The sequence below is a fragment of the Ammospiza nelsoni genome, chromosome 20, assembly GCF_027579445.1.
Source record: "Ammospiza nelsoni isolate bAmmNel1 chromosome 20, bAmmNel1.pri, whole genome shotgun sequence".
Lineage (NCBI taxonomy): Eukaryota > Metazoa > Chordata > Aves > Passeriformes > Passerellidae > Ammospiza > Ammospiza nelsoni.
This window is the reverse complement of record NC_080652.1, coordinates 10,007,077-10,144,114: the sequence shown is the minus strand read 5'-3', so window position 1 is coordinate 10,144,114 and position 137,038 is coordinate 10,007,077. Positions and strand designations below refer to the sequence as shown.

At 47.4% G+C, this 137,038-nt stretch overlaps 9 protein-coding genes across 12 annotated transcripts in view; 5 read left to right on the top strand and 4 right to left on the bottom strand.

Annotated features, from left to right (window-relative positions):
- The window catches only part of GSN (gelsolin), a 20,154-nt gene extending 8,641 nt beyond the window's left edge, over nt 1-11,513 (bottom strand). Inside the window, exon 1 of one of the 2 annotated variants that reach the window (XM_059486202.1) lies at nt 11,474-11,513. In XM_059486202.1, the coding sequence (XP_059342185.1) occupies nt 11,474-11,506 (33 nt within the window). In that variant the 5' untranslated portion in view covers nt 11,507-11,513. Of the gene's footprint in view, nt 1-956; nt 1,200-11,473 lie in introns of those variants that run through there. The other variant, XM_059486201.1, reaches the window with a different exon arrangement.
- A 6,251-nt stretch (nt 11,514-17,764) lies between these two features.
- RAB14 (RAB14, member RAS oncogene family) lies at nt 17,765-32,083 on the top strand. Its single transcript, XM_059486176.1, has 8 exons — nt 17,765-17,957; nt 24,702-24,760; nt 25,620-25,673; nt 27,096-27,273; nt 28,308-28,374; nt 29,132-29,219; nt 29,523-29,553; nt 30,140-32,083. Exons 2-8 carry the CDS (start codon nt 24,709-24,711, stop codon nt 30,315-30,317), a joined length of 648 nt encoding a protein of 215 aa, XP_059342159.1. The 5' UTR covers nt 17,765-17,957; nt 24,702-24,708; the 3' UTR covers nt 30,318-32,083.
- Nucleotides 32,084-32,719: 636 nt separating this feature from the next.
- Nucleotides 32,720-57,950, bottom strand: CNTRL (centriolin). Of its 3 annotated transcripts, XM_059486594.1 has the most exons (42): nt 57,729-57,950; nt 57,300-57,433; nt 56,890-57,020; nt 55,440-55,581; nt 54,748-54,934; nt 54,458-54,651; nt 53,642-53,698; nt 52,716-52,835; nt 51,977-52,202; nt 51,427-51,536; nt 50,749-50,943; nt 48,372-48,525; nt 47,737-47,957; nt 46,950-47,126; nt 46,542-46,676; nt 46,290-46,435; nt 45,707-45,887; nt 45,060-45,239; nt 44,647-44,826; nt 44,041-44,157; nt 43,606-43,750; nt 43,004-43,143; nt 42,333-42,516; nt 41,796-42,094; nt 41,403-41,611; nt 41,049-41,241; nt 40,593-40,723; nt 40,330-40,470; nt 40,088-40,214; nt 39,757-39,921; nt 38,888-39,047; nt 38,674-38,789; nt 37,984-38,201; nt 37,452-37,609; nt 37,117-37,190; nt 36,564-36,752; nt 35,989-36,214; nt 35,608-35,813; nt 34,566-34,835; nt 34,428-34,490; nt 33,752-33,946; nt 32,720-33,565 (listed from the first exon to the last, which is right to left on the bottom strand). In XM_059486594.1, the coding sequence occupies exons 1-42, from the start codon at nt 57,940-57,942 to the stop codon at nt 33,494-33,496; spliced, it is 6,882 nt and encodes a 2,293-aa protein (XP_059342577.1). In that variant the 5' UTR covers nt 57,943-57,950; the 3' UTR covers nt 32,720-33,493. The 3 variants fall into 3 exon arrangements, with proteins under 3 accessions (XP_059342577.1, XP_059342578.1, XP_059342579.1); XM_059486595.1 differs by lacking the exon at nt 53,642-53,698; XM_059486596.1 differs by lacking the exons at nt 50,749-50,943; nt 51,427-51,536; nt 51,977-52,202; ... (6 more) ...; nt 57,300-57,433; nt 57,729-57,950 and adding an exon at nt 49,592-49,742.
- A 2,693-nt stretch (nt 57,951-60,643) lies between these two features.
- C5 (complement C5) lies at nt 60,644-80,006 on the top strand. The gene is made up of 41 exons (XM_059486605.1): nt 60,644-60,758; nt 61,012-61,204; nt 61,798-61,960; nt 62,275-62,345; nt 62,935-63,026; nt 63,646-63,728; nt 63,877-63,967; nt 64,284-64,389; nt 65,021-65,147; nt 65,370-65,485; nt 65,696-65,896; nt 66,091-66,294; nt 66,719-66,928; nt 67,109-67,258; nt 67,651-67,780; nt 68,073-68,138; nt 68,242-68,442; nt 68,955-69,045; nt 69,414-69,490; nt 70,068-70,207; nt 70,427-70,648; nt 71,151-71,211; nt 71,758-71,847; nt 72,068-72,280; nt 72,409-72,484; nt 72,889-73,048; nt 73,493-73,588; nt 73,872-74,043; nt 74,626-74,831; nt 75,204-75,356; nt 75,576-75,638; nt 75,885-75,966; nt 76,573-76,624; nt 77,002-77,104; nt 77,195-77,269; nt 77,366-77,471; nt 77,673-77,759; nt 78,113-78,202; nt 78,534-78,617; nt 79,017-79,155; nt 79,409-80,006. The coding sequence occupies exons 1-41, from the start codon at nt 60,694-60,696 to the stop codon at nt 79,536-79,538; spliced, it is 5,037 nt and encodes a 1,678-aa protein (XP_059342588.1). The 5' UTR covers nt 60,644-60,693; the 3' UTR covers nt 79,539-80,006.
- Nucleotides 80,007-88,756: 8,750 nt separating this feature from the next.
- TRAF1 (TNF receptor associated factor 1) lies at nt 88,757-99,992 on the top strand. Its single transcript, XM_059486538.1, has 11 exons — nt 88,757-88,887; nt 90,205-90,424; nt 91,044-91,128; nt 92,507-92,605; nt 93,503-93,664; nt 95,858-95,929; nt 96,510-96,575; nt 96,776-97,180; nt 97,646-97,823; nt 98,372-98,520; nt 99,572-99,992. Exons 2-11 carry the CDS (start codon nt 90,216-90,218, stop codon nt 99,785-99,787), a joined length of 1,641 nt encoding a protein of 546 aa, XP_059342521.1. The 5' UTR covers nt 88,757-88,887; nt 90,205-90,215; the 3' UTR covers nt 99,788-99,992.
- A 4,456-nt stretch (nt 99,993-104,448) lies between these two features.
- PHF19 (PHD finger protein 19) lies at nt 104,449-111,487 on the top strand. The gene is made up of 15 exons (XM_059486620.1): nt 104,449-104,548; nt 105,140-105,325; nt 105,568-105,649; nt 105,744-105,839; nt 105,912-106,012; nt 106,114-106,262; nt 106,715-106,810; nt 107,032-107,100; nt 107,427-107,547; nt 107,936-108,003; nt 108,415-108,585; nt 108,736-108,817; nt 108,950-109,035; nt 109,137-109,232; nt 109,526-111,487. Exons 2-15 carry the CDS (start codon nt 105,149-105,151, stop codon nt 109,863-109,865), a joined length of 1,734 nt encoding a protein of 577 aa, XP_059342603.1. The 5' UTR covers nt 104,449-104,548; nt 105,140-105,148; the 3' UTR covers nt 109,866-111,487.
- A 1,132-nt stretch (nt 111,488-112,619) lies between these two features.
- On the bottom strand, nt 112,620-120,021 carry CUTA (cutA divalent cation tolerance homolog). The gene is made up of 6 exons (XM_059486646.1): nt 119,941-120,021; nt 117,565-117,713; nt 114,917-114,976; nt 113,471-113,516; nt 113,189-113,238; nt 112,620-112,750 (listed from the first exon to the last, which is right to left on the bottom strand). Exons 1-6 carry the CDS (start codon nt 120,019-120,021, stop codon nt 112,648-112,650), a joined length of 489 nt encoding a protein of 162 aa, XP_059342629.1. The 3' UTR covers nt 112,620-112,647.
- Nucleotides 120,022-121,731: 1,710 nt separating this feature from the next.
- On the top strand, nt 121,732-129,233 carry PSMD5 (proteasome 26S subunit, non-ATPase 5). The gene is made up of 10 exons (XM_059486165.1): nt 121,732-121,923; nt 122,081-122,225; nt 122,762-122,875; nt 123,673-123,801; nt 124,460-124,569; nt 124,917-125,059; nt 125,500-125,691; nt 125,879-125,988; nt 126,435-126,575; nt 127,033-129,233. Exons 1-10 carry the CDS (start codon nt 121,751-121,753, stop codon nt 127,288-127,290), a joined length of 1,515 nt encoding a protein of 504 aa, XP_059342148.1. The 5' UTR covers nt 121,732-121,750; the 3' UTR covers nt 127,291-129,233.
- A 582-nt stretch (nt 129,234-129,815) lies between these two features.
- Nucleotides 129,816-131,164, bottom strand: B3GALT9 (beta-1,3-galactosyltransferase 9). The gene has a single exon (XM_059486166.1). The coding sequence runs from the start codon at nt 130,974-130,976 to the stop codon at nt 129,816-129,818; it is 1,161 nt and encodes a 386-aa protein (XP_059342149.1). The 5' UTR covers nt 130,977-131,164.
- Between the last annotated feature and the right edge of the window lie 5,874 nt (nt 131,165-137,038).

The following is a 137,038-nucleotide window of genomic DNA, read 5'->3' as shown; positions in this document are numbered from 1 at the left end:
TGTGTGGAAAGAATCCCTCTCCATTGATCACTGTTAATTTTCACTTCCAATCACCTCCACTTCCTGGCTTATTACTGGCTGATCCTCTTCTAGACTCTATTGTCTCTCTCTGGATTTTAATCTCTGTATTTTTCTTACTAATTTATAACTTTTAGTATGGCACATAAGTGAAGCTTGTCATTCTAGGCTGTGGGAAAGAAACTCCTTTTAACTCCACTTGTTGTACATCCTGCACAAACATGATTTAGAGGTTTTCTAAAACCAAATGGAAAATGCTGTGAATATCATTGAATATTTAGGTAATTAACAGGCTTCTTAAGGCTCTTCTGTTCTGACCTGTTACTAAACTGCTCCCTTGTAGGAATTACATTAATTTACACAACATCCTGTCCTAAAGACACTGCAATTTTGGTTTAATATGTTTACTGCCATCCTTATGCAATATATCAACACAGTGCAATATCCTTTTTTTTTTTTTTTAATAAACATAATGAACACTTTCTTATAAAAGAATTCACTTTGGTAATTCTGAAAGGAAATAAAACATTTCTGGTGTATTGCAATGAAGTCTGTCCATCGATCACATCACACCTTTGAGAGCTATCAGGTAACAGGGAAGAAAACATTACAATATCACAGTAGAAGCATTCAGTACTTTGACAAAGAAGATGGTTCACAGCAGCTGATGGACAACAGTAAAATATGCTCAGTTTTCAAGGCAGAAATAAGGGATGTTACAAGCTAGAAAGCAAAATAGTAAGTAAGGTATCAAAGTGATTCCTAAGCTGAAATCAGATATGGAAGAGGGAAAAGAATGAACTTTATCATCATGATTCCAGTCTGTCTGAATCCTACCAAATTCCCACTAAAAACTGACAGAGTTAAAGGAGAGCGACTCCTGGAAGTAGCTGGAACCAGAAGTTTTCCAGTGTTTAACTGTGATGTTCCTCACTTACCACAGCTGAAAGCACAAGAGCTGCTGTAACAACATATCCCAGCCCTGCCACAGACACGGAGCTGACACAGCTCAGCTTCAGAGCCATTGTGCAGCAAATGGTGAGGAAAAGATAATTGAAGTCCTTCCTGCCCATTTCTAGGAGCAAAGAGGCTTCTCCCTTCTCCTGCAGAGCTGCGGGCGGTCCCAGCTCCTCCGGCTGCTGGGGCAGATGAGGGGCAGAAGCCAATCTTTTATCGGGGACAAACACACCCACCCCCTCGGCAGCGCAGGGGCGTAACGCGTTTGTGCAAACAGCGCTGCTGGAATCCCAGAGCCTCCCGCAGCCAGAGCCCAGCGCAATGTGCGATCCATTCCCCACAGCACCCGGGGGCACACGGGCCAAAGTCACAGCGAAACTCGGAGACAGCAGCTACACAGACAGCGTTTGTCAGCTGGGAGCTGCGAATTGATGGGACACAGAGAACAGCACGGCGGCTCCGCTGCAGGGGGGCAGGGAGAGATCTGGGGAGAGGAGGATTCACGGGAGCAGCCTGAGGATGGGGAAGGCGCCCTCAGCTCCCCGGAGCTGCCAGAGCAGCGGAGCTCAGCCCGTGCTGGGCACCTGCGGGAGCCTCACACACAGCACTGGCACTGACAGCTCGGGAGGGCTGGGGATGCACTGAGGGAGCTCCCAGAGCACAACACAGCATTCACAGTCTGTAGGTGACAGAACAAAAGCTCATTCAGCAATTCAGTAATTTCACAACCAAGTATTTCTGAGGGTGTAGCAACAGCCTGTGACAGGAACACAGGAGCCGTCAAACCTACTCAGGCCAAAGGAATTACAACAGGGCTGGTTGTTGCACCCCAACAATCTGTCACCAATAAAGAGATTATTCTTCCAACTGTCTCACACTGCAGCAAGTTCATCTATCACATTTGCAAGTGTTTGCAGTGAGTGACCTGAGCAGGAACCTTTCCCTGAGCCCCTCAGGACGGAGCAGCCACACAATGTGGAGTTGTGCTGCTGGGCACTTCACTCTCAACACAGCCAGGGGACAATTCCTGACAGGCTGAGCTTGCCACGGTCAGAATCTCTCAAAAGATTCTTAAACAAGGGGCCAAACCCTCCACCCATAAAACTCCACAACAAAATTCCACAAAGGAAAGAGCAGACCCTGCTTTGTGCTTTCTCCACTCTCCATGAGGATATTTGCTTTCCCTCTCTCCTGAGAACACTCTGCTGCTCTCTTGTCCAAGCTGATGCATTTTAATTTGAAATGTCACCTTGGCAATGTACCTTTGAAAATTTCACTGGAAAGTCTCAAAGTGAAACAGACAATAAAAACAATGTGCTAGTCCTGCTGGTATTTCTGATCTCTGTGAAGGAAGTTCAGAGTGTCAGAGGTCTAAGTCTCAGTGAAAAACATGTTGGAACCCTGACTCTAAGAAAGGCAGCTGTGAAAGGCTTTGGCAGCTGCAGCAAACCCCAAACTAAATGACTGGGTTGCATAACATTATAAAGAGATGGGTCCTTTCCAAATGGAAAAATACTCTGGACTTTTTATTACTAAATTAAATACCTGTATCGTCCCACACCTGGGCAAACCACACAGACTGAAGGCACAAAGATCCAGGATAATCTTCTTTGTTAACATCCCACTGTAGAATACTGTAATCCGCAGATATATGTAGATATAATATTTTTGAAAAGCATTTATTTAGCCTTCTAATTAATTTGGCATTTTGTAAGTCCAAGCTTGCATTGCCAATGAGCTGCAATATATAAATACAGGCAAAAAACTGAGGGAGGGCTACAGTGCATAAATTGTATATTTTAGTGCTCTTTCATAAAATTAATTAATCTGAGCCATTCCTGGAGGGAATAGGTATAAATCTACCCCAACAGCTGCTTTGGGTTATCACTGGTGGCAGCAAGTGTTGCATTGTTAAATGTTTGCTCTGGACATTGTTCTGAGGGCACTTGCCAGCTGAGATCACCAGGGCCCTGCTGGAAAGGGTGTCCTGATGGAGACATGGAAAACAGGCACTGTTCAAGCTGCTCTAATAAAAGTGTCCAGCTTGGTCCCAGAAAGGGTGCTGCGCACAGCCAATGTCTTATGCAAAGGAAAGTTGTTTAGGAAAACATGGAAAGGGCTTGGAATACAGGATTTCAGTGCAGATGGATCAGCTAAATGACACTTGGCTGCACAGTGATGAAAACAAGAACTTGGGAAAATGAGTCCAATGATTTGAGCAACCACTGGAAGACAACAAGTTCATGATGGTCTCCAGATGTGCAGCCACAGCAGCAGGACAGGCCAGGCCAGGAATGCCCTGGGATGGAGTCTGGCCTGCAGGAACAATCCCAGGGCACCCAACAGGAAAGGTGACCACTGATCAGAGTCTGTGTCTGGCCACAGCCCTGTGGCAGCCTGGAGCTGCTGCTGCAGGGAGGTGTGGAATGAATGAGCTCCCCAGGGCTGGGAGCTGTTTGCTTCAGGACAGGCAGAGAGGCCCCAGTGCCTGAGCTCAGCAATGCCAGCCCTGCTGCGCATCCTCCTGGTGCCATGCTGGGAGCCCTGACTGCTGCTGCAGCTCCATCCCCTCTGATCCAGCTCAGCTCCTGCCCCTCCTGGTGTCCAACCCACACCACCTCTCCTGTTTCCACCCTGCAGCTTGTAACAAACAGCTCTCTGGGCCTCTCTCCCTACATTCCTCATTTCTGCCCTGCTCACCCATCCCCGTGGCTGTGCCTCCCTCCCATCTGTCGCAGCCACCTCTGCCCTCCCAGACTGACACCAGCAGCCCTTTGGTTGTTTGTCTTCACTCTGAATTTCTGCCAAGGAGCTGCCCAGCTCTGCACTGCCCAGCACAGCCACACTGACAGGAATGTCCTGTTCCCTTCAGGAAAAACCTGTGGACACTGAGCCTGGAATCTCTTACTCTGCCTCATCACACTGCAAAATCCATTACAGGGAATAATTAGTGTGTGGTTCCTCCACATCAGATACACTCTCACATCGTCACACCTACCACCATCTAAAGCTTAATGATGTCACTACAGTGACTTTCTACAAGATAATATCATCCAATACTCACAGCAGGGAAAGAAAGAAAGAAAAAAATCTTGATTTCATTCAGTAACTGGCCACTAAAAAGAGAAAAATGAGCACAATTTTTGTGAGGCCTGGTTAATTCGTAATAATCTGCGGTAATTCACACCTGAATATACCCACAAATACAGACAGGACTTACCTGCACAGGGCTGCTCAGGAAAGCCTGGCTGAACTAAATGTGACAGACACAGGGTATCCCACATCCCCATGGCTTGTGCTCATTTGCAGCTCTGGCTCAGCTCGTGATGGGTTCAGATAATTTGTGTAAATCTGCTGCATAAACAAAACCCACACAGGAAGGGCTGCAGCCAACACAACACTTCCCCACAGAGCATCCAAACCACCTGCTGCTCACTGCTGGATCAATTCCTGCCTCTCTAGATGGCAAAGGCTGGATTTCTGATCTCAATGGATGCCACTTGCAGAACATCAAAATAAGTTGCAAATACTGACTGAATTTCTTAAATATGAGGAGAACAGTAAATCTGAGCAGAGTCTGTATCCACACTACAGTCATGCTGCAAAAATGCCCTCATGCACCAATCCCTTTTGTACCTTGGGGGCACACATTTGCATTTCCACACAACTAACTCTCTCTTTTCTTTTATTTATTTGTCAAACATTGCCTGGAGAATATGAACTGCTCCAAACAAACAGCAATATATGTCCTCAAAAAAGAAAGCCTCCCTTATGTCACAGCATTCCAGACTGCCCACACCAAGTAAAGAGGTAAATTACTGCTGTATTTCTGCTGCAACAACAGGAAAATCCTAAATCCTTGTTTTGCAAGAGGCAAAGGGGTAAAATCCTCCTTGCATGATCAGTTTGAGGAAATCTACAGGTTGTGCTTGCCACAGTAACAGCCCAGAGCAAGGGCTGCACTCCCCAGGTCTGTAATAGCGACACAGAAGAGACCACACAAACAAAACCCCAATAAAGTTATTTGCTTGCTTCAGGCTCAGCCCTTTGTGCACTTTGAACACCATCTACACCGTCTGACTACCCATGTAGCCATTTCTTTATTCTCTGATCTGCTGCTGCCCATAAAAACTCTGATGAATTTACAAAGCTTGTGAGAGTGAACAGCACAGGACTTGAGTTCTAACAATCCAAAACTCAGGCCATGATGCTGCTGAACACACAGAAAGCTCAGCACAGGATCCACAGCGATGACAGCACACCCTGAAAATGGAAATATTTGTTCATTCATTCAACTTCCCTGCCAAACCAGTATAGAATATCAATAATTCTTCAGTAAACCATTGAAAATAACTCTGGCAGGACTTTAGCTTTGTTACCAAGGGGACAGGCATTGAAAAATATCTAAAGTGATGGATTAGCTCAGTTTTCAGTCTCCAGACAGCCCTAAACTCATATATATACAAATGTAAACCAAACTCCTTTCCATCCCTTGAAGAAGCCAGTAAGCAAAGGTTATTTGGGATAAGAAGGAACTGGCGTGGGAGAGCCTCCTCCTCCCCAGCCATGGTGACTCCATAAAGTATTTCAGCTCCCTGGATGAGGAGCAGCACAGTTAATGGCATTCCCCGCAGCTACATCTTAATAGAAAAGCCACAAACCCAAAAAAATTCCAGCTGAGCTGCCTAAGTCAGATCAAGAGTCCAGGACATGAAGTCCAGCATTAGCTGTGCAACTGGCAAATAAGTTTTTTGCATTTGTTAAATTAAGATTCCTACAAAACCACTTGAGCCAGTTAGAAGGCCCGGAAGATTTGAGTATTGTTCACTTTTTCCAGCTGTTTGTTTGCACTGTGAGTCACATCAGCTCTATTCTGGGCTCTGTACCTTGTGAATACAACCCCCTTAGTAAACACAGAGCTTCCAGTCCGATGCACCCAGGCAGAAAACTTCAACCAAAACCTGAGTTTCCCCTCAGCTGCAGTGATGTAAATTGGGAAGAATATTACTTGCACAGGAGAAAGCTTTGGAGTTTAGACAGGTCTGCCATCTGAAACACACCCAGGGAAATTTGCTGATACAATCAGCTGGTTCAGAGCCCTGCCTTGAGCATAAGTGAGAGCTGAATCATGCACTTAAACATACACAGCACAGGGAAGGCTGCATGAGTGGAAACCACCAACCACTTTCATTCACTGGGGAGCAAAAACAAATCCTGAATTATGCTCCAACACAAATCATTGTTCAGTGCTGAAAAAATATTTAAGGAGTGTTTATGTAACACATAAGACATAAACCAGCACATTAAAATCTGACTACCTCCCCAAGTTATGTCCCAGAGAGAGAGCTGCTGGTGACAGCCAGAACACATTGAGGAAGGCAGTGAAGACATGCCTGTGGTCAGCTGCAGGGAAATGACACAGATGTTCTTCCTCCAGTCTCCAGGTTCAGGGGAAATCATCTGCAACTTTATGCAAACTCTTCTTCCCCAGAGAACGAGCTGGTACATTCCTCTGCGGCACAGAAGTTGTTCAATCTGTGATCCATAACCCAAAAGCAACACGTTATTGCCAGAGGAAGGCTGGAAAGCAGGAGCGACCTCCAACAATCCAGAAGGGAAGCACAGAGCGTGGCCTTGCACTCCTTGAGCAGCATCAGGCCCAGGCAAGGGGGTGAAAGCACTTAGGAGTCATTGCCACACGTGGGACAAGGGCAGGAGAGCTGCAGGCAGGTGTCAGGGTTGAGTACAAGTGAGTAAAAAGCACATAAATGAATTTTGCTGAGGCCACAGTGACAGGGCACAGCTGGTCTGGTGTCACCATGGAGCCAGTGGGAGTCCATCAGTTCCTGCCTTCCACATCAGCTCCACACAGAATTCAACTTTCCACATCAAAAGCCTCCACAAGACATGAAGCAACTCAGGATTAACAAGAAAAAGCTGACTTAGTACACAATAAAAATCAAGGTGCTCCCTCTAGATCAGCCAAGGAGCAGAATGTGAGGCTGAGGGTTCCAGGCTCCTGCGCTCACTGCTGGCAGGGAACAGTCACAGACCTGTCACTGAAAGCTTCCTCCAGTCCTGCCCAGCACACACACATCTCCACCAGCCTCCTCCTCAGGGAGAGACAGGGCTCCCCCATTCCCCACTCCCCATGCAGCGGCTTCCTTCACAAACACCAACTTCCAAGTAATCCCTGTGGGAAGGGAATTATCAGAGCTCTCCTCTCCATTTTGTCCCAGCTCTCCTGACACAGCCAGGTGTGGCCCGGGCGTTAATGACTGCGGTGAACATTCCGAGCCTCTCACGCAGGAGTTCCCAGCTCCAGAGCACCCAAGGGCAGGGACGGGAGCAGCACAGGCAGGAATGCCCGGAGCTCCCGGCCCGCGGGCACAGCCACCAGAGGGCAATGCTGGAAAGGCATCCCAAAACCAGCCCTTCCTCCTGGCAGCCGCGCGATTAACAGGAGCGGGTCCCAATTTATCTCATTTCAAACATGACTCGGGCTCTGGTGTGGAGAAGCCACAAGGAATGAATGTGACCTGTCAGAGCAGACAGCCCAAAAGAAAGGAAAGTCCTCACAGTGTCAGTGCTCACTACAGCAGCCTCCATCCATCTTGAGATCCCGGGATGATTCATTTCCTCCAGTGTTTTAAAGATGCTGTTTTGAATTGTAGCTGTACTTTTACTGCATGTGGAAACGCTGAGTAAATAACATATGTCTAAACTTTGGGTTTGGACAGTGTCCCACTGCCTGACTGCCCTGATGCAGACAAACTGTTGTTTCTCCCACTCCAGTTGTGCTGGGACCTCAGCTCAGATCGGTTCCAGCTCTCCAGGTTCTCAGTGGGAGGTGAATGAGGAACAAAAAAAGAGAAAAGGAAAGACCAAAACCACAGTCTATAGTCAGAAAAGAACATTTTGAAACAGACAAAAGGAAAAAATATATAAATCTTCAGAGTCCATACCATCCAGACACCATCACATCCCAAATATTGATCACAAAAACCTGGAATATCCTGGCTGAGAACGGAGCTGCTCACAGAGTCCCAAGGCTGGGGAAACTGAAGGAAGTAAAACAAAGGCTGTTCTGCAGAGGGCAGTGTGAGATGCCCAGAACCCAACCAGCCACTCCCATGGCAGCAGCAGCACCAGGCTCCCTGAGGGCCCGGCCATTCCGAGCTGGCATTTCCAGCCAGCCCAGCACTGCAAAGCACCCGGAGCTCTGCTTAACTCCGCTCCTGTGAGAGCTCTATTTAACCTTGCAAATGCATCATCAGTGGATAAGCAGAGATAAATACCCGGGCGTCCTGCTGAGACAGGCTGCTACTGCCTTCCCTGACTTCTCTGAGCACCCTTTCCTTCCCTGAGCAGGTGCGAAGCTCTGGGCTGACATTTCATGGGCACTGCCCTCCCCGATTTCATCTCTGCTGGGATTTCTCAGTGCCACAGTAACAGAGCCCTGGCACGGCCCTGGAGCAGCAGGGGCACACAGCGATGGGCACAGCCTGCCTGTAAATTTAGTGCAATACCACACCTGCCCTGCTGTGCAGGGAAGCATTCCTGCATTTCCGTGATGCCAACCAGGGCAGGAACACCCTGCTGCAGGGCAAACAGGCACCCAGCAGCGTCTGACAGCTGATAAGGGGCCCGATGAATCTGGCCATTGGTGCTATCAGGGTGTAGGACACAGTGTAAATATTGAAAATCTGCCAACGCCTGTGCCTTGCAGGAAAGCAGAGGCAGAGGCAAACCCCCTGAAATGCAGGCCTGGCGCACACTCGGTGCCTGGACACTCCCACCACCGGGCATTTACCTTCCTCCTCCTCACTGAAACACCTGAACGAAGTCAGAATCCCTGAGCCAGACACTTCCCCATGCCAAGTCACAAGGACAGACCCGAGGGAGGGTGCCTGAGCACTTTTCCATCCTCATCTCTGTGCAAACATCGGCTGTGAGGCAGTGCTGAGGCAGCTCGGCCGTGCCCCGGGGCTGTCTGGCTGCATTCCCTTCTCCCGCTGCTCTGTGCAGCCTCCTGCAGGAAAACACTTCCCCAGCTGCCCGAGCCCAGCTCTCAGCTCAAGAGCTGTGCACGATCCCCACCTAGGGAGCTTGTGCCTGACACAGGGAAAATAGTTCCAGCATGGCTCAGAGCTCCAGCAAGTTTAGTGCTTTTATGGGAAAAGAATTAATCATCCAGAGCGTTTCTTTCTGATTCCCTCAGGCTTCTTAGTGCCTGAAGTGATTAATTAATGATTAAGGGACTGAATAGACACACACTTGAACTAATGCTGTGAGCAGCAGAACAAAGGAAGTGACAGAGGTGCACAAAGAGCTGCACAAAAGCTTCACAAAAAAATAACTTGAGGTTTTCTTCCTAATGCAAAACCTGAGCGACCTCTGAAAGCCACTGCATAAAACATCCTTTGAGTCTTGAGTTTAAAATGATCCAAAAGAGATTAGAAGCAAACATATGAAATATCAATACATACAATTTTCTTTTCAGCTGAAATTGCTAGAAGGGATATCAAATACCTGGTCCAGAGAACCAGACAATCACTAACCAACAGAAATAATACACAGCTTGTTACAGGCAAATTGTCCATGTCAGAATCTTCTGCCTTTTCAGGAAAAACATTTGATAATAATCAAGCAGAGGCAGAGACACGCTCAGAACTCGATTATTCACATGATAATTCCCGAGTGCTGTGGAATGGAACAGAAAACAAGAGCAGCTGCTTCTCTCTAGTCAGGAGTTATTGTACCCAAGCCACTCCATATCTGTGTTTAACCATGTTCTGCTTTACTGCAACCAAGCTGCAAAACTTGATCACCTCAGCTTAAAGAACAACAACAAAAAACTTTCTTTAGGTCTCCAGATTCCAAAGTAAATCAGGGAAATAGTTGTTTTGTGAAGCTGCATACTTCTGTCCAAAATCCTCTTTCCCATGCACGCCACTCAGCAGCAACACTTATGTCTGGGGCTGGATTAAAATGGAAAGCTTGTATTTGTAAGTGAGCTGAAAGCAGATACAAATCCTGAGCACTAAATACGTCACAGGGCTATTTTAGAAATGGTTTGGTTCCCACCGGAATTCTGTAAAACACCCAAGTACAACAAAAAGTTATTTTATCTGAATATGGGATGGGGGACAGCAGCTGAACCTGAGGAAGGTCCCAACCCTTCCCTGGCACAGAGGCTCAGTGGCACTGCTGCCCACACCTCCAGTGCTGCATGTGGCCGCAGCACCTCCAGAATTACAGAAATCATTACAGAGCCAGCCCTGCACTGGAACACATCAGGCAGCCTTTCAGCCAGAGCTGGCAGCAATCCCCCCTGGTGACATTATCAGAGCCATGAACCTGGATTGCAGAGTGCTCCCATGCCTGCTCTGCTGATGAAAGGAACAAATTCACAACGGGCTGGATTTGTGCCTGTAAAATCCAAGTTAAACCAGCAGCAGCAGTAGCATTTCTGCCTTGTCACCCTTTCGACATTCAGAAGCAGCCAGAGATTGATGGCTGGTCCCATTTCCCCACTGTTTTCCCCACAGCACTGGAATTCCACCAGCCAGAGAAAGCCTCTGCCCTGCCAAGAGCCAGAGTCATTCCTCTGGGGACACTGCAGGTACTCAGCTCTCACTGGAACTCAGCTGAACTCTCAGACAACCCCTGGGAAATCTCTCCCTGTCTTTAAACACGGAACATTTCAGGCGCTCACCACCCACCCATGCCACTAACAAGGTGTAACTAAAATTTCCACCCTGTCTTCATGCTGAATTCAGTGAAATCCAGGAGTTGGGCTCCCCAGCACTCAGCAAGCTGGTGATGGCACAGATGGGCACTGGCAGCCCGGGCTGGTGCCAGGCCAGCACTCCCATTATCCACTCTGGAGATGGACGGAGCTCAAGCAGAGCCTGGAACCACGGCCAGCCTGGCACTGGGCTGGGCAGGGAGGCAGCGATGCCAGCAGCGCCCATCCCACAGAGCAGATGTCAAACGGGGCTGACTTCTGCTTCTCTCTGCTCCTGCACAACTGAGCTCCCATCTCCCATCTCTCCGTGGTAGGAACTATGGAATAAACTGCCCCGTGGCCAAGAGAAAGCAGCTGCAATAACCTGTGAGAGACCCATTCCTCAGTACTCAGGTTTCACTTCATTTTTCCAGACGGATGTTATAAGGTTCTCTGTAAAACAGTTTGAGAGCCCCAAAGGAGGAGAGGCATTTAAGGAACCCCCACCCCCTCTGACTCCAGAGCAGGACACCCTGAGCTGAGCCATGCTCTACTCCCACAAAGGAAATAAAGGAATTTCTTTTTTGCCGATAAACTTGCATCATGCAGAGTTGGTAGTGGAAAATGGAAATTGTAATGATCAGTAAGAAAAATAAGAGACTCAAGGGGAAACAATGCTAGTATCATCCTTGTTAGCAAAGTCGGATTTTTTACATCCAAGAGCAAATAACATTCAAAGCAGTTTTATTCCAAGAGGGATCTACTTACTAATGAGGCCTCCTTGAAACAAGTCATCCCCATAACTTTTTTTTTTTAACACTCTTCCTAGGAAACATTTTAAATATGTTTTCAGTGCCTACATTTTTTGAATTTCTATTCAAACAGAGCTTTCAAACATTCTTCCCCCAGGCAAGGAACAAAACAAACAAGCCCCCGCCGTTCCCATCACCGCTCGCACCGCTTCCACCGGCGTTCACGGGCGCACCGGGCTTGCTCCTCCGGCCCCCGGCCCGGCGGGACGGGAACTGCTCCGGGGGGCAGGAGCCCGGCACAGCCCGGCACAGCCCCGCAGATGCCGCGGGAACCGCCCCGGGCAGGAGCGGGGCCAGGAGCCGGCCCCGCGCTCCCCTCCCTCCGTCCCTGCGAGCCCCCGTCCCTCCGCCCGGGGAAGCGGGGGCAGCCCCGGCACCGCTGCCGGCCCTACCTGGCGCTGGCACTCGCGGGCAGAGGCAGCTGCGGGGCCGGGCAGGGCAGGGCAGGGCCGGGCAGAGCCGGGCAGCCCCAGGGGCGGGACCCGGAGCTCCCCCGCCTCCGCCCGCCGCCCGCCTCCCTGGGCGCGGCCGCGGGACCGCGGGGACACGGGGACAGGAACGCCGGGACACGGGCACCGGGACACGGGCACCGGGACATGGGCACGGCTCAGCTGGGCACGGCTACCCCGGCACGGTTACCCGCGCAGTTTGCCTGGCACAGTCATCCCGCAGCGGTGAGCCCGGACACGGCGCTGGTACCGCCCGTGCCCCTCGGCCCCCGCGCGTTCCTGGAGTCCCTGCACGGGATCCCGGCCTCTCCTGCCCTTCGGCTGCCACACCTTCCCACCTCTTCAATTCCAGATCATGTTTGAACGCCTTGTTACATGAATTCCGTTGCTTGTTTTGTAGTTTTCATGCAGTTACTGGTATGTCCACAGCAAGCACAGGTACAGGGGATCTGTAGTACAGTCCCCTATGGATGACAGTCACTAATCAAACATCACTCTAGGATACAGTGGGAGATGTCCCAATACCCACCCCCGAGGGCTGGGAGCTGTCAGTGTCCGTGCCCTGTGCGCTGCTGTGCCCTGGAGGCCAGGGACCTCTTCCTTCCTGTGCCCTATTTAAAGTGACCCTGTCCTGCAGCCATGCTCCAGGCCCTGTGTGTGGATGCACAGATCAGCGTGTCCAGATGTCACAGACCAGTGTGTCCAGATGTCCTCTTGGCCCTGAGCCACGCCAAGTCCAATTCTGATGCTCACCAGCTACAGTGTCCCTCAGACCATCTCCCTTGCCACCCCTGGGCATTGTATGAGCAGAGATCTGGGGAACAAACTGGGATGACACAGGTGACAAGTTGTAATTGTTGGTTAGATAAGCCCTTTAAGCTCCTAAGATGTTTGGTGTAACAATAAATTACTTGAACACTGTTAAGAGCACACATGAAGGCATGGACCTCATGGCTCATGTGCTTGGGAATGTCACACAGAGCTCACTCATCCCTCCTGTGGTGGTTGTGTTTGAAGTTGGAGAAAGAACACGATCCTTCAGAGCAATTTACCAGGGAGCATTTTCCATCTTCTGTGAAACATTGTATGTAATAACACATCTGAGAGCCAGTCAGGCATCTCCAAGGGCACTCACATACAACAGAAATTTCTAACTTCTTGCATTTCTTATGGAGTTTTCCTCGGCACTACCAGTGAGTTGTGGTAAATCTAAGGCAGGCAGGCAGGCCACAGACAGCTGTTGTTTTCCTTTGCTCTCTCCATCATGTAATCAGAGAACTGCCTTGTGCTCTTGAGAGGAGCACTGTACCGAGACAGTGCCACCCTGCAGTGGGTCTCACAAAAAAGGTTTCTATGCCACCAACAATGCCTCCCCTTGCTGCTGGAATTGTGTGGAACAAAGACATGGTTATTGATAAAGCCAGTGGTGGGTAATTCTCCTCTGTCATGGCTGTAACTGAAGAAGTTTTTTGTTATGCTTTTGTGTATGAGAACATTATTAACCAGGATATTTTAGGTGGGCTAAGAACCATCTGCCATTTTGATTCTGAAGTCTGGGAGAACTGTGGATAACCAACGCAGGAGCAAACCTGAACATCCTTCACAAAGAGGCACTGACACTGCACAATCACACACATTCTGCTCCCATAACTCATCTACCTGATGTTCTGCATCATGTTCATATCTTATCATGCATTTGTAACATCATTACACAGCTAAACCAAAAATTCTTCACCTGTCCATCAAATACAATTAATGCAAAATGACTTAGCCTTTTAGAAACACTGTGTTCAATTAGTTTAATTACTGTTAAATTGTAAATTGTTTCCATGGAAATTTTAGGTTCCCTTTTCCACTATTCAGTTGGAAATGCAGCTATGCTTGTGCTGTTGAGGGGCCTTGGCATGCTGAACCATTTGAGGGAGCTTCTTTCCAAGAAGCAACCTCTCAGTGCAGAGAGTGAGATGTGGAACCAGAGGCTCAGAGCAGAACCAAGAGAGTCTCCTGATGTCAGAAACTGCTCTGAGTGATGAGGAGGGCAGAAATGTTTCCAGGGAGCCTTGAGCTGTGGCACTGCAGAGTCCTTCAGCAAGGAAATCCTTGAGGAGGGGCACAAACCCCTGGAGATTGGTGCTGTCAGCTCCAGAGGTTGCTTTCTACCCAGAATCAGCTCTGTGTGGATCAGTCCTGCCTTGTGCAAGATGATTGACTCACAGCCTTCCAGCACTGTCAGGATCTGCTCTCTGGGCATGTTGTCATGTCAGCCAGGAAACCACAGCACTTGCATGCCTCTGAAAAGCAGATGCTGATATTTTGCAGGCATTTCTACAGTTTGGTTTTGTGCTAAAATATAAGCTATTGCTAAGGGCACAATGAAGTATGAATGCTTGGGGATTATGCTCAAGGCATCAGAGTTGAAAGGTGAACTCCAAAATAAGTCAAATGAAGTCAGCAAAGCTCAGATTTATCTTCAGTCAAGACAAAAGGAGTCATGGTGAGCACTGACCCATCGGGTGGGCTCACTGCTGTGTGTATTTGGAAATATTCCTCAATATTAATGTTGAAGTTCCTGTGGAAAGGGGAACACTTCCATTCCATAATTCCCACAAAACAGACAGAGAGAATCCAGCTGAGCTGCATTTACTGACACCAGAACCACCATGGGCCCAAATGTTCTTCTATCATTAATCAGTTTAATTTGAAGCTTTGAGGTTTGTAGAAGTGCCAGTGGGCTTGGGCTGCCTATTTTACATGAGATGAAGGAACTAGAAAAGATAAAGAAGGAACTAAAAAAAACCCTTGACCACAGGAACATTTCTACAGACACCACAAAACTGAAATGGTAAGAGATGAAAGGAGAACTGGGCAACTCAAAAATAAAATACAAGTAAAGACCAGTTAGTCATCTGTGACCAATCCAGAGTTACGTGATCAACTCCCACAGAAGTGTATTTCAAAGTGGTTCTTGAAAAATCCCTGTTCTCCCTTCTGTCTCTGTCTAGAGAAACTTGAGCAAACCCAGGAGATGAAGTTGGGGTTCAGGGGGAAAGGACAGACAGACAAACCTGACTTTAGCTGCTTTTTATTGTCTGTTTGTGGCCTGACAGTTTAAATTCTGACAGTCTGTCCTGCTTGCTGCTGTCCTCAGAGAAAACAGAGTGTTGCAGATAAAAAGTTCCATTCAATCCATGCTCTTCATGAATGCTGATGTGTAATTTAATCATATTTAGGTTTATTTTCTTACAAGGATGCATTCTAAAGAAGGAAGCAGATCCTACAGATCACTCTGTGTAATTTATTTTCAAAGAAGAAAATCCTCAAACCTTCTATCAACTGCATTAACTCAGCCTTTACTTTTCCTGGGGTTTTTTGGTACAGAAATAAACCCAAGAGCAAGGCTCACGTGAGCAGAACATTTGGATGCTGCTCCCTCTTGACAGAGGCCTCAGAAAGAGACACGTGGAAAAGGCTCTTCAAGAGGGGACTGACCCAGCAGAAATCCACAGGGAAGGGTGGGGCCACAGAGGAGGATCCCATCCCTGGCAATTTGGGATTGTTACCAATTTAGTGGGTTTTAATTACTGTTGTTAGGTTCTGTCCAGATGTTCACAATGAATGGGCTGAAGTCAGCCTTTTCTCAATAACTGTTGTTGGAAAACTGCTGCAGGCTTTCAAGCACTCACAAGAATAAAGAACCAAAGAAATGCAGACGCTGTTGCTCCATCCTTCTCGCTCATGGCTTCTGTTAACTTTAAACCTTGTAGGAATATTTGAGCAGAGCATATAAAATTATTCAAAAGCAGGAGCTTTGAAGCAAATCTGTATTGCCTTTTACATCACCTCAGAAAGGGAGGCAGTTTTACATTAAATATATTTGGGAATTTCAGTTAAAAAGCTGAATCTTACTCGCCATTTGGGTAATGGCTTTTAATTTTGCTGCAGGTAAGAAACATTTTATCCCAAAACTGCTTCTCATTTCTGTTCACAATTAAAATTCCCCACGAGCCAGACTCCAGACTGAAGTGAGCTGAGCCACCACAGTGATTTTTCCGAGTTGTTGAGCAATCCTGAGGTGTCTCCGTGGGCACTGCAGGGGAAGTGGCAGCCTGTGAGCGTGACTGGAGAGCTGCAGGGGGTGAGCAAAGCCTCGGGGAGCCTGTGCCTGCCTGGGGGACAGGGCTGCCTGCAATCCCCCTGGAAAAGGAGCTGCAGCTCCAATCAGCCACTGCCATGGATGACAGCGATAATTCCCTGTCACCAGTTCCATCTTGTGGAACGGGGCACCTCACCCTGCCTGACTCTGCCAACACTGAACCACACATAGAGAAATCCTCAATGTATTTTCGTGTGTGATATTTGAGCAATTCTGAATTTTAAAACCTCTCATTACAGCGTCTGTGTTAATAGAATAATATTTGGGGCAGTAGCAGGGAAGTGTATTTTTTTCAAGTCAGTAAACCAGACTGCAACTGTGTCACAACAGTCAGGTCATTTTCCGTTTAAAGACTCCGTCTCGTGGAAATCATTCTCACTGGCTTGTTTTGACCTATTTTCCTAGTAAAAGTCACTCCATATAAGGTTTTGCAAAACTTGAAAAGGATTCTGTTGTAGTGTTGTCTGTTTTAAAGTTAGAACCCTGACAGTAACTGACGGGAGTCCTACATCTGTACTACATTGCCAGCAGACTTTTTATTTTTCTATTGAAAAATAGAAATTTCTATTGAATTGAATTTTTGAATCTTTGCTTTTTGTCACTCAGAGATTTATTTACTTAGTGTGTAGATAAAGGGGAAAATAATTCTAATTGTTTTTCACCAGTGCTTTTCACTCTCTGAGGTTTCTGCCCAGGTAACAGGGAGTGTTATCTGCTTCCCCCTGGTAGAGGTTGAGTAATAATTAGGGGGTGGCTGATTCATGGAAAGCAGAGGATTCCCTGGGTGTTGCTCAACTAAGGGAATGGAATTAGTAACGTCACAGTAATGGAGATGGAAAATGCCCATTCTGGAAAATACTTCCACAGAAATGTTATGGCAGTGGCGAAGCTGCAGTTTGAATCTTGGACACTGACACACAGCAGACTCTGATGTTTTCCATAATGTGTGGGACTGAAATAAAATCCTTATTGGGGGAATTTGCTGACACACTTTTACATCTCCTGAACCACCGATTTATTTTTTGAATCCCGTGAGCTCTGAGATTTGGGCAGTACGTTGTGGGGGTAGGTCTTTAGGATCGCATGCCACAAGTGTTTAAAAAGCCGATATAAAATATTCAAAGCCCAAATGAACACCTTCGAGCATTTCACGGGACACACGGGATGATGTTACTGGGGACACACGGGGGGCTCTGGAGCCCCTCAGAGGTGCCGGACGCCGCTACAGCCCCGTACCTGCGCCGTGCCGGGCTGCTCCGGTTCGCACCATGTCCCGGCGAGACGGGGCTTCCGGGCGGGTCACTGTTGGCTTCCGTGCCATTTTCCGGTAGAACAGAGCGGAAATCCGGGATTTTCCGGGAGAACAGCGCAGAAATCCGGGACTTTCCGCGGCGCCCGAGCCCCGCTCCGCCCTGAGGCGCCGCCGCGGCTCCTCCGCCTGAGGGCGCGCGCGCTCCCGCCCGGCCCCGCCCCGGCCCCGCCCCGGCCCCGCCCCGGCCCCACTGCGCGCGCGCGCTCCCGCCCCGCCCGGCCCCGCCCTGCCCCGCCCCTCGCGCCGGCGGGGTGGGCGGGGCCTCGCCGGGCAGCGCCCGCCGTGATTGGCCGCGCCGCGGCGCCCTCGCGCCCACTCTTTGTGCGGCCCCGACGCCCGTCGAGAGTGGGAGGGGAAACCCCGTGCGAGGGGCGCCGCCATCTTGGCTGCGGGGGTGATGGGGGCGCAGCGGAGCCGCGTCTGAGGCAGCGGAGCGAGCCCGGACCGAGCCGAGCCACACAGCCCGCGGGGCACCGGGCACCGCCCGCACAGCCGCGCTGCACAGCTCCCTGAGCCCCGAGCACAGGTACGGCGGGCCGCCGGCGCCGCCCGCCCGGCCCGGCCCGGCCCGGCCCGGCCTGCAGCGCCAGGCCCCGCGCCGGGGCTCCGCCGGGCCGGGCGGAGCGGGGCGGGTCCCGGGCGGCCGCGCTCCGGCCCGGTGCCGCCCCGAGCCGCGGGCCCGCAGGGCGCCGTGCGGCCCCCAGGGCGCTGCGGGCGGGCCCCGGGGCCGGCGGGGAGGGGAAGGGGCGGCCGGGCCGGCGGGGGGAGGCTGCGGGCAGGCCTAGGCCGCTCTCGGTGTCACCGCCGCCTCCCTCTGCTCCTCGGCACTGCACGGGCGGCAGCGCCAGCAGCCGGCCCAGGCGATATTTCTGTGTGTGTGTTTCTGTATCTCCCCCTTACGAGCTGTTGCAGTTTCACGTAGGGTGTGTATGTGTATATTGTACCGTATATGTGGCTGATGTGCAGTTATCTATACTTTTGTTATATAGACCTGTGCCGTCATGAACTTTGACAGAAAAATAACTTTGAGGGTTGAGGGAAAAGCCACTTCCTATTTGAGAAAGCAGCGAAAGTATTCTAGACTGGGTTTTTTGTCAAAGCTTATTTAGGCTAAACAGAGTGAAATTATTATATTTCTCCTAATTGTTTATTGCCTGTTTGCAGCACACGAAGTATCTACAACATCTCTTGGTAGCTTTGTGTTGAATTGGAGCTGTGCTGAATTATCCTTGCACGAAAGCCAGGCAGAGGGGGGTGTCTGCACTGGAGTGGCCCTGCCAGTGCTTCTGGAGGTTACTCACTGTGGTTTCTGCTTTGAGATGGGGTAGATCTGTGTTGGGAGGTTTTTCAGAGCCCCTTAGTGAACAGTATTCACTCAGGCTGGCTGTATCCTAAACCATATCAAACCCCAAGTCACCACATCTTTTACAGATGTTATTCTGTGGAATGGATTGCCTGGATTGGTTGCTGTCATGGTTTGGACTGAGGGGCCCTTGTGCTTGGGCAGTACTTGCTAATGGGAAGAAAAAACCTTGGGGAATTTAATTACTAAATGTCACAATTTAATCTGGTTTATAAAAAGGAATTTGCTAGCTTCCTGTAGGGATTGGAAAATGTCATAAGTCTGAGCGGAAGGAAGAAGTTCCTCTTTTCCATTTTGTGAGTAACAAAAAAAAAAAAAAAAGAGGAGTTCTTATGAAGGACAGCAGTTTGGAAACAAACCTGTTCTACTGGAGGCTCTGGGATGTAAAATGTAAATAATACTTGAAAATTACCTGCTCACTCCTGGGTATCTAATGGAACCTGGTTAGATTGATTCTCATTTTGCTGAATCTTCCTGAAACAGGAGGCAGGTCTTGGTTAATGTTTACCTAAAACGTCTGTGACTTGTGTTTCCCTAGGTGGGGACTCCAGAGTTCTGATTTGTTGGAATGACAGAAAACTCTTCTGGTTTTGGATATTCTGTCCCACACTTGGCTGGTATCTCTGGACCTTGGCTCTCCTGCTGTGAGCAGACACACAGCAGGTTGGAGTGTTGTGTGGGAAGAGGAGAGCAGGAGAAGAGAGGAGATACAAGTGGATCCAGGGTGGCTGAGGGCAGGGGCATGGCAGGAGGTGCTGCAGCTGGTGAGGACAGGCAGGCAGTGATTAGTTCAGCTCTGCTGCTGGGGCGTGGCTGGGGGCAATTGAGGTGTGCACAAATAAATGCAGGAAGTTTAGGAAGCAACATGGAGTAACTTTAATGAGGCAGGATGTGAAACCAGTAGAAGGACAGCCAGGACAAGGTGGTTGTGACTGGAGAGCTGGTGAGGAAAGTCAGAAAGTGAAGGTAGTTTGTTATGGAGCTTTGATTTAAAAAGAAAAATGAAGTTCTCCTGGAGGAAGGAGAAGTGAAGGCCTTTAGAAGAACCTGCTAGGCCTCAGGCTGGGTTAGGGTGTTTGACATGATTAGGGAACAGACCAAATGCATTTCTTCAGGAACAGCCTGGAAAGGGCTCTGCTGGGCTGCACTCTGAGCCCCAGAGCCTGCAGGCCCCCTGTGCTGCCAGGGAAGGAGCAACCAGAGGTGGGAACAGTGAGGAAATGCAAAGTGATCCTGGGCAGCAGCTCCCAGAGGCTGCTGCTGAGCAGAGATCACCTCAGCCAGATTTCCTGCCTTGTGCTCATTGAATGCTTTGGTGAAATCCAAAGGGGGAAGCAGGGGAGGGTGACTCTGGAGGAGCTGAGGATGAGTAAGGAGCTGGCCAGCAACAAGGGATGGTGTCACACAGGTGTGAAGGCTGCAGCAGGCTCAGACTCCTCAGGGACCAGGCTCAGCAGGGCTTTGTGAAGCCAAGCCTGCAGAAATGAACAAATATGCAGAGCAGGGTGGCTGCAGAGCATCATCCTAAAGAGGGCTGAGATGTTGATGTGGCTCAGGAAGACCTGAATGTCCTTGGTGTGTGAAAGCCAGAGAACCACAGTGGAATTTAATTGTAGCAGACCTCACAGCTTGCTGTGGCCAGCAGACCTGTGGGAGTTCAGTGCTTGATAACATTTTTAATTGATAACAGAACTGTTGTTACCTTCAGGGTGCTGTGGTCTGACAGGTGACCATCACTGAAGCACTCAGACTGTTTCTGAGGTACCAGTTGAACCACATTGTTCTGTGCTTGACAAAAGTCCTTATCAGGGGAAAAGTGCAATTAGGAAATGAAACAATGCCACCCCTCTGCAGCTCCTCCCCCTTCCTTATCAGTCTCACTGTTGTCTGTTAATTAACATCCAAGTAATCTGCAGCTTCAACTGTGAGAGCTTTTCCTGCTGCACATCCCTGAAGAATAATGCACAGCACACCTGGCTGCCCAGATGGACCACAGAATACCTTTTGCTTCAGAGTAACTGCCCAGTGCTTCCCTGGCTGCAGAGCTGTGCTTTGCAGGGAACCAGTTACAAAGCTGGGCACTGCTGAGTTTGAAGGTGATGTTTTTTTCCCCCAGCTCTCATCCCTGCACATGGACCATCCATCAGCTGATGCTGGGAACCACAGCAATGTCTAATAAACCTCTGCATGCAGGTTCTGGGCTCCTTTCATAACACACCTCCTCTTGTTGAGCATAAAGATATTAAATTTCTCCATGCAAATGATGCCCAGTGAAGAGTTAAAGCTGTGTCCTTGAGCTGGAAGGAACTGCACAGATCTCACAAAGGCTGCTATGAATCTGGTATTTACACTTATGTTACTGTGATAAAGAATGTTACTGCAGTGTGCCCAGAACAATCTTATCTCAGGAAGTACAGATGTAGCTGATACTTGAAATAAGGCTTTGGTGAGATTTCTAAATACCTGTGTGCTGCTTGTTGATTAGAGGAGGAGATGTAGATGTACTGGTGTCTCATTAAGGTCATCTTTAATGTTATTTTTAAAAAGCCTGTAAGAAGAAGTTTGATATATGGGAAATGGATTTGGTGACACTGCTCACTGCAAAATTTAATGTAAAACAGAGATGAATTGTATAGGCTTTGAAATGAGCATAAATCTGTGCTTGGTGAGATCCTCTGGCCCGTGGCCATCCTGCACTGAAGCTCTGGGCTCCAGGGCAGCCTTACCTGGAGAGGGGAGCCAACACTGAGCTGGCAGCCTGGCCTGGGAGCTCCCAGACTGAACTTCTGCTTTCTGTTAACTGTAAACTCATGGCTGGTTAGCTTTGATGTCACAGTGCCAGCATGGCTGAGGCTGAGCTCTGGATGTTTATGTGCAGCTTTCTCAGCCCTGCAGTTCCTGCTCTCCCAGGAGGAAAGCAAGATTCACGTGTCTGGAGCGGAGAGGGTGGAGGCACAACTCCAGTTCCTGCAGATGGGCGATTCCTCTCAAGGCACCAGCCCCTTGCATTGACCTGCAGCTGATAGTTCAGAATTCTCTGACCCCTCCTGTGCCCTGCTCTTGTCTGGACTTCCTCCTTTTGCCTGCAGTAAATGCTGAGGTGGTCACTTTTCCAAGGCTGAATTCTCAGCAGGGTTTCTGTGTTCAGTTGGTTGCAGTTTTTGTTTTCTCCTTCAGCACAGAGTCCTTGTGGAATATCACTTCTATTCCAAGATCTGAGTACAGTTTGAATTCCTGCTAATCCTTATTGGAATTTGAGTGTTTAAAAGTTTGTTATTTGGTTGTTTTAGTATTGCTTGGGTTTTTTACTTTAATTTTTATTTAAAGGAATCATCTGTTCTCCAGAAAATATTCCTGACCTTTACTAATGGTTTGGAGTATTTCAGAATCTTTTCTGTAATGTGACCCTTGGAATAAATGTAATACCAGTAGTTTTTTTTTATATTGAAATAGCATAGTAAAGACTTTATTCCTTAGAGGGCATACTGAAAATGATCATATCTCAGCAAGCAGAAGCAGCCTGACAAACAGAGCTGTACATTTAGCAATGCAGATCTAGGTGAGGCTCACTTCAAATTCAGATTGTGACAGAGACTGCACAGAGTTCCCAGTTTGTCCATGCTTTAAAAAAAATTCCTCCTCACTTTCCAGACTTGGATTGCAGGGTGCATTTCCCTCCTGGTTGGAACAGCAGAGCAGTTCAGCACTGTTTACCACACAGTGATATCCTGAAGTCATGTGCTCAGAAACATGAAACTTCCCTGTGTTTGCAGTGCTTGGCACTCCTTGGCCTCCTGCTCTTGGGAAGAGGAGAGGGCACGCAGGCTGCTGCAGATTTCACGGCCACTCAGGTGCTTGGTCCCCTGGCTTGGAGCTCATGGTGCTGCTGGTTTGGTTGGGGTTGTTAAAGCATCAGGCACTGGATATTCCCATGCTCAGAATGCACAGGAACCTTTGGTGCACAGTGGTGCTCTTGGTGTCCCAGGGCTGGTAACAGCCAGCTGGTTTTGTGGAAAACAGGGCAGTTCCTGCTCTCCTCCTGAAGTACTTGCATGTATAAATCAGCTTGTCCAAGCTTTCTTTTGTACTTCAGTTACCTCAAGGAGCCCCAGTTTGGCTCTGGAGCTGAGCTGTGAGCGTGGTGCTCCTGCCCTGCCCAGACAGGAGGTGCCAGGGGAAGGGTCCTGCAGGAACTTGTGCTTTGTGTGCCCAGTTTACTGTGCTGGGACATGCTGGAGAAGAAAAAGAACATAATGTGTGAAGATTTTCAGGAAACTTGAAGGACTGGATGTTTCCACAGTGACACATTCCTGTGGAATTCAATATGGAGCAGTGATTTGTCTTTATTTACTGCTGTTGAAAATAACCATTCACGTGTTGGAGCTGGTACTGTAATTCTGGAACCTTCCAGGAAATAAAGCCATAAAGCTGCTGGCTTGCTTGCTGAATTAGTGTCCAAATTTGTCAGTTTATTTCCTATCTTGGAATGAACTTGGTTCAGTGAACAGTGTGTGTCTCTGTTGGATTTAGCAGAGGTGCTTTGTGTTCTCCTGGGACAGAAGGACCCAGGAGTGTTTCCATGTCCTGAGCCAGGCGTGGAGGGGACACGAGGTGCACAGCCTGGCACTCTGCAAACCCTCTGAGCTGCTCTGGGAGTGTTCCCCTCCCAGGTCTAGATAAGCATGTTTGCCTCAAATCTCAGTGCTGGGAAGCAGAGGCTGCTGGCTCTGAGCTGGGAATGAGATTTGTGCATCTTTCCTACGACTGCAGCTCACTGAGGGGGATTAATTGTGGTGCAGGGAACAGTGCTTTGCTTTTGAGAAAGTCCCAGGCCTGGAAGCTTTCCTCTGTAGTTCTTTCCAGTATTGGTTTCATTTGTCATGTGAATGACACATGACCTAATGAAAATCTTTCTAGGCTCCAGCAGTGTTCCTTGTAAGGAGCACCATGTGTTTGTAATGGCTGGCTATCTGCCCTGCAGGAGCAGCAAGGGAAGTGCTGGATTCCTGCTAGAAATTTTCCACTTGCTCAACTGAGCAGTGGATCCAGTTTAACTTAAAGCCTGGGACCAAAGCAGGCATTTCCCATCTCTAATGTTACCTGGCAACATCTGGCCCTTACAGATGTGTAATCCTGGCTAACTGATGTGTGAGTTAGCAAGTCAGCTTTCACTCCTTGCAGATTTAAACAGCCAAAGCCAGTTCTGATTCCCTCGACATTTAGGAAAATTCTGGAATGTCAGAAGTATTTTGACTGCCTTTTAAAAAAGAGAAACTGCTCAGCAGCCTGGCTGTAGCACTGCTGAGCTGACAAAGCCACAGAGATGTTAACCAACTTCCTGAACATCTGATTTGTGGTTTACAGAGCTTTTCTGACATGGACAGGCAGCACCCCAGGCCCAGTTTAGGCTACTACAGCAATCTTTTAAATCTTAGCTGTTCTGCAAGCTGCTCTGATTCCTTTGTTCTGTTGCAAGTCTCAAAAGTGTGAGGTAATAGTTCCAACTTGCTGGTTTTGTTAAATCTCTCCAGGTTTTGGCTGGAGTCAGATTTTATTTTGGGTTGATCCCTCAGCTCCTTGGTGGGTCAGTGCTGGTCTGGCAGTGACTGCAGAGCAAGGACTGAGCTTTTCAACAGCTTTAAATCCTTCTGGACCAAATGGATAATCTGTGTTTCTGCTTGGAGGCCTTGCTGACAGGGGCTCAGAGCAAGCAGTGTGGGAGCTTTGCTGGCTGTGCCATGAATTCAGTGACACTGGGGAGCTGCACAGATCTGAACTGTGAATTAAAGGGCGGCTGGGGGAGAGAGGAAGAGGAAGGGTTTTTTGTTTATATGAACTAAACTGGATTATTTGGGTTGCCTTGAGAGAACAAGTATCAGTTCTGACGTGTTCTCTTTTTTATTTTAGTGCCACAATGGCAACTGCACCTTACAACTATTCCTACATCTTTAAGTACATCATTATTGGTAAGTAGCAGTGGGCTCACACCTGTGGATGTTGTGTGGGTTCATGAGGAGCCTGGGGCTGTGCTTTCAGTCTGTGCTTGTCCCACCTCAGTCCCCCAGGTCACCACACTTCTCTACAACTTTAGCATTTACTGGAGCAGTTTGCATCATTAATCTCAGAGGTTTTAGAATTTATGTTGAAGGCACAAGTGCTGATTGGAAACCATTGCATGAGGCTCATAAACCTCTGTCAGGCTGTATTTTTGTGTTTAAATGTTGCTGTTAGCTGCAGCTTCCTTGGCTGCTTAGTCAGGGACTCTAAGGGATTGCATTTATTGCTGTCCTGGAAGAACTGGTCTTACTGTTAATTGTTTAATTGTTAATGACCTTGTGTAGGTGTAAATGATCTGCAGGTTTAAGTCAGGCTGCTTGACAGCCTCAGCCTCTGGAAGAGTTGGTTCTTAAAAGCTCTTGCTGTGTCTCACTCTTGGCATTGTGCAAGAGCATCAGTGGAAATAAAGCTTTTCTTGAGGTGCTCTGGATGGTTGTCAGTATTTTGATGTTCTTACCACAGTAAGACAGCAGCAAACACCAAGTATATTTTACATTTCAGTTTCTTCAGCTGTACTTTCTATAACCTTGTGAAATACAATTATTAAATCAGTAATACAAATTAACTGTTTCATGAGTGATCTGCTCCTGCTTGTGAGCTGTATCTGCAGCCAAAGCTTCAGTGGCAAGTTGATAAATTCAAGGCTACAGCCAGGGATAGAATACTGCCCATCTGACCTGAGAAATGAATGTCTCTGTACCATTTGTTGTGTGGGAGGAAGAAAATGTGCTTGTTGCAACAATGATTTAACTATTCTTTCTGTAACAGGGGACATGGGTGTAGGAAAGTCCTGTTTGCTTCATCAATTCACAGAAAAGAAGTGTGAGTATTTCAGTTCATGATATTTATTCTAACTGGCATTTTCATCCCTTTTCCCTGCCTGTTTCCATCATGCATGAGCTCACTTTGGTCTCTCTCTTACTCTCTGTGAGTTTGGCTTGTACTGGGTCACATTTCTGGTTTGACTTCAGCAGATACAGAAACAAATATTGATGTAATTATGGCAAAATGCTCCAGCCAATCCTGCCTGTGAGGAGTGGGAGGACTGGATCTGATTTTACAGCTTTTTGTGGATTTTTATATGGACAAAGAAAAATTTAGTGTCTGAGCTTTGTTTGCTTTCAATAATGGTGTAGCTTGATCACAAGCAGTTGAGTTTTTAGTGCTGTTAAGGAGCTCAAAAGGAAAAAAAAGAAATCATTTTCCTTAGAGTTCTGGTTTGCAGCCTTAAGCAGCCCTGCAGGACACTTGGCCTGCCCTGGGTGATGGTGTTGAGGGCTTGCTGCAGTCTCTCTCAGCTGAAACATTTCCTCATGTTTTGTCATCACTAATGAAGAATCAGGTTCAGTTCCTGCTGGTGTGGTGCTCTGGGCTTGGCAGCAGCTGTTACCTCACTCAGTGAGTAACTCTGGAGCTATTTCTCAGTGCAGGCATCACCATGACCTGCTTGAGATGAGCTAACAAGTGGGTAGGAGCTGCAGTTTAAATATTTGTTTTCCACTAGAAACAGGAACTTCTGAGTGTTGTTTTAATGAAAATGCACTATCAGCCAGTTATTTAAAAGCCATTTTGCACATGGTCAGACTGTCCATGAGGAGGAAGTTCTGTCAGCACCAAGCCAAAGCAGTACAACCAAACTGATGTGCCAAACACCTCTGCTGTGACACTGCCCCTAACTCTAGGCAGCCTGCATAGCTCCTCATCCTGTCTGTATTTTCTTGATCTTCCTCAGAGATGAGCTTATTAACATGAATTTATCATAACTAGAAAGTTGCCGTTTTGGATTTGATCTGGTGTGTTTGCAGCTGCTTATGAACCTGGCATTTTCTTGGACAGTCATGCTACTGCCCTGTCTGAACCAGCTTGGGTGTTTGTATTTGAAAATGTGACACTTTTTAAACTGTATCTTTCTTGGTAATTCCCTAAAAATGATCTTTTCCTGCTGCATTAAAATAGTTAACCTTCTGCAAGGATAGACTGGGAGTCAGCTGACTTGGTACCTTCTGATATGTATGGCCAAAGAGCAGCAGAGAAGGCAAGGAATTTTATAACTGTTCTTAAAACTAACAGCAGCTCAGGAAATGGAGCATTTTGTTTCTGTTAAAGTGATGCAGTTTGGGAACTGTAGGCTGTAAAAATGCTTTTTTAGAGATTGAAAATCTAGTAAAGATAACTGAAAACTTGTGATAGTCATATTTCCTTGTCCTAGGAAAATCTGATTTTTGCTCTTATTTTTCATGACAGTTATGGCAGACTGTCCCCACACAATTGGTGTTGAATTTGGCACAAGAATAATTGAAGTTAGTGGCCAAAAAATTAAACTACAGATATGGGATACAGCAGGACAAGAGAGATTCAGGGCTGTCACACGAAGCTACTACAGAGGAGCAGCAGGAGCTCTCATGGTCTACGACATCACCAGGTAAGGGCAGCAGAGCTCTGGCTGTGCTGCTGAGCTTGGGGTGCACAGCCCTGTAGGTTCTGTCTGTCTGTCTGTCTGTCCCTGGGCTCAGAGGCAGTGTGTGTGTCTGGATGTTCCCTCCTGCATCCTCCCTGCCACACCTTGCCTAGACACCCCCGTGGTCAAAGGGCTGCAGATGAGGCACAGGGAGTGATGTGAGTGGCTTTTCTTGGGAAATCTCCCTGCTGCTGAGCCTGAGGAGTCTGCATGTCAGGCTGGGACTGCCTGTGTGCTGAAGTGTTTTAAAGACCTGGCTCTGCCCCCTGAATCTGCTGTTCAGGAGGGGATGCTGCTGCTGTGGAGGCACTGGCAGTGCTGCTGACCTGCAGGGGTGTCCTCAGGGGCCCAGCAGGGCTGCAGTGAACGTGCAGAGCTGCCCGTGGTGTGTGGGGAGGGAGCCTGAGCTGAGCCTCCTCCCCACAGCCTGGCCCTGCACAGCAGCCACCCTGCCCTGCCTTCTCTGGAGCTGGCAGCTGAAGATGCTGCTCAAACAATAATGCATCAGATGCAACATGAAATACTTTTGCTTTCACACCTCTTTCATCTTCCTCTGGGGCTGTTCTTGATATTCTTCAGGCACCTCTTTGTTTTTTCCTGCACATGTAGATGTATTTCCTGTTTGTGTAAATCATGTAAAACATGACCTTGTGCAGTTTGTTACTGAAGTGCTGTCCTGCTGCACTGTGTTCTCTAAGAGTATTTGACTGGAAACATTTAACATGTTCTGTTGAAAACAGCACCAGCCTTGTGTGTGTGCAGAGCTTGGTTAGCAGTGGGAACTGGTCTGGCTTTCCACTGGCAGTGTAAGAGCTGCTCCAAGGGTTTAAAGTTGACTTGAATTTGTGGTCTGAGTCCACACTGCTGCTGCTTTGTCTGTCTTGAGGTGGGGAGAAGAGCAGGGATGATGGATGTTGCTGTGTTTGGATGCTGACTGTGCTGTTGGCACCTAAATATTTTATAAAAGGCTAAAAGTGTCCTCTCTGGATTCTTTGCAGAAGAAGTACATATAATCACTTAAGCAGCTGGCTGACAGATGCAAGGAACCTCACCAATCCAAATACTGTAAGTTGGACTTGATTTAGCTTAAAAACAAGGTTGCCTCTCCCTGAGGAAGTGGTGGGACCAAAGCACTGCAGTGGTCTCTGCAAGAGCTGCCTGTGTTTCTGCACTGCTCCTGTCCCCATGTGCAGCATGGAGTGATTCACTTCCCTGCTGCAGCAAAAGGGCTTCCTCTAAAGTCTTCTTGTGCCACTCACCTTTCAGGGTCTGGTTGAAGCAGTTGGACACAAAATTGGGATGAAATCTGGACCAGCCTTGATTGTGTTACTCCTTGCTTTGTGTCAGTAATGAGGTGAATGCTGTCCTTAGGCTGGAATGCAAATTGGATCTCCAGCAAAAGCTGACCAGGTTTTGTGGAGGAAGATCCTTCTGCGTCTCTCTGCCCATAGCACAGAGCTGTTGTTCTTCAGCCTGTTCCTGAATGCCTCTAAAATACTTCAGCACCAAACTGATGAGAAAACTCTAAAGATTCTCTCTGGTGATTAAACAAATACAAGAAATGGCTCTCATGAGTAAAGAGCAGCTTTTTAGGCCCTCATCTCATGAGAACACCCTCAAGTCTTGGAAAGGGACAGCTGGAGATGCTGTTCCTGCTTTCCCAGAGTGGGAGTGCTAGGGCAGAGTTCTCCTGAAGGCTTCTGCAGATAATCTGCTCTGCCTATTTCCCTTTGGGATTTTAGAAAGTCTCTTTAATAATGAAGGTGGCAGTGAAAAGGCTCCTAAGCTTTTTCCCAGACTAACTTTTTCTCTCCTGACCCAGGTGATAATCCTCATAGGAAACAAAGCAGACCTGGAAGCACAGAGGGATGTTACATATGAAGAAGCCAAACAATTTGCTGAAGAAAATGGTGTGTGTTTTTTCTCTTGAGCTGGTACTTTCCTACAAGATAGTGATGTTAAAGTGAATCCTCAGCATGGGTAGCTGCAAGCTTACACTTCCAGAGTGATGGAATTGTGTGTACAAACTCTTGCTGTGCCTCAAGCAGTTTGATAATTCTGTGTAGTTCTAGAAGTCAGCTTGTGTTGATCCTTAACATAGTCACAAAAGCTAAAATAGTGTCCTGCATGTAATGGGAAGGCCGTGGTGTGTCTGACTTTGGGCTGTCCGAGGTGTGTTGTGCACTGACTGTTAAACCTCTGTCTCTGAACAGGTTTATTGTTCCTTGAAGCAAGTGCAAAAACGTAAGTGACTTTTGGCTGCAGTAATGTTCAGATTGGTCTGTTTGTTGTGACTTGAAAGTAACTTGGAACTGAGAGCTCTGGCTGCATTTCAGGCAAAGACTGGTTGAATTCAAATGAACTGATTTGGATTTCAGGCCTTATTTGAGTGTGCAATGTGTTCAGTGTGTAAAGGGTTCCTTCCCCTGGCTGTTCAGAGCTGCAGCTTTGGTCTGTAGGCAGTGACCAGCCCCTCCAGTGACTGAAGAATTGCTGTGCCATGCTTGGGGCTGGCTGTGTCACTGGGGATCCCCAGGGCCACCAGGAAATGCGGCTCCCGCTGGCACCTGTCAGAACAGAACTTTTTAACAAGGAGAGGTTCTGATCCATGGTGGCTCCCTTGGCTTTAAGCCTGTCAGACCTGTCCTGTGCACGTGGCTCGATGCCTCGTTCCTCAGTTCTTTTGCACAAATTCCCTGTTCCTGCTGCTCCTGATAGGGGTTGCCCTGCGTAGGGCTGGGCTGTTGGGCTGAGGAGGAGGGCACAGCGCCTGCCCAGCTCCCTCTGGCAGCAGCACTGCAGCTCAGTAACTCCTGCTGCTCTCTTGCAGTGGAGAGAACGTGGAGGACGCGTTCCTGGAGGCTGCCAAGAAAATCTACCAGAACATCCAAGACGGGAGCCTGGACCTGAACGCGGCCGAGTCGGGCGTGCAGCACAAACCGTCAGCCCCGCAGGGCGGGCGGCTAACGAGCGAACCCCAGCCCCAGAGAGAAGGCTGTGGCTGCTAGTGACCCCTCCGTGGCTCCTCCTGACCCCTCACCTCTGGCTCTAGGGAGTGGTGCTTTTGACCGCTTCCCCATCTTCTGTACATCTTACCGGGTTTAATTAAAACTCTGAGACAAGTTTAACACAGTACTAAACTGCTAAACAACTTTAGATGTAATCAGGTTATCAAAGGCAAGTAGAGTAATAAAACCTCTCCTGCATGGTAAATCTAGAAGTTTTTTTTTCCTTGATTGTCCTTGTGATAGTGTCACCGATACATAATTTAAACTGAGCACTGATGCTGGACTCCTGATTTTACACTTTTGCAGGGCTTTGTCTTGTATGGTTTATTTTATGGTTCTTTGGCCTTTCTTCCCCACCTCTAACTGTTCGAGCTGTCAGTAGTAAAGGATAAGTTTTTGCTGTGAAATGACTTCTGATGGTAGCGAGGGGCTCTGTAATGATGTGCTTTTGTTGGAAGAATTCCCTGTGGGATGTGCTGGGGTCGGGGAGGCGCAGGGAAGCGATCTGTTCATTCTTGTGCTCAATAGCTTTACGTCATTCTTTTGCCACTTTTATCCTTTACCTTTGTTAACAGAACGTAAATATGTATAAAATTTGAAGGAACTGAGCTAACAGTTAAATACATCCTGTGTACATGATTTTAATGAAGAAAATGATGCCTGGCATTAGAGCAGTGTGTAAGAACCCCCCGTTTGTACAGTCTGAGCTCTCTGCGCCCCCGTGGCAGCACAGCCCAGCTGGGGCTGCAGCTGCTGGGTGTCACTTGCAGGGTCCCCACGGTGCTGGGGACACAGACACTAACACTAGTGGGGTGTGGCTCTCGTTGTGCACTGTGCAATGCTCCCCTGTGCACTCAGCAGTGCTCTGCCTGCTTCTCTTTGGCATTCTCGGGCTTCAGCCGTGGCCGGGCTCTCGCACACCTCCCGCTTTTGTACCTGTGACTTTGGGACTGGGCAGAGGCTGAACTGGACGTTTGGAACAACGTGTGCTCTCTAGGGATTTTTAACTACTCTTGTATTTTTTAACAGTGCTGTGTGAGGGGTTTTTTTTAAGGGTTTTGCTTCAAGCTTTCAAGTACATCCTTCCTGGGGTGCCACAGCCTGGCCTGTGTGAGGGGGTGTCACGTGGTGACCCTGCCTGGGGGGGTGTTGCTGCACTCATGTGGGGTTTTACTGTGGCTCCTTGTGCAGCTTCACTTGGAAAATATCACAAGGTTTTAAAATGGAAGGGGGTAGGTGCTTAACCACAATCCTGTGTCCCACTTCAGGCTTACTGCAGCGTTTCAAATACAAAGTAGTCTGAAAATCCCTCTCTAGACACTAAAACTCTACAATGTTCAGACTTGTAAGTAACCAGTGGTACCAGAGTATTGTACAGTCAATGTTAAATAAAAGCCAAAACTGGAATGTGCAGACAATAGGATTTGGGTAACTCGTGTGCTGTCCCTTTGTTTGTCTGGTTAGTCCTTTTTTAACTCCTGTTCCTCAGTAGATGGGTATGTTCAAGATCTCCAGCTCCTGCATCCTGCTTAACCCAAGGCTGCACCAGGGTTTGCCCAGGGACCACGACCTGCTGCTGATGTGAAGTCAGTGTTGTAATGACTACAGCTTGTTGAGGTGCAATACCTGTACTCCCAGAGTAAGTTACAGTAGGTCTCATTGTTTCTGTCACAGAAAGGATCTGTTTGGACTGCTGTACTCCTCATTTGATGTAACAATGCTATTAATCTAAATATTTGTAAATAAAGTACCTGTATCTAGATAAACCTCCCTGCTGTGTGTTACTTGCTGTGGCCCTCTGTGCTGAGGGTGGGACCTGAGGAGAGAGAGCTCCTTGGAGTGCTGGGTTTGTGCTCAGCCTTCACCCTGGGCCTTTCCCAGAGGAATCTGCCAGTGGCTCCCAGAGCTGCTCTCAAAGGGAAGCAGGGCTGGGTGTGTTTGTTCCCAGTGAACTCTGACAATGGCTGCATAGAAAATGTTATCTTTAAAGAGAATGAGAAAGGGCAAGACTGATGCCAAAGCCCATCCCTGGGAAAGGGTGGGGAGGGCTGGGACAATCCCTGCTCAGCCACTGGCCTGTGCTGGCCTGTGCCTTGTCCTGCTGCTTGAAGGATTTACAAAGTGCCTTTGCCTCTCTAAGTAGGGAGGAAGTTGATGGTAATTTTGTTGAGAAGCCATTGTCTGTATCCTCCTGGCTCAGCCAAGTGGTGCAGCCAAGCTGGGGAGAGGCAGAGGTGCTCACCCAGCAGCCAGGAAGAGGGACAGGGACAGAGATGCCAATGTTGGAACGTTCCTGCAAGGAGGAGCCCCAGCACTCTGAGCATTGTCACCATCCAGGCCTGTGCCAGTATCAGTGCCCTGGAGAACAGCTTCAAGGAAAAGAATCTGCAACCACCCCCAGATAAAAGTGTCAATCACAAAAGTTTATTTTAGGGAAGTATCCAAAATAATTGTATTTTAAACCTCCGTGCATTTGGCAACAGATGAGACCTTGTAACAAGGTTTCTTTAAAGTGGAAACTGGCCACTAGCTGGACACTTAAATAGGAGGTTGGTTTGCACATGTTTAAATACACATTGAAGTGGTTTTTTTTTTTTTTTAAACAACTTATATATAAAAACCTGTTGTCAATTGTACAAAACCTTCACAGTACAGGCCTTGCAGCAGCTGCTTGTGAGTGGTAGCAAAGGCTTTTCAGACAAGGCTCACCCAGTGAGGTAGGAGAATTCTTCAGAGATGGCACCTGAGGGCCCCTGTCCAAGCTGTGGATGTGCTTTGGGCTTTGCTTTTAGAGTGAAGCCACTTTTCAAGTAACCTTTGTACCTTAAACCGTTACAAAAGAACATTTTTGTACCAGGCTAGAGTGGAACCAGCTGTCCCCGAGATTCAGCCATGGGGCTGAACAGTAGAACCAGGAAAGTCCCTGAAAGACCAGGGATGGCAACAATTTATGCAGCAGTAACTCCGTGTCCCAGGAGAGCTCCCAGTAGCTCTCACCCAGACTCTTCTGCACAACACAAACCGAAAGCAGAATCGACAGCAGCCCCAGGAATGCTGTCACAGGAAGGGACAGTGTGGGTTGTGAAGCCGTAGCTGCCCCACAGCCCCTCAGCCTTGCAGCCCTTGTGTCTCTGGCAGGTTGGAACTGGCCTGAAGCCACAGCTCACCTCTGGCCTTCACCGAGAGATCCCCTGGGAGCTGGAACGCAGCGCCGGCGATCCCACCGCGCTTCCCGGGCTGCTGGGCACCTGTAAAAACACCCCCAAAGCACTGTGAGGAAAGCTCAGCCTTTGCAAAGGCATCAGCTACTGCCAGAGCAGGGGCAGGGTGAGATCAACACCTTCAGAGAGGCGGCCCGTGGCTGTTACACCTCCCAGTGAGAGAAGAACCATTAAACCCCCCAGATGAGAATCCCGGTCCCAGCAGAACATTACCTGAGCCTTTGTCACACTGTGAAGGGATCCCAGGCTGGGGCTGCTGGCCAGGAAGGAGGAGTCTGAGGCAGTGCTGTTGACCAGCTCATCCAGCACCTGCAGCTGCCGCTGGAGGCTGTGCAGGCTCCCGGCCGTCTGCCGCTTCCCCTGCAGCAGCACCTCGGCCTGCTTGGCCATGCAGCGCCGCAGCTGCGCCTGCAACACGCGGCACGGTCACACGGGAGGGACACACAGGTCTGGGGACACCAGCGTGGGCACAAAACGCATTGGCATCACTGTGTAAAGCCAGCCCTAAAGGCTGGAAGGTTGAGTCTCACACCACAGGCAGGGGGCAGTGGGTTTGGGAGTTATTTTATCCATTTTGATGGCTGTGTTCTAACTGAGCCTGGACCTTAAGGGTATCAGGGTGATGTTGAACTCCTCTGTCATGTTGCTCATATACCACAGGATGAAATAAATGAGAGAATCTTGTTGGGATACTCCAATATCCAATTAAGTGCCAATTAAAATTACTTACCTTGCTACAGCCAGGCTTTTACTGTTCCCACTCCAGGCTCCTCTCTCTGGTCATTACAGAGTGGATTTGCCTGAGCTGGAGGAGGATCCCCACTCCCCAAGGTTGTTCAGATCATGTTTTGAAGGGGCCCAAGGGATTTGAGGGGCACAGAAGTGGTACCTTGAGCCTGTCCTCATGCTGCTGCAGCTTCTCCCGGCGTGCCTCTCCCCGCCACTGCTCATCCTTGGGGGAAAAAGCACAATCAGCCAGAGGGACCAACACAGCACCAGGAGCAGCCACTTGCCCAAAGCATTTTACCAGTAAGAAGAATCTGGAAATGTTGAACTTTTCTTCCAAGGAGAGGAGCTGTCTGTCAGCAGCAGGGAAGGGAGCAGTCTCTGAGTTATCACACTCACACTGCAGGCTCCTCTTTCCTTCAGCTGATGATTCCAAATCTTCCGAGGGGTCTGGAGAAGATGAGCGTGAAGATTTAAACCCCGTCCTAATCTCATTTTCAACCTCCAGGTTAAGCAAGGTTGCTGCACTCTCCATTTCCCTTTGTCTCTCTTCCAGGTCTTGGGTTTTAACCTGCAGCACAAAACAGCTGGGTTACAAACACCAGTCCTTAACCTAAACCTGCCTCACACTCCGACCTTGCAGGGCCTTCCCAACTGCCAACAACATTCTTCTCTGTTTTTAAAGGGGTTCACAACAATTTAGAAAGGGTTTATTGAAGGACTAGAAGGAGTCAGACAAGGTGAATCACTTTTCAATCTAAAGTGAGTTTCTAAAGAAGAAAAAGGTGGCCCAAGCTGGCACTGGCAAGTTGTTAAATGCCTGCTGAGTAGCTCTGAACATTGCTAACATTTAGTGATTTGCATAACTGACAACTCTGGGTGTATTTTCAATTGTGAATACAGGAGGAAGATTCAAAACCAACACAAAATGAGCTTGGCTCAAGCCATGAGCCCTCAGCCCCCCTGGATGTGGCCCCCAGCTGTACCTGGCTCTGGGGGTGGCTGCTGTGCCCCCTGACTGTGGGGGATGAGCTCAGACACGGCCCTGGCACTCTGCAGGCTGCCACCTCCCTGCTCCTGCTCCCAGGAAAGTGCAGGGAGATGCCTTTTACTGCAGCACCCACTGCAGAACATGAGCTCAGAGAACCCTGATTCCTGTGAGGCACAAACAGGAGTAACCTGGGTGTTGTGCAGCACTGGGAATGCCAGAGGGGGCTGCCACAAGTCTGCTCAGGAGGTTGTTGCATTACTTTGTTCCTCCAATGGCAAAAATGGGTGTTGCATCATTCTGCTGTTTAAAATAACTCAAACCCCCAAACTTTCCCCACTCAGCAAGGACTCACTTGCAGTTTGCTTTCAAGCTCCATCCTTTGCATTTTCTGTGTTTCTTTCAGATTCAAGATTTGTTTTTCTGCTTCTCTCCTCTCTGACACTATCTGACCTTGAAGTTGCTTTAGCTCAGACTTGGAGACCTCCAGTTCTTTCTGAAGACACTGTATTTCTCTGTCCTTTTGTTGCAACTGTAATTCTTTTTCCGAGAGCTGATGTTCTGTAAAGAACATTAAAAAAAAATCCTGATTAGCAAAACTTATCTTGGCCCACTTCATACACAGCAGATATTTTCCAACCACCAAGAACCCAAACAAGATGAACAAAAATATTTGTTGTGCCATTATCCTTAGCCCCCAGAGATGGTGGCAGTTCATTTGTGCAATGACTCTTACTGCTTCTTCTGATGGCTTCTTCAAGAGCTGCACACCGGGACTCCTCCTTTTCCAGCTTCCCAAGGTTCTCCTCTGCCAGCCTGACTTTGGCTTTTGCCTGCTCCAGTTTCTTGTGTTGATCTGTTAGCTCCTTTTCCAACAGGATTTTCTGATCCTTCACTTTAGCTGCACATTCTTCCAGTTTTTTCCCTTCACGCTCTGAGTTTTGCTTGAGGCGATGAAGAACCTGCCAGAAACCCCCACACTCTGAGCCTGAACCAGCACCAACTCAGGGAGAACAAAAACCATCACTAAGGGACATGAGAGAAGCAAAACCAGCAGAAATTGGAAAGAACTGCAGTCTAACAATGCCTACTGACAAAAACTGTTTGTCAATTTTTCTTGCCTCTCTCATTTTCAGAACAGTTCCCTCAGTTTTTCTTTTGGGTCACACTTTGCTGAAACTCCTCACCCAACTCGAGCTAATTTGGCCAAACCAATCTGTGCTTTTGTGATTATTTGTAAACTCACTATTCAAACTTTTTGAATTATTTTTAAGGTCAGGAGGAAGTGAGGACACTCAGGGCTCTCATTACCGCTTCCTGTTGGGCGAGTTCTGTTTCCTTCTCCTCAATCTTTTTCTGGAGCTGCTGCAGTTGGCTCTGCCTCCTCCTGTGCCTCTCCTGGCATTCCTTACGTTTCCTTAAATACTCTCGGATCTCCTCCTTCAGGGCTGCCTGCTCCCTGAGCAGCTCCTCCTGCTGCCTGGAGCTCTTTTCCAAATCCTGCAAAGGAAAACAAAAGCACGTGGCAGGAGGAGCTGGGAATGGAACCAGCCCCAAAGGTTTGGGTTTGAGAGATCAGAGCTGGCCACTGGCACACTCAGGGCTCCTTCACTCAAACAGCCACAGGGTTAATCAGAAGGAGCCACCAGATAAAGAGCCAGGAGGTGCTGCTTGGTTGGTTGTTTTTAAATGATCTTCTCCCTAAGAAGCAATAAAGCCACTCCACACTCAGCAAGAATACAATAAAGCAATCCCTGCCCCCAGCTCTGCAGGGCTCTGGTGTTGAGCTGTGCCCTCATGAGCAGGTCAGGAGCAACATCAGACTCCCAGAGGGACCATAAGGATGGGTTTCACTAAAACCAACCTGTTCCACAAGGTGCAGCTGCTGCCTCGAGTCATTCAGTTCTGCTTTCAGTGTTTCCAGTTCCTCCTTTTTCCCTAGAAAAGCATTTGGTGACAAGAATTTTCCATCAGCAGTTTGAAATACCAATACACAGAGATTCTCTCTTTTCATGAGCAAAGAGTGAATAAGACAAACACAGTTTATGAAATGTTCATCTTTTCAACATGTTCAGTTTTCTGCCTATGGACATGTGAGCATGCTGAATGTTTAATATCACACTGTTCAGCTAAAGTGTGTCTTTAAACAGAATTTCTCTTCAAGTGTATCACTGCTTAAACCCAAAAATTGATCTTTACCTTGAAGATCCTCCTGGACAGCAGCAATCTCTGCATTCAGTGATTTCTTCTGCTTGTTCAGTAGCTCCACCTCCTGCTGCAGGTTCTTAACATCCAATTCCACTTTTTCCATGCTGGACAGTGCAGTTCTGCTGCCGTCTTCAGCAGCAGTTAAGTCTCTGTAAAATGTGAATCACATTCTTGGTTAGTTGGAAATCCTTGGTGAGGACTTGAAAAATGTCAGTAAAACCCTTGAGCAGTCAGAGCAAGACAAATGTCCTGGTCCAAGATGCAACACTTTACTTTTTGTAACATTTCTCATGGCATTGCCAGGATATAAAAATGCTGCTGATTCATCAGCTCCATTGCTGAATATTTTTTAAATCTGCTGTAGAGAGGCTTAAAGCAAAAGCTCCACAGAACATAAGAAAATGCCTGCTCTGTATCACTGGGCACCTCAGAGTTAGAGCTGTATTTTAAATTACAACACACTGACATTCACACACTTCCCCATCCCTTCTGATCTCTGCAGAAAAAAAAGAAATTCCCCCACCTTTTGGTTTGTGACAACCTCTTCTCCAAAGTCCTGGAGTCCTCCTCCAGCCTCTCCTTCTCCCTGCTCAGAGCCTCCACGCTGCTCTGCAGAGCTCTCAGGTGGGAGCCCAGCTGCTCCTTCTCCTCCCTGTCCCTCCTGAGGAGCTGCTCCTGCCAATCCACCTCCCCCTGCTGGCTCTGCAACAACCTCTGGGCATTCTCCAGCTTCAGCTTCTCCTGGGGAAACAGGCATGGTGAGCACCACAGTTCTGTGGTCCAGAACAGAACAAGTACTGACATCCTTGGCTGCAGCCAGAGTGGTTTGGGTGCATTCAGTGGAGGAAGGTGACAATAAAATGGTTCCAAGTCCTTGGGGATCTTTTTAGTGCCAGAGATCCCCAGCTGAGTTAAACTCCCTTCCACACTCATTGCTTGGAAGTGACAGGATCCAGATAAAAAGACTCTGAAGTTCCTAAAACCAGCATCCATCATTCTACAGCCCCAGAAGAGCTTCAGTGCTTCTTCTCTCTCACATGCACCAAAAAATCCCATTATTTTAAAGGGCCTAGGCAGATTTAAGACTTTTCTGTGATAAGCTGAAATCAGATTAGAAACTGATTGATTTAAAAGTATCAGGGCTCTGTTACCCAAGGCTTAGGAGAACCACAGATGCCCCAGTTCCTGCATCAGGCACAGAAGCATTTCTTACCTCCAGAACAGCCACCTGGGTCCTTTCCAGCTCATTGACCTTCTGCTCATGTTGGAGTTTCAAACCTTCCAGTTCATTCTTCTCAAGCTCCAGCATTTCCAGCACATGTTTCAGTTCTAGGGAGGTGAAATAAAGAGCAGTTATTGGATTAGGATGAGCACTAAAGAGCTCTGTGTGTTCCTTCACACAAAACCCAGGAAATCCCAGGACATACCCATCTTGTGCTTGCTGATTTGCCCAAGTATTGCTTGAAGATTTTCCTCCTCCTTCCTAATATCCTTCTTTAGGACCAGAAGCTGTGCTCTTTTCTCATTCATCTGCACATCCAGTTCATTCTTCTCATCACTAAGCTCCCCCAGAAGTACTTTTATTTCCTGTGAGAATGTATCAATGTTACAAGGAATAGCATTCTTTGCAATTTAAAATTAATATTTCCTTTAAACTGAAGTTCTAAATATTTATAAAATAATTTAACAGCCTGTCATCAATATTGTGGTTTAACAAACAAAAAATACAGAATATTTAAGTTAAGGTCTTGTTTGTTGATGATTTAGAGTAGTAATTCTGCAAAGATTTTGATCTCCAAATCTTACCACAACATTGTCATTCCAGTGAATAATAGACCTTAAAACAAAACCAGACAAGAAACCCTCACAAAGAAAATAAACCACAAAATCTCATTAGCCCCGGTACTTGGTTTTGACTTCAGCAGGGAAGTACAGAATCCTCTCTGTGCAAATGGGGATGGGCACAGACTGGGGCAGCTGTGTTGTGTTTTACACACACTGATCACACTGATTTCCCTCAGCAGCTGCTCCCCAGCAACAGGAAGTCATTCACAGACTCATATTTAATGTAACTTGGCTCTCAATTCTGTAAGAGTTACCAGAACTGGGGAGTTCTTCCTTGTGCATCTGGACCAAGCTTTTAGTCACACAAACCCATCAAATTCCATGTTCTATTTCTCAGTGGGTTTGGGGAGGGCACAAAAAGCAAAACTGATTTTGTGGAAACCTCCTGGAATGTTTGCAGTGCTTCAAGTCTTTTGCTACAATGGTTTGAAAACTCATTTGGGAAACTTGCCCTTATTTGGAGAAGCTTTTCATGTGCTTCAGTCTCTCCATCCCGAAGAGCTTCCTTGAGGTCACCTTTCCTTTGGGAAATGCAGTCCTGGAGGCCATGGAGCTCTTCTGTTCTTTCAGTCACCTGCTGCTCCAGGAACAGGAGCTCTTGCTTCTGAGCACAAATCTACAGTGGAGAAGTTTAACACAAGAATCAGTGCAAGCTCTTGTTTTTGTAGCTAAACATGAAAAAAACCCACATGAAAAAGTGCAGAGAGCCTGGGATCGTAATTGAGACACAAAGGTTAATTCTAACAAAATGGACAGCCCAGGGTTAGTAGGCCAAGCCTCACCTGATCTTTCAGAGTTTCCAGTTCAGTTTTCTTGCCCTGAACAAGGTTTTCTGCTTCCCTGATGATCTGGAGATGCTGGCCCTCATTCCCTTCTGCAAGTCTGATGTCTCCTTGGAGCTTCTGAAGGCTGAGAGTGAGGATTAAAGCAGGAGTCAGCAGAAGTGAGAATGCCTTAGGCAGTGACTCACTGGAGGAGGACATGTTTAACTTCATACAGTCCATGGTAAATTGAAAGTCCTCACCTTTCAGTGAGCATTTCTATCTTCTGGTTCAAAGACTGCAACTCAGAGTCTCTTGCAGCCACCATTTTGTTGATTTCCTTCAAAACACCTTCTTGTTCCCTCTTGAGCTGCTCCAAACCCCTCGTATCTGTCTGTAATAACCTAGAAGAGCATTTATTCCTTTTCATATTGACATTTTAACAGCTCTCCCTCTCCACAAGCAGTGTCCTGATACTGGAAAGATGCCAGTCCTTGTCCTCACCCCACAGGAGCCCCCAGGGTACCTGAGCTGCTGAGTTGCTTTCACAACTTTGGTGGCAGTTTCCTGAGCCCTCTGCTCCAGCTCCTCTGCCTCCATTTCAGTGCAGGACAAATGGTGTTTGGCACGGTTGTACTTCTGCAGAGTCTCTTTAGTCTAGAGCAAAAATTGGGTTTGAGACAATACATTTCACCTCATACTGCATTTGCTGTTTAAAGGGGAGCTCCTGGCTTGCATATTCCAGCTCAGCCTTCTCCCTCTTTCTACCATAAACAACCTTTTCTCCTCTCTTGTCCAGAGCAGGAAACCTTCCTCCTCTCAACAAGGACTAAACCAAGTTCTTCTAGCACAGTTTATTTCCCAACTTACTTTCATATAGAAGCATTTTAAGAAGTTCCAGGTTGCCCATGTGAAAATAAACTGCCAGACAAACAAAACAACACTCAAATCCTTCTGCCCTCAGGGCTTTGCCTTCCCTCACCTTGCCCCGGGTGCTCTCCAGCTCCACCTGAGCCTCTGTGAGGAGCCTGTTGGCCTCTCTGAGCTCAGCCCGGCGCTTCAGGAGAGTTTTCTCTGCACACTCAATCTCCTCTGCAACATCTTCCTGCTGCTGCAGGGACCTCTCCAGCTGCAGCTCTGCAAGGAGGCTGTCGGTGTAGCCATCAATAAAGTCCCTGAAAGGATGGAATTAAATACAACATGGAATTCAAATACAGAGCTGCCAAAGGTCTGGGAGCCTGCTGAAGTTCTACACTTGTGAATGAGTTTAAAAGCTGATTTTGCTGGGAAAAGGGTGAAGTATTTGCACAGGCTGCCTGTCAGTGCCTGTCCCCACCTGTGTGTGCTCTGGTTCTGAGCCGCCTGGCGCAGCTCTGCCACTTCCCCTTCCAGCTCTGCTCTCTCCTGCTCCAGAACTTCAACATTTCCATGCAACCTTTCCACCTCCTTTCTGTATTTATGCTCAGCTGCCTCTGAGCATTTATCTTTGTATTTCTGAGATTTTAAATAGCACACAGTGTCTTCCAGCCTTGAGACTTCACTCTCCTGCACACAGGGAACAGAACAACACAATCAGGATCCATTTTCCAGCTGAGGCCTCCTGACACCCAGGAGCAGCTCCAGCTGGCAAAGGCTGGAACCAGATCCAGACCCTTCCTAGCAGGGAGCTTTTCCTAGAATCCATCTGTCAGTCAGCTCCCCAGGGTCCTGGTGCAGCTCTGGTTCTTACCAGGTCCTGGTGTTCAGGCACGTTGCAGAGGAGCACTCCCAGGGGAATGAGGGGCACGGTGAAGTTTGGAGGCAGAGGGCCACAAATCACCTGGGATCCCAGAGGAGCCAGGCCATGGATGGTGGAGCCAGGAGCAGCTGGAGCTGCAGGAGGGGGGCCAGAAACCCCCACACCCTGAGGTGCAGGGGCCCCATCTGGAAGGGCTGTGTAAATAACTGTGCCTGGGGCTGCGACAAAGGGAGAGCCTTCAGGGACAGGAGATCCTGCATTTCCTTCACCATCTTCTTTTGCTCTTATTTCTTTAAAAGAGACAAAACCAAACATGTTACTTTCCGTAACTTTTTCAGTAGAGATAGTCTTCAAATGCACATTCTAAATTCTATGTAATTTACAAAAATGTTGCTTAAACAAAGTTATTCAACAGTAATAAACATTTATATTCACTCATGCCCATCAAAAAAACCCAACTCTCTGTGAACTCTAAGCAAGCCCACCTTTAGTCTGTTCCTAAACATTCTGAGACTGACACTGACTCACCTTTGCCAGAATTTGCTTTGTACAGCCTATTTCTGACTGGTGAGTAAACCCAACATCCTTGGCTGGGCAAGTCCTCCCTCCCACAGGGGGGCTCCTGAGCATCCCCTCTCCTGGCTGGGGATGTGCCAGAGCACCCCAAACACACTCCAGAGTCTTTGGTGCTCTGGGAAGCAGGAGTTGAAGCCTAAAGAAAAAAACACAGCATGTGTTAATCATGAAATGGTAATCATGGCAAATAAAGGAACTGTTGTAAACATTCTAATGACTTTTCAGAACAGGCCACACATACCCTGCTGTCTCTCAGTTCTAAACATGATGCAGCTTTAAAAGCATTGAATATATTTTAACAGTATTGGTTTTAAATTCAGACAAATATTCTCTTGAAAGAAATGTTTGTCTGTAACATCTCCTTTTAGCCCTTACCTAAATGGATTTTCAGTAGTGCCCCCTGAACAGTTCTCTCCCCATGTGATGTACCTGGGCTCCCATCAGCACAGTAAAGGCCTTTACCAGGGAACATTTGTGTGTGATTTATTTCAATATTTCTCCTACATGCCAGCCAATGTGTATTGTTAAATTTCTCCCAAACCTACTAAATTTACAATGCACTTTCCCCCATCAAAGGGCTTTCCACAAGGAAAACAACCCACAGCAGGAGTTTTATTCCTGACCTGTGATGATGTCAGGTAGTACCAGCATCCCCCTCTTTTCAGGGGCTCTGCTGTACTGGGGCTGTGATCATTCTGCTGCAAGAGCACATTTCTGAGGGCTGCAATTTCATCCTGTAAGGTCCCAATTTCATCTTTGTTACCTGGAAATTAAGCACAGTTTTAGAGTCATCCAAGGCAAATAGTTTAATAGATACTGCATTCAACTTTTCCCTCAATGCTATCCAGTTCAACTGGAACTATATTTAAAAGAAATGATTGCTGAGGGAAACAAACTAAATGTGATCTATAATGACAGGCATACACAGGGGGTTTGGTGGTTTAAGATTGTGGAAATGCAAGTTCAGATCCAGGGAAGTGCTGCTCATTTTCCTTACACAGAGCTCTGCCAATGTCCTGAGCAGTTTAAATGGAATGCTCAGCACAATCAGTGTTTCCTAAAGAGCTGTGAAAAGTGCAAAGTAATGAACATTGACACATATCCTGTATAAACCTGTGCAGAAGGATATTCTCAACACTATTCTCCAGGTTCAAACAGTGAGAAATGGGGAATAACAATCTTCTGTATCCCCGTCTCCAAGAAGTGGAGAGAAAAGAGAAATTACCTGTCCCAATATTATCCAACAGCCATTTCAAACGGTCAATCTCTGCTTTTTGCTGTTCCACAGCCTCACTTAATTTATTAATTTCAAACTTCTGAGTGTCTGATGCAATAGTCTTCTCACCAGCTTTCTCCATTTCCTGCAGAAGCTATTTGAAACAGAAGTTTAAATCACAAAAAGCTCCCACTCAATGGCACAAAGCTGTTCTTCCCATGCCCTCAAATGAGGGATGTTTGAGTGACCAGGTGATGGTTTTCCTTAAAACTCAGCTGCTCCAGGCAGTGAAGTCTTCAGTTTTTTCTGGGGCAGGTGCCAGGGGAGGGAAGAACACTGATTTGGGATAACCTGAGGGCAAAAGGGCAGGGCAAGAACCTCTAAACATGACATTTCCAGAAACTCACTGGGATTGTATCATATAACACAGAGCAAACAACCTACTTGCTCTTCCTTCTCCTTGAGGAGCTGTTGTAGCAATTCTCTTTCTGCTTCTGCTTTGGCAAGAGCCTGGGAAGCACGAGCTGCCTCAGCACAGAACTCCTGGGCTTCCTCAAGCTCCTGAAATGGAGATTTGCATCTGAGCTGCAGTTTGCAGGAACGTTTCTCAGGCTTGAGAAGTGCCATTGTGAAAAGTTAACCATTGATAACCTGACTGTTCTGAACTCCAGATACATGTAAAATACTGTTTCTCCTTTCACCTCACAGCATTGGTACAGAGATGTTATTATGTAGCCAAAAGTGCTTCCCAGTTTGAAAAGGAGTTTCCAGTCCTTTCTTTTGTTTTTCTGGCTTACAGAACAATGAATTATCTCTTGTTTGCCTTTCAGTCAATAAGAGATTAATGATCTTCCCCCTCCCTTTCCCCCCCTCAGCAGGAACCTGTCCATACCCACATTTTCTCCCTCATCTCTGTACCTCAAACTCTGCCCAGAGCAAGGGCTCCTGTGCAGCTCAGAACACTTTAGAAGAAAGCTCTGAAGGACACCAGCCCTGCTCCCACCGCAATGCCATTAACAAGCAATTAATTAATTGCCCATGCTGCTTGACCTCAGCTCTCTCCTGGTGGATCCTGAGCACAGTTCCCTGCAGAGCCTTGAGCTGCTTTGCAGCAATGGAGAGCTCGGTGGCTGCCAGCCTGTCTGAGGTGATCACTGCTCTCTGCAGCTCCTTCAGCTCCTTGTCCAGACTCAGCACTTGCACGTGTGCCCTGGCATCTTCTCTTTTTCTCTGAAAGCAGGAAAATAGATTTTTACAATGTACTTTCATCCTCCCCTCTACCTCATTTCATATTATTTAGAAAAATGTCTAAAGTGAGGACAAGCAGTAAAATTTAAGGAAAAGCAAGATGCTATATTTAACATCTGTGCTCCTGCATGTGTTGTTTTGGCTTATAAAGCAGAAATCCACAAGTTCTTTTCTCAAATCAAGCAGTGCACAGACCTGCCCTCACCCATCCTTACCCTGTTCTCTAAATCCTCCAGCTGAGCAAGAATAGCCTCTTTTTCTTCATCTGCCTCCTGGAGCTGCTGATCAGTCAGGCCCTGGATCTCTTCCATGCTCTTTATTTTTTCATTTAAACATTGAATTTCATTTTCTAACTGATGCACCTTGTTCTTATTTTGCCTGTTTTCAGCTTTAACCTGTAAGTAAAATATGTTAGCATAAGTGGCCATACATTTTTTTCCAATCAGAAGCCACCCTGTTTTAATTATTTAATTAAATTTCTGGGAAATGCAGTTACCAGCATACTTTGCATCAAAACAAAAAGGAAAAGTAACTACTGTGCCACTGTAACTGTAATATTTTAAGAGTGCCTCAGTTATTTTATTAGAGATATGTAAAATGATCTTTCAAGAAGGTTCAGAGCTGTATTTTTCTAGTGGTCATTAAAGTCTTTGTTGCCTCTGAGACAGATCATTGACTAAATTCCAATTCACCAAACAATCAGGAAGACTATTAATGAAAAATCAAATCAGACTCCACTGTTACACAAAGGACAGAGCACAGCAAAGCTTCATGGAATGAAACCTGATCCTTCAACTGCAGGTTACATTTTTTAGACTAAGCTGAAATTGTCTCACTCCTGCTTTTGCTGTTTGATACATGCCTGTCTGTACTTCTCCAGCATTTCTTCCAGTTTCTCCTGCTGGGATACCAATTCTTCCTGCAACTGTCTCTGTCCAGCCCATGCTTTCTCTTTTTCCTTCTGTGCATCAGCAAGGATGTCATTGAATTCCTTCTGCAGACTTGCAAGGTTTTTCCCTAAAATATCAGCTGAATTTGGACACCTGGAAAGTTCCAAGACAGAAAACAGTGATTTTAAGTTGTGATCCCAGATACTGAAATCATGACTGACAAACAGTGCAAGTTTGAGAGATGCTCTGTAATTCATTCAGGTGAGGTTGGAAAAGTTCTCTGAGTTCATCAAATCCAACTCCTCCCCCAGGACTGCCAAGGCCACCACTCACCCCTGTCCCCAAGGGCCACATCTAAATGCTTTTTAAATCCCTGCAGTGCTGGTGACTCCACCACTGCCCTGGGCAGCCTGTTCCAATGCCTGGCAAGACTTGCAGTGAGGAAAACTTCCCAGATATTCAATCTGAACCTTCCCTGGCACAACCTGGGGCATTTCCTCTTGTCCTGCCCCTTCCACATGCTCAAATCTCACACCACACTTTTATTTTACTCACTTCATCTCTCCTGCTCCTGTTTGTAGCCTTTTCCTGAGTTCATTTATACAAGCCATGACATCCTCAGGGTGAATTAAGTTACCAACTGCATGGTTTAGCTGATTCTGGAGATCTTTAAGCTGTTGTTTTAGGAAATTATTGTCTCCCTAAAAATAGACAAAAAAAAAAAAAAAAACAAAAAACCCACACAAATTAAGCAAACAAATCCACAAGAGATAAAAGCCAGGATTTTTAATACACCAAAAACTTCACCTGCAATTGCTTGAACTGTAAATGAAGCTTGTAATTTTGTTGTTCCTTTTCTTCTGCCAGTTGTGCTTTGGTCTGAGCATTCTCTAACAGCTGCCTTTCCTTTTCAAGTTCATCCTGCAGGGCTGACAGTTCCATCTGCAAAACCACAAAACCTCCAGATTAATATCCCCACTCCCAACCCCAACCTGTCCCCCAAACACACAACAGATGTATTTCTTAAAGCAGCAACAATATGACACCTAAAAAAGATCCAACAAAACAACCCCAAGCAAACCATCTGCACCTTGCTTCAAAGCAAAGTTCTAAATCCCAGCAAACTGCCTACACCAGCAGTTTGTGATTTGGCTTTGGAGAGGAGGTGTGCTGGGGTAGCTAACACCTCTGGCAGCACTAAAGCTCTGCTCTTACCTGGCTAAGTTGTTTCAGTCTTTCAAGTTCTTCTTTTTGCTGCTTGGCTTCAGCATCTCTCTCTCTTAATTGAGCTTCCAGCTCAGCCTTGTGGGTGCTGACCTTCTCCTGAGCACCTTGCAGGGACTCATTTATCTCCCTCTGCTCCTGCAGTGAACTCTCCAGCATTGCAATCTCCTGGAATTTAACACCCATTTTAGAAGGATGCACATGGGAGAGCCAAAATTTAATAGTATTTCTCTCCCTTTCCTTTAACTCAGGAATTGCATTAAAACTGGAAGGGGGATGGCACTTCTATCTGCAAGGCCAGGCCAGTGGTGCCACTGACTGTCCAAAATCCACACCCAGGTTAGAAAGGGGGAGCTGGAAGTGAAACAGAGCTGTGCCAGGAGCTCAGGCTCACACAACACTCACCAGGATGCCAGACAGCTCTGGGTCATTGGCTGACAGGACAGACCCCAGCTGCTGACACACAGCCCTGGCCCGGGTCAGAGGGTTCACTGACATCCCCACAGTCACTGCAAATCCATTTGCAGGGATGTCTGCAAGGTGAAACCTGCACTTTGAGCCATGTCTCACAAAGCACAGCTTTACTGCATGTCTCTTACCACTGGTTTTAAAGGCCAGATTCTATTCTTGAGGTGTGCGGGCACCTCATCATGTTACCAAATCAGAAATTATTTTGTCCAAGGAATTGTGCTTCCCTAGTCCTAATCTGATCACCAGATGATTTTTTCAAGTTTATTCTTAGATATCTAAACTTGGGAAAAGAGGTATTAAGCCTTACTTTTCTCATATTTTCTGCATCCATGGCAACCACTTCCAGGTTGTTTTTATCCTCCTCCAGACCTGCCAATCTTCCCAGCAAAGATTCTTTTTCCTTCTGCAACTTCTTACACTCCTCATTGGCCTGTTTTGCCTGCTGCTTCACACTCTGCAGGTATTCCTGTAGGCCAGTGATAATACTTTCCAAATCCCTTTTCAGTGCTTCATTTGTTGCTATCTGACCTGCAGGAATGCAAAATGAGTTGGAGGTAGTTAAAAAGCCACATTTATTTACCAAGCAAACCAAACTGCCTTCACTTCAAATGTTTGCCATTGGAGTAAGTAAAAACAAGTACCTAGAACTCAAGGAGAAAATATTGGTTTTAAGGTTAGGACTCCCAATATGACTGTGTTAACCTGATCACTGGAAGAGTTAAAAGAAATTGCAGCTCTTTGTGAATTTCTGCCCCTTTTCCCAAGCAGACAGAAGTGAGGTGAGCACACACAGTTTCTCTCACATCATTTAAGAATAGTTTTTTAGCACTTTCGTACCTATTCTGTATTTCATTTGAGCAAAGATAAACAAACCAATCCTCAATTCAATTTTCATGTTGCCCTAAGTACAAGAAATACCTTGAGACAAAAATTAAAGTTTACCATCAGTGAGCTGCTGCTCCAAATCCTTGATTTCCTCAGTTTCCTTGGCAATCCTGGAGAGCATCTCATCCAGGCGAGTCTCCAGCTGCTGGCAGTGTTTGTTCATTATATCCAGGTGCTGCTCTTTACTGGCTTTTTGAGCTTTCATGTGAGCCTGTCAAGTAACAGAAAGGTAAAGCAGGGCACCAACACAGATTTAAAACACCAAATTGGGATTTTGTCTCAGTTCTGCAGTGTCCCACTATCAGCAAGAAAAGCCACGAGCTCAGCACACACCGTGGTGCTTTGGGGTTTGTTACTTGTTGGAATTTTCCCTCACCCCTGCCCCACAAAGGACCCCAGATAAGCAGCAATCTGTGACTACCAGCATTGTCTGCCCAGGCTGAATAAAGCCTGCATTTATAAATTGGTACTCATGGCTACTATCTTTCTTCCTGCCTTTCCGTTTTGTTCTACCACTTCCTCTCTCTCAGTCAAGAACAAACATGATTTCTCCCAGAACCTTTAATCCTGTCATCCTGCATTGCCCTCACAGCAGATGATGCATTAGAACATGTCAGGTCAACACTTGAATGAAAATACTCTGAATAAACAGCAAGTCGGGTCAACTTTACAGTTACTAAGTAAATATTCCTAAGTAAATCTTATTTTATTAAAATATTTCTGAGCAATACATCACACAGCTCACATAGACTCTGGCAAGGACTTCATGCATTTACATGAATTAACTGATTGTTTCAGCTGTTTACAAAAACTTGGTTATCAACAGAATAAAGTGTTATTTCTTACCAGTGTGCAATTGCTCAGAAACAACTCAAATGCCAGAAACTTGGGAAAATACAGAATTATACTGTCATGATTAACTGCATGTTTTTCTTACTACTCAAAAAAATAAATCAAGCTAACAGTAGAAAATTTAAATATGAGTTCTCAGAAGAAAGAACACTTACAAAGTTGCTTCCATAACAAAAGTAAATGGGCAAAACCGAAGCTTTTTGTATTTTAAATGGATTAAACCGGAAGTTAACTTAAACATCCATATCAGCACAGTTCAACTTGTCACCTTGCTAAACACAAACTGCCCTGCAGCTCTCAAAACCGAAATTTCACCAAGTAAAACTCGAGCCGCTGCCACTCAGCCATCTTGCTGCAGCTGCCGAACGGCACCAAAAATGCAGTTTTAAAAAGAAACAAAAAGCCACAGGTCCCCGAGCACTTACAGCTTTGCCTTTGTCTTTTCTTCCTGAGACAGCACTTGCAGAACGCCCCACCCCTGAGCGGGAATTCATTTGAATAAAGCACCGGGAGCTTCGGCACGGCCGGAACGGAGCGGAGACTCCGCGGGGCCGGGGCTGGAGCCGGAGCCGCCGCCCGGGCTCCGCTCCCGTTCCCGGTGCCAGCCCCGCTCCGCTCCCGTTCCCAGCCGTTGGCTCGCAGGCGTTTCCTGTGTTGTGATTCGAAGCGAGGGGCGGCCGCGGGAAGGGCCGGGCCCGTTCCTGCCCCGGGCCCCGCTCCTGCCCCGGGCCCCGCTCCTGTTCCGCTCCTGCCCTCGGGCCCGGCCATTCCCCCGGGAGCCTTCCCGGAACGCGCTCGGCCCTTCTGCCACCCAAGAGCCGAAGAAATTAAGTTTAAAATACAAAAGGAGCATTTTAAACAAGTGTTTGCGTGCCTCTGCTGAAAACGAAGCCAAGAATAAAAATACTTTCGTTTCTCACTTAAATGCACCCAGCTGGCTTGAAAAACTTTCGTTTAGAGATATAAGCTTTTAAAAAGCACTATTAAAGATAATTCTGTTTCATTTTAGTTTCATTTCTGTAAGTGTTTGCTGTACCTGAACACAGGTCTAGCTCAGAAAAAGTCCTGCATCCTTGATGGCTATCATAAAGTTGGGTGGAAGCTCGGGCTGCCCTTGGCACCCCAGCCCCAGGAGCTGTGACCTTCCCCAGGACTGGAGGTGACAGCAGAGAAAGGCCACCAGTCCCCACCTAACAGGCTGGATAAGCACTGCCACACACAGATCTTTAAAAACCTTTAAGGCCAGACTCCACAAAGAGATGCAGGAAGGATTTGTTACACAGAAATTGTCTGCAAGGCTCTGCCCAGTGAGTTTGTGCAAAGCATGAACATTTAGTTCTGAATGTGCTCTACAGCACCTGCTGGGAATATGAGTTGTACAAGTGTTTTACCAAAGCTGGTTGGTTTGGTGGGATTATTTAACTGTAAAGATTTTTTAACTTTCAAATCATAAGTTAATGACTCTGATACAAACTGCAAAAGAACACAACTCATTAAATAAGCACAAGTGAAGGAGCACCTGCTAAAGCTGCCTTAATCCATTGCACAGTATATAACAACTTCAGATTCTGGTTTTACTTACATGCCTTGGATCCTCAGGATTTACAGAATCAAGTGAAATCTGTAAATCTTCAAGCTCTTTTTGATTTTTCCCTATTTCCCTTTTCTGTTTCTCTATTTGTTTTTCCAGTTCTAAGGTTTCCTTGCGTAGCTCCTGCAGGATTTGTAACTTTTCACTCAATTTCTGTTCAATTGCTTCCTTGCTGGCCTTGGAGAGCTGGGAGACAGCATTAGGTTGAGTGGTTGGAAACAGACAGATGATTAAGAATATATTTAACATTTAAATAAAGACAATCCTGGTCACTGATTTTCAGGCAAGTTTAAAAATCAAAAATTGATGACAGTTGAAGTGGAAGATACTGTTTGAGTTTAATGGTGATAAATTAATTCTTGCTGCCAATTCTGTAGCCACATTGCTTTTCAGCTGCACAACACAACCTACACAGCAGGTTCTTCCAAAGGGTTTGGGGAAGTCAGCAATAAATCAGCAGCAACATGGAACAGATGCCATTAACTGTATACAGCTCTAACAGCTGATTTATGAACAAGCTCTCTAAAACTTGGAAGATTTTTCTGATGCTTGACACATGGATTTATGTCTGTACAGTGGCCTCTTTATAAGAATGGGGAGAAAAAGTTGTATTTTCTTACATCAACACCACTTCAAACACCTTCCCTTTCTCCTTGTGGAAAAACTTACTTTTTTCTGAGCCAGAGCATCCTCCAGTTGTTGCAGTTCCTCTGTTACTTTCAGCACTTGTTGTTCTGCATCTCCAATTTCACTTTGCAGTTCTTCTAATCTTCTTTGTGCTGCAGACAAAAGAAACCCAACATAAAATCCACAAAATACATTGTAATATTGTGTATAACACTGACACACAGCTGTCTATGAACACATTAATCAGCACAGCATTAACACCTTGATAATCACACCTAATACATTCTGCTTTCTCAGAAAAGAAGTCCAAAGTTTGTTTAACAAGTACAACACAATTAAATTCACGGATCAAATATGAAACCTCCCTAGAACTGTGTTTTCAGTAACATGTAATGCTCTCATCCTGAGTTATTTTAAAATACCAGCAGTAAGAAACTAGTACCAAAACTGCATCAAGTCCAGTGTTTAACAACCACAGCACTTCCAGCCTTTGACACACTGCTTCTGTTCTGATGTCTAGCATGTAACCACTGGAATAAACCACACTGATACACATGTTTTCATCTTCATTTAATAAAAAACAAGGTTTTACCTGAATTAATCTTTTCTTCCTTATCCTGCAGTATTTTATCTAAACTTTGGAGATGTGATTCCAGCTGGGGTTTCCTGCAGGAGTCATCTTCCTCCTGTTGCATTTTCCCAAGCTGCAGCTGCTGAGCTGGGTCAGAGATGTAGCCTTCCCTTATGACCATGTTCCTTTTGTACCTGGCCTTGCCAATGTAGGGGCTTTCACCAGGTACATTATCAAGTTCAACCTCCTGAAATGTAAGAAGCAGAGTCTTTATCTCAGAACTATGGCTGCAGCCAACTTCTAGCATACATTTATTCCCTTATCAAGCAAAAAAAGGAAAACCAATTTGAAATTAGAAGAATAAGAAGAAAAGAGATTATACCTAACATTTTTGGCCTTGAACATTGTTGTTTTAGAATGTAATTAAAACCAAACAAACCTAACTGAGGTGTTCCCAGTTTGTTGCAGATGTCTGGAGGAACTTTTCCTCAGTATATTAAATTTACTTAGATTATATTTAGTCCATTACATTGTTGCACTTAAATTTACTCAGACATAACTTAATTGAAGTCAATGACTACTGATCTTACTTTTCTCATGGATTTCATTCTGGCATTTTTGTTTGCAGGTATGACAGAGGTTGGGCCTTTAATAAAGCAGTATCTATTTGATTATAAGAAAACTAATAAGGATTTTATTTTTCAAGGTGAAGAATCAAGGGAAACAGCAATAAAAAGATACATGATTTTAAAATTATTACCTCTGGGGGCAAATAATTCAAGGGCTCAAATTTGACATCGATCTTGTAAAAGGCCAGCTCCTGCTCCAGCTCATACTGCTTCTGGCAAGCCCGGGTCAGCTCCACTGTCTTCTGCTTCAGCTAAAGAAGCACAAAGCCAGTGAGATCATTCCCTGGAATTCACTCAGCACTGGCACACACACTGCAGCTCCACAGAGAGCAGGGCACAGCCCCTAACGTGGGAACAAAGCTCACAGCACAGCTCAGGATCAAGGATATCACAAAGGGCAATTTTACAGTGGTGACTAAGAGGAGACAAAAGCTCCACAATTAATAGAATACAAATGATCACATGAAAGGCCTTTGAAATTTATGTACATCAAAGTGACAAGTTTATTTTTAAACCTAATTTAGGATAAAACAATAATTTGGGTATGATCCTTCAGCAAAATCTGAAGGATCTGCTACTAGTGAGCATGAGGGCTATTAACACCAATGATCTGTTAAAAAACCAAAATATCTCAATTGTCAGAGTACAAAGTCTATGTATTTTACTTTAGCTTAACTATGGGCTAGATTGGTTTTGAGGTTATTTTTAAGTAAAGGTCCATCATGTGATTTCTTTTTAAATCAACTTTTCACACTGAATACCTGAAGGAGAACATGCAGCACAATTCCAATAGAGAGTGGAAAGCAGAACTAATGGAGGAAAAGAAATAGAACAGGAAAGGCTTAAAGAAAGATTTCAAAACCTGATAAATGTCATGCAAAAAATTAACTCTGTTTCAGAGAAAAGGGGGAAAAATAGCAAGAAAATTGTATTCCAAACCATAGTGAATATAAAATCTCACTGGGACACTTCATAATAATGTTGCTACTTCAGGGAACGTGCAAATACATCCTAGAAATAAAACCAACCATGCAACCCATGGGCACAGTGGGGCTACCTTGAGTGAGGAACAAAGGCTCTGCAGGAAGGGGACTGTGACAAACCCAGACACCAGCTAAAGGGAGACACAAGTGAGCCAAGTTTGTCATCCAAAGGAGAAGAGTGGGTTCCAGCTGCAAAGTATTTGATGCTAAACCTCCTTATACTGCAAACTTCATTTTAGAAGCAGGCTGCTGGTTAGTGTGTGTGTGTTCAGCTGTAGAAGTACCAGGTATGAGAGTCTGAAGGATAAAATTTTAGAGGACAATTCTAACAGGATAAAATCCAAATATTAAGTTCCCATCAGGTCATTCACAACCCAGCACTCTCAAATGCAGGACTTTGCCTGCATTTTATGGCTACCAATGGAAGAGACTCCAACATAAGACTTTAGGATGATGTGAATAAAATACAATTAAACTGGTGAGCATTACCCAAAATAACATTCAAGGGCTATTACTGACATACAATTTGCATGCACATCTTGTTTGTGTAAAAGGAGCAATTTTCTTCCTTATTGCAGCAGCACCTCAGAGTCTGAGCAGTGCAGGATATTCAGAACATCAGCAATTCAGCAGCTTAACCTTTCATCAACAGACAAAATTTTAAACAGATATACATAAATAATTACTAGAAACAAAGAAGTTACTACAAATCACAGGAGTGATACTGAGTGCTGCTTCCATATACTTAAAAAAACACAGAAAGAATATTGAAGGTCAATAATCACTCTCTAATGAGTTGGAAGTCTCTCAATTTTAAAATTAAATTTTCAGTCACTTGAACTCTCACACTGACAGTCTGAAGACTTCCTTAGTGCCAGGGATTATCTTACCAGCTCATTTTTGGTGCCCAGGTCCCTCTGCAGCTCATCAAAGCTCTGTCTCTGCTGCACAGCCTTTTCCTTTAGTGACTTGTTGAGCTCATCTTGATGGTGAAGTTGCTCAAGCACTTTGGTCTGGTTAAGTTTCACACTCTCCATCTCCTTTTTTGTGTTTTCCAACTCTTTTTCTAATTTTTCTATCTCTTCTGAAAAACAAAATCAGAGAAACATTCCAATAGAAAAATCTTTTCCTTCTCAACTTAAATTTTGTCTCATTCACTTTAGATTTTACAGATTATTACCCAAATTAAACCTCTGCAGAGCTTCCTGCCTGTCATGGTTTGTCACTGGCTGTCCATCCAGGTTTTCCAGTGCCCTCAGGTGGAATATGGTGTACAAGCAGTAGTGAGGCAGACTTGCAACCGGGTTTCCAGCAAGGAACAGAGAGGTCAGATCTTGCAGAGGCTTTAGCTTAGCTATATCATGGAGCTACAAAGAGAAACAAAACAATGATTAGACATCCTTCTGAGAAGAATTAAACCCCCAGGAGTAAATTTCTGATTATGTAGAATGGTCTGTATTAAAATATTTATTTTAACCTTTATGCTAAAGAATAATCTCTAGAAACCTAACAAAATACACAGTATTATGACTAAAGTAATTTCTTAAAATCAAATTATTTCCTCTACAAAAAATGCCACTGCAAAGAGTGTAAATGCAATCAAGCTTTATCTTGGAAATGTCAAGGTACCAAGGCCTGTGGATGTACAATCCCCCAAAAAGTTATGTTTTCCCAAACAACATAATATAGGTTTGTATCCTCACCACCTGCAGGACAGGAGTTTATCTGATAAATAACTTTATTAGGCTCCCAACTGCTGTATTTCCCAGCAGACTGTGTGGAAAGACACCCAGCAATTACCCAGGGTAAGTCAATGAGTGTAAATGCCCAGCTCAGACTGAACAGTGCCTGTTTCTGACCAGAATCACTCACTGAGGACACTCGGTTCTGTCTCAGATTCAGGCAGCGCAGGGATCTCAGCTTCCTCCCTACCCACACAGGAATGTGCTCAATCTCATTCCCTGCCAGGTTCAGCCTCTGCAGGTTCTGCAAATGTTCTATGCCTTCAATTTTGCTGAAAATGAGAAGAAAAATGGAATTTGTCATGAATCACAGCAAATCTGAAGTGAAACTGAGGCATTATGGATAAACAAAACAAAATCTGTCACAATTAATTAACCAAGAGATCAGCAAAACCATTACTTAGAGTCATGGACAATTGAAATAAAATGACACCAGCTTACTTACAACTACTAAATTAAGACCAAAAATCACAGCACAATTTTCTATCATTGTCTCAAACTCATTACTTTTGCATGTCTTCATTTTGATATTGACACTGTTTTAATGTGTGCTAAATCCATTTTAATAGGCAAAATTTGCTCTTTCTCTCCCAGAACATAATGGGACAAAGATGAATCAAAATAAAGTTGTATTGTGGGAGTTTTTTTCCCCCCATAAAAAGGAAGGATGAGCTGTAAACTGACAGCATGCTACATTTTTAGTTTTTTCATTAAAACTATTGAGGAAACCATGCCAGGTTGTTTACTTGAGCATTTTTAATGAGTATGTGTGAACATGAAGTAAACCATGAGTATTATAACAAAGTACAGCAGGATGTGCTCCTGTGACTGTGCTGGTTTTTGTGTATGTATGAGCTGTAAATAACCCAAGTGTGAAAACAGAGCAGGAGCTACTTTGCCCTTTTCAATTCCTGTTGAGAGAGGAAGTTGTGTGAATGCAATGTGTAGAAATGAACTCTGGGGTTTTACTCACTTCCCTTTGCAAATGTCTCTGCTGAAATGCAGCCTCTCTGCTGCAAAGGCAGTTTCATAATAGTAAAGATCATAATTTATTGACAGAAAAACTAAAAGTGATTAAGAGTTCTGCTACTGCATGAACCATTACCCTTCAATGCTTTAAATAAGACACCAGGCTCTCAAAAGAGTTCAAAAGCAATTTAGGGAATTTATGGCCTGCCTGATCAAGCCCATTCAGCTTCCTCTCCTAAAAGAAAAACTTATTATATTACCTGTAATAATAAACAGTAAAAGTTTAATTAATTTTTAATGCACTTAATTGGGTTATTGCTCTTCATACCACTGTCTGTTGTGGTATCTGGAAACTTGCACTTCTGGCTTGGTTTCCAAGGAAAACAAATTAAACCCCAGCCATGTACACTGACAGCACTTCCAGAATTATTTATGCTCCCAGTACCTCAGAGCTTGGGCTCTTTACAAACACCTCAAAGCCTCTTAGTCTTGAAATACAGCTGGGAACTCACCTCAAGTGCTCACTCCTGTGAGAGAACTCACTTTAGCAGGAAAGGAAAATCAGCTTTACAGACCCTGGGCTCCCCAAAGCCTGGGGTGTCTCCTCTCACCTGATTCTGTTGTTGGACAAGTTGAGCTCACGCAGCTTCAGCAGTTTGTCCAGCTTCTCAATCTTCTCTATTTGGTTGTTACTAAGGTTTAGCACTTCTAGTTTGTAGCACTTTTCCAAATTTTCTATGTACTAAAGAAAAGAAAATCCCTTAGCATAGGGTTTGAATTTTTCAAAAGAGAAAAGCAGCTTTCTATTAATTAAAAATACCAAATATTCTAATATTTTATTAATCACAGTTCATTGTGGTGTTCTATAACCCCACTTTAGGTACAGTCTTCTACAGTTTTGGAAAGCTGGATTTTAAATTTACAGTGGGCTAGTCTTCATCTACATCAAAAGCAACATGTCATTAAAAAAAAAAAAACCAAAAAAAAAACCCAAAGAAATTCCAAACTTCCAAACACTTACCTTAAATTTCTTGTTCCCATCCTTTGGGCAAGAAAGATTCAGTGAGCTTATACAAGCCAGATTTTGCTGTTTTGACAGACTCTTTATAAGGGGCTCAGTTATGTACCTAACCCCCGGGCTAACACCACGTTCATCTGAAATTAAACAGAAAGGATTGATGATTTTTATATTTGCTGTTTTCTTTACACTGAATACTGCAAAAACATTGAAAATTATACCCCCAGAAACATTTACAGGAAGGACTAAAAGTCTCATTATTCTCCCCAGCTTTCATTACTCCCACTTCCACATTTGTGTAAAAAAAAAAAAAAAAAAAAAAAAAATCAAAATTTTCAGGCTTCTTTCCAACAGATCATACATCTTTAATCACACTGGCTTTTAATGCTTGTGGTATGTGCTTGGATAGCAGTATTATTGACTATACAATACCTTTCTGAAATTTAAAAGCAGCTCCAACATTTTCTGCTGGAATCTCCCACTGTTGGGGTCTCTGCTCCATGTTTTTGGCAGCAGCTGGAGGGGTCTGTTGGCCAGAACGTGGACGTGTGACACCAGAAGTGACAGGTGACATTGGCTGAGGTATCAGGGATCCTGGTGCCTGTGGTTTTCTACCTGGAACTTTCCTTACAGAGCCTTTCTTCATCGCCAGAAATGCTGGGTATCACATGGCAATACCTGGAAGAACTGAAACAACTATCAGTCTGTGTAGAAAGCTAAATCTCAAATGTTTGCATGACAACAAAGGTGCTACAGAAGCTGCCAAAAACCACAACTCCTATGGGTGCCAGCATCCAGTTTTCCTGGCCTGGGGAAGAATTTTACCTTTATATTCCCACCCTTCTACAGCACAGCCCCAGCGACTGATGGAGCAGTTCCCAAAGCTTGAAATCACCCACTTTGCAGTAAGAACAAATGCAAGCAGAAAAACGCAACCGAGAAAAAAAAAGTAGGATCAGTCTAGCACTGAGATTCCCAGAGTTTTCCTTTCTGCAAACAAATTATCCTGTGACTGACTGGGAAATTCCAGAGAATGTTAACAGAAACCTCCCTCAGGGATGAACATATTTATTTCTCCAGAGATAAGGGCAGGAAAAGTCCTGTACTCTGTGTGACAGAGCCCTTGTGGCAACCATCTCCAAGGGACAAAGCTTTACCAACACCTCCACCCACTGAACAAGGAGCACATTTTAAGACATTCTTTAAGATAGAAAAGTCTTCTGTGAAGGGAACTTTGAGCTTTGTGAATGATGACACTGTCCCTTAAGAATATGTTCTTCATTGTGATGGATTTTTTCCCTCCGAAACTGGAAAGGAAATAAGGACGAGGGAAGGTGGGGCAAGAAAAAGCGCCACTGTTTTCTACCCATGATTTAGAAACACAATTCATAGAGGATCAGGACAGTGAGACTGGAAGGCGCAGGAGAGGGAGGAAGATGCTGGCGCGCTACCGCAAAGCCACATTGGGGCGTTCCTCATGTTCCAAGGAGCGCAGTTCGTGGTTTTACCGCTGCTTCCTGAGGACAGGCTGGGCTTTCGCAGTGCCAGCCCCGGGGATCGGGGCCCCGCGTTCTCCCGGCCCCCATCCCTTCCCGGTCAGCGGGCCGCCCCCTCAGGCCTCCGCTGTGATTACCTGCGTTGACATGGTAACGCCGGCTCACCGCTCGCCGCCGCGGCACGGCCGGGCAGGGCGGCCTCGCAGCGCTCCCGAAGGATGCCACCGGCTCTCCAGGCAGCTCTCCGCCGCCTCCTGCCCCTCGGCGAGCGATCGCCACCCGCACCGCCGAGCCCCCGGTGCTGCGGCTCCTTTAAGGCCGCTCCCTAAGGGGCCGCCCCGCCGCCATTTTGTCCGGCCGGCGATCGCGGCGGGTGCGGCTGAGGGGCGGAGCCTCGCACAAGCCCCGCCCATTCGCCACTTCCCGCCGCCGAGGCCCCGCCCCCGCCTCGCCATTTCCCGCCGCGTCCCCTCAGGGGGAACCCTCAGGGGTTTGTGGTAAATAAAGCACGAATCACTGTATAATGTTTAAACAATAAACACAGATCGCTGTATAAACAACACAGCCTTGAGGGGTTTTGGTTTATTTCAAACCCGAGCCGCTGTATAAACAATAAAACCTGCTCTGCTGATAGGTGTTTTATCCTTATCTTTACTCTATGCGTGTATCAAGTTAGCATCTCACTACAAAATTGCATATAAAGGGACTTTTTGGAAATACACAGTCATTTTCACAGAGACGTGTAAATAAATATCTTTTTATCACTTGGATTGTGTTAATTCAGCATCTCTGTAAGTAAGTGTGAAATGCAGGGCTGAAAAACCAGTAGGTTGTGTCTCTGAAAAATGTAGAGAAGGAGCAGAATTAGATTTAAAAAACACCATTTCAGGTTACTGTTAGACTTTTAAAGCACCTCCCCGTGTCCTTCACTATTTGTGCCTTTTCATTTACATACCACCCCAATGCTATTTAATAATACATATGTTGGCCACTCATTTCAATAACCTTAAGCATCCTACATTTTATAAGCTTTTATTCAATTATTGCTTCTCTTCTAGTTCCTTACATTTGGTGAGAAGCTGACCTTACTGTAATATCACTTTATATTGATCAGAAACAGTTTTGTAAACACTTTTCCCGTAAAGGTTGACCACAATATTTGTTTAAACTTCAGCATTCTTGCACAACTTTATTTAACTTTACATAAACCCATTTTTCGAGGTGCTATCCCAAATGCCAGGCCTGCAAAAGTTTTTCATCAATGGTCGTGAGGGGTTTTTTGAAAATTTTTTCAATTTTTATTTTTTTTTGCAAAATGCTGTTTAAAACGGTGCATGTTGATATATTGTGCCCTAATATTTCCATATTGCAGGTTTTATTTGTAATAGAATTGTCAGAAAGTTGGCATAGTCTAGAATACAAATGGCTAAAAGAAATTTGTAAGGGAAAAGTTATTTCATAACAACAAAACAATAATGCTGGTCCAAACACATCCACACATTGTTTGATATAAATCAAATGCTTTTTTTTACTTCAGACACAAATTAAAACTCACTTTAACTATAAAAAAAATTTTACTTAGGACAAACTGAATCCATCTTTTTGTTTGTTGGGGGTTTTTTTACCTCTGAAAATTATTTTATTATGCAGTTGTCAGAAGGAAAGTGAGGACTGACACAGGATTGCTGTGAACATATTAAAAATTGAAATGCTAAATTAAAAAATTGTTAAGTTTAGCAGTTCTGGCTTCCTCAGGAAGTGGCAATGATGTTTTAGTAAAGAATGATCTGCCATTAATTATTAACTGTGGGTGAAATGTGTTGGCATTTCTGCTCAGCCACAGCAGAGGCTGTTTAACCCACCCTCATTAACATCTATGGTTTGCTCTTGTCCCAGGCACAATGGCTATTTTAATATATTTTATTGTTTTGCTATTTTCTGGAACGACTTTTAGCCAAGAGAAAACGTAAGTAAAAGCAAATACGGAATTTACTGGAAATGTTATTTGATTGTTGTCCTCTCTTTTGGGTAAATAAATCCAGAATTTAAGTAGAGCCAATACAAAGGGCACTATCCAAATAGGATTTTAATTAGTGTCTTACAATAACCTGATTATCCTGTTTGCTTTAACATTCTGCATGTGACTGAATTCTGAAAGAGAAGTAAGAAATCTGAAAAATTAGAAAGAAATCTGTTATTTTTTTATATTCTGTGCACAGATACGTCCTTACAGCACCAAAGATCATCCGAGCTGGGGCCTCTGAGAAAATTGTAGTCCAAGCTTTTGGTTACCAGGAGGAATTTCCAGTCAGTGTTGCCCTGAAAAGCTTCCCAGATAAGTTGGTTGTGTATTCATCTGCTCGGATCTTCTTAACCCCAGCCAACAAATTCCAAGATGCTGTAACTTTAACAGTAAGGAATCCAGACCTTTCTTGCACTCTTTTTATTATCACATTTAGGCTTAAAAAAATATGGAGTTTCAGTAAGTTTTCAGTTGTTTGAACTGGGGAGGAAGGGCTAATGCCCCGATTTTTGGTCTGAAATTGAAATTACGCTGAATAAAATCAGTGTAACAACACTGAGGTTAAACATAGAATCAAACTGTTTTAGAAACATTGCATAACTTTAAAAATAGAGAGAATCAAATCAAAGTACCAATCACAGCAGCAGCTTTGTTATGGCCAGGATTCATCATGTGCATAAATGGAAATCTGATAATTTCTACTATTGTGACCTCATTACTGGGCTTTGAACTTTGCTGATTTAGTTCTGGGCATAAATAAAATGCAAAATTTCAGAATATCCTTAGCTTAATACTCCAAACCATTCTCTACCATGGAAGGAAGAATAAATCCACATGAGTGTTGATATTTTTGTTTAATGATGCTCAACCACAGGGTTGATAATTACTTTTCAGATACTCTTTGCATCAAAAAAATACTGTAGGAAAAATACATGAAAAATACTTTAATACTCTTCAAAAACCTTTATTTCATCTCCCCCAGGTACAACCAGCAGATTTACCAAGAACAGATACTTCAGACAAGTATTTGTATTTGGAAGCTGTTTCTCCACATTTTACAAGATTTAAAAAAATTCCTGTTTCCTATGAGAATGGGTTTCTTTTTATTCATACAGACAAACCAGTTTATACTCCTGATCAGTCAGGTAAATACTGCTTCTTCTCCTGGCTGGTATTTAATTTTAAAAGTTTGCTGACTCTGCCAAGGATTTAGGATTTAATTGTTTAAGCTCTTGTTTGTGTTGCATTGCCATCAGCTGATATAGAATTTTTTTTTCAGCAGAACAATACTTTGAATTATTTGATCACACTGGTAAAGTTAATCACTTCTTCCTGCCCTCCTTACCCTAAATTACTAATTTGTGGCACAGAGTGAAAGATATTCCTGGGAGTTTGTTAAAAGTATCAGTAAATTGTTTGGTTGTTTTGATTTTGAGACTTATTGCTGTAATTCTTACAGTGAAAGTCAGAGTTTACTCTCTGAATGAAGAACTGCAGCCAGCTCACAGGGAGACTGTCCTGACTTTTGTGGTGAGTTGTAATTGAATTTAATATTAATATTTTGTAGCTCTAATAACAAATAAAGGTAGGTAGGTAGATGGGAAATCAGTATTGCAGTCAATGTTTAATAAAACTCTTAGATGTTTTTGCAGGTAGCCAGACATCTTTTAAAAGATTTAAAATTGATTTTGCTAGGTTGGATAGAGGTTTTTAAATCCCAGACCTGAAATTGTTCCAGAATAGAAAAAAAAAAATCTTTAATATCTGGACAAAGAATTTTTGAGGGAACTTTAATAATGTATGGGGTTAAACTGTTTGTTTCATTTAAGATATAAAAATAATCAGTATCTACTGTATTTTTTAGCCTTTAACAGTTGGCTTGTTATTACAGTAATTTTTTAGCTATTTTAAGCATAGCTTTTACTTAGTGGAACTAGAGTAAAGTATTTTATCAGAATTTCATCTGATTTTTTTCTACTAATATTTGTGTTTTTATGCTTTGAAGCATTTAAGAAAAATATATTATGGCCAGGCTGCCTCTGAAATCCCCTCTGAAGGACGAAGATTCCCCTTTTAATAGAACAATCTGTAACTGCTCATTCTGTCCTCTTATTTCAAGGATCCTGAAGAAGTAGAAGTGGATATTCTGGAAGAAAATGATTTTACTGGAATAGTTTCTTTTCCTGACTTCAAGATCCCTCCTAATCCTAAGTAGATTTATTTAATTTTTTTGGTGAATTATTGACATTATAATGCCTTTTTATAGTGGCTGTCATAGAGTGGTTTTGCATGGAGAAAATGACTTGAAACTTGGAGATTTCTAACATTTCCCATAGGGTGGAATCATGATTTAAACAGGTACCTTATGGCAGAGTGTTCTCCTTAAAGAACAGAGTGGCAGGTTTTTCATGCTCAATTAAAAAAGAACAATAATGACAATTAAAGCTTTCTACTGTAGAGATATAAACAGTGACAAAGACGTGGGGATTTCATATTTCATATGTGTTTCATACAAATCACCAGCACTTTCCCAGGAACAGCAGTATTTAAAAAAAATCTGTTCAGTTCTCCTTTTAGTCTTGAGAGGGTGCTGAAGCATTGCTGAGGTGGCAGAAGGATGACAGCAGGGGCTTGAGAAACTGGTTTATAACTGATTTCAGTGCTCTAAAGTGAGTGTCAAATAATTAGTGATGTGTCAAAGAGAATCTGCTCAAAGCAGGCCTTGAACACCTCCAAAAATCTGGTGCAGAATTTTCCTCTCATGGAAATTATTGCCATTTTTATCATTAATTTTAATCTTAAAAACTGTTTGATTGTTGATATTTCATAGATATGGAATTTGGAAGATTAAAGCCAAGTACAAGAAGAATTTTGTGACCTCAGCGGTGGCAAAATTTGAAGTTAAGGAATATGGTAAGGTGTGCCCATGCTGTGAACCTGCATTTTTAGTGTTTTCAGGAATTCAAACCCCTTGAAATGGTCATGATCCTTCAGTGGCTGAGCACCTGTGGCCTCATGGGTAAAACACCCCAAAGTGACCTTTTTTCCACTCAATTTGCAGCAATGCCAAGCTTTTCCATCACCATCGAGCCAGAGAGCAACTTCATTAGTTCTGATAAATTTGAGAACTTCAGGATTGTTGTGAAAGCCAGGTGAGGAAATTGGCCTTGGAATCCTGAATATTTTGTATCTCCTCTTCTTTTACCTGAGGAATGTTTCTCCTGAGTCCAGACTTTTCCTCTGTGCTTTCCTCAAGAAGCTCTTTCATCAAAATCATTTCTGCTGTGTAAGAAATCTAAGAGACCCTTCTTAAAATTCTCTCAAAGTGATTATTTTTCAACAGAAGTGTTTAAAATACAGACATTTGTTTTCCATCTCTTGCCTAGGCAATTACTCTTCTTCAAAAACAAATGCTTTGTTGCAGCCATTAAAGTAATCTTAAAAGCATTTATATTGTTTTATTCTCAGCTATTTTTCCAACAAAAAGCTTCCCAGTGCTGATGTTTTTCTTCGTTATGGAATAATTGAAGAAAGTGAGAAAAGAATGATGCCTCAGGCAATGCATGTAACGAGGGTAAGAAGCAGCAAATCAAATTTGTGTAGAATTCACATGCATAACTCAGGACTGATCCAATCCCACTGAAGTTTTTCCATTAAATTTGGTGAGAATGGGCCTCAAGTTGTAATTTGCATCCACAACTCCCCAGTGTGGACTTTTCCTGTGTGAGGCTGTCATCAGGGGCAGAGAAAGGCACTTGGAAATGAAATTCAGAGGCAGCATCTGAGGCAGTGGCATTTCAATCTGCTGTAATTATTCTCATGGCCAAACTGTGTGATTAAAATTTATATGAAATAACTTCAATGCTGTCTATTACAGAATAACTGAAATCAAATGGAGACAAGCAGATCAAAATGATAGTGATTTATTCTGGGGAGTCAGTTCTATACTAATTATCCCCTTCCCTCATGTAGTGAAGATATCTCTGTGTTATCCCCACCTCTTGCTGAGCCTTCGCACAAACTTTGCCATTGGTTGATTAATTTAAAATAATTTTGGGGAATAAAGAATTCTTTATTTAAACATCTCTACCCTTTGATTTCCTCTGAAAATAGACAGTGAACAGAAACACACTGAATCTACATATGGTCTTTGTATTATTTCTAAATTATTGGCTATAAAGTGATAATTTCTATTTCATTTCCAGATTGAAAATGGAATTGCTCAGATCAATTTTAACAGTAAGAGAGCAGCAAGTTCTATAGGCTTTGACAGTCTGGAAGCACTGGATGGCTCATATTTATATATTGTGGCATCAGTGCTGGAGTCTAGGGGTAAGTTGCTCTTTAAGTGAAATTTTTCTTAACACTTCTGCAAATGTGAACACAACTAGAAAAGAAAATTGCAAGGCTGACTTTCATAATATCAGACTTCCTTTAATACTCAGTTCTTCTTCCAAAAGCTTGTAAGGAAGAGCAGCCTGTTCTCACTGTAGCAATAGTTGAGGATTAAACTTATTTTTGGCTATTTGTTCCATGGGTGCTGTGTTTTGTCAGGTGGCCTCAGTGGAGAGGTGGAGTTCACTGGAGTCAGGTTTGCTGTCTCTCCTTACAAGCTCAGTTTGATTGCCACTCCTCTCTTTGTGAAGCCTGGACTTCCCTTCTTCATCAAGGTCAGTTCCCAGGAGCAGGGGGTTGCACATTGAACAAAACCCCATCATGCACAAACTTGGTCATTTTCTCTCTGTATCACTCGATGGCTGATAAACACACTTCCATTTCTGTTGGCTTGTACATTTCTTGACTCCCTGTTGTAGAAGCAGCTGAGCAGCTTGGAAGACTCTTCCTGAAAATTGTCACCATTTCTTTGTCCTGGTGAACAGGTGCAGGTGAAAGACCCCATGGATGACTTTGTCGGGAATGTTCCTGTAACTGTCACTGCCAAATCCTTAAATGATCAAATGGTTGAGACTCAGTTGATATCAGAGGATTCAGAATCTGGGAGAAGAAAAACAAGCACCAGTGATGGAACTGCTTTGTTTGTTGTTAATATCCCACCAAACAGCAGAATGTTGGAGTTTCAAGTGAGTTAAATTGTTCCATTAAATTATTTCTTCAAGGGTGCAATTATTTCTTTGAGGATAAGGTCTTGAGCTGGCTTCTCTTTTATTAATCCCTCTGAACAACACATTGCAGCAGGATTTTAGGATTGTCATTGCTTGTTTGCTTAGGTATCATTCTGTACTCAGACTATTCAGACATTTCATTATCTTTCCAGGTAAAAACTGCAGATCCACATCTTTCAGATGAAAACCAAGCAAGTAAAAGTTATGAAGCAAGAGCTTATTCATCCCTGAGTCAGAGTTATCTCTATATTGACTGGGCTTCAAACCACAAAACCCTGGAAGTGGGGGATGTAATAAATATTAATGTATATCCACAAAGTCATTACATTGATAAAATACATCACTACAGCTATTTGGTGAGTAACAGATGTTTCTGCATAAAATGTTGCATTGTAATTTAATATGGATGGTCATGGATGAAAAACCTCAACAGTCAAGAACTATCCTCAGCATAGAATATGTGCAGCTCAGGCAACTGCTTCCTTTCAGATACAATCTGTCAGCTTTATAGGAAAAAAAATAATAGTCTCATGTTTAAATTTTATATTTATATGGTCTATTTTTAAAAAAAATTCTTCTCTGACATTGACTGTGGTTGAGGACAAGTAGTGTTGGTCTCAAGAGCTATTTCAGAAGGGGAAATGTAGACGAAGGACAAGAAGTGCAGAGACAGCACTTCTTTTTAGTGGAAGATATAAATTCAAATAATTATTACATGTGAAAAATAAACTGAATATAAAATTTGACTTTTTTATTCTCCATCATTGTTTTAAACTATAGATCACATCAAAAGGGAAGACAGTGAGCTTTGGAACTCAGGAGAGAATTAAGGATTTGCAGTATGACCACCTAACTTTACAGATAACCCAAGAGATGGTTCCTTCAGCACGTCTCATTGTTTACTACATAGTCATGGGAGAAGGAGCTGCAGAGTTAGTGGCTGATTCAGTTTGGCTGAATGTGGAACAGAAATGTGGGAATAGTCTTGATGTGAGTAGCAAAATAGACACTCAAATTTGTGGGTGTGCATTCCTTTTATGGTCAGATTTTATCTTGGACTTACACAAGTTCTTTAACACTAAAATGATTACAGTAAGTGCCTGCCATTAGCTGGATTGATTTCAGAACAATATGCTTTCAAAATTACCAATCTTTGTTCTCAATTTATAGATTAAGCTGCAGTCAAGCAAAGAGACACTGAAACCAGCAGATGTTGTATCACTCACCATAGAAACCCAGCCCAATACCTTTGTTGCTTTGTCATCTATTGACAAAGCAATATATGGAGTCACAGGAAGAAGGAAGAGGGCAATGGAAAAGGTGAAGTAGCAGCCAAAAAAGGAAATCCAGTTGCTCTTTGTTTCATTTCACATGCAATAACTGATACGTGTCATGCACTCAGCCAGCCTGAAAATGGGCAGCAGAGCAGTTCAAGGCTGAGTGAAAGTTGTTTGTTTAAATCTACAGTCCAAAATTATTAAAAGAACCAGTTTACAATCTTTTAAATTCAGTAGACATAAATTGTTATTTTAAAAGTAGATCTGAACTCTCTCATCAGAGCTCCACAGACCTGGCCAAAACCAGGTTGCAGTGGAGAGCTCCTTGCTGAAGGAGCCATGGAGAGTACGATCTCCTTCTTTGTTTCACAAAGAGCCTTTCCAGGCTGTCTTCTGAGGACATCCTGGTAGCATGGCATGTGTGTTTCTCCTCAGATCATGCTGCAGCTGGAGAAGAGTGACCTTGGCTGTGGGGCTGGGGGAGGACAGAACAACATTGCTGTGTTCAGGATGGCCGGGCTCACCTTCATTACTAATGCAAACGCTGATGACTCAGAGGAAGCAGGTACATCCCTGTGGTCCAGGCATGGAACTGTGCATTTTCTGAAATGTTCCATTGTCATTCTCAGTTATTATCTTGGAACTCACAGGGGTGCATATACTGATGATTTTTGAGGGGGGAAAGCATCTTGTGGAACAGTTACTGTAATCAAAATTAAAATAACTATGTAATTAAAACAGCAAACATAAAAAAGTTTCGTTCATTTGGAATGTGATCTTGTGGAGTTATTTTTAAGAGGACAATTCTACTACAAGAAAAGTTCATGTTGTGTGTACTTTTTTATTTTTCTGGACAGGTGAACCTTGCAATGAAGTCTTAAGAACCAAACGATCTGACTTCAAGAAAAAGATATTCGATGAAGGTGTTACAAATATTTCTATGTATATCATTATTTTAAAAAATCAGATCCATTTGGAAATAAAAACTTCATCTCAAGGAAGCTAATTGTTTTATTTTTATTTCAGTGGCCAAATACCGAGACCGAGAAGCCCAGATGTGCTGCTGGACTGGAGTAAAAACTTATCCAGTCTCTGATACCTGCAGGGACAGAGCTCAGAGGATTCAGAGGGGCCAGAACTGCATTTCTGCATTCACTAATTGCTGTGAATTTGCCAACAAGCTGCGGCTGGAAGAGCCAAACAAGCTCCTGATATTGGCCAGAATGCGTGAGTATGAGAGCTCTGGGCGTCCTGCTCCGGCAGGACAGGGCGTGGAGAGGTGATGGAATCTATAAACCCCTCCCTGGTACCTGGCAGGGTTGTTCCAGACAGAATTTGACCACTGTCCCCAAGTTTTAGTTAAATATCCCTGAGGAGGGCAGGAGAGCAGTTCTTTATTGTGTTCAGCTCTCTGTTCTGTTCACCCACATTTAGAACAAGCAGAGCAGCAATCAGAGACTATTGAGAGTAAACTTGAATGCCAAATTTGAATCCTTTGCCTAGGCCAGAGACAACCACTGGGTAACACCTCAGGAAAGATCTGTGGGAGGGTTAAATTCCTTGTCTTCCATTATCTCCCTATAATTGCTTGTTAACAAGGTGATCTGTCAGGATATTGGACAGGTATTCACATGTGTAAATATATGAAGTGGGATGAACACAGATTTTTGACTGAGGGTATTTTGATACCTTTTTTCTTGTATCAGGGGTTTTTAACTTGATTTATTTATGTTCTTCAGATTTTGAGTCTCTCTTGGAAATGGATGAGGCACAAGTTCGTAGCTACTTCCCTGAAAGCTGGTTATGGGAAGTTCACCAAGTTTCTTCAAGGTACTGCTTTTCTCAAATCAACTTTACAGAAAGGAAGTGGTGAAACTGAGGTAAATTGGGTAACTTAGTTGTACCTGAGATGTGTGCTGAAATGGAGTCTTACCCAAACAAACTATTCCTGCCATGTTCCTCTCCATGTGCTGTGTGATGCCCAGATTGTTGAGCCATTTTTCCTTTCACTTTGGACCTTGCTAAGTAGCAGCTTCTGTGAAATCAGTTAAACCAAGTTTATTCAAACCACAATCCAGAATTCCTGTGTTCTGGCTCAGAGCTTCCCTGAGTCTCTCCTGTGGTGCTGCTGGTGATGAGCTGTGCTGTTAACAAATGGTGATTGGTAATGGATAAATGTAAAAACACTTTTAACACAGGTCCAAGACTCTGTCTGTCACCTTGCCTGATTCACTGACCACCTGGGAAGTACAAGGTGTTGGCATTTCAAATAAAGGTAGGTCCTGCAACCCAGCTAGTTTGGAGCTAAAGGATCAGGAAGCTTTGTAGACCCTCTCAATGAGTTTGACACTCATGTTCTAAAATGTTCATTTTCTGGTTGATAGGGAAAGAAAACAAAAATACGTATTTTAGGGAAAGTAAATCACTTCATGTCATGTCAGTGTCAGGGGCTGGGAGAACAAAGCCTGTCTTGTGTGTGACAGTGGCTCATAGAGAGTAAGAAGAAGAAAAAATATTGAGTAACTCTTCCCTGGAAAACTTTACATTGTCTTGCTACCTGGGGCTCAGGTATTTGAGATTTTCCAAGAGATTTGGTAATCCATGCAGAGAATTTCTTTGGAAAGAAGAAACCCGAAGAACCTGGATGAGGTTCAGGTCAGCTGGGGTGTGAGGAGTTGTGAGAGGAGCTTGGATGAGGAAGCAAAAAGCTGGGAACTTTTAAAAAGCTTGGACTGTTCACAGTACACACTGAAAAATCATAAATCATCACTATAGCATGTCAAGACCTTTTCAAACTTGTCTATCACAAGGGTGGATGAGACACTCTGCTTTCATGTTTTTAATTCTCTCAGGTATTTGTGTTGCTGCACCTTTGGAAATCCAAGTTGTGAAGGATATTTTCCTGAGCATTTTTGTTCCTTATTCCGTGGTACGAGGGGAGCAAATCGAGTTAAAAGGATCTGTTTATAACCATAAAGCCTCTGCAATTAAGGTAATTTGTGTTATGAGTCCTGCAGAAGGATTGAAATAATAAACTAAAAAAGCATTTTCCCTGGGAGTATTCAAGATCCTTGGATGGGAGTTCTTCAGTCCTTAAGGCAGAAACAGAGAAGTAGCATTACAGTAACAGAATGCTCAGTACAGGATTTGATATTTCTCTGGTGTCGTACCTGCCACGGAAATGAAACATTAAAATCTCTCCACCTTTCAGTACTGTGTTAAAATAGCAGCTGGAAATGGAGTCTGTACCTTTGGAGATTCTGCAAGTGCAGGCTCGAGGATGCAGAGCTGTAAATTGAAGAATCTGGATGCTGGCTCTTCCTCAGCAGTCACATTCCGGATCCTCCCACTGGAATTGGGTCTTCACACTGTCAACTTCACATTGCTGACGCCCAGGAACAGTGAAATTGTAGTTAAAACTTTACGTGTCGTGGTAAGGAAAAAAATCTCCATGTTTTTTAAGCATTTTTGAACGCCAATTAGGGTTCAGTTGAGTCAATATAGAGTTTTTGCTTTATTTTAATATCACACAACGTTCTTGAATTCACTGAGGCGTGTGCATTGGAAAAAGGAATGGCTGAGTATTTGAGCACACTCATTTTTAAACCTTGATTATAAGAACTGAGAGATTACATGTATAAAAAAAAATAGATTAGACTTTGTAAGCAAGGGAGAATACTTGATTCTTAGTTGCTTGGTTTGGATTTTCACTGAAACGTGATCTTTTCCTTTCCTAAGGTTTAACTTTAACAATTTGTTAAATTTTCTCAAGAATTGTGTGAGCTAGAGCACTAAAATTCATGTTTACAACAGTTAGGTCAAACTACAGAAAAAGAAGGCAAACATACTGTGGATTTAACCTGTTGTTTCGGCTGATATATTTGATTAAACAAAAATGTTTCCATTTTCTACCTCTTTCCTCGTAATGATCCCAGCCAGAAGGCGTTAAGAAAGAACTCCATACAGGTTTCACTTTGGATCCACAGGGTGTTTATGGTAAGAAAATTAATGAAGTGTCTTTGTGTTATTTTTTCCTGGTCTTGATTCTTGATAATCAAGTTTTTCATAATGTGAAAAACTTGGAGTTTCTCCTTCCTGAGATATTGTAAATATATCCTTCCCCAAGGATTTCCTGCCTTGGCTTAAGGGAATTTGGATTAATTTCTTAAAGGAATCTTTAGATATATCTTTTACTGTGATTTGGTTGTAAGCTTTCCTCAGCTTTATGAATGGGAATAGAATATGTTCTCATTTAACCAAAGAAACCACAAAGTTTAGGTTCAGATTAGATTTTATTTTTTTTTGTAACAAAAGAAAGATAAAGACTTTTCACCTGTTCCTTTTCAAAGCTTGATGTTGTTTGCCTGTGCATTTGGGAATATTTCTGGTTGTCAAGTTTTGGTATTTTGATTACTGAATTCTAAGTTGTAACCTTCAATCTGTCAATTACAGCTGAATCATCTGTTGATTTAGATTGTGCAGTATTTTATTTATATATATATATATATATATATATATATATATATATATCTTCAATTTCAGGTTTAATCAAGAGACGACAAGAATTTCGATACAAAGTCCCACCAAATCTGGTCCCTAAAACACAAATTGACAGAAGTGTCAGTGTAAAAGGTAAATAGAAAATTTTAGTGCACTGCATATGTATCTTTCCTTTAATATTTTGTACTAAATTAATCTGATTTATTCTTTTCTTTTGAGACAAGGCTTTGCAAGTCGCCTTTAGCGTAGAAATTCAAACACTTCCCAAAGAATGGCTGCTCACAGATTCTGCCCTTGGATTCGCTTTCACGACCTGTTGTTTCAATCAGTCTTGGGGCTTTTCCTTGCACAGGACATCTTCTGGGTGAAGTGATTGGCACGGTGCTGAGCTCCAGGGGCCTGCAGGTGCTGAGCAGCCTGCCCAGGGGCAGTGCAGAGGCTGAGCTGATGAGCATTGCCCCCGTGTTCTACGTGTTCCGCTACCTGGAGGAGTCGGACAATTGGCACCTGCTGGGCCCTGAGACCCTGAGCGCCAGGACCCAGATGAGGAGGAAGATGAAAGAAGGTAGAAAAATCTGCTGCTTCTCTTGCTTCAGGGTTGTAGAGGTGCTTTGCTGAGTGAGAAGGGTGATAGATCTGAGGGAGCAAATATGATTTTCTCATAACTTTGCTTGTGCCTGATGTATGCCTCAGGAATTGTGAGCATCTCGTCCTTCAGGAATGCTGACTGCTCCTACAGCATGTGGAAGAATGGGCAAGCTAGCACATGGTGAGCTGAAAGGGGTTTGGGCTGGAAAAAGCCTTATTTCATATTTTCAGTAAGCACCAGACAAGGCTGTGGTGGAGATTTAAGCAGTGCTTACAACTCTGAATAATATCTTTTAATTCCTTGGTTTCACTTGCCAGACTTTTCTTTGTGTCCATAATTCACACCACAACAACCAAGATGGCTTTGGGATGGAATGAGTTCTTACCCTGAAACATGGGAATTGATCCTGGTTTAAAATTATTTCAGTAGTTACTGCCTATTTGTTAAGTTAAATTTAAAATTAACTTTCATTATCCCTTTGCATCATGGAATTGTGTAGGATACAGAATCCTAAGCAGAGTAAATTTATGTGTACCTTCTGCAGCACCTGCCAATCTAAACAACCTCTTTGCTTCCCTTGGCAGGTTGACAGCTTTTGCTTTAAGGATCCTTGGACAAGTGAATCAATACATTAATCTTGATAAAATGTCTATTTGTGATTCCCTTCTGTGGCTGATTGACAACTGTCAGATGTCAGATGGGTCATTCCATGAATTTTCAAACTACCAACCTGTGAAACTGCAGGTATGAAACCCAAACCTTTTCTGTGCTTAGGCAGTAGAAGCTGAAGGCACCAGGAGATAAAGTGTTTCATATTTTAGGTTTTATTTCATCAAAACACTCATTCAAGAAAACTTTTCTCTTTATTCTAAATTCATTTAAAGCCCAGCACAGTCTTGCAGACCTTTCTGTTTTCCCACAAAAAGTAGCTGCTTGCCACTTCTTGATATTCAGAAAAAGAATGTTTAGGTACATTTCATAATCTAATAGTCCTGGTTATATATATTTTGGTTTCTTTTTTACAAATGAGCTATTACCTTCTAAAGAGTCAATGTATTTTCAGGTTTAACTAAGCTGATAGTTTTTACAGGAATTTCTATTTGTTTCCACAACTTAACACTGAGAAGTTCTATTATTTAAATGAACTTTTACTTATATTTCATTATTTTTATTATTTGGTTTTTGTAGGGTACATTACCTCGAGAAGCTAAAGAAAAATCTTTGTATCTCACAGCATTTTCTATTATTGGAATTGACAAGTCAATGAAAATATGTCCAACTCAGGTAAACATTATTTTTATTTCTGCCAGCTGGCGTGCTCTGGGCTTCTAATTTCTTCCCTTTTCTTTAACCTTTTTTTTAAAGTCGGGAGTTTTTTCAGTTTCACAGATGTCTTTGCTTTGTTAGTCTTTGTCTTTCAAAGCCAGCAAAAGAACAACAAGGAACTTCAGGATTCATTATAAGCTGTTGTAGAAGACATTCTCTATCTGTACAGTCCTGAGAGAGAAGCTGTGTTTCTGTAGGCTCACTGAGATGGCTGTGAGCTGTAAGCTGTCCATGTTTTCAGAAAATCCACGATGCCAGGAGCAGAGCAGGGGATTACCTGGTGCAGAATGTGCAGCAGGCCCAGAGCCCCTTCACCATGGCCATCACCGCCTACGCGCTGGCCCTGCTGGACCCCAAGCACGGCGCGGCGAGAGAGGCCTTCTCTGCCCTGAGGAGAGAGGCCTTTGTCATAGGTACTGAATCCATTCTGCCCTGAGGAGAGAGGCCTTTGTCATAGGTACTGAATCCATCCTTTGGCACAGGTGCTGAATCCATTCTGCCCTAGAGAGGCCTTTGGCACAGGTACTGAATCCATTCTGCCCTAGAGAGGCCTCTGTCACAGGTACTGAATCCATTCTGTCCTGCAGAGGCCTCTGTCACAAGTACTGCTCCATCCCACTGCCCCTGCAGAGGGATTGTCACAGTTACTGTGCCCCATCCCAGTGCCCTACAGAGAGAGGCCTCTGTCACAGGTACTGAATGCATTCTGCCCTAGAGAGGCCTCTGTCACAGGTACTGCTCCATTCTCACTGCCCCAAAGGGAGAGACCTTTGTCACAGGTACTGCTCCATCCCCACTGCTCCTGGCCAGCCCTGTCCCCATCTGTACTCAGCACTTGGCAAACATCAGTTTTAGTGTAGGAGAGTTGGGTTTCCATGCCTGGTAGGTGCAGAGTGAGCTCCTGCCCATCTCCTGGCCCTGGCTGGGCAGTGCCTCACCTGGTGTAGCAGAGCTGCTGCTGGGCTTGCACCTGAACCCTCTTTCTCCTCCTGCAGGTGATCCCCCCATCTACAGGTTTTGGAAAGATGCTTTCAAAGCACAAGAGCAGCCAACCCCCAGCTCTGTCACTGCACAAATGGTTGAAACCACAGCCTATGCCTTGCTCACTACTTTGCTGAGAGGGGATGGAGACTATGCCAAGCCCATCATCAAATGGCTCTCTGAAGAACAGAGATATGGGGGAGGATTTCATTCAACTCAGGTGTGCTTTTACATATTTTGTCCTCATTCCTTAAGTATCAACATTTTTTTCCATCCCTGGACATTCCAGGCCAGGTTGGATGGTGCTTGGAGCAACCTGGTCTGGTGGGAGGTGTCCCTGGAATGAGAGGGGTTTAAGGTCCCTTCCAACCCAAACCATTCCATGATTCTGTGATAGCAACATTTGAAGAGGATAATTCAATTAAATGATAACACTGCCAACATCAGACTCCTGTGTATGGGATCAGTATCAAGTGGCTCCATTGCCATGATATTCTTGGTCTCTGGCAAATCTGACTTCTCTTCATTAAAATAAACTGAAATTTTATAAATAGAATCTCTGGAGTTAATTTTTATGATTGGTTTCTGACAGGACACTATCAATGCCCTTGAGGCCCTGACTGAATATGCCCTTCTTGTCAAACGGCTGCGTTTGGACATGGATGTTAAAGTGTCCTACAAAAATGGTGGAGCCCTGAACTTATTTAAACTGACAGAAGACAATTTCGTGGGAAGAACTATGACAGTGAGTGAATAATACTGCTTTAAAAAAGGAAACCAGAATGCTTAGCATCTTGGTAAATTTAATATATTTGAATATTCATTTAAATTTAGTATTTCTGCAGAAGCTGTAACATATTTGGAATGTAAGCAAGACAAGCAGATCAGCTGACCTGAATTGTTGCTAATTGTTGCTAATCTTTATTATTAATGTGCAACTTCTTGTTCCTCACCAATTCTTTAGGCACCTTTGCGAGATGATCTGTATGTAAGCACTGGCAGCAGCACTGGCATAGCTACAGTAAATGTAAGTATGCAGCCAGGTTTTTTAAATGGAATTTCTCTTTTCTTAATATGCTGTGGTTTTGCTCAAAAACTCCCCATTTCTTTCTATACTGATTATTTGTTGGCTCTGCTTTGCTGGTATTTTTATATTACCAATAAACCAGACTTGTTTCTATTCTTCCCAGTGTGAGTTTTTACAGTTTTATGCCAGTTTTGAGGATTGTTTACTGCTGCTTCTGTTTTGTCTGATTTATTTGTGTGTGTGCAGGTGAGGACGGTGTACAACACCATTGGTACTTCTGAAGAGTCCTGTAACTTTGAACTGAAAATTGTTCCCAAGAGAGATGATGGTAAAGGGTTAATATAATTTTAAATGTTGCTACTCAGGTCAGTGCAAGGGAGGGAGGGGAAAAATCCTGGATTTTTATGAGTATTTTTTTATTAAGAAAGAAAAAAATTCTGCCACTTTCTAAATGCAAAACTGTAAAAGAAATTTATAAAAGCTTTTTGAGCCCTATTTGAAATGATTGCCTTTTTGTGAATAGAATTAATATTTACTTTATTTCTGTTAGGTTCATTTTTCATCATTTATGAAAGAGTTTTTACAGGTGGGGAAATGAGAGGAAAGAAATAGGATGGGGAGTGGGAGAGGTTACAGTGACTTCTACAAAGAACTGAGAGTTCTAGTCCAATTACAACAGGGGACAGAACCAAATTCTGAGTTTAAACAATATAAACAACACAATAAACTACATTAAACCTTAAAGCTGTCATTTCACCTGAATTACCAAGGAGGTAAATGTCATTTGTTTGTGGCTGGATAATGATTTCCTATAAAAACAGCCACCAAAACAATGTAAAGAATTACCTTCCAAGTGTGAAAATGCTTTGTGAGAGTTTGGGGCTGCAGCTTCTGGAGAGTTCTGAAATTCTTTGGCTCCACTTGCCACGAACAGGTCGCATAAGAAGAGAGGGGGAACCCCTGGGGCGCCTGGAGGCTTGTGCAAAGTAAGTGAGTGAGGTTTTTATTAATAATTCCATCAGCTCTCCTGGCCTTTTCTTTCTGTTTCCTCACTGTTATGTACATGTGTGAACTGAATTAGAGCCAGGGGTCATGATCTCTGTGGGGAGGAGTGTTCAGGTTATATTTGGGCTCTCCTGGAACATGAGCATTAAAAGCTTCTTCATGCATGGTATTGGCAGAAATCTGAATGGATTCATCTGGTCTGTTTTGCTTCATTATGAGTTTACTGGGGCCTAAATGTTGACAGAGTTTTCCTCAGGTTTTTCTGGGATCATATTCAAACAGGTGTGTTTAATTTCAGTTATAATTAACTGTTTCATTTCAGTTATAATTAACTCACACTGGCTCTAATCTAATTCAGGTACAGGCCCAGTGCCAGGGAGCCCCGCTCGGGCTCTGCTCACGCTGTGATGGACATAGGGCTGGTCAGTGGAGTGGAGGCCAATCCAGAGGATTTATCTACTGCAAGTATTCAAGAATGGTTCTTCCCTTGCTGGCTTTATATGACAGAGCTGCAATATTTACTGTTCTTCATCTTTTTCTGTGCCCTGCAGCTTGCGAGTGGAGTTGATCAGCTGATAGCAGATTATGAGATAAAAGATGGGCATGTTCTCGTGCAGATAGACTCTGTATGTTACCCCTCCCCTGACTGTAAGCACTGCTTTTACTCTTTGGAATAATTTTGCCACCTTTAGAACTCCTTAGTTCATGTGTCTCTCCAACAGGTGCCAGCTCACAAGTTCCTGTGTGTTGGCTTCAGGATCAGTCAGCTTTTCCAGGTTGGAATGCTGAACCCTGCCACCTTCACTGTGTATGAATATCATGCACCAGGTATGTGCTCCAGCTCTTCACATCCTTGTTTGCCTTTTAGCTCTGTATTCCTTCCAAAGAATTACATTTTCCCAGCTTTAACAGATTTTTTACTCCATTTTATTTGAAGCTCATGTGACTTTTGCCTTGCCAAATTTCAGTGTTGACGTCTCAGACTTTGATTTTCTACATGTATTTTTTATTTCTTTCTGGATCTTCTAGACAAAAGATGCACCATACTTTATAACCCCTATGGAGATGAAAAACTGATGAGGTTGTGTGAAGGAGATGAATGCAAATGCATGGAAGGTAAGCTTTATTTGAAGATGTTTTTTCATTTTACTTTGTGGGAAAATGCAGGGTAGTGCTTTGAACAAAGCCACACTGAACATAAGGAAAAAGTCCCCACAAGAACACAGCTGTTTCCCCTGCAAATTTTACATTAAAAAGAAATTTAAAGCTATGTGCAGTGTGATCGCGGAAGTCTGACTGGATTAACTCTGGTGTTCGAGGTTTATTTTAAATATTCACTGTTCCAGCATGCAATCCCATACTAATGGAGTTGCTCAGCTAATTTTCCCATGCAGGATGATGGAAGTGCATGTTTTCTTTGGGGACATGCTGGCATTCTCTTACCTCTGCCTTTCCCTTTCTCCTCACAGCTGAGTGTGGTAAAGTCCAGGAGAGACTCGGGGGGCCGGAGACTGCTGAGAGCAGGAGAGAGGCTGCCTGCCAGGGGGACACTGCTTATGGTAAGGGGGCTCCCACTGCCTCTTCCTGCTCTCACATGGCTCTGTGCTCTGGCTGCTGCTGCTGCACAGCATCTTGTTCAAATTACAGCTGTAGTGCTCAGAAATTCAGTGTGGCTGCCAGTGGCATAGAGTGATGTAGAGAAAGGTGAGCTCTGCCCACAGCTTCCCTCAGATCTGGCGTGGGTGGCACTTCCCAGTGCTTTCTGCCCCTGGAACCATTGCATTCCCATTTGTAAAAAAACCAAAATTCTCCCTCTGAGCACCTCTAAGACACTCAGGATGCATGGCAGGAACAAGGAATAACCAGGTTCTGCTCTGTGTCTTTCTGCAGTTTATAAAGTGAATATCTTGTCTCGCAGTGAGGAGGGGTTTTTTGTGAAGTATTCTGCAAATCTTCTGGACCTCTATAAAAGGGGTGAGTTCCATGTTTCTGCTCCTGGGAAAAAAGAGTTGGGATGCTCTTGGGCACTCATTGTCTTACCTGTAGGGCCTGTGGAACTGAAGCTGATGTTCACCCCTTTGTCCTCTGAGTTTAAGCATCCCATGTTTCCTTAACATTACTACAATATTAAATTTTTTAATGTGCACAAGGCTTATTTACCATTCAGATTTAACTGAAAAATCTTTTACAAGAGACATGTTTTATATAATTAAATTTTCCTGTTATAGAACAGTGGCAAAGAGATCCCCTGGCTGTGCAGTACTGTAGAACATTTTAGTGTTTTCTATCTAATATATGAATTACTGGAAATTCTTTCTTTGTAACTGTCCAATTCTTGATTTTTTTTTTTGTTTTTTTGGTTTTTTTTTTCAGGGCAGGCTTTTGCTCAAAAAAACAATGAAATAACCTTTGTTAAAAAGAAGACTTGCACAGAAGTTGAATTGAACCCAGGAGAGCAGTATTTGATCATGGGAAAAGAAGCCCTAAAGATAACCATTGGTTACAGTTTCAAGTAAGTAATTTACCACCAGGATATGCTGAGATTTAATCTTAAAGTGTTTGTATGTAATAATTCTGGTGAGGAACAGAACTGATTTAATTTTGAAAGTATTCAAGCAGCAGTCACACAATGTGGTATCAGATGTGCACATTAAAGCAGGAATATGAACACAGAGCCAGCACTTCCATATTGTATTTTTTTTTCTATTTGACATTTTCCTTCCCAAATCTTAGCAGCAAATTATAATTTTCTGTTGTCTTCTTAGATTCCAATACCCTTTGGACTCCAGCACTTGGATTGAGTGGTGGCCTTCAAATACAGCCTGTCCATCCTGTCAGGAGTTTCTGAACACAATGGAGGATTTTGCTGAAGATCTCCTCATCAGTGGCTGTTAAATCACTTGGAGAAGTTTTTAAATTAAAAATCCAGATCAAATCCCATTGAAAAGAAGAAAAATCCTCACCTATTTATTAATTCTTTTTGACTGAACACTCATTAATAGTTTCCATGAAAAATTAACTTGGCATGTATTTTATAGCAATGTTATTACAGCAGAGTAATGCTCAAATATGATTTTTGAGCTTGGATAAGAGAATAACACAGAATGGCGCAAAGACATTTGAAGTCAAAAGAGTTGGACTGACTGCAAAAACAAACATGAAAAGCACTGTCTTGTCACTAGACCCAAGTCTTATCTGAACATAAATATGTGCAGCCACTTTGTGAGCTCTCTGTAAAAGAAACTTCATTCCTTAGCTTTTCCTTTTGTACTCTTTTTCTGAATTCCTGCATTTCCATTCCTGACAGTAACTGATGCTGGTTTTATGCTCTGCTTTCTTGTTAAAAAAACAAACCAAACAAAATTCTTCAATTATATGTGTGCCTTTATTATTTGTGTTTTAAGACACAGTCAAATGAATCAACATCTCCTGTGACCTTGGTGGATTAAAACAAATGTTACTTTGCATTTGATGAGTGAATTTGACAGTTAAAAATCTTGCCTTGCCTCCAGGAAAGTGGCAGATGAAAGGCCAATGTTCCTGCTCACAGCTTCTGGCACAAATCACCTTGGTTCCCAGTAAAACTGAGAAGAGAATTTGATACAAAGTACAGTTGCACACGTTTTTATTTGTATTGAGGAGTTGCCCAAAAGCAGCACGTCCAAGAACTTTAAAATTACTGTTTTCCCTCTCTCTTAGGAATATCTCAATCCAGGACATTTAAGATGTGGAAAGAAGATATTCAGAGATGATGCAATTTTTAATTTTGGCTCTGTGAGTATTTGACTTTTTTTATCCTCCAGACTTTCTAAGAAGCACAAGAAGCTCACACTGTGTCCAGTAATAACTGGATATAAACTCAAACTGCAGAGAACAGTACATGGAAGTGCTCAGTGGGGCTGTCTAGACAGGCCACCTGTAAATTTCTGCTTCTGAACTGGTGGCTGTGTATTGTCAGACCTAATTTTCTCTTTAAATGACAGGAGTGTGTCTTGTTTTCACAGGTGACTTTTGACATTTCAGTTCTATTGATTTTTAGTGAGCCAGACTGCAAAAAAGGCTCCTGAAGACCACTTATTTAAAAATAACACATAAAAATGCTGCTGTTAAATATCAAATTGCAGTCACTAGTTTAAAAAAAAATATTTAATCCTATTTGTTCTCTCTGTTTCTATTCAGAATTAACTATCCAGTATATCACTGGGATCAGTAATATACTTCAAATGCATGTATTTAAATTTGTAGAGATAATTAGCCCTGTGTAGGATGGAGGTGTGCACAGATCCCAGTGTCAGGAAGATTTCCCTTCCCCACCTGGCATGGTTTGACTTTCACAGCAAAACCACGTGGGGGAAAGGTATATCTGTGTCTCCATCTGCTTCCACATGCAAAGGGTGTTGGCAGATTTCTGCAGGACAAGACAAGGTGGAAGTGACATGGGAGTGATTTTAGAGCTCAGTGTCAGCCTTGGTGCCTCGTGGTCAGAGAGTTCTGAGGCACCAAACAGCCCCAGGATTAATCCCAGCAAACATGGAAATTCTTGGAATAATCACTGCTTAGGTGACTCATCTGTATTATGAAATGGAAATTATTTCAAAGCACATTCTGTCCTTCCAAGCTTGCTGTGGATTCTGGACACCAGAGCTTTTCTCTCTGAATTGTACACAGTGTTTTTCTGTTCCTTGCTTGTTTATGTCTGTGATGTGCAAGTCTCCAAATGTTCCAGCCTTTGAATCCCCAGCCAAGAGCTGTAGTGCTTCCAGAAAAACTCAAATTTCCCTGCCCCACTGCTGCAGTGCTCCCAGAGGCCAGGCAGTGCCAGGTGCCTGCTCTGCCTCCCTGCTGATGAAGTGGCCCCAGAGCTCAGTGCTGCTGCCCACATTTATCTCCACTTTTCCAAAAAAAAATGGATGGCTGACCTTGCCTGCACAGATCATCTCAAAGCAGGACTCTCTAAGGGCAATTAAATAAGTTTGGGCATTATACTTCCATTCCTCTTTCATATATTTCCCTTTGAATAAGGAAACTCAGCAGATGCCATTCAAATGTGATTCTCCCTGGGTGCTCTTGGCAGGCCTGAGTTGGTTGAATTCCAGAATTAAAACAAATCTAAGGGTTAATACTCTGTTATCCTTTAGCTCTTTTAAAAAATACCTATTTCTGTACATTTCCATTTGTATTTTACTGATTTTTTAGACAACTAAGCATCACAAAATGAACTCATTTCTCTTTTCATTGCAACCAGAAATTAATCTCAATGGCCCAAGCTGGTGAGTGACTTGAATAGCCCAAATTCCAGCCTGTTATGCACAGTGACATGTGAAACTCACACTTTGCTCTGGGCTGAAAGCTGCTGGGCTGTGCCAGAGAGCTGTGACTAATTTAGGGAGAGAGCCAAAGGGTGCCTTTCTCTGGCCTTTGTTCCCCAAGCAGGGAAGAAGTGATTTTGTGTGCAGAATCCTTCAGGACATGCCACAAGCCCTAGGTACTCATACTCAGCCAAGTGCTCTGCCAAAAATAGTGTGGAATTAGGAATACCTGGCAATTTTAGAAGAGGAATGGTAAATCCCAACTGCAGGTTAGTGTCATTACTAGTATTACTAATATTATTACTAGTATTATTAGTTCTGAATACCTCCATAATGACAGCCACAATTCTCTCCTGGCTGGCCCCAACACATTTATTAAATACTAGGGAGAAGAATGCTCCCATGAGCTAGGAGGGTGCAAGCCCAAGTTAGCACATAATTTTGATTTTGTTATGATGCTCCACTTTCATCTGAAATTATTTGGAATGGGAGAAATATTCACTTCATCCCAGTGAGTTTGCTCAATGTATCTGGCAATGCAAAGCCAGAATATCACACCAAAATTCTTTTCTGTATTTGCACAGCAGTGTGGATGTTCAGTGTAGGGACAGTCCCTCTTTTGAGTAAACAGGTAGAGCAATACAAAATCCTTTAATAAAATCCTTGGTAGGATTCTTTTCCAGTTCAAAACTCTTTTAATAAACATTATCAAACACTCATTTCCACAAAGGAGGAGCTGTGGAATCAGCTGGCAGGGGTCTGTAACTCCATTTACAGAAGGGGTGTCAGGAGATGAGTGAAAACTGGGTAAGGAAATCCATCTTTTCTCTTGAGTGGAGATTATTTTGTAATATTAAAAAATCACTGTCTGGGAGCTGCCAATTTGGTGTCCATCCATGGTGGATGTCTCACTTGACCCTGCCTACAGAGGCCTATTTTCAGCCCATGTAAATGTTAATGTTTAGACATGTCTCCCAGCAAAATGTGTTCTTAATCTCCTGCTGAATTCTTACATCAGAACACACAGAAATTTAGCATGGCTGTCAGTTATTTTTCCAGTAAAACACCCACCTTAGAGCAGTTACATATGCTTTCAATTTTTGGGATATTTAATAATGTTTTCATCTCTAATTAGGAGAAATATCTGGGCTTGGCTCTTTCATTCTCCTGGGAACCAAGAGTTTGCTTTTGCCAGTTCCTGGATCATTACAGAATTCCAGTCCTTGTGTTAAGTTCTGCTTTTCAAGTTCTGAATGAACTTGGAATTTGGATACATGTTTAAGTAGCAACCGATTTCCTGGAAAATACTAAACTGGATTATACACCACAACTCTCATAAAAAGAACATTCAAGTGTAGAAAACAATAGCAGAGAGATCCTGAGTAAAACTTGCTCTATTCAGCCCTTTCTTTTCTGTCCCAGGAAATATTTGCTACACACAGGGGGTTATTTATAAAATGGTTATATTTACCCACATTCAGAGCAAGAAGTCACGAAATGCAGATTATTCCTAAGGTGCTGTGGCTCAGACTATAATTCCTTTGTTTATTTGCTACTCGACAGCTAAAAGGAGCAATTTCTTTTACAGACAAAGTAAACAAAAAGTTATATTAGACATACTTTAAATCAGCTGAGATATTAAACCCCCAAAATTGGGATTTACAGTGGAAAATCTATTTTCTCTTCAGGGCAGGAGCCCCACTGGTGCCAGTTTAAAGGACTCCAGAGCACACAGAGGTTCAGGGCTGGGTTTAGTGCTCTGAGGCTGCTTCCAGGGAGCCCTGAGATGTACTTGAATTGTCTAATTTGGCTTTACAAGAGGAGCCCCAGCAGCACATTGCTACCACTGGCAGTTCCCTGCAGTTGTACCATGAGGAGCACATCCTCAGCTAGGACAAATCAGTGGCATTGAAATTATTTTGGAGGGAGCTACACTTGATATCTACATCTGCAGACAGAGGATTTCTTCAATTGCAGCACAGAAAACCAGTGGGAAAATTGCTTCCCAAAGAGGAAATGTGTCAGGAGCACCTGAGCCATCCCCACTGAAGGATGCACTGTGCCAGTTTGTACCTGCTGAAAGGTGAATTGCAAACTACAGACATCAGCTGAGGTGTTGGTGACAGGCTGGGCCTCAGTGGCAGCTGGGACTGAAATCATTCCTTTGCTGCATGGCTGATTAGCCAGGTTTCCTTCATTACTTATAAAAAGCAATATGCCATAAAAATATCATTATCACTGCCTAAATCATAACATTTTCCATTAAAACCTTCTGCCATAAGGTCCTAGAGGATATCCATCCCCAGGCTCTGACAGGGAGGTAGGAATGGGTGTTCATTTCCAGCAGCAGTGAATTCCAGCAGTTTGGAGTCGCCAATCTATGTAATATTAAAGGGTGGGCTTCTTTCTAAGCTTCTGTTTTGGTCAGGAGTCTCAAAAACAAGGTAGGATCAAAAGCTTCCTATGGAACCACGAGGGATCAACTTAATCCTTGACATAATTTGGCAGGATTCCCTGGATTTATACCAGAAACTGAGGGGGATGTACCTGAACCCACATGACTCCTGCCCTGTCCCTGCTGATCCTGCCAACCCCCGTGCCCAGGGCTGAACTGGGATCAGTCCCAGTCCAGAACACTTCCCAGGGCTTTGAAACAAGATGTTCATGATAAGAAAAACTCTTGGATGTGACTTTAGAGAACCAGATTTAGGAAATGCCGCGTTTCCTTCCAGTCCATGTGTTGCCCCAAGGAACCCCAAGCTTTGCTTGTGAAGCCTCAGCACAATTCCTGCTGCCCTCCAAAGCCAGGCTTTGGTTGTTTGGGTTTCTCCCAGGCTTCCCCTGAGCCTGGGCAGATGGGAGCATTCCCTGTGTGCCTCCTCCTCTGGCTTTGGGACTCCAACACCCAGTTTGTGATTCAGATGTTGGACGTGGAGCTACAGGTTTTGTTTCCTTGACTGGATTCCAAGGACACTGCTGGGAACACGTCTGGGATTTTGGGCTCTTGAGTCCCTCACTGGCACAGCTGCCAAGAGATCTGGCCTCAGGAGATGCTCTTTTAATTCAGGAGTTAAACACTTACCCATTTTCCCTATTCAGAATATAGCCCTGTCACTCTTTTACCTGATTTCCCCACTTCCAGCTGTAATTTTTCATTCAGGCTCCTCCTATGCTTAAAATTCAGATTCTTTTCTCCTTGAGAATGCTCCTTAAAGCATCTTGGTTTGTGAACACTCAGGAGTTTTCCTGCTTGCTGGAGCAGTGTTTTGCTGAGGGCTTTGTTTTTCCTTTACAACAGGGATAAAGAGAATTTTGTTTTCCCCTTGTGAAACCTCAGATAACATTTGGAGCTTCTGTGTTCCCTGGGTGTGTTGCCCATAAAATACAGGTACAGAGAGACATGTCAGTGGTGGTGTGGAAATTCCTTAGGATTATGAATCACACTGAAAAATACCATCGGAAAGCTGAGCCTGATGCTCTTAGTCATTCTGCAATAGCAGAGGAATTATGGGCTCAGTGGAGGAGAGATGCATGTTAGTGCAGAGTCAGTCTCTTTCTGCTTCTGACATGTGGAAAACATCTTCAAACATCTTTATTTTTCACTGCTATTAGCAAAATGAGCAACTTCTGAAAGGGTTAAAGGAGATTTGCCATAACCTTCACTTTCCCCTCAGTTCTTGTCATTTATGAGAATTAATGAAGATGTTAAATAAATCTGATGTTTCCTTTTTCTGTTTCCACTAATTAGTCCCAGTCAATCAATAGAATATCCACATTTTCCCAGCTGGTTTAGAGTCAAAAGATATCTGAAACTGAACTTGTTTTTTCATGTCACACATCCAGACTTTGGAAGAGTGTTCTGGCAGCCTTCCCCGTGGGCACAGCTCCCATTCCCAGAGTTCTCTCCAAGGCATTAAGAATGGAAAGAAGCAGCTCAGAATTTTCCAGTTTAGCTCAGGCTTTCTGTACATTAAGAGAAACAGAAGCACAACCACAAGTAGAGCAGAAGCCTTCATGTGGCCAGGGAGCTGAGCCCTCAGCTGGGGAATGTGGCACAAAGTGCTCCGTGCTGGGCTCACACTGCAGCCCGCGTCTGTCCTGCTCTGGGGGACAGACTGAGGCACCAGGGAGCTTCTCCTCATGAACCAGACCTGCCTGGCGGCCTCAGCTCAGAGGCAGCCTCAGAAATCTCTCAGTGAGTTACTCTGAAATGCTCTTGCTTGTAGGAAACCATCAAGGCCACTGGGATAGAGAGAAATACTTTCATTTTCTCTCTGCTCTTCAGGGGGATTCCTTGGCTTGGCTTGTGGAAACTGCTTAATGAGTGATTGCAATAAGCAACACACACATATATATATATACACATAAATTAAGTGTCTATTTTTGGGTGCTTTTCTCCTGTCAAATGCTGGAGATAGGTGCTCCAGAGCATCTATTCTTTGGAGGAAAAAATTTCTATGATAATTCTGTCTTATAGAGAATATCATCTGGGGAAAATCCTGAAGAAGAGCAGGGATGAGGAAAATAAAATCAATTCCTGATGTCTCTTGGAGGGTTACAGTTTAGATTCATGAAACCTAGTGGGAAGCTTCCCTGCTCTTGTAATGAAGGCTGGGCTGGTCCTTGGGGTAGCACCATAACAAAGCAGAGCTACAACTGGTAGTGGGCACAGACAGATCAAACTGGAATATGTAAAAAGATTTTATTAGAGACAGGAGGTTGAATGGTGGCAAAGCTGAGGGTAACAATAATTATGTTTAATGATCAATGATTCTTATTGATTTAATGATTAATGATTTAATGATTCTTCTTTTTTAATCTTGAATTGGTGGAACCTCCCAGACACTGTGTTCCATTCAGAAAACAAGTAATAGTGTGGAAGTTACAGACTCCTTCACATCAGAGCTCTGACCAGGCAGGAATCTTGACTTGAAGCACTGAGCTCCAGTTCCTAAAGTATTGGATCTCATGGGCACTGGATTTGCTTTTACTAGCAAATTTTCCTTCCTGAGTTTTACCCATTTTCAGGTTTTCCTAGAACACGTGCACATTTCCAGCTAATTTATACTAATTGAAAATCATGTTTTCATCAAAGAAGACATCCCTATCTTAAACATCTCTCTGAAATGCAACTCTCCTTTTGACTACAGTCTTTAAAACCCAGAGCATCTGAGCCTAAATTCCATTTTCGATGTCCTATGAAACTTGTAGCATTAAAAGTCTCAACGCCTTGGCTTGGTTTATAAATATAGGAATATGTTCCCTTATGCACTTTTTCCCTACAATATAAAATGGTCATTCCCCCTAAATAGCAACACAGTGCCCTGCAATGCTGAGCACTGCTGGAATGGCTCTACAGTAAAACTAAGCTTCAAATTTTAATCTCTCTCTGAGCCACATCCTGTTTTCAGTTAACTGATCTCATATGGGGGAAATTTACCACAGGAAATCTCTCTAGTTTGGAAAGTACCAAAACCTTATCTTTAGTTTCTTTGTGTAATTCAGCACCTTTGGAGACAGAGGTGCAGCAGAATCACAGAAACTTTCAAGCAGTCTCAAAGCCAGAGGAGAGGAGTGAGGTAAGGGCACAGGGAAGAGGTGGAGCTGCCACTTCATCCCTGAATCTGACCCCGTGATCACTCTAAAATTAACATCTTTCACCTCTTTGTATCCCCAGAGTTTGAAAAACCACATCCAGAAATCTTTACGTTTCTGAAAGAGCTTTTAACTCACATCCTGGCAGAAACTGCTCAGGCGAAATTAACTTAGGATGAATTTTAACAACCCAAACAAAGCCAAATGTGTCAGGCCAAGGCCTCACTGGGGCTGTGTCACACTTTCCTCCTAGCTTTGAGTTAACACCCAGCCCTGCTGATCTGAACTACAGATCTCCATCAGATGAGCCCAGAGAGGAGGGGAGTGGAGCTGAGGTGTCTGTTGTGTCTGTCTGTGCTCCCCCAGCAGGGAAGGTGCCAGACTCGGGCAAACGCTGTGTGAGGAATCCCTCAGCAGCCACACACCCACAGACCCTGCACTGGTGCTCCTGTTCCTGCCAGGGCAGTGAGCACCCAGGGAAACACCTCTGCTTTTCATTGTCAGTGCTGAACAGGGCCTCACCCCAGGGATATTCCCCACAAGGAACAGTGCACAGATTTGCATGTACAACTCTTTTTCTGACTGAATCCTCTGTCAGAACTAGAGAGGGTGGCAGGCCGTGTCGGGGGTGAGGAGAACCTCCTGCTGATAATGAAACTTTGCTGTGTAGCATCTTCCCTGCGCTCTAAGAAGGCTTTGCAGGCATTGCTGAGCTCCTGTGTTTCCTGGCCGTGCCGCCCCGGGCTGCGTTGGAGGCTGAGGCCCAGCGGGGCCGCCCCGCCGAGGTTTCCCGGAGGCTGCGGAGGCCCGGGGCTCCCGGACCGGGCCGGGGCTGCCCCGTGCGGGGATGTCGGGGCAGGCAGGGCTTGCAGGGCACCATGGCACACCCGGCACCGCTCCGCTTGCAGGAACCGGCCGCCACATTGTCCATTTCGGCAGCCCGGGGGAATTCGCCCGGCGGGGCCTTTCCCCGGGCAGTTCCCCGTGCCCGCGGCCGGCACGGCGCCGCTGCCCCGAGCAGGGGAAGCCCCGATCCCGCCGGCCCCGGGGCGCGGCTCGGGCTCCCCGCTCCTCCCGGCCGGAGCGAGGCAGCATCGCCGACAGCCAGCCCAGCTCCGGTACCGCGGTGAGCGGCCCCGGTGCCCGCGGTGAGCCGCCCCGGTACCGCGGTGAGCGGCCCCGGTGCCCGCGGTGAGCCGCCCCGGTACCCGCGGTGAGAGCTCCGGTACCCGCGGTGAGAGCTCCGGTAGCCGCGGTGAGAGCCCCGGTAGCCGCGGTGTACCCGCGGTGAGCGGCCCCGGTACCCGCGGTGAGCGCCAGCCAGGGCCCGGCGGGCTCAGGTACGGGAGAGGCGGGGATGCAGGGAGGGATGGAGAGGAGCGGGAGGAATGGAGAGCAGCGGGAGGGACGGAGAGGAGCGGGAGGGACGGAGGGGAGCGTGAGGGATGGAGAGGAATGGGAGGGATGGAAGCGGCGTGAGGGATGGAAGGGAGCGGGCCCCGCTGCGGAGAACCGCCCGCAGCCCCCGCACACACGGGCCCGGTGCCCGAACCGCGCCCCAGGAATGCCCGGAGGGCAGCGGGGCTGGCCGGGGCTCCCGGCCGCTCTCCGTCCCCAGAGCCGGGGTGGGCTGAGGGACCCCGGGCCGCAGCGCTCCGTGCCCCGGCACCCCCCCGGACCCCGTCGGTTCCGTGGCGTTTGTGCTGCCGGCTCTAGCCCAGGGCTCTGGCAGCCCCTGCGGGCACTGCCGAGCTCCCGCTCCGATGCTGCGGAGGGAATTGGCCGAGCCAGGCCATGGGAAACGCTGCTGGCTCCCACACGGAGCCTCCAGCCCGTGCTGTGCCCTGCTCACATCGCGGCGGTCTTAGCGCCAGCCCGGCCTGCCCACGGCAGCCTGCAGTCATTCATGTTCAGATTTCTCAGTCAGTGTGACTGCTGGTAATACTGAAACAGGGTAAGGTGTGTCAGTGTTGTCATGGGGTGAAAAAAAGCCTTAATGAAGGGATTATTATAATCAAACTGCGCCAGTTCCATGGGTGAAAACCTTCCTTGGACTTTCCAAGAAACACCAGAATCGATTTTGGCTGCATTTCCAAAAATATCCCACTGCACAGCAACCAAACTGACCTGAATGTGCACAACACCTTGGCACATGTGGCTCCAGGTGGGCCTGGCCAGAGCACAGCATCAAGGGCTTGTGGCCTTGGGATTTCCTTTGTCATTTCACCACAAGTCTTATGACTTCGGGAAAGTCACTGTCAACACACCAGCTGCTCAGTTTCTGTGTGTATGAAGTGAAATCACGAATTTTGAGAATTTATGTGGTTGGGGATTTACTCTGCAGAAACAATCCTGTGTGATGAGGACTGACGGGACTGGAGCTCATCCTTCTACAAGCTAAAAACTCTTGAAAGAAAACCCCAGCCCACCCTTTTTAGGACACTTTTAGGTCTATTTTTGTGTTGTGTTTGAGGGAAATTTTAAAGGTGTAATTTCCTGCTGGTGGCAGGTCAAACCCCTCTGTGACATTTGGTCGCGCCTGTCACTGCAGAGCCAGCCGAGCACAGCGAGGTTGCTGCTCAGATCTGGGGCTCTGCTGCATCCTCCCACATCCCAGTGAGTGTTTGAGCACCTGGATTGTCTCTCCTCTCATCCAGAGCTCGCTGAGATGGCTGAGAGCAGCCCCAGGAGCCTGCAGGACCCTCCCAGCTCTGCCCCTGATGAGAACGAGTTCCCCTTTGGGTACCCCACCAGCATCTGTGAGGACGTGCCTGGGCAGAAGTTCCTGTGCAGCAACTGCCACAACATCCTGAAGAAAGCCCTGCAGACGCTGTGTGGGCACAGGTACTGCTCTGCCTGCCTCACCTGGATTGTCAGGTAGGTGCTGGGCTGTGCCAGGGGCTCCCTGGCATTCCCTGCTGCCAGGATTTTCCATGGGGATGCAGGATATTCCCTGCCTCCTCCTTGTTCTGCCATGGGGCCTGATGGAGCTTTTCTGTCTGTGATAAAATAATTCTGATTTAACCTTAAAGGCTGACTTAATCCTTCCTTGGCACTTCACAGCTCTTTGATAAGGGATGTTATGGAGTTTTGGTGAACATAATGTCATATATGTCTGTATCTGTCTGGGCAAAATGGGTGTTTTCTGTGTTTTAAAAGATTTCAGTTTTCACATTCTCTTTCCTACTTGGAGTTTTTGAATCATTCATGGGATAAATAGCATTCCATCTTTATTCCCATTTATGGTTCAGGCTGCCCTTATTTTCCTGCAATACAGATAAGATTAATGGGCATAGTCCTGATCTTGAACAACAGAAGAGCAAAACTTTCTTAAACATCAGTGTGTTCAAGAATTGGCCTTTAGTGAACAAGGACTATGAATTCTGAGTGGAAATCACAATTTTCATGGGTTTATTTGTGGCAGTGCCTATACAGAGACTTCCTAAACTGCAGTACACTAATGGATTGGTATTTAATTTTTCTTTCTTTTTACCAGAAACAATAAAAATGCAATTTGCCAGAAATGTAAAGAGGAAGATCCTAACACTTTAGGTGAGGAAAGCCTATTGGCAGAAGACAGGGTAAGTTGTAGTTCACAGATCATTAATTCATCAATAACCATTCTCTGCAGTCATCATTGCACTGGAGTTCAGAAGGGAATAATCTAAAATGCAAGAGCAGCTGATAGTTACACATTTTAACTTTAGCTTCAATAACTTGGATTTCCCAGAGTTTTTGATTTTAAAAAGTGTAATGGCAGCCTCAGGACTTCCCAAATCCAGGTTTTGCAATGTAAAATCCCAAACTCTTCCATATGATTAACTTTTTATTGTCTCAAAGTAAGTGGTGCTTTCCTACTTGTAATAATATGTCTTAACTGTTACTTATTATCCTCAGGAAGTGTTTTAATGGATTTTCCAACCTCATGGTTTCTTGTACCCCTCAAACATGAAGCTGAACATAATAATTGATACAAACTATGCCCTGGCCAATGTTTCATCTGTAATTTAATGGTGCAGATCTCTTCTTGTGTGATTTTCCTGGCAGATTGCTGTGCAAAGTGGGCCCTAAGGCCCAGTCCCAGCCTGTCCTTTCCCCTCCTCTCTCATTACATGCGGGGATATCAACAGACACATAATTTGCCTACGTTTTTGGGGGAGAAATGAAAACAAACAGGCCGCTGGAAGTGGCATAAAAGCCAAAGTTTAGAAAGCAGCAAAAATAATGGATCTGCTGATGCTGAACTTGGTGACATCCCAGAAAAAACCCGAAATCCTCAGTTCTGGAATGAATTTCCCAATGACCGATGCCTTTAACTGTGGCGGGGCTTCCTCTTGTGCCAGGACCCCTATTTTAGTGCAAGGTGTAATATTAAAGTGAGCAGTATTTCATCATTACATAACAATTCTACAGTTCCTCGTGTTAGAATAACAAAAATCCATGTAGTGCAAAGAACAAGCCTCTCTCCCATCTGGTTCAGATTTTTTAGCACGCTGCTAAATGGAAGCAGCCCAGATCTGAGCCGTGCTCTCGGTGCAGACTCTCAAGCGCTCACTGCAGCACGTTTAGGAGGTGTTAATGACCCCGATAATGAAATGCATTCATTAAGGGACCCCACAGGCAGGGTCCTGTCAGCACATCGCTGCATGTGAAATATTTCGGGCTCCTGTGAAAAGAAATGCAAACTAAGAGCTGTAGTTGGGCTCATTTTCGGGAAATTAATATCGTGTCAAATAAATTATTTTTGAGCGCTAAGAAATAAATTATTTCATAATTATTTGGGCTTCTACTGCACTAAGATTAACTTGCCAGGTCACAGAGTCTTATGTAGTACAGTTAAATTTTAAAAAATTAAAGATTTATCAAGGTGTGGGTTTCTAGCACCCTGTTTCTATTCCAAGGATGCATCCAAAAGTGCTTTCTGACCAATGTTTTTTATTACTTTTTTTTTCTTTCCAGGCTTTTGGTGATGCTGCCATTAATAAAGAGATTTCTGAGCTCAGAGTCCGCTGTGTGACCCCTGGGTGCAGCTGGTCTGGTGTCATGAAGGATTTTGAGGTATGTTCAAAGAGAGTTTATTCAGATTTACATGGGGTGGGGACAGAGAGGCAATGAAACCGGGGTATCAGCAGACACAAATTAATGCAATTAATTCGAATCAGTGTCACTATTGTGATTCATACCAATGTTTTTGTCTAAAAATGTGCCATTAATCTATCCCTGCCCCTGGCAGGGGGTTGGGACTCGCTGATTTCTAAGGTTTCTTCCAACCCAAATCATTCTGTGCTTCTGTGATCAACTTTAGCGGGGCTTTGGCCAAATCCAGAACATTCTGAATGAAACTCACATTGCACAAACTTACATCAGCTTGATATTTTATCCAGTGGTTTCCTTATTATTTAAATGCAAGGCTGCTACAAGGGGCAGAGCAGCTCAGTCTCCAGGACACTGTTCAGGCAATGTCCTTGGGATGTTTTATTGGAGAAATAATACCCTCCTCTGTCAATGTATTGATTGTATTCACCATTCTTTTCAGACTGATCTCAAATGCCTCAGTTAAAATATTTAAATGGGCAAGATTTGGCAAATCTGAGTAATGAATACAAGGGAGAGAGCTGGGGCCAGGATCGTGTTGTTTTTAAGCAAAAGCCCTAAGGGTCTTTTTAAGGGAGGCCTCATGTTTGAATTTACCAAATGTTGTTTGGTTTTGGTTTTGGTTTTGAGATTTTTTTCAAAATTAATAATTAACAAAAAAAGCCCCAGTGAAGCTGGTGAATTTTTCACCAGTAATCTCAGTAACTTTGTGGGGTGGGACTTTACCCAAGCTTAGAAGAAATGCAGATCAGAGCCCTGGGCTGCCAGAACAGAGACTATTTATAGATAAATGTGAATATCTATTTATAGATAAATGTGAATGAGCACTTCACATGTTGCTTTATAACTTTGTACTTGCAGGAGCATCAGAGTTTATGTGAATATGCTCTGATCCCCTGTCACACTGGCTGTGGGCACGTGGTGATGAGGAGGAAGCTGGCAGATCACTTGGAAAATGGATGTGTCAATAATGTGACAGTGTGTCAGCAGTGCCACTGCAGCCTGGCCAGCTCTGAGTGCCAGGTAAGAACATTTCTCTCTCAAATAAAGGCTTTTTATTGATGCTTTCAATGATCTCTGGTGCCATTTTCCCATCCTGATTTCGTTGCACTCGGGGAATATTTAATTTTCCTGAGTTTGATTATTTTCCCACAGGAGTGTTGGGGGAAAATGGATGTGATAATGTGCTGGTGATGTGACAAAGGGCCCTGGTGCTCCCCTGGTTTCAGCTCCTGCCTCAAAATTAGTCCTGGTGTGAGGCAAGAGAAAACCAGAAAAGCACAGACAGCAGCAGGAGGGGATCTTGAAAGTGGCTGAAGTTTGTTCAGACCAAAACTACCCACAGATGTGTCGGGCAGGATTCTGTCAGATATTATTTCTATTAGATCTGACCAGGTACAAATCTCCAAATTATCAACAGTGTCCACAGACCAGGAAGACTTCACCCTGAATCTGCCACAAATATCTCAGTGCCCATTCAAACATATTTGCTTTATATTTTTTTATGTTATTTGCTCAAAACAATGAATATTGTTCCCTCCAAATGATCCCAAGAGGATAATTGCCAGCCTTGCAGGTGGACACGGTGATTAAAGACCCACAGGAGAGGAGGGCTGTGAATATTTCAGAGATGTAAATAGTTCTGTGTGTCCAAAGTGTCACAAATTGGTGCCTTTCAAATACTGAGCTGAGAGATTTATAAGGAATATGAGTGCTCCTGGGGTAGGAATGGGCTGCTCTGCTAAAATCTGCTTCTTGGGCAGTCCTGGCTGCTGAGAATTTTATACTTTCTGTGCTGAAGGGCACAGACCCCCAAGAAAATTCTGTATTTGACCTGAGGCCATGGAGAAGGCTTCCAAAATGGGTTGATAGCACTGGGATTCCAGGTGTGGAGCTGGATTAACGTGTGGGATATCTCAGGGTAGAAAACAAGTCCAACAGAGGAACAAGTGCCTTCAATCCCAACCTCAACAAGGTAGAAAAAAGAAACCCAAACGTGCATTGCTCATCCCTCAGTGACGTGCAGAGAGAGGAGAACCCAGAGCAGGCTCATCCTGCCTGTGCTGAACCCAGATGTGAGAGCGCCAGGAGGTGGCACCAGGAATTGCTGCCAGCCTTGCTGGGGCTGCAGGGCAGCCTGAGCCCGGCTCCTCCTCTGCCCAGAGCTCCTTTCCTCCCACTCAGCCGCCACCTCTTTGATATTTGGGTTGGGAAACCTTGGTAACCGAGCAGGGGGTTGGCCTTGAGGTGGGGCTTTTTCTCGGCCTCCTTTAGTACGTGTAGAATCCATTATCTGCTCTAATGAATTTGCACCGAGTTCACAATTGTGATTGTTTATGGGTATTCCACGTGTCCACAGCCCTCTGCGAGAAAATAGTAAATTCTGGGTGCTGCTCTTGCTCTCTTCGTTTTATTCACTCAGTTTAAGGTCTGGTGATTTTTTTGTATTGCTCTATTTTTAAATAAAATTCTCTCCTCTGAAGGAGAGTCCCACTCCCCCTCAAGAAATTGGTGAGCTGGAGGAGTAAAAGAGCAGAAATGAATACGATCGCTGACAAGATAAAAAGAGTTCAAAAATGAGTGAGAAAACCCCGTGGCTGCATTTCTGAGAACTGAAAGGGAAACCTCAGAACTGCTGTGCAGAGGAGCCTGTGAGGATGAAAACCACCCCTGTGCAGAGTGAGAGGGGAGAGCTGGCAGTTGTGTTAAATACAGATATTACAGAGCCAGGGGCAGGGATCATTTCACCCTTCCTGCAGGCAGAAAAGGCAGGAAGCTCCTGGGAGTGTGGTGCATTTTCTGCAGCACATCATGAGGGAGAATTTGGATTCCAGCCTCCAAAGTGTTCATGGCAGGATGCAAGAAGGGTTTGCACATTGAGCAAAGTGCATGGAGTCAATGCAGGAAGAGTTTATATTTTAATTTGAATTTATATTGGAGTTTCCTGTGCTGTAACCTGTTTATCTTCATATATATATTTATATATATATATATCTGTATATATTTGAATTTCCTGTTCTGCTGGTCATTGTTGCTTCCTGCTCTGTAACCTCCTGCTTGTCACTGCATGTATGTGAGGGCACATTTTTGTGTGTGTGCACATGACTTGAACCTGGCAACACCTGCACATTGCCAATCTTGTACCCAATATCCCAGGGTGACCTTTATTTCAATAATTAAATAAGGTACTGAATTTTTTCCTTGTTTTAATGACAGGAGCATTCATGTGAAGGCAGTTTATGCAAGGAACAAAAACCTGTGCAAACAGAAACAGCATCAAGGGAAAAGGTGGGTGAAAGATGAGGGAGTGCAATGCAGCTTTATTTCAGTTAATAAAATTATCACTTGTTCATTCAGATTAAATAAACACCTGAGAGCATCTTCAGATCCAGCAGTTGTTTCTGGCTGCTCTTTACATCCCAGCAAACCCTGCTCACTGCTTCCCCTCCCCTGCTCCCACAATTACCTTCAATAATTATCCTCCCAATTAACCTTGTAAAATGGGCAAATATTTGTCTCCTCTCATAGCTTCAGTGAGAGCCACCTGACCAGGAGGTGCTGTAGAGCATTTCCAGCATCTTTGTGAGCAATTGGGTGATCCCTGTGCTCATTAAATTGTGTTTTGTCATTCTGGGGTGAGATGGACACCTCCCTGCCAGGCTGTGTGCAGGACACTTGCTCTCACCACACTCTGAATTGTTTTACCATCCATTTCCAAAGCTGATTGGGCACTGGAAGCTGTGGAATTACCTTGATTTGAATTAATCTGATTTATAGCTGCTGGATTTGTGGCTTAGGTGTTTGTAGGGAAATAAAATAATTCCCTTCAATTGGTTTTGATTATTTCCTCTGCTTCTTTTCCCAACAGAGCCACTCTACATCCTCAGCCAGCAAGGATGGCTGCTGTTTTTCTGAAGTTGGCTGTGCATTTAGGGTGAGTGAAACAGGTCCCTTCAGGATGTTCCACACCCTGGTTTGGACATTCCCTTCAGGGAAACGTCTCCCAAAACAGAACCAGCATTTCTGCTGCCAGGTGATGGAGCTGCAGCTGCACCCTGCAGCTTTCCATCTCCCAGGGGCTGAAGGGTGGCTGGGATGGCATGGAGGGGGCAGTGACAGCTTTGTCTCTTCCAGGGAAGCAAAGAGAAGATCCAGGAGCACGAAAAATCCGCAGTGGGAGCGCACATGCTGCTCCTGCTGCAGCACATGAGGCACCTGCAGGGATCCCTGTGCCCCAAGGGCTTCTCCCCACGGCCAGAGCTGAGCCTGAGGAGTGCAGGGAAAAGCATCTGTGAGCTGCAGATGCCAGCAGAGCCAGAGCTGGACTGTTTCCCTGCTTCTTCTGTCCCCGGGGATGAGTCTGTCCTGCAGCAGCTCATGAGGGAGAAGGTGATTTCTGAGCTGGAAAATAAGCTGCAGGTGTTTGAGAACATTGTGGCAGTGCTCAATAAGGAGGTGGAGAGCTCCCATCTGGAAATCCTGGCCTTCAGGAGGCAGAGTGAGCTGGACCAGAACATAATACGGGGCCTTGAGCTGAAGGTAAAGATGACAGCAGGGATTGTCTGGGTGCTTGTTCTGTACACAGTAAATGCTGACACACATCAGGGGTAGGGACCAGAACAGGAGTCTGAGCTGTGGAGGGCTCAGTTGTGGACACATATTCAGGATCTTTTTGTTGTTTGGTACATTTTCAAACGTGGATCTCTAATATTTGTTCTCTAAATCCACGTTTAGGTAGTGAGATACTCCTGAGAGCTCTGGGTGTTAGTTTGCCATGATCAGACTGTGAGCAGGCAGCAGAGCTGTTTAATTGCCTGATCCTCTCACAGCAACATTTTGCCTGGAGGCCCAAACAACATCTCTGGGTATGTTTTGACATATTGCTGTCACTTAGGAAGGAATCAAAGCAGAGCTCCCAGAACATGAGGGCTCCAGAAGGATGCAGCCACCCCTACAGCAAAGCCTGCAGCAGGGACAGGCTGAGGACTGTTTTTTTCCTCTCAGATTGCAGAGCTGCACCAGTGCCTGATGCAGAAGGATGCAGGGCTGAGCAGCCTGCACAAGAGCCTGCTGTTCTCTGAGCAAGCCTCCTACGATGGCATCTTCCTCTGGAAAATCACTGAGGTGGGCAGGAAGCTGCAGGACTCTGTGACTGGCAGGACAGTCAGTTTGTACTCCCCAGGTAAAGCACAGGATGGAGATGTGTGTTCACAAACCCCAGCCCTTCAGAATCCCTCCATTTCTCCAGAACTCTGCTCCTTTCTGCAGCAGGAGCATCTTTGAGCAGCTCCTTAAGCCGGGCTGCTGTTTGTGCAGAGATCTGTAATGCAGGGCATGGATGTGCATTTCCAGAGGGCTGTGCTCTGGTTTGGGCTCTCACCCTGCCCTTGGCCCCCAGCACAGCTCCTGCAGTGGATCCATCCCTGCCAGCCCTCAGCTGGTGCCTGCAGCTCCTTCCCATGGGGGCAGTAACTGGATTAGGTAAATTACCCTTGTGTAATTTATAATTTATAATAACAGGTCATTTTCACCAAGGTTTGAGGCACTAAAAGGATTCCAACCACTAGGTTTTCATTGCTTGTAATCTCCAGGGGGTGTTGATTTGTCTGCTCTCCTTTCTGTGAGAGCAAACCACGTCACACATTGCCTTTTCCCATATGCCAGAACACACATTATGCCTTATTTCCCCCCAAAAAACCATCCTTACTAATGAAGAGTTCTGATTTTCAGCTTTCTACACTGCAAAGTATGGCTACAAGGTGTGTCTGAGGGTGTACCTGAACGGGGATGGGACAGGGAAGGGAACCCACATGTCCCTGTTCTTCGTTGTCATGAAGGGAGATTACGACGCTTTGCTCCCGTGGCCCTTCAGGCACAAGGTAAGAAGGGAAACCTTTCCCATCTGATCCCAGCCAAAAGCCAGCACAAGGTGACTCTTTGCCTGGAGTTTTGTGGGAGCTGAGTGCTTTTCCACATCCCTTTCCAAAGGTGAGGAGCTGCCCTGCAGCCCTGGGTAGTGATTTGTGTCCTACTGGAGTCCCTTGCAGGGAAAGCTGCTCCTGCTGACATTCCAGATTTGCCAGGCAGGGTTTTCACCACCAGAACGTGGTGTTTGGAATATTCCAACCTGTGTCCACCTGGGCTAAAGCCAGACACATGCCTTGCTAAACACAGGTAATATCAGTTTAGGAGGGAATTATGGCTTGGTGCCTGAAGGCATCACAAGGGTGAGGTGAGAGTTCCACTTACAGAGGTGCCACAGATGTCTGAGGTGATCCTGGGCTGGTTTTTCCCCAAAGTGAAATCTGATAATGGCAACAATGGTTAGGAAGGCAGTGAAACCATGGCAGGGCCTGACCTGTGCTCTGGCACTTGCCTTTGTGGGGTAATAATTCTGTAAACCTTTCCTATAAATAGTTTTACTGCCAGTTAACAGCCAAAAAATAGAAATCAAAGTTCCCAATACTCACTGTATTAAAAGATTGTTACAGATCTTTCGTATTTCAAGGTATAGAACAGTGAGTAAATAAAAGGAGTAACGAGGTGGGGATATATAAGTTTTGTCTTTTACATATTTGTGCATGGGCAGTTGAGCTGTTTCTTCTGATTCCAAAGCACAAAAACAGAATAAATGCAATCACTGTAACCAAACCCAGGGGCTTTTTAAGTTGTCAGGAGAGACTTTGGACTGTGCAGTTCTCTACCAAGGAATAATTCCTTACTTGATTTAATTTAATTTCACTTTATGGGTAGCAAAGTTTTAAAAACTTCATCTGGGAGTTCACATGAGCAGACCTTGCAGGCTGGAAACCTTTGTTACAGCTTGTATTTAATTATCAATGGAGCACCAGCTGCTTTTGCAGCACTTCTGCCCCTGCTTGGTTTGTTTTGCACCCCAGTAACTCCCCACTGCCACGTTCTGTTTTCCAGGTGACGTTCATGTTGCTTGACCAAAACAACAGGGAGCACATCATCGATGCCTTTCGCCCAGACCTGACTTCTGCCTCCTTCCAGAGGCCCGTGAATGAGATGAACGTGGCCAGTGGCTGCCCCCTGTTCCTGCCCCTGGCCAAGCTGCAGTCCCCCAGACACGCCTACGTCAGGGAGGACACGCTTTTCCTCAAGTGCATCATAGAGACAAATTAGCAGCTCCTCAAGTGTGGCTGGCCTGTAAAATAATCAGTTGTGATAAAGCATCACATTTCAAAAACACCCACCCCGTAAACAAATATTAATCAAAGTTTGTTTGGGAAGGAACTGGATATTCTGTGTGTTTTCCTCTGTTCCACCTTTCAAATGTTCTTCCAGGGACAGAGTACTGGAGTAATTTACCTAAACAGATCATGCTTCTCCTCTCTGTATCACTTTGACAAGTGCTGTATTTATTACAATCATTCATATTTTCTTATGATTTTATTTATTTCCTAAATAAAACTCACTAACTTAAGAAAGGCTTGGTGGTTTTTTCACTGTCAGATAGGGAATTGAGCAGCTTGGAGAGGTTACAGAAACAGCTGAGCTGTGCTACACTTTCCTTCCTTTTTGTTTCCTTTCCTTCTTTCTGGGGAAAGGAAGATCCTGTTGGAAATGCCCAGAACATCTCTGTGTATTGTGTATTTCCCTGAAAGCTGCCTGGCTGGGAGAGCACTTCCAGGCTCTTCAACAGAGCCCATGGAGAGAGCTCAGTTAGAAAAAGGGTGGATATGGATCAAATCCATGCTAAATAAACAAACAGACACGAAACCCGATGCCCAGGGCTCCTCCTTTCAAAGGCACAGCTGGCAGAGAGCAGCCGGATCCCAGCCTGATCCCAGCCTGATCCCAGCCTGATCCCAGCCAGATCTCAGCCAGATCTCAGCCAGATCCCAGCCAGATCTCAGCCAGATCCCAGCCAGATCCCAGCCTGATCTCAGCCAGATCCCAGCCAGATCCCAGCCAGATCTCAGCCAGATCTCAGCCAGATCTCAGCCAGATCCCAGCCTGATCTCAGCCAGATCCCAGCCAGATCCCAGCCAGATCCCAGCCAGATCTCAGCCAGATCTCAGCCAGATCCCAGCCAGATCTCAGCCAGATCCCAGCCAGATCCCAGCCTGATCTCAGCCAGATCCCAGCCAGATCTCAGCCAGATCCCAGCCAGATCTCAGCCAGATCTCAGCCTGATCTCAGCCTGATCCCAGCCAGATCTCAGCCAGATCTCAGCCTTATCTGCTGTGACTGAGGGTGCAGGCAGCCGGCGGACCCAGCCCCTCTCCCGAGGGCATTTCCATCCCTGGAGGGGCTCCAGGAGCCCTGCGAGGCTCGTTCGGAGCCGGAGCAATCCCCGGATCCCCTTTCCAGCCTCGGGGCTCCGCTCCCAGCCCGGCCCTTCCCCATTTTCCTCTCCCACCCTCAGCACCAAAGCGCCTCGCTGAGGAAGTGGCCGGCACTGAAAGGAGCTGGAATCGGGGGATTATCACGAGTTCTCTGCTCCAGTAAATCATTCATGTGTGATTCTGTCTGGATCAAACCAAACGAGGCAGAAAAATCACGGAGACTTTGAGGGAGTCAAATCAGCAGCGTTTGCTCCGTGTTTAATGGCCAGGTTGGCAAAGAGTCAAAATGCTCCTGCAGCTAAGACGGTCTGAAATGGTCAAGGACAAGGTTTGGAGGGAACTTTTTTTTTTTTTAATGGACTAATAAAGATGAAAAAAGTTAAAAAAAAAAACAGGCAAATTTTTGGTTTATAAGCCCTTGCTCAGGATAGGTAAAGGACTTTAACCTTGCACATGATGGCTTGAACTGGTTGTGTTGGTCACTCAGGTGGCTCCAGTGGGGTTGGGACCCTGGGAGCAGAGAGAAGAGAGGGAATGACCAACTTATGGGAGCTCCTCCTGTTGTAAGGATGTGTCCCATGGAACGGGCTGTTCCTCCAGCTGGAATGGCCCCTGGGAGCGGCTCTGGGCCGCCCATCCACGGCAGCCCCCGGGGCCAGCGAGAGCTGCAGCAGCTCCGATCCCCGCGCCAGGCCTGCAGCTCCCGGCAGCTCCGTGTTTGGGTTTCCATTCAATATTCCTCGGCTTCGGTCTCCAAGGCTACACGCCAACATCCAACCCCTCCTCCCACTCCTGTTTTCAAAGAAAGAAAAACACTGTGAAAAGAGGCTGCAGCGATTTCTGGGCAGTTTTCAAAGCAGAGGCAGCGCTGGGAGCTGCTCTGCCCGCGGGCTCTGCTCCGACATTCCCGGGTGCTCCATCCCCGTGCAAGGGGGAAGGCACCTCCCCACGGCAAGCGAGGGGTGTAGGGGAGCAGTTTAAAGGTTTTAAGGAAAAAATGGGAGTTTGGAGTAGTTATCTACACAGGGCTTCGTTCAAATCCTTCTGCAAAAGCTGAGTTTTTTGGGAATTCCATGGCCGGGAGCCCTGCCCTAGAGCTGTGCTGGCCCCACTCCCTGGCCGAGGAGGGTGTGGGGCTGCTCCCCTCGGCTTTGGCCGCTTTTGGGGTTCATTTCTATTCCCGTGCTCACAGAACAATCTGCTTTTGACAGCCGGGTACCCCTGCCCTGCCCCAGCACGGACAGTGGGACAGCCTTGGGTGCCGAACCAGTGTCCAGAACCCGCCGGGGACCGCCATCCCACAGAAAGGGGACATCAGGGGACAGCCAGGTGGGTGTGCAGAGGAGGAAGAGGAGGATGAAGAGAAGGAAAGAGAGGAGAAAGGAAGATGAGGAGGAGGATGAGGAGAAGAGCAGCACCCAGTAGCTCACTGCGGTGCGATCTGATACCAGGCTTGCTGGATGCTGTGACAGAAGCACCTGCAGAGAAACCAGAGTTAAATCTGCTTTATGTTGCTGTAATTATGTTACTAGAAAATACAGGATACATCTCAAATTCTGTTTTTTTGTTGGTTTTTTTTTTTTTTTTTTTTTTTTCACTTTTGTTGGAGACTTTTGTCCCAAGGCGATGTTCCCGTGCTCTCTGTCCGTGCGGAAGGGTTTCAGTCAGGTTCTCCCTGCGTACAGCCCCGGTGAACTCGCTCCAGCTCTGATTTCCGTGTCGCTCCATCCGCATTCCTGCGGCATCAGCGCGGGGCCGGGAGGGGGAGCGGCTCCCGGTGCCCCCGGGACAGGCCGGGACAGGAGCGCTGTCCCGGAGCGCAGCAATCCCGGGTATTTCGGGCACAGCAGCAGCCCCGGGGCACGGAGCGGGGCTGCTCCAGGGTTCTGGGTTATTTTAGTGCCGAGGTGACTCACGCTGATCCCGGTATGACTCAGGGGGAGCTGCCCAGGGGCTCGGCACGGCTCGGCTCGGCTCGGCTCGGCGTGGCACACTTGGCTCACACGGGGTTTTGCTCACGCAGCCCCGCACAGGGAGAGGCGGGGCGGCCGTGCCGGACCCGCGGCTCCGGGAATCGCCTTTCCGACCCCTCCGCAGGTGCAGCACTCTGACACCACTTTAATGGGAAAGTTTGATTAAATTATTGGTTCCCGAGTGCCGGGTGCTGAAAGGGAGGCTCAGCCCGGGCCGTGCCGCTCTGCCCTGGCGCTGCTCGAGGTTTGTGACACGTCTGAGCCCCAGCTCCCGGGGCCGCATCCATCACGGGCAGGAAAGCGAACGGACTCTGCTTGGCCCAGACCCCGCACTGGGAATCAGCTCTACTATGGCCCGAGCAGCCTGGAAAACATTGCTTTTCCAGCACCGCTTTCCAACAAACACCAAATCCTACAGATTTCTTCTTGGCAGCGATCGAAGCATTTTTACAGCGACTGATTTTTCTCTGTGAGATTCAGAGAAAGGCTGAAAGGCTGCTCCCGCTTCCAGGAATCGCGGCGAGCACAGGTCGTTCCCTCTCGGGACAGGGCTGCGCAGGCACTGCCCGCATCCCACCCCTGCCCGCCCCCGCCCCGGGGCACCGGGGGAAGCTTTTCCCCGGCTCGAGGGGACAGCGGGGACGTCCCGCGTGTGGCAGAGGGTGACGGTGCCTCTCCACGGGCGGTGGGTGCGTGGCCGACCCTGGGTGCCCCGTCCCGGCCCCGGGGATGCCGCCTGCGCTCTCCGGAGCACCGGGATGTGCCGAGCCGGGATGCGCCCTGCCGGTCCGGTCCGCTCGGTTCCTATCGATGCCAATCCACGCCGATCGGTCTCTGCCGGTCCGTGTCACGCCAGTGGGTCGGTGCCAGTCCGGTCCGGTTCGGTCCGTGCCGGTCGGTGCCGCTCTGTGCCGTGCCGGTCCGTGCCGTGCGGTGCCGGTGGGTGCCGCGGGGATGCGCTGCGCTGCGGTGGGACCGGACCCGTGGGAGGCGGCGGGGGCGGCCCCGCTAATTGCATAACCGGGACGTCAATGCCGGCGGGAGCGCGGGGGAAGCGCGGGAAGATGGCGCCCCGCGCCCGGCCCCCGCCGCGCCCCGCAGCCCCCCGGGCCCGCGCCCCGAGCGCCCCCTGAGCGCCGGGGGCTCCGCGGTAAGGGCGGCAGCGGCGCCGCCGCGGGCACCGCGCGGGACGGGCGGGACGGGCGGGACGGGCGGGCGGAGGCGCCGCGGCCGCCTTTGAATGAGCCAATGGCGGCGGGGCCGCGGCCGCCGCTCGGGGCTGCCCGCGGCCACCCCCGGCAGGTGCCACCGGGGCGCGGGGGACGCGGTCCCGCTGCTGCCCGGCCCCGAGCGGCGTGGGGCTCCCGCACGTGTCCGCGGGGCCGGGGCAGAGCGGGGAGCCCCGGGAGGGAGCGGCGGGGCGGAGGGGAGCGCGGGGCTCTGCGGGAGCCCCGGGGCGCGGAGCGGAGCCGCCGCCGCGCTCGGACGCGCTCCCACGCGGGGACCCGGCGGTGTCGCGGCTGGGGAGCGCCGGGCTCTGCCGGGAGCGGGATCGCTCTGCCCGTCCCGGGGCTCCCGGGGAGCGGGAGAGTCCTCACGGATGGCAGGGCCGGGCAGAGCGGGTTCGTGTCGCGATCCGGACACGCGTGGTGCCGTGAGGCCACACGTGTGGCCGTGACGGGAGCCCCAAGGGGAGAAAAGTCCCTTTCGAGCCGTTTCCGTGGCGTCCTTGGGGATCGCGGCTCTGCTGTGGGTGCTTTCTCTGCCTCCTGCACCCCAAACCTCGTGGCGGTGACATTTGGCCGCCTGGGTTCGCTCGCTGTGGGTGGTGCTGGCACATCGCTGCTCCTGCAGCAGTCCCGCAAAACTGCGCGGAAATCGCGATTTTCAAACCACAGCACATTTAAAGCTTTTATTCCTTATGTGCCCCTTCCCAAAAGGGAACCACGCGGACCTGTGGCGTGTCCCGCTGCTGCGGGAGCCTCTCGGGGGTTAAATCCCTCTTGTTCGCCAGCAGCAAAGATTTTGGCTGCTCCCTGGATTTCGTGGAAAGGAACCGTCCCAGCGGCTCTGCTTTGCAGCGTGCTGAGCCCCTGCTGGCGGGGCTGAGCCGCCTCCAGCCTCGGTCCTGCCGGGCAGAGCGCTCAGGGATGCTGTGCCGTGCCGTGCCGTGCCGTGCCGAGGGCGGGTGACAGCGCGTGTGTCCCCTGCAGGCGGTGCCGATGGAGGGCGCGGAGCTGAGCCCGCTGATCCGCGATGTGTACGCGGCCGCGGGCCGGGTCCCGCCGGCGGCGCGGAGGGGCAGCGGCTGCCGGGAGCTGATGGTCCGGCTGAGCGAGGGGCAGTACGTGCTGTGCCGCTGGACAGACGGGCTCTACTACCTCGGCAAGATCAAGAGGGTAACGTGGGCACCCCCGGGAACGGGAGAAGCCGAAGTGGCGCCGGTGCCAGCGGAGCCGTTCCCTGGCTCGGTCCCCGGCTCAGTGCGTCCTTGGGCGTTTCGGGTTTCCATCCTGCCCCGGGGTGTCACACCCCAAACCCGAGTGCCCGCAGCCCCGAGGGACGGGATCAGGCACCAGGGAAAGCAGGGAAGTGCTGGGAATGGGAGCTGACCCACAACCGTTCTGCTCTCGTGCGGCAGGTGAGCGGCTCCAAGCAGAGCTGCCTCGTCACCTTTGAGGACAACTCCAAGTACTGGGTGCTCTGGAAGGACATCCAGCATGGTGAGTGTTGCCCCATTCCCCCTTTCCCGCTGTGGGACGGCTCCCGGCAGCCCGGGGACGTGGCTGTGCCACCGCTGTCACCCTGCTCCCACAGCCGGTGTTCCCGGGGAGGAGCCCAAGTGCAGCATCTGCCTGGGGAAGAAGTCGGGGCCCAGGAACGAGATCCTCATCTGCGGCAAGTGCGGGCTGGGTGAGTTGGGTGTCCCCCCCGGGCCCTGCCGAGCCTGGCCCGGCCCCGCCGCTGATACCGAGCCCTCCGCAGGTTATCACCAGCAGTGCCACATCCCGGTGGCCACCGGCGCCGAGGGCCCGCTGGGGACGCCGTGGTTCTGCCGCCGCTGCATTTTCGCGCTGGCCGTGCGGGTGAGTGCGGCTGCCCCGGCTCCGTGCGCTGCCCGTGCCCGGCACTGCGGGCAGGACGGCCCCGGGCGGCCCTGCTGACCCCGGCCCTGCCTCTCCCGCAGAAAGGGGGGGCCCTGAAGAAAGGAGCCATTGCCAGGACGCTGCAAGCCGTGAAGATGGTGCTGTCCTACAACCCCGAGCTGCTGGAGTGGGACTCCCCACACCGAACCAACCAGCAGCAGTGCTACTGCTACTGCGGGGGGCCCGGAGAGTAAGGGCAGCCTGAGTGCCACCAATGGCTTGTGGGGACAGTAAGGGCAGCCTGAGTGCCACCAATGGCTTGTGGGGACAGTAAGGGCAGCCTGAGTGCCACTCAATGGCTTGTGGGGACAGTAAGGGCAGCCTGAGTGCCACTGCTGGCTTTGTGGGGACAGTAAGGGCAGCCTGAGTGTTACCATTGCCTTTGTGGGGACAGTAAGGGCAGCCTAAGCATTACCAATGGCTTTGTGGGGAAAGGAAGATGGGATCAGGGTGGGGATGTTTGATCCCAGGCTTGCAGGGCACTGTCCCGGGGCCAGCAGCTTTGCCATCTGTGTCTCTGTTTGCACAGAATCACCAGTTAGGGACACACTTTTTCCCCCCACCTGGGGTCTGTGTCTGGGAGGGGACTGGGGCACTGCTGCCACACGCTGCCCTCACTGTCACCGCTCTGTCCCTGCCCAGGTGGTACCTGAAGATGCTGCAGTGCCACCGCTGCCGGCAGTGGTTCCACGAAGCCTGCACCCAGTGCCTCAGCGACCCCATGATGTTTGGGGACAGGTATGGCCCTGCTGGGCATGGCTGGGGTGGCTCCATGGGCACACCCCAGCTCTGTGTCCCTGGCCCATCTGACACTGCCATGGATCAGGTGGCCCTGTCCCACAGAGCCCCTCTGCCCCTGGCCTTGCTGCCACCATTGTCCCTGTCCCAGCTGTCCCATGCCCAGGCCCTGCACGGGGGTGGATGTTCCTCACTCCCAGCCTGTCCCTGGTGTTTTGCAGGTTCTATGTGTTCTTCTGCTCTGTGTGCAACCAGGGACCAGAGTACATCAAGCGCCTGCCCCTGAGATGGTGAGGAATGGGCTCTGCCTCCTCTGGTGCCTCTGGGACACCGGGATGTGCCCAGGTGCCTCTGGGACACGGGGCTGGATGACCCCTGCAAGGGCTCAGCTGCAGGCAGTGTCCCACCTCTCCCCAAAGCCCAAGGGGTGCTGTCCTGGCTGTGGCATCCACTGGGATTCACCTCTGGGCTGGGCTGCTTCCCCTGTGAGGTGTGGGGAGATTCCAGAGGTGGTTTGGGAGGCTCTGGGAGCTGTAGTGGCACTGGCAGAACGGGGCATGGGGGTGGTGGCACCATCCTGCCAGGGCTGCTGACCCTGTGCCCCTCTTTGCTGCAGGGTGGACATCGTCCACCTCGCCCTCTACAACCTGGGTGTGCAGAGCAAGAAGAAATACTTTGACTTCGAGGAGATCTTGGCCTTTGTGAACCACCACTGGGACCCTCTGCAGCTGGGGAAGGTACAAACACACCTTGGGTTGAGCAGCCATGGGAGTGAGAAATGTCACCCCAGCTTGAGCAGCACTCAGCACGGCAGCTCCTGCTCCAGAGGGGTTTAATAATAAATAAGAGTTTCCCTTCCTCTGCACTGGATTTTCCTTGGAGTGTCAGAGCTGACCCCTTTCCCAGCACTCACACCACCAAACCTGTCCCGGGGCAGGACGGGCACTCCCGAGGGTGGCACTGCCAGGCCCGGGTGCCTCTGGCCGGGCCTTGGCTCCCTCCGTCCCTCCCTCCCTCCCTCCCCGGCCCCGGGCAGGAGCCGAAATGCGGAGTTCGGGTTCCCCCGTCTGTTGGGATTGGGCATAAGCAGGGCGGGCACTGAGCCCTGTGCGCCCCTTTCCGCAGCTCACGGGCACCCCGGTGTCGGAGCGCGGCCCCCACCTCCTGAACGCCCTCAACAGCTACAAGAGCCGGTGAGAGCCGGGGGAATGGGCAGGGAGATGCGGGATGGCATTGGAGGATGCGGGATGGCACAGGGAGAATGCGGGATGGCACTGGAGGATGTAGGATGGGCACAGGGGGGACGCGGGATGGCACAGGGGAGATGCGGGATGGCACTGGAGGATGTAGGATGGGCACAGGGGGGACGCGGGATGGCACAGGGGAGATGCGGGATGGGCAGGGATGATGCAGGATGGGCACAAGGAGGATGTGGGATGGGCACAAGGAGGATGCGGGATGGGGCTCAGGGTGGATGCGGGATGGCACAGGGTGGATGCGGGATGGGCACAAGGAGGATGCGGGATGGGGCTCAGGGTGGATGCGGGATGCTCCGTGCCAGCCCCACTGAGGGCTCTGCTCCCTGCCCTCCCCTCCGCGCCCAGGTTCCTGTGCGGGAAGGAGATCAAAAAGAAGAAATGCATCTTCCGCCTGCGGATCCGCGTCCCCCCGAACCCCCCCAGCAAGGTGCTGCCGGAGAAAGCCCCCGGCGAGGGCGAGAGCGGCTCCTGCGAGCTGAAGAAGAGGGGGAAAAGCAAATACGCCCATAAGGACAGGTGAGCGGCCCCGCTGGCCCCGCGGCAGCAGCAGCAGCATCCCCCTGCCCTTTCTCCGGCCCCTGCCCGAGCCCCCTCACTCACTCCTGCCCTGTTTGCAGCCCCCTGCCCCTGCCCGAGCCCCCTCACTCACTCGTGCCCTGTTTGCAGCCTCCTCCCGCGGCAGCTCCAGCAGCAGAAGCGAGCGCGGCGCAAGAGGGCCAAGTTCCTGCTGGAGGATGCCATTCCCAGCGTGAGTGCCTTGTCCTCTCCTCCCTGCCCGGCCCTGGGCTGCCCGCAGGTTTGAGAGCTCCTGTCGGTCCCGGGGTGTGGGCAGCACCCCTGCGCCAGGCAGTGAGGAGTGAGCTCTCTGTTTTTGTGACAGAGCGACTTCACCTCGGCCTGGAGCACCAACCACCACCTGGCCAGCATCTTCGACTTCACGCTGGACGAGATCCAGAGCCTGAAAAGGTCTGTGCAGCCAGGGCAGGGCTGTGGGGCACAGGGGTGCTGCTTGTGCCAGGCGGGGGCAATGCTGCATCCCAGCCTGTCCCATCCCACCCCACCCACAGTGCCAGCTCAGGACAGACGTTCCTGTCGGATGTGGACTCCACAGACGCCACCAGCACCTCAGGCTCGGCCACCACGAGCCTCTCCTACGAGTCCAGGTGAGGACTGAGCCCCTCGCCCCCTTCCGGAGGGGTCCCAGTGGCACGGCCGGGGGGGCGAGCACCTGTGTGTGCCCTCTCCATGTCCCGCCCTGGGGAGCTTTCCCTGCCTGTACCCCAAAACGGGCTGGGGGTCCCAGAGTGGCACCTGCAGGGGGTGCAGGATCGGAGACATCAGTCCTTGCTGGGCTCCCCAAATGGGATGGAACCTTCCTGGCTCCCTCCAGAAGCCACCCGGGGGGGGGGCACATTTTGCGTGCCACCCTCACTCGTGCCCTGTGCCCTCCCCGCAGCCGCAGGACCGTGGGCAGCCGCAAGCGCAAGCTGGCGGTGCCCGCCTACGCCTCGGGGGCCAAGAGGCGAGGAGGGGCAGAGCCGGGCGGGCACCGCCCCGAGGGCAGCGAGAACCCGGCCGGCCCCGAGCGCCCCGACGGCGGCATCGACAGCCACACCTTCGAGAGCATCAGCGAGGACGACTCCTCGCTGTCCCACCTCAAGTCCTCCATCAGCAGCTACTTCGGGGCCGCGGGCCGGCTGGTGTGCGGGGAGAAGTACCAGGTGCTGGCACGGCGGGTGACGCTGGAGGGCAAGGTGCAGTACCTGGTGGAGTGGGAAGGCACCACCCCGTACTGACCCCGCCGCCCCCGAACCTCTCCCGGAGCCAGGGCGGAGCAGATCGGGCCGCTGGGGCAGCCCGAGGCACAGGAGAGGTGCTGGTCCCTCCCGCGGGTGGAGGCAGCGCCCAGGCGGGCAGGGCTGCCCAGCGGTGAAACCTGGAGCCCTGACGCTCTGTTTTATCAATGTTAACGATTTTTAGTTCCTTGGCTGTGTTTGTGCAGAGCGTGGCCCAGCCGTGCCCTGCTGATGGAGCCGGTGGTGCTCAGAGCACTGAGGGGGTCTGGCCCCTCCAGAAGGGTCCCCCTGGCACAGCTGGAGCAGCTGCTTGGGGGGCACCCCACACCCTCGGCCTGTGCCTGGCACAGCCTGGCTCACCCCATTGTCCCAGCCTGACCGAGCAGCCTCGAGGGGCTCCTGCTGCCCAAACACCACCCCCTCCCCATCCCTGGGCTCCCAGAGCTCATCCCTGTGCCCTCGGGAAACTGGGCTTTCCCACCTCATCCTGAACCACTCATTGAAGGAATGTGGTTTGCTTGATACGGGAGGAAATGCCCCAGACCCAGCCCAGGTGTGGCTGCTGCAGCCATGGGGCACATGGGCTCTCACCCCACAGCCTGGGCTGAGTGTGCTGCTGCACCAGCTCCATCTCCCTGCTCTGACAATCATGATCTTGGAAGAGATCGTCCAAAAAATCCTCCTTTGCCTTAAAACCACCATGGGCACTGCACAGAGTGCAGCCCAAGGCCTTTGTTCCTACAGGAATCTTCATCCCAAATGTGCCAAACCAGCAGACAAACCAAAAAAGGCTGAGGAGGACAGGGGGGCAGGGGCTGTACTGTGTCCACCCCTGTGGCCATCCCTGTGGCCTCCTAGCTGTGCCTCTCTTGTAGTGCTGATGTTTGTGAGCACTGGGCTTGATTTGTCTGCAGGAGAGAAGGAGCAGCCCCTCCTTTAGCAAAGCAATACTGCCAGCTTGGGCAGGAGCACAGCAGTTGGCTTTTTAAAAAAGATTCCAGTATCAGATAGATGTGTTAGGTTTTTATCGTTTAGAGAGACAGAGAGATATTTTTGATGTCCTCATCATCTCTCCCCATCCCACCATGGCTGTCCCAGGGGATGGAGGGAGGGCCGTGCTGGGCTCTGGGGTCCTGTCCTACCTGTGCTTGTGGGATCTCACTCATCCAGAGCAGAGTGTCCCTGTCCCTTTGGGAGAGGGGCTGCCAGGTCCCCCCATCCCTGGCAGGGAGGGTCCAGCAGCTGGAGAACTGCCTGTCCTGCCTTAGCTTTGTCCTTGAAGGATCACTTCAAACATTTCCCTTTCGGAGTGCCTATGGAGCCCTTCCAAGGGCTGTGCCAGGGCTGAGCAGGGTTGTGCCAGTGGGAGCACCCACAGGATCTGGCTCTGGCCCCTCTCTGCTCCCTCTCTGTTCCCTCTCCTCCTCTCCTGGCTTCTTGCAGAGAATTGAATGTGGAGCCTTTAAAAGTATTTTTGTTGCAGAGTATATTTTGCATTCGCTGTAATAGAAATTATAACAACTCTGTGCACCTTCTGATTTCAGGTTGCTGCTTGTAAGCACCTCTCATTATACCCGAGTTGTAATTAATATGTCTGATGTACAATTAAAAAGTGGGGTTTTTTTCAAAGTCACTGTTTTTCTGTAGTGTGAGGATTATTGGGTTGGGGTGCCCAGTGCCCAGCACGGGTTGTGCTGCTGGGCTGTGCTCTGTGCCAGGTGAGCTGTGCAAGCCCAGGACAGGCCTTTCCTCCTGCCCAGGTAAGAAACTCCTGTTTATTCCCTTCCCAGTCACATAAATACCCCAAAAATGTCCCCTAAGTTATGTCCCAGAAACCATGAACACGAGGATCCTTCTACAAAGCTCAGCTCAGGTGGGGTAGGGGCACAGTGCCAGCAGGACCACAAACTGTGCAATGGGGAAGAAGGTAAGGAAGTAGAAGTCTATTTTTAGGCTGATGGGGATTTTGGAGTTTATAATGAATTTTCATTCTCAGAAGGAGGTGAGGCTTTCTGTTCTGGGGTGGATGTAGATCGCTATGGGGATTAGGCTGATTAAGAAGGAGGTTTTGGCTGTGTTTGTAATTGTGTTGGGGGTGTTCTTGAGGTTGTTGGAAAGAAGTGCAAATAGGATGGGGGTGGAGAGGGTTGCCAGGGTTGAGAGTATGAATGTGTTTAGGACTAGTGAGGGGTCCATTACTTTCACTTGGACTTGCACCAAGGTGAGTGGCTCCCAAGACCATTGCATTACTATTATCCTTTATACCACTATCCGTGGTCCTGTTGGCACCTGGGCTCCCCGACCTGGCCCACCCAGCTCATCCCAGCTCCCTGTGACAGGGAGGGCTGAATCCTGCTGGGGTTTGCTGGGTGTTGCTGAGGTTTGCTGGGGTTTGCTGAGGTTTGCTGAGGTTTGCTGGGCTTTGCTGGGTTTTCTGGGCTTTGCTGAGGCTTGCTGGGTGTTGCTGGGCTTTGCTGGGGTTTGCCAAGCAGGGTCAGGGCTGGCTGTGGGGACACACGGCACCGCCAGGCCACGGCTCCCGGCTGGAATTCGCTGCTGACAGCCCCGAGTGTCCGGACAGGGGCATCTCTGCATCCTCATGCACAGCTCTGGGTGCAGGCAGCTCTTCCCAGCTCATCCTGCACCAGCTCCGGGCTGCCCAGCGCTCAGGGGCAGGCAGAGGAGTGGAGCTTTCCCAATCCCGAGCTCCTGTGTCACAGCAAACCCCAGAAGATAAAAGCTGCCTTATTGCTCCCCAAAAATGAGCGGTACTTTGTGCCCTTCAGTGCCGTGGGACGTTCTCCTCCATCCACCGGAGGTAGGCAGGGTTCCCCTGCTCGATGGGCAGGCTGATGATGTCGGGGATTTCAAAGGGATGGATGGATCTAAAGTGGAAACAGGCGCGGAGCAGCAGCGCAGTCAGGAAGCCGCCCCAGCCCTGCCCGGCCCTCCCGCACTTCAAAACACCCACAGCTCCTTTGTGCCACGTGGGAATTCTGCTCTCGTTTGGGTTCACCGCAGACTGCCGGGGCTGGCCCCAAGCTGAGAGAGCCTCCCTGCCCCGGGAGCAGCAGGAAATCCTGTCAGGGAATGATAACTGGCATGGGGAGCAGAATCCCTCCTCGAACCCAGCAGTTGGTATTTCTGCCGCCTTTTCCTTTTTGCTGGTGCCATCTCTGGGTTTTTATGGCTTGTAAGATACAGCAGGATCACTTAACCCCCTCTGGGTGGGATGGGACTCAGGGAACCCCCAAAGCTGGAGCAGGAGGTGACAGCCTACCTTGGATGGGACACCCAGTGCTCCTGTGGAGCCAGAGCCTCACCTGACGTAGTTGGACAATTCTCCTATTTTGGACGTCCTTGTTTTCACCAACTGTGGAGAGTAAAAAGCCAGAACAGACCTCAAGGGGAGATGTGAAGGGACATGTGGAGGGATCCTGGTGTGCAGCTTGGCCAGGGTGTGACAGGAGCTCTCCCAAGGCTCCACTCCGGGGATGGTCCCAAACCCAGCAGGTTGGTGACACCCTCCCCAGTCCTCCCTGCAGCCCCTTTCAGATGGGGCCGTTTCCAGCAGGATTTTTGTTATGTAGGGAATGATCACTTACTAGCAGTATTTCAGTGGATTCTTCCAGCTCCCCTTTCCAGAAATACCTGGATTTAAAAGAAAAGCAGCATCAGCAAATCCAGCTCTGCTGCAGCCATGCCAACCCTCAGGATCCTTTCCCTTCTTGGTGCTTTTTGCACGTGGCCATTTCCTTACAAAGCGGCTCAAGAAGCATTGCTGGCCCCAAAACTGCTGAGCACACGGGTGAGCACCCCAGATTTATGGACAGGAGCCCCCTCCAGAGGATTTGCCCAGGGGGGCAGATTTGTCAGGGCAGACTGGCTGGGCTGGGGTGGCTCTGAGCATGGCTGGGGGACAGTGCCTGCAGGGACAGTGCCTGCAGGCTGAGCTTTCCTCCTCTCTTTCCCTGCAGGAGAGGAGCTGCACCTCTCATGAGTCAGATGTGACCTTTGAAAACATTTCCGCTGCCAGGAGCTGTCCTGATCTCATCTGCCTGCAGGGGAGGGCTCGGGCAGGGCAGGGTCCTGGAGCAGGATCCAGCTGGAGCTGCAGGAGCAGCTCTGCTCTGCCCCTCTGCGCTTGTAGGACATGAGGGATTAGAGGAAGAAGTTACTGGGTTTGTAGGAAAGGATGGATTAGGGGAAGAAGGGAGTTACTGGGTTTGTCCTCTGGGTTTGTAGGAAATGACGGATTAGAGGAAAAAGGGAGTTGTGGGGTTTGCCCTCTGGGCTTCTAGGACATGATGGATAAGGGGAAGAAGGGAGTTACTTGGTTTGCCCCTCTGGGTTTGTAGGAAAGGATGGATTAGGGGAAGAAGGGCATTGCTGGGTTTGCTCTCTGGGTTTGTAGGAAATGATGGACAAAGGGAAGCAGGGAGTTACTGGGTTTGCCCCTCTGGGTTTGTAGAACATGATGGATTAGGGGAAGAAGGGCATTGCTGGGTTTGCTCTTAGGTGGGATATGGGTTTGCACTGTGGGATCCCCTCCTGAGGGAAGCTGGAGTGGGATCTGCTCCTCACTTCTGCCAGGGGGTTTCTGTGAGGAAAAGCTGTTTTGGGGCTTTGCTGTTGAATCTTTCAGCAAGTGCAGTCCCTTTGCATGGACAGCTGAGGACCCCTGCAGAGCAGGGCTGGGCCTGTTCCAAGGTCAAACCCGCTGTTCTTCCTGCCTGAAAAAGCTGCTTCATTTTGCAAAAGCCTTTTCTGGTCCCTATTTGGCTGCTTTTTAGAGTCTCTAACAACAGGCACCACGTCCTCAGGACCATAAACCCTAAATTGCTGGATGTCTGTGTAACCAAGTACCCAATAAATGAACGGGCAGTGAGAGCATCTGCCCTCCTCAGTGAGCACAGAGAGGCTCATCCCCACCATCTGCAACAACAAACACACCCAGCAGCCTCTGGAACCCAGGCCTGTGTCCATCCCCTCCTTCCCTCCCTGCAGAGCCCAGGTTTGCTCCTCCTGGGGGAATGCCCAGCACTACTCACAGGGCCGAGCTCTTGGGCAGGATGTTCACACAGGCAGCCAGCCTCCTGTCCATGATGGCCCTGGGGACACAGGGGGACACTCAGTGCCAGCCCACAGCTCACCCCAGCCCTGGGACATTCCCTTGTCAGCTTTGGCATTGGAGACACTGAATTTTGGGTTACTTATTACCCTGAGAAAACAAAGGTGAACTTTGGCTGGGGATATTTCAGATGAGGGCTCTGGGACCCTCCCTGTGCTCAGGAGGGACTTTGGGGGTTGCTCCTGGCCTGGAGGACCCTGCTCAGTGCCAGCCCCGTGCCCCTCTGGCTGTGGGGTCACCAGGGCAGGGACTGAAATGTGGGACCACAAAAACCCAGCCTGGCTTTGTCTGCCCCTGTCCAGCTGTCCCTTCCTCCCAGAGCAGCCTGAATGTGCATCCTAAATTAAAAACATCAAGGTTTTCCAACCCAAAATATCCTAGAAAGCTGAAGCCCAGATAGATTCCTTCCCTCCATGAGTTGAGGGCTGTTTGTTATTGCAGAGCTGCTCGGGAGGAAGGGACACCTCAGAGATTACAGAGCACTGAAGCAACCTCAGGGAGGAGTTTTAGAAGAAAGGAAGAAGGATTTAGAAGAAGGATTTTTGGAAGATTTTTAGAAGAAATGCTGTGTTTGGTGAGCAGAGCAGTGTCTGGCCCCTCTCACAGAGGTGGCAGCTGTCCCTCAGGCCGGGCACCAGTGCCCCCACCTTGGTTCAGCACTGGTTTGGGGGACCATGGATGGAGAGAAGGAGGCCCCCAGGATGCTCAGGGCTGTTTGGGCTGTTTGCTCCCACCATGTGCAGGCAGCTCCAGGCACTCAGTGCTCCTGGAGCATCTTGAGTTAATCTTCAGAGCAACGAAGTGCAGCAGCACGAGCAGAGCCACCCCTGCTGTGCCTGTCGTGTCACACATGGCACAAATCAGTCTGGATCTGCTGCCTGCAACTTGCAGCTCCTTCAGCACAGGAACCTTTTGGTTTCGGTGCTCTGTCCCCATAAATTGAGATCCTGAGATCCTGAACTTGGTCCCAGCAAGCTGAGCAGCAGCAAGAGGCCACCAGGGGAGCAGAGGACATTGTGAGAAGCTGAATGTGATCTGTGGAAAATGCCTGCATAATACATGATAGCTTTGGGTTGGGTGCTTAACTGTGTGTTTCTTTGCCCTGAAGTGAGACAAATGAAATATTAATAAGCAGAAAAGCAAAGAAAATGATAAACACAGATCTAAGGCAGCAGTGGGGGCTGGGGGGTGCTGGGCAATTGGGTGAGGTGCAGTGGCCACACCACCCATCCAAGGGGGTCAGCTCCCCCCAGGACAGGCAAGAAGGTCTTGAGATGCTGAATTCCACCTGCAGCTCTTCTGCTTTCCCAAAGCTTGAACCCCTTTTTTGTGGGGTGGAAAATTTCCTTGCAGACTGATCCATGTGAGTGAGGGCTCCACTGAGCAGTGCAAAGGAAGAACAAACACAGGAAAAGGAGTGGGGGAAAATGAGTGCAGAAGCCCTGTGTCATCCCCTGCAATCAGGGCTCACTGCTCCCAGCTCCAGAACAAAGGAATAATTACTCCACCAGTAAAACCACAACCAAAGTACACATATCTCAGCAAGGGGAAGTGATTTATCTCCTCTCCCTTCCCTGCAAGATGAGCAACAAAGAGTGGAAAGCATTTGCAAAGCTGCTAAGATGAGGCATTTTCAGGAACTGAGGCTCTTTTCACCAGGTACAGTTGCTCCTTTTTTTATAGGAGACATGGAGCAGAGCAGACATAATTCTATTTGAATTCCTCAACACAGTTGCAGTATTTAAGGTGACACAAACTCCCTTTCAGTAGCCTGTCAGTTCCTGGGCATGTCTGGGAGCCCTTTGCTGGGATGGAGGGGTTTTGGCAGCAGGAAAACAGCACAGGAGGTGTTGCAGGAAACTCCACGGTCCATCATAAACACTTCCCCAGGCAACACGGGTTCAGTTCTTTGAACAGACCATCCATTGAGGCAGGGCTGACAGATGTGTGAAAAGAACTCTGCATGCAAAATATCACCCTAAGTGCCTCACATATTAAAACAGAAGGAGAAAATCAAGGGAAAGCCCTCATTTGCCTGGTGAGCAGAGACCTCAGAAGTGTTTGTTGTGGACCCTTTTCCCTTTATTTTCATGTGAGAGCAGTGTGCCTTGTCTCTCTCTGTAAATATTCCTCGCGGCATTTTGTTGTCTAGAGGGGAATAAAGACTGAGAACATCAGCTTGGAGCCTAATCCACCTGAGAACCCAGAAATTCAGGGTTCTTGGAAAATGCAAGGCAGTGAAATGCATGGAGAATTGCTTGCTGTTTCCATGGCATTGGCTCCAGAGGCAAATGTCAGCTTTCCTTGGGACAGAGCAGCTCTGGGCAAGGGCTTGTGGTGCACTCAGTGGAAAGGAGCATGGATGGGGTAAATCCCAGAATGGTTTGGGTCGGAGGGACCCTAAATTTGATGTCACTGCCATGGCAGGGACACCTTTCTCTATCCCAATGTCCAACCTGGCCTCAAGCCCTGCCAGGGATGGGGCAGCCCCAGCTGCCCTGGGCACCCAGAATTGCCAAGGATAAACTCAGCTTTGCTGCAGCCCCTGCGGGGGTGGTGCGGCCGTACCTGGCGATGTCCCTGGCGATGTGCTCGTTGAGGCAGGTGACAAACACCACCGAGTGTGTCCCTGGCACGTAGCTGCCCGTGAGAGCCGAGTGCAGCTGCAGAGCCAGGCCCCGGAGCAGGGGGTGCAGGAGCAGCAGCAGCGCCAGCACCTCGGAGAGAACAGCAGGGGTGGTGGGAGGTGAGATATCGCACCAGATATTGCACTTGGGAAAAAACACCGGCATTGGCTGGGGCTGGAGGGACATTTCTCAGCATTGCAGGAACAGGTCAAATTGGATTAAATAATTAATTAATTGAATTAATTCAGTTTAACCAGTTCAATTGGATTAAGGTGAGGATGCTCAGGTGAGTGCATCAAGGTGAGTGCTCAGGTGAGTGAATTAAAGTGAGAACCTGCTCCTAGAGGGATTCGTTCCCCCCCTAAAGGGCCAATCTCGTGCTCAGGGCAGGACAGGGGCACTTTTGAGGCTGTATCAGCCCAGGCCCCAACGGTGGGAGGTCACCCCCAGACTAATGGGGGTCCCAGGCCCCATCCCAGCAGCCAGGACTGGCTTTGTTCAGGAGAATGAGGAGGTAAGACATGGAATGGGGAGGTAAATCTGGAGGGCTGAGGAGCAGCTGAAGGATGGTGCCACTCTGGCTGCAGTGCCTTCCCTTTGTCTTTTGTTTTGTTTCTGACATAAACAGCATCTGGCCCTGGTTCAGCTGCAGTGATTTTAAAAATACTAAGAATATATTCCTTTTCCCCCCTTATTTTCACCCTCCTTTTTCCTCTGAAAAACCTGCCATTACAGCACTAATCTAGAAATGTATCTTTTTTTTTCTTTCTTTTTTTTTCTTTTTTTTTCTTTTTTTTTTTTTAATTGAATTAAAAATCTCTCTTGTCACCACAAAGGAGCTCCTTTCCATTTGGAAAATGACTGATGTGCTGTATTGCTCGTCTTCTCTTTCCCAATCCATTTGAGGAAATATTCTTTATTACCACAAGACTTCTCATCATAATTTTTAGAGCTCCTTCTGCGCTCCTTTTTTTCCCACTAAGCCATTTAAGAAATATTATACAACAAATCCCAGAAGCTCCTCGCTTGAAGCTCCTCGCTCCAAGCCAAACAGAGATGTGCTGCTGTACCTATTTTTCCAGATTAAAATGTAATCATGCTCCTTGCTCAGGGAAAAAACAAACATCCAACCTGTTCAGCCTGATGATCATTAATCTTCTTGTAAAATCTTCCTCTTCATGTGATGAGGAAATCCCCAGCATCATTTGTGATTGAATATTAGCACAAACATGAGCACTACTTTGTTTTTTTTCTGGTGTTTCCCCCCCTTTTTTTTTATGAAAAGGAAGATTTTCCACCCCTTTTTTTCCAGAATATTTGTATTTGCTAAGGGATGGTGCAAAAAAGGGAGTGGAACATCAGGATTCCTGCCTGATAAACCAATTAAACTCATGATTGCCAAAATACTGAAGTGGAAAAACTGAAAACACCCCTGTGAGGATTTAAGAACTTCACTGAACAGCACAAAATTCCAGTTTAGTGCAGAGAGACTCAGATTTCTGCAACACTTCTCCTGGCTTTGGTGAGCTATAAACAGCTTTAGGTTTAGACCTTGCCAGGATTTTTGCCTGGTTTTGATGAGATTCTGTTAAAAAACCCCAACTGAACAACCCCACCTGAGCACAACTTGTGGCAATGCTGAGTGTAAAAAAACCTGAAAATCTGCCTTTCTCCCAGCAGATAGAGGGAGTCCCCCCCTCCTGCACGATGGCTTTGGGGAGAGCTTTGCTAACAGAGGCACACACAGATATTTCCATGGTTGCTTGGCGTGGGTTGGGGTCTGTTGTGCTCCCCAGGGATTGTCCCAGGTCCTGGACCCCCATCCCATCCATGTGTCCATCCCTGTGTCCATCCCAGCCCCATGTCCGTCTGTCCTCATGTCCATCCCCATCCCAGCATCCATCCCAGCTCTGTGTCCATCCCAGCCCTGTGTCCATCCTCAACCCATCCCCGTGTCCATCCCCATGTCCACCCCATCCCTGTGTCCATCCCAGCGTCCATCCCATCCCCATGTCCATCTATCCCCATCCCATCCATGCGTCCATCTCTGCATCCACCCCATCCCTGTGTCCATCTGTCCCCATGTCCATCCCCATCCCAGCCCCATGTCCATCCAGCCCTGTGTCCATTCTCATCCCATCCCCGTGTGCGTCCATCCATCCATCCATCCATCCATCCATCCATCCATCCATCCATCCATCCATCCCATCCCCGTGTCCATCCATCCCATCCCCGTGTCCATCCATCCCATCCCCATGTCCATCCATCCCCGTCCCCGTGTCCCTCCCCGTGTCCGTGTGTCCATCCCCGCACTCACCAGCAGCGCGGTGCCGCGGCCGGCCCGGGCCCAGCCCTGTGCACCGGGGGCCATCGGGCAGCGCTGCCTGGGCCCCTCCATGCCCGGCGTTCCCTCCCCCTGCCGTGCCCGAGCCGGGAGCGCCGCCGGGCACAGCGCTGGCTCCTCCTCCTCCTCCTCCTCCTCCTCCTCCTCCTCCTGCCGGCCTTCCTCCCTGCGGGGCTGCGGGACCGGACCGGACGGCGCGGTGTCCCCTGCTGCCACCGCCGCCTGTGCCCCCGCCGGGCCGGGGGACAAATACCGGCCTGGGCAGCCCAGAGTGGGCTCCGACCCCCGAGCTGGTGCCCAAGTTTCCAGGTGGTCCCTCAGTGCCAGCCCCGGAGCCCGTCCCAGTGCTCTGAGACACGCTGACCTCATTTATCCCTTTCGCTTCCATTTCCCTGTCTATAAAATTGTAATTTCCTCAGATTTCGTCTGTTTGGGGGTCTCTGGGTAGAAATTGCCGGGCAGCGGCTGAGTCCCGGCGGTGTTGGTACCCAAAATCTTCCGGGAGGGGCGCGAGGCAGAGCCGAGCGCTGTTTGTCCCACGTTGGAACTTTATTGTCCCCCGTGTGACTTTGTTGTCCCCCGTGTGACTTTTCACTGTCCCCCTGTCTGTCCCCACGATCTCTCGCAATTCCCTCTTTGCCAGCCCGCAGGACTCGCCCGTTTGCCACAGGTTTGAGGGAATCCTGCGCGGAGCTGGAGGCACAAAGTTACAGGAGTTATCTGACCTCAGGGATCTGTTCGCAAAATGAGAGAAAATGAGGGGGTGGCACGTTCTCCGCACCGGGAGCTGCCCCGGGCACACACCGGGATGGGACCGGCTGTTCCTGCGCTCTCGGGATCGGCGCTTTCCCTTCCCGAACCGGATAAACGCCGTTTATCGCAGTTTTGCCAAAAAACGGCGACACCATGCACCGACCTCCGGCCCCGCTCCGGGGATGGAGACCGGCCATGCCGACGGGACCACGCCCCCCTCGTTACCGGGGACCCCGCCCCCTCCTCATTACCGGGGACCCCGCCCCCTCCTCATTACGGGGACCCCGCCCCCTCCTCATTACCGGGGACCCCGCCCCCTCCTCATTAGCGGGGACCCCGCCCCCTCCTCATTAGCGGGGACCCCGCCCCCTCCTCATTAGTGGGGACCCCGCCCCCTCCTCATTAGCGGGGACCCCGCCCCCTCCTCATTACCGGGGACCCCGCCCCCTCCTCATTACCGGGGACCCCGCCCCCTCCTCATTACCGGGACCCCGCCCCCTCCTCATTACCGGGGACCCCGCCCCCTCCTCATTACCGGGGACCCCGCCCCCTCCTCATTACGGGGACCCCGCCCCCTCCTCATTACCGGGGACCCCGCCCCCTCCTCATTAGCGGGGACCCCGCCCCCTCCTCATTAGCGGGGACCCCGCCCCCTCCTCATTACGGGGACCCCGCCCCCTCCTCATTACGGGGACCCCGCCCCCTCCTCATTACCGGGACCCCGCCCCCTCCTCATTACCGGGACCCCGCCCCCTCCTCATTACCGGGACCCCGCCCCCTCCTCATTACCGGGACCACGCCCCTTCATTAGCGGGACCACGCCCCTTCCGCGCACAGCCAATAGGAAAGAGCCAGGGGGGCGTGACGCGCGGACATTTTGTTTACATTTTGCCAGACGCCAAAGGCGCCCTTAGCAACGGCGCGGCGGTTGCTAAGGGCGACGCGAGTTCTCGCGATATCCCCGCCCGGCGGTCGCTACGGGCGACGCGAGTTCTCGCGAGACTGCCGGGAGGTGGCGGAGGCGGCGAAGATGGCGGAGGCGGCGGCGGAGCTGCTGGAGCGGGCGGCGCGGCGGGACGCGGCCCTGGAGGAGCTGCGGGCCCTGCGGGTCGCCGTGCAGGCCGTGCCGCTCGCCGCCCTCCGCTCCCGCCTCGCCGAGCATCACCTGAGGGCGCTCTTCGGCCTCCTCGCCGTCAATGACCGGTGAGCTCCGGTGGGCCTGCCCGGCCCCGCTGCCGTGCTCCCGGAGCGGGCCGGTCCCGCCGCCTCCCCGGCTCATTCCCTGCCCTCTTTCGGGCCGGGAGGTGGCACAGTGATGTTCCTCTCCTCAAGGGCTCGCTTTTCTCTCCGTCCCGCGCAGGGAACAGGTGTCCGCGTGTGTTTCCATCCTGGAGAGGCTCCTGCAGGCCCTGGACCCGCTTTACGTGATCCAGAGCCTCAGGGAGGAGCTGCACAAGGGCCTGTTCCACCCCGAGGACTCCGTGAAGATCCTCGCCATGTCCCAGGTACAGGCTTTCCTGCGTTTGTCCCCCTCTGCTCTTTCCTGCCTTTGTGATAAAAGCAGGAATTGTGCCCTACAGTTGTGCCATTTGGGATAATTTCTGTGCACTGTGTATAATGCTTTGTGATATGTCAATAATAATGTCCAAAACTATGTCCTGTCAAAAGCAAGTTGTGAATAAAACTTCAGCCACGTACCCTGGTTAAAGCTTTCCAGGCCAGCAGGTGATGGAAGAACTAAAAGCAGCAAAAATTTGATATTCAGGATAGTTTACACTATTGTGGAAACCCCAAACAGGCTGTGGGAGCTCGACACTTGCTGCATTGATTTCAAAGAAGAGGAGTGTGGGATGTTGTGGTTTGGGATGGATTTGTAGAAATTCAGCTGAGAGCAGCTGCTCAGGTGTTGTCCAGCTGAGTTTTGATCCAAAAACCTCAAAAAATTGTGACTCTGGTTTCTGTTCAGCTGCTCCAGTGCTTGAGGATCCTTGCAGTGGAAAATAATTTGTTCTCATGTTATTTTCTGTGTCTCTTTGATCAGATTGGGAGGATTGTTGAGGACTCAGCTGCTGTCCCAGAGATTCTGCACAGCCCTGAGCTGTTACAGCAAATCATAAACTGCATTGGAGAGGAGAAAATAGCAGTGGCCAAAGAGGTAAAGGTGCCTTTGTTGTCCCATTCCTCTGCCAGCTGAATTGGTTTGTGGCAGTAATAATGAGCTGTCATCAGTGAAAAGTGAATTAGAATTAAATTAAGTCTATAGCTGTAGTTAAGTAGTTAATAAAGAGCTAAAACCTGATAGTCTTGGATTTTCTTCTCTGGGTGATTTGTTCCTTTTTAAAAACGTGAAAAACGTCAATCACTTGTTTTTTTAAATTTTAAAAGTTTAATAGCAATAAAATGGTGATAAAAATAGTAATACAATTAGAGTAATAATCATTTGGGCAAATTAAATTAGGACAATAAAAGACAATAGAGACAAAGAGTTACTGACAGCAGCACAAGCCTGAGAAAAAACCCACTTTAACAGAGGATTAACCCTTACAAACAATAACCTGTTGCATATTCATACACCTCATACATGATGCATAAATTCCATTCAAACACAGGATTCTGTCTGGTCAGTGTCAGCTTCTTCCTCTGAATCCTAATGGGAAGAAGTTCATTTCTCCTGATAATGGAGCAATAAATTCTCTTGCTCTGAAAGATTCAGGTGTCCTGTGGCTGCTATCTCAGTGTGAGTCCTTTCTTTAAAAAAAAGCATCCTACATAGCATCGTTTCTATTTTAACATTTTGTTATAACCTAAAACTATATTTAACACACTACTTAAGAGAATTAACACAGCATTACTTTCTAACATAGCACGTATAACATTCGTTTTAATATTTGCCAAAAGCCAATCACAAAACATGCATTTTTCACACTAACAAGCTCCTGTTTTTGCTTGCAGGCCATCAAATCTCTGTCCAGGATAGCCCAGAGCCAGGAGGGGCTGGAGGCCCTGTTTGGGAGCAGCTTGCTGGGGGACCTGAGGAGGGTCATGGCCACCAGTGACATCGTTCGCTACCGGGTCTATGAGGTGGGCACACCTTCTCTGCTGCTCCTGCTCCCAGCCTGCCCTTTATTGCTGTTACATCATTGTTTCTCACTGATTCACCCCCTTTGCTTCATGTCTGTGTTGTACCAAAACTGGGAAGGAGTGGGAGATGACATCATGAGAGCCCCCATGCTGCAGTAACTTCTCTTTCTCATTACACTGGTGTAAAAGTGTACCTTGCTGTTAATTTTCTGACTTGTGGTGCCTAAGGCATTGGAAGGGCTACACAGAATCACTAAAGGCACCAGAAAGTGTTTGTTTCACTGAAAATAAAAGTTAGATAGTTAACTGTTGCCTTTTGACTTTTGGATGTGAAGTGCTGCTAAGAGTTTTGGAGAGATGCCAGCTGTCAGTCTAGAGATGTTTGGCAAAGGGGGAATAACACAATTTAATCATTCTAGAGCTTAATGGGGATAGCACAGGAAGAGCTGATTGTGAATAGAGATCAAATGCAAGTGCTGGAAACTTGGAACTCCTTATGAAGTTGCTTCAGGCAGACATTTGGGTTAATAATAAAAATGTTATTAAATGTGATTCCATATTTAATATATGTAAGGTTAACTAGCACAGAAGATGTATTTGGCTGTTGCAGGGAATTATTATAATGTTTTTATAAACTGTCCTTTTTGCTTTTATTTAGCTAATTGTGGAGATTTCATCAGTGTCAGCAGAGTCTCTGAATTACTGTGCCAGCAGTGGGTTAATCTCGGAGTTAATTGGGGAGCTGACTGGAGAGGATGTGCTGGTCAGGTATGTTGGTGAGTGTGCCAAGGACATTTCCACCACTGTTAAAACTCTAACAAATGTATTTGTGTGTGTTTCTTGTAAAAAGAAAAACGCTGTACCTGCCTCTCCTTAAACTGTCTTGGGTGTCAAATACTTCATACATTAACGGAGTGACAATTACCGTGTGTGGCTGCAGCAGAAACATTTTCAAGCTCTTTCCCAAATCTAAAGAGCTGAATGAGCTGAACAGTTGGGATCATTTGAGTTTCTTTGCTAGGATTGTGTCTTATGGGTGTGGTTTCTTTTTGTTAATCACTGAGTGCTTCAAGCCCCACTGAAACAAACCCAAATCTGTTTTTTTGGCGTTGCAGGGCCACGTGCATCGAGATGGTGACAGCGCTGGCCCACAGCCCGCAGGGCCGGCAGTACCTGGCCCAGCAGGGAGTGATCGACAGGATCTCCAACATCATCCTGGGGGCACAGTCTGACCCCTTCTCCAGCTTCTACCTGCCAGGTGCCCCTGAATTCCTCCTTGCCAGCCTTTGCTGCTTGCTTTGGTTAAATGCACAGCACTGCCAAGCCTCTCTGCTGAAAGCTCAGGGGAAATTTTGAATATCAGATTGTCCCTCAGCGTTTTTAAATATCCAATATTGTACATATCCAGTCTGAAGGATGCTCCTCAGTAAGATCTGGGCAGGCCGTGCTGTAGCTTTAAAGTTTGTGTTATTGTAGCCTTTTTTAGGAGCACAAACATCATGAATTAAGCAACAGTCAAAATATTTGGCTTGTTGCTTAGTTCTGTCTTTATTTTGAGCTCTTTACCAACCAACACTGTTCAGCCTTAAGAACACATGTTTAGGAACAAATCAGTCTCATGTTAATGTACATTTAATTTTGCCGTTGCTGAAGTTGCTGTTCTTCCACTCAATGCTTTTTTTGGTTTTGTTTTCTCAGGATTTGTTAAATTTTTTGGCAATCTGGCTGTTGTGGACAGTCCCCAGCAGATCTGTGAGCGCTACCCTGTCTTTATGGAAAAAGTCTTTGAAATGGCAGAAAGTCAGGACCCAACCATGATTGGGGTGGCTGTGGACACACTGGGAATCCTGGGATCAAATGTGGAAGGCAAACAGGTTTTACAGAAAACCAGTTAGTATCTTCTTTATTTAATAATACTTTATAATATAAGAGTGAATTGGTTTGGGGTGATACAGAAAGGAATGGAAAAAATATTCACTTATCTAATGAATAAATTTATAATGTAACTGGTGGGTAACTATATTCCTGTAGAGATCTGGCTGAATTAATTAAGAGCACTTTGTTTTTGTTTTGAAAGGAAGTAGATTTCAAAATCTCTTAAGCAAAATGGGGCACCAGGCCAAGAATGCCCCCACCGAGTTACGGCTCCGCTGCTTGGATGCCATTTCATCCCTGCTTTACTTGCCTGTAAGTTGGGCTTTTTGTCTTTGGTTTTTCTTTAAATCTCCAAGAATGAAATCATCACACACCTGAGTAACTGTGGGAGACATTTTGCAGCCTCTAGGTTGGGTGGCAGTGGTGCTTTCAGTGTTCTGAGTCATGGATTTACTGGTTTGAAATTCCCTGGTTGGTTTGCTAAAGGTTGGGTTTGTTTGTAGGGTGCCAGGTGTTCTGAAATGTTAATAAAAGATGAAGTCAAGACTTCATTGATGAGGGAGTTGAGAGGAAGCAGGTTCACATCCTTGTGCTCAGAGGGATGGGAGCAAACTGCTCCAGTCCCTGTGGTCTTTGGATCCAGGGCTCTGGGTTAACAGTGTAGCTCTAAAGGGGTGATTAAACCATTTGAACACATCCCAAAAACCTGAAAGCTTTTCATAATCCTAATCAAATTCTCATTTTTATGATTTATGCAGCCAGACCAGCAGACAGAAGACCTTTTAAGAATGACTGAATCCTGGTTCACATCCTTGTCCAGCCAGCCCCTGGAGCTGTTCAGGAGCATCAGCACTCAGCCATTCCCTGATCTCCACTGTGGGGCTCTACGGGTGTTTACTGTGAGTGCTTTTGCTCTGAAACATCAGGGAGGGACTTGTGGTGCCCTTCAGTCTCAGATTTAGTTATTTCTTCAAAGTGAAGGATTTCAGCTTCTAGTTGAAGTGGTCAGTAAAAGGCCTTGTTCCTCAGGCCCCACTTGGCTTCCCCATTTAAATGATGCAGCAGACACATCATGTCTGTAATGCTAATTTTCTAATAAATTGGAGAGGGGGATAAAAAAGGCAAGAGCTGTGCTCCAAGGTGCTGCTTCTCTAGCAGAGACACTGCTGTGATAATTCCCTCAAAACTCTGAGCTCTACTTGTTCTCCAGTGTTAAACCCTGCTGCTTGATTTGAGTGGTGGTTTCTTATATAATTTAATTTTTCCTGTTCCTTGTCACTGTACTAAAACCCTACTGTGTAGCTGCTTTTTTTAAAATGTTCCCCCCACCTCTCACATCTTTTGTTTCCTGTTCAGGCCATTGCAAACCAGCCATGGGCCCAGAAGCTGATGCTGAGCAGCCCAGGGTTTGTGGAGTACGTTGTGGACAGATCTGTGGAGCCTGACAAAGCTTCAAAGGATGCAAAATACGAACTGGTGAAGGCCCTGGTGAACTCCAAAACCATTGCAGAGATCTTTGGCAATCAGTACTACCTGAGGCTCAGGGCTTACCTGCTTGAGGGCCCCTATTATGTTCAAGCAGCTTCTACTACAGCTGTGGAAGGAGCGGAATAATGTCCTTGGTGTCTGGGGTGCCCCTCTTGCAGAACACAGTCCAGGTGTTGAGGTACAAGGTGTAAAAACTCTCCACACCGGAGGTGTCTCTTTAAAGGAGTGTGAAGATACTTTGACTCTATTTGAAATGAGTCAGGAGAGCAAATTAAAGCTTGTTTGGTATTTCCCCCTAAAATGTCATGGCAGAAGTTCCCTGTGTGCTTCATGAGGCAGGTAACCCAGGTGAGCACTTAGCAGCTGCTGGCTGTTTTATTTGGCAGAATTTATCAGTGTTTGTTTCAATTGTTCTTGGGTTTGGAGTTTCTGTTTTGTTTTATCGGTAGTTACAGTTCAGTTAAGAAAAACCACCAAAACACCTCAAGGTTTGTAACCTCAGATGCTGCCATAATTTATATTCTTTTTTAATTCCTTTTTTTACCTGCCAGAGTTGGCACTTGCATGGAACACTCTGTTCTGTCAGAATCCTGTTGCTGAGTAAGTGATAGTGCCCACATGAGGGAGTATGGACTGGATTATCTTATTTTCAACCTGCTGGATGTGAGTCTTGCTGGAATAAATAATCCTAAATATTGTTTACATTTTCTGCTGAGGATTTAAAAAGAAAAAAAGGTTTTTAGCCCTTTTAAAAACAAATCATTGCACTCTGTAGGGATCAAACCCACCAGGGAGCTCTGTGTCCCTGGCTGGCTGTGCTGTGGGGTGGCAGCTCAGTTTAGTGGCTGGAGCACTACAAGGCTATTCAGAACCAAATCTTGAATTGTTTACACTATTTTTTAACAGAGATGCAATTTTTTAAAGTGTTATTTAAAGAAATGTGGTATTTTAGTTACCTGAGTTAGATCATTAAAAGGGATGAGAACATGGAGCTCTTGCGTGCAGGGAGTGAATGAAGTGGGAGTATGGAAATGTGGCATCTTAGGAAGTTGGAATCTTCTTTTGAAGATGCCAGAGCTGTGGCAGAGAATCAGGAGTGGCTGGGCACTCCATGGTGTGTGTCTTTGCCCATAAACAGACCGCAGGGTATTTCTGTCAAAGCCTTGTATTATTTTTGTTGAGGAGGAGCAGAATAAAACAAGAAATTACTGCTTTGGGGCTTTTTTAGTTAAGTGTGGCTGTGGAGAGTCCTGCCCCGTGTCCCTGTGCTGCCAGGGGAAGCAGGGGGATCTGTCCTGCAGGAACTCTGGCTTTGCCTGAGGTAGGTGGAGGTGCAGCTGGCATTGCCTGCCAAAAATTGCTGCCAGGAGAGCTCAGAGGAGCTGGGGGAGATCCCTTAATGTTTGCTAAGCTGTCTAAATGCAGATGAGGTGCCTTGTTCCCCAAGATGTCCCTGAGTTGTCATCCTGCATGCCAGTGCTGCGGCTTTTACCCTCAATGTGCCCAATAAAGATCTGCCAGTGAGAAATGCACTGCAGTGTCTCATGTCTGGAGAGAGCTCAGGAGCTCCATGGATCCTGCATCCAGCAAACACTTTAAAGCACTAAAAAGGAAATAAAAGAGTGTACAAGTCCTTAGCTTGCACTTGTTCTGGGCAGTTCAGCTCTGTTATTGTAGGTGGCTTTGTGTGCTGGTGGCTCTGTGCAGCCATATGCTGAAATGTCAGTAAAAGAAATCAATATATAAACCTGTTCTGCAATTCATGAGCCTCTTCCATGTGTGTTTTCAGCTGGTGCTTTTGAAGGCTACTCTGTGTGCTGAGTATTTAGCATCTGCTTTGCATGGTACATTTGCCAAAGACAATATTTTAGAATGTGCAGAGATGCCAAACAAGGGGATTTTTTTTATGTATACACATATGCTTTATTTTGTTGAGCTTTGAGCTCAGAGTTGATTGATTAATTGATCACTTTCCCCTTATTACTCAGAGGCAGTTCCCTGCCCATGCTGTACATTGCCATATGGATTACATGCTGCTGCTGTAGCTGATATAAATGACAATTTTGAAATGTGTTGTTTTTGTCACCCCCCCCCTTAAAGTAACAGGTGGAAATAATTGAGGAAAACTACAAAATGGAATGCTGGAGAACTGAGGTAACATGCTGAGGTAACATTTGGTTTAAAAAACCCAAAAATCCCAAACCAAACCTTGTCATTTGATGGATGTTAACAAACAGCTTTACTTGAGGAATTTCCATGATGGCTCAGTGTCTGTTCCTGCTGGAGCTGCTCTGTTTCTCTCTGAACCAGCCTGCTCAGAAGCACCTCCTTTTGTGGATGGAAAGCTGCCCCTTTGTTCCAGAATTCTTTGGAAGTAGGTGATGCCTCACTCACATAAAAAAGTTTTGAAGACTGAAAAGTGTGAAAAGCCATGGGTATAGACAAGTCTGCTGGAATATCCTTTTTTACTTCCATGCATGCACTTGTAGGTACTTAGAGGCAGAGGACATCCAGTTCTGCTCTGTCACACTGTAACAGTGAGAATCCATTTGCTGCTGAAGGGAAAAGAGCAAACTTTGGGAGAGCATCCTTTGTACAGGATAACACAGCTGATGAAAGAAAATCCAGCCTCTTCAAGCAGGAGCTAAGCATTAATTGACAAAATGAAGGAGCTCATTTTTTATCCTGTCCAAGCTGAACTGTTTGAAGTTATCAATGTAGGTCAGAACCTTGCAGGACACCAGGCTGTAGTAGGTTTCCAGTAGGGAGCAATCCTCTCCATCGCTCGTTTCCTTCCAGTCCGTAAATAGCTCGTCCTCCCTCATGGCAGAAGAGGTGAAAATGAATTTATAGCAGCAGGGGTTGTAGCTGATGTGCTTGTCCCCAGCGAAGCGGGAGCTGTGCCTGGCACTGATGCCAGCTCTCTTGGCACAGACCCCTACAAAGGCAGCGGGGGGCAGTGCCAGGGGCACCTCCCTGGCAGCCACGAAAACCTTGCGGGCCACGTCCTGGGACAGGAGGAAAGCGCTGCCGTGGCAGAAATCTGGGTAGAACTGCTGGGGGTACAGATGGAGGGGGACAAAGCCGGGGCTCTGGGGGTCCCTGTCGGGCACTGCGTGGTGAACCACCCTGCCCAGGTAGATGTCCTCCTGCTGGGCTAAGCTCAGCAGGTAGCCAGCCAGGCTGGGAACACCCACAAACACGTCCTGGGCTGTGTGAAGGATGAACCTGGCACGGGGACAGAAAATCACCGTCCACTCCACGCTCATCAGCATCTTCTGTGTCTGTGTCTGGGGGGAGTCGATGAAACTGCCTTCAATGATGTCTCTGTGCCTTTGAGCCTCCTCCTGGATCTCCAGCTGGGTGCTTGCTGAGGCTGCCTTCCCTACAGCAAACACAGTGAGCACACTGTAAGCCCTGGAGGCCGTGGCGTTGCCCCAGGTCTGCCTGATGGCATCACGTCTTGTCCTGTTCTCCGGGCTGCTGCACACAACAATGAGCAGGAATATCTCCTGGTTGGAGCAAGTCACTGCACTGCTGCTGCTGGAAGAGAGGTTGGCCTCCAGAGGATCCAGATCCAGCTTCCTGGCCCTGTCCCTGATCTCCAGAGCCTTTGCATCAGTGTAGGAGAGAGGCAGGGACTGCAGGAAGTATTGCTCCAGTAAATCTGCCCCAAAGAGCAGCAGGTGGAAGAGCAGCACATTGCAGAGGATGAAGCACCACTGGTGTGTGCGGAGCCTGCAGAGCGTCAGCTGGAACAGCAACAGGGACACTGAGCTCTCCTGCCTCTCAACCCAAAGGTTTTCCCTCATTTTACAATATAAGCTTGCAAAGCAATCACTTCTAGACTGGTCTTTGTATTATTAGTGTGAGGTTTTTTCCTCCTAGAAACTAAGAAATCTGCTTGAGGCACAGTGAGATCCCAAACTCAGAAGGGCGTTAACGTGTTGAAACTCTCTGTGCATCCATGTGTGGAAATACTGAAGTATGACTTGCTATGAATAATATGAAGAATTTTTGACTATTTTCAACCTTTTACTGAAGGCTTGAGGTGCCCCTTAATCTGTCCTTGAAGGACAACTTGTGTTATTTGGCCTGACCCTGCCCTATGAAAGCTGTCAGGGTTAGAATCCAGAGGGAAAGGCAGGGTTGGATGGGGCTTGGAGCAGCATGGGAAAGTGGAAGGTTGGAAGGGAGTGGAATGAGATGATCTTTAAGGTCCCTTCCACCCCCATCCTGTGAAAGCTGTAAGGGGCTGCAGCACTTACCTGCATGGTGCTGGGAGCTGTCCCTGCAGCAGGGGCTCTCTGGGCAGTGTCTCCTGGCTCTGGCTGGATCTGGGTCTGCAGGATCCAGTTACTGCCCAGTACCTGCAGCCTGTGCCTTCCACCTCACCTGCCTGGGCACAGGAAAGATGATCCCTGGGGCTGATCATGTTGCAGGCACATAAAACACAAAGCTAACAAAACCCTGGCCTTTCCCTTCTTTAATTTCTGGCACTTGGAGGAATAAGTGAAGCAAATGCTGGGGCTTGCTTGGTCAGAGGAACCCCTGGCACTGCCGAGTCTGTCCTTGACCTGCTGGCCCTGGGGGTTGTGTTTGTCACAGCTGTGCCATTGTGGTGTTGGTCCCCCAGTCTGGGGCAGTTGCTGGGCTCTGCATCTCCTGAGCTGGAGCTCTGGGGTGGGAGCTTGTGGGGTTGCCTCGTGTGGGGTGGGAGCTTGTGGGGTTGCCTTGTGAGGGGTGGGAGCTCATGGGATTGCCTTGTGTGGGGTGGGAGCTTGTGGGGTTGCCTCGTGTGGGGTGGGAACTTGTGGGGTTGCCTCGTGTGGGGTGGGAGCTTGTGGGGTTGCCTCGTGTGGGGTGGTGGAGGCCCCCCGAGGCCGTGGGTGCTGCTGGGCCGGGCTGGCTGCAGCCCTGGGGCTCTCCTGGCCAGGCTGTGCCTCGGCTGCTCCTCAGGCTCCGTGTGTTGCTGTTGGCTCAGCCCTGGCTGTGCTGGAGCCACGGGGGCTGGGGAGCCACAGGGGCCTGGAAGTGCTTCAGGGGGAAGTGCCAAAGACACCACAAACAGGATGGAGCTGTCAGCAGGGGACAGTTGGCTTTGGCACTGGGGCTGGGGAGCACTGAGGGGAGAGGGGCTTTGGGATCCCAGCAGGGCAGGGAGGGTTGGGGGTGGCAATGCTGCTGTTTGAGGGGTGGGTTGGGGTGCTCAGCCTTGGCGGGGCTCCAACCTCCTTGGGAGAGCAGGGAGATCGTGGTTTCTGTTTAATTCTGAGATTTCTCAGAGGTCAGGGTGCGTTTCTGTTCTGCATCCTTGGGTGAAAGGAGAGCGCAGCACTGCTCTGGTTTGTCTTGGCTGGACCCTTGCAAGGCTCCCTGCAGCATCCTCAGGGCAGCCTGGATTAGCACAATGTCCCAGGGACATGGAGGAGAGCTTTGATTTCTGCCTTGAGGGCTCCAGGGTTAATCCCCAGCCCTGGCTGAGCTGCTCAGCTCTCCCAGCTGTGTTGATAAAGGGAACAGAGGAATTACAGAAGGAGCCAGGTTCCCAAAATCTGCTCACAGCTTGGAAGTGCATCTTACCCCACTGAAAAACCCCAAAACACTCACACTGTGCAAGTCCCAGTGTGGATTTCTGCTTCAGGCTCTCCAAAAAGAGGGAAAACTTCCCCAGGGCTTGTGTGTCAGCTGGGCCACAGCTTCATCCAGCCCAGCCTCACACTACGATCCTCACAGAAGTTGTGCTTTGAAGCTGGGTGAGCTGTCAGCACGGGAAGTGTCAGTTAAATGTGTGCCCTGAAATAAAAGGCTAATAAGGAAATTTTTTTCATGTACAATAATACAGCCCTGCAACTCCAGATACCCATTCTGGGGGAAAAAAATTTCCTTCTTTGAAGATATTCTGTCTCCAGCTGAATCATTTAATTAGCAAATAAATACCAGCGTTTGAAACCTCTCACATTAAAAATGGAATATCTTTAGAATAATAAAATAATAGTAATAATCAGCCCCACGTGTGTATCATCCCTGGTGCAATTAGGCCCAGCGTGGTGCTGGCAGCCCTGCTGAAGCCATTCCTTTAGCACTGCTCTGTGGTGGCAGCAGCACCTTTGATACCAAACATATAAAATTAACACTCCCCAGCCCCAGTCAGGGCACAGGCAGCTCTTCCATGTGGGGTTTTCTTTATCCACAGAACCTGGTGGAGTCCCACTGGGAGAAAGCTGAGGAGCAGCAAGGCAAGGAATGCTGGAGGGGAAAATAAGTGAGTCCCTGAGCTCCAGGAGGTTTGCCTGGGGGTGATCCCTCCATCACCTGTAGCCCCAGGATTCAGCAAACACAGCACCAGCAGCTCATTGTGACCTTATCTCCCTTTTCAGGAGGGTGAAATGAAGCTCTTTTGGGAAATCTTCACTCCCAGGGAGATCCAGGAGTTTCCTGGACAGGAGTGAGTTCAGGACCCTGGAATGGCTGCAGTCAGGTCAGTGGGGATGGGAACACTGTTCCTACAGCTGCACTGAGACCCTGCACAGTGCTGGGGGTGTAAATTAGGCAGTCAACCAGGAGAGCAGATTTTCCTGAGCCACAGGGCTGGAATTTGCTGTCTGTGAGATGTTTTCATATTTTCATTAAATTTTATGTCCATGAAAAACCTCATTGCAGGAGCAGGGATGTAACACTGTGAGCAGCTTGAGCTGTCCTAAAGCTGTGAGTGCTCAGACTGGAGGGTGTTTGGGTTTGATTTTTTGGAGAGTGTTTATTTTGTGATACCCAAAGGTCAGAGCAGAGCTGCCAGGAGGGTGGTGGGAGATGCTGTTGAGCAGGAGGAACCCAACCTGCAGCTCCTTAAAACATCTCCTAAAGGCTCCTGGCTTCCCTCCCAGTGCTGGGAACATTTGGAAGGGGGAGCAGAGCCTGGCTTCCCTCAGCTCTGCTCCACTTCACTCTGTGGAAATGCGAAGGCTTTGGATGACGCAGCGTTCTCAGGAGATGGAGCAGCAGAGGGGGATGGATGGGACTGGTGGATGGGGAAAATCCAGTGAAAATCAGGTTTCCCAATATGAATTTGTTCAAATGTGAATGCTTGAGCTCAGCCTGCCCTAGATGTCCTTCTGGGCAGGGTGGGCACCCCTCTCTGTGCCCACCATGGTGCCCTTGATGCTCTCAGGCTCTTCCCAAAGCCAGCTTGATTCCCACAGGCAGGTTTGCAAATTTTCTCTTGCTGCCTCCTGCTCCAGGGATGGCTCAGAACCCCTCTTGGAGCCCTCCTGCCACAACATCCCTTTCGTCCAGGCATTCCCTGTGCTCTGATGGATTCACTTGTCTGATTCTCAGGCTCAGAGATGCCCCTTGTCACCCCAGCAGTCCCCAGCCAGGATGCTCTGGGAACACCAAGCACTCCCAGGTTTCCAGAGTGTTTTGGATGCTACACAAAGCATCCCTTTTATTCCAACCTGCCTTTTGCAGCTTCACCAGCACACACAGACCTGAGAGCACGAGGGGCTGCAGAGGGACCTGTCTGGTTTTTAATAACAGCATCAGTTGCAATAAATAGAGATGGCTGTTTAGTCTTAGTCACCTAATAGCAATGTTTGTGCTTGAAGACATGATTCAGCTCTTGCAGGCAGTTCTTCACCTCACATTCTCCATGGGGTTTGGGAAATGATGGAAGAAGAGGCTTTGTAAGAGTTCTACAGTGTGTTTCACTTGTTATTTGATATTTAATGTCCCTTTGGGCATTAAATAAAAGTAGGAAGCTGAAAAGCAAGCCAGCAAACCTGAGCACTGTCAGAGCAGACAAACATCTCTGTGGCTCCCAAAGTGCAGATGAAGGTGTCTTTGCTTCTGATTTAATGGCCTGGTTGATGAGACTAAACCCAAGTCTTTATAGCCAAGCTTCCTGCATTCTTCTTTTTGTTTTGCATACATCAGTCTAGGAGTTACAGAGCTCTCTCCTTTTTTATGGTAAGTTTGATTATTCCTTCTTGAGATTACTGACAGCTTTGACAATTCCCTACCTCTGCATTCCTGGGTAAGACAGCCTCAGCCCCCTGTGTGTTCTGCAAGTGCTGCATTGAGCCTCAGAGCCCTGAGTTTAACAAGAGCTGAGTGGAAAGAGCAAAACTCGTGTGAAATGCTGAGTTGTGAGGCCACAGGGCCGAGCAGGTTCCCCAAGTGCTCTCCCTGCCAAGATGTCAACTTGACACTAAAGTTGCTTATTTTGCAGCGGGCCTGAAGTTTCCTTGTTGTTGCTAATTCTCAGACTGTGCCATGTGAGTTGCTTTTCTGATGCTTTCTTGGTGCTTTTTGCCTTGTCCTTTCATTGCCTGCAGGCTGTATCTGTGCCTGGCAAATGGAGATTCACTGAAATTCATTTGACACGCACAACATCCGCAGCGCCGGAGTCTGGGCTCGGGCTCTGCTCTGATTAAATTCACTGCACACTCTGACAACGTTTCCAGCTGGGAGCAGATCTGCTGTTGCTGTTCCCGACGCCTGTGGCTGCTCTGCCCTGCGCTGGGCATTTCTCCTGGGAGAAATGGGAGAAGTTCCAGCGGGAGCATTTGTCATGGGCACCTCCGTGCCCCGGGGTGATGCACCCAAAAAGGCAAAGCTTGCCCGAGGTCGTGGGGGAAGCAGGAGCTGGATGCAGCTCCTGGGGCTTAAGTGATGCCCCAGCCCACCCTCTCCAGCTGTTGGATGGATCCAGCTGTGCTCCTGCTGGTCCCCAGGGCTTGGAGGGTCTGCAGCCCCCAGGCATGGCCAAGGCTCCCGCTGGTGGGGCTGTGCCCATTGCCCCCCTGGCAGGGGGTTATTGGGGGCTGGAGCAGCACAGGGACCCCCTGACACGAACCCCTGGAGCCCTGTGGGTCGCTGGACAGGGGTGATGTGCTCTGTGCATGACGACTTTCTCTCGCTCTCGCCTCTGACTCATCCCACTGGTGCCTCCCACAGGTTTATTTATTGTTCTCCCAGACGCAGGAACAGCAGAGTTGAGTCTCCCTGCCCTGTGCCAGGCCCCTCCTCGGGCAGCTGGGCTGGGATGTGTCAGAGCAGCCTTCAGCAGGGCCTGTCCCTGCTCCCAGCCCTGGGGGTTCTCAGACAGAGGGTTTGCCTTGCCTGGGAGCCCCCTGTGCTGCCCCCCGAGCCTGGAGAGCAGAGAGCTCTGTGTTCACACACAGCACCCGGCTGTGGAAACAGCACTTGGGGTGTGCTGCTCATCCCCTGCCCGGGCAGGGAGCAGCTCCTTGCTGAGAGTGTGCTGTCCTGTCCAGAATTTGGTAGGAATGTTGGGGTGCAGCCCCTTGCAGTGTGTGCTGTCCTGTCCAGAATCCAGCAGGAATGTCGGGGTGCAGCCCCTTGCTGAGAGTGTGTGCTCTCCTGCTCAGGGAATGTTGGGGTGCTGAGGGGCTCCCCAGCTGAGCTGTCACGACTGAGGGAATCAGGAGAACAGCCCTGTAGTAGGAGGTACATGAAATCTTTATTAATTGTGTTTTGTGACAATGTCTGCTGGGAAATGAGCACTTGTAGCACCGATAGCATTTCGGGGAGTGCTGCAGCTGGAGGCAGGAAGAACTATCTCATCCCCCAAAATTCTGAATGACACCTTTGCTGAGGGCACTGCCCTGCCTTTCCCTCATGGTTTCAGGGATGCAGGGAATTGCCCTGTGCCGGAGTTGGGAGCAAAGCCAGGCCCAGAGCTCTTTCCTCAGGCAGGATGCCACCAGATTGCTCTGCTTGTCCCAGTGGTGGCCTGAGCTCACTGGCATGGCACCAGTGTCAGGCAGAACCATCCCCACTCTGCCATTCACACTCTAGCATTTGGATGGGGATGTCCTCTTCTTCTGGCTCTTTCTCTTTCATTTTTCATTTC

Bases quoted from the DNA above. Each gene is read 5' to 3' on its own strand.
- PHF19 (XM_059486620.1), top strand. From the start codon at position 105,149: ATGGAGGGCGCGGAGCTGAGCCCGCTGATCCGCGATGTGTACGCGGCC. The intron at 105,650-105,743 runs GTGAGTGTTGCC...CTGCTCCCACAG, and splicing joins CTGGAAGGACATCCAGCATG to CCGGTGTTCCCGGGGAGGAG. The intron at 106,811-107,031 runs GTATGGCCCTGC...GGTGTTTTGCAG, and splicing joins CCCATGATGTTTGGGGACAG to GTTCTATGTGTTCTTCTGCT.
- PSMD5 (XM_059486165.1), top strand. From the start codon at position 121,751: ATGGCGGAGGCGGCGGCGGAGCTGCTGGAGCGGGCGGCGCGGCGGGAC. The intron at 122,226-122,761 runs GTACAGGCTTTC...CTCTTTGATCAG, and splicing joins AGATCCTCGCCATGTCCCAG to ATTGGGAGGATTGTTGAGGA. The intron at 122,876-123,672 runs GTAAAGGTGCCT...TTTTGCTTGCAG, and splicing joins AAATAGCAGTGGCCAAAGAG to GCCATCAAATCTCTGTCCAG.
- TRAF1 (XM_059486538.1), top strand. From the start codon at position 90,216: ATGGCTGAGAGCAGCCCCAGGAGCCTGCAGGACCCTCCCAGCTCTGCC. The intron at 92,606-93,502 runs GTATGTTCAAAG...TTGTACTTGCAG, and splicing joins GTGTCATGAAGGATTTTGAG to GAGCATCAGAGTTTATGTGA. The intron at 98,521-99,571 runs GTAAGAAGGGAA...TCTGTTTTCCAG, and splicing joins CGTGGCCCTTCAGGCACAAG to GTGACGTTCATGTTGCTTGA.
- CUTA (XM_059486646.1), bottom strand. From the start codon at position 120,021: ATGGAGGGGCCCAGGCAGCGCTGCCCGATGGCCCCCGGTGCACAGGGC. The intron at 114,977-117,564 runs GTACGGCCGCAC...CTGTGTCCCCAG, and splicing joins ATCGCCAGGGACATCGCCAG to GGCCATCATGGACAGGAGGC. The intron at 113,517-114,916 runs GTGAGTAGTGCT...TTTTAAATCCAG, and splicing joins CTGCCCAAGAGCTCGGCCCT to GTATTTCTGGAAAGGGGAGC.
- RAB14 (XM_059486176.1), top strand. From the start codon at position 24,709: ATGGCAACTGCACCTTACAACTATTCCTACATCTTTAAGTACATCATT. The intron at 24,761-25,619 runs GTAAGTAGCAGT...TTTCTGTAACAG, and splicing joins CTTTAAGTACATCATTATTG to GGGACATGGGTGTAGGAAAG. The intron at 27,274-28,307 runs GTAAGGGCAGCA...GATTCTTTGCAG, and splicing joins ATGGTCTACGACATCACCAG to AAGAAGTACATATAATCACT.
- C5 (XM_059486605.1), top strand. From the start codon at position 60,694: ATGGCTATTTTAATATATTTTATTGTTTTGCTATTTTCTGGAACGACT. The intron at 71,212-71,757 runs GTAAGAAAATTA...CTTCAATTTCAG, and splicing joins GGATCCACAGGGTGTTTATG to GTTTAATCAAGAGACGACAA. The intron at 74,832-75,203 runs GTGTGCTTTTAC...GGTTTCTGACAG, and splicing joins GAGGATTTCATTCAACTCAG to GACACTATCAATGCCCTTGA.
- CNTRL (XM_059486594.1), bottom strand. From the start codon at position 57,942: ATGAAGAAAGGCTCTGTAAGGAAAGTTCCAGGTAGAAAACCACAGGCA. The intron at 48,526-50,748 runs GTAAGTAAAACC...GTTACTTGACAG, and splicing joins ATCCTGAGGATCCAAGGCAT to GCTCACATGAAAGCTCAAAA. The intron at 42,517-43,003 runs GTCAGGAATAAA...TTTTTTCTTTAG, and splicing joins ACTACCTGACATCATCACAG to GCTTCAACTCCTGCTTCCCA.
- B3GALT9 (XM_059486166.1), bottom strand. From the start codon at position 130,976: ATGAGGGAAAACCTTTGGGTTGAGAGGCAGGAGAGCTCAGTGTCCCTG.